Raw genomic sequence first — 144,179 nt, forward strand, 5'->3', positions numbered from 1 at the left:
AGAGAGAGAGAGAGAGAGAGAGAGAGAGAGAGAGAGAGAGAGAGAGAGAGAGAGAGAGAGAGAGAGAGAGAGAGAGAGAGAGAGAGAGAGAGAGAGAGAGAGAGAGAGAACTTTGCAAGCCTCAAGACTAAGTGGCATGGGGTCTTGAATGAAGACCCCGCCATGGGGTCCACGAACAAGAACTGCACGCACAAAAGCAGAGGCGCACCCCACCATCAGATGTTTAAAAGTAAACTCGGACATATTTTGCAAACTTGGTGTAAACTCAAACAAACATAAGTACACGTGAACATACATCCACTTCAACAAAATGAACACACGCACATGGTTAGCTCACCAACCTGCCACAACGTCCGTCTGAGTTTGAATTCTGGGGGTGATACACCGCCTTTTTTTTTTGCCGTCCGATCGCCTTGAGATCCCCCCGTCTGCCGTCCGCTGTTGATCCCATGGCGGTGTCTTCATTCAAGACCCCGTGCCATTTAGTCACGAGGCTTTGCGAGGAAGGGTGGCAGGAATTAGATAGACGTAGTCATGGCAGCAACGGCTCCTTCTCTGGCTCTCCCCCATCCCATCTCCATCATCTTATCTCACTGGCGAGTTCCTCGGTGACTATGGTTGAGACACAACAAGTTTATTTGCAGATCTTGAGACCTCCACCTAAAATAACATGGAGCTGGAGGTGATTCACCCTGGTTTAAGCCAGCTCTCAGATCTTCATTTCTGGTGGCCTCAACTACGTTCGCAACCCAAGCCATGCTCGTGCACATAGCATTTTGGCGATCTAGGCCTCACATGTGATTCTTATGGGCGTTGTTGAGGTGTAGCGTGTTGTAGGACCCCTTGGTGAGGTTGAGAACCCCAACTACCCCCGTGGCTCCGTCGACCCCTTGACTAATTGGTCGAGGACCCGCCGACACAAGAAGATTTAGAAATTTTCTCATGTAGGAAAATGGAGTCTTTTTCATACAATGCATAACATCATGAGCTTTTTCTCGAGAGGCACCACATACCTAGCTAGGTACAATTGGGGGCAGAAGACCACCGGCCCCCCCACCGGGCCGGCGGTCCCTTGCCCCAATCGTACCTAGCTAGGTATGCGGTGCCTCCCTCACAGAAGCTCATGATGTTGAGGTAAGTCACAATGCGAGAATTATTGTGAAAATCTGTAAACTTCTTGTGCGAGTTGAAGGTGAAGGAGTTGAAGAACGACAAACTAGCAAATATTTGGCTTCTTCGTCCAAGCACTCGTCCAACCACTTGGCAGACCCCACCGTCAACAATGCATGGACCTTATACGCCACCAACTACCCCCCCTACATAATCAGGCTAGTGTGTCCTGCAGCATGCGAACAAGAGCGGGCCGGTGACACGCTTAGGCCTTGAGTGCGAACCAGAGAGAGAATTCTGGCTCCCCCTTACCACATGGCGTTATTTCCTTGCTCGAGCCAGTGTGACCTGCAGCGTGCGAACGAGAGCGAGCCAGTGACAGGCTCAGGCCTTGAGTGCTAACCAGAGATAGAGAGAGAGAGCGTGCGAACGCAAAGAGAGAATGTGTGCGAACACCGAGAGCTAGCGAGATGGTTAGTAGAAGGGGTTCCGGCCATTCTCCCTATCTCTCTCCTTGGCTTCAAGATGCGTGGCGCGTAAAGGTACTCTGGCTGCCAAGTTGCTAACACTCAGAGAGAGAGAGAGAGAGAGAGAGAGGGAGGTGTGCAGTGCAGCTTTGAAGAGCTGTGTGTGTGTGAGAGTGTGTGTGTGTGTCCCTTGCCCCAATCGTACCTAGCTAGGTATGCGGTGCCTCCCTCACAGAAGCTCATGATGTTGAGGTAAGTCACAATGTGAGAATTATTGTGAAAATCTGTAAACTTCTTGTGAGAGTTGAAGGTGAAGGAGTTGAAGAACGACAAACTAGCAAATATTTGGCTTCTTCGTCCAAGCACTTGTCCAAGCACTTGGCAGACCCCACCGTCAACAATGCATGGACCTTATACGCCACCAACTTCACCCCCGACAAATGATCAACACCGTTTTGAATCCTCTATCCATGCAGCTTGCTGTGCTTTGTAAAACACATTTTGAACCTCACTCTAAAGTGTACTGCTACTCAGCCATACAAAATTATTTGGAGACAGAGAGAGAGATCCCATATTCTTTCCGCAGACTAAACCCACGTGTGCTATCCAATCCTCAGGACTAAATGACACGTAGCATTTACGAAGGAGGGGTGAGGGGATCAATGGATGGGAAGTCCACGTGCAACTGTCGAGGCGATCTGCACCGCAGATCTCTTATTAAAACTAAACCTGCATTTTACATGGTGTTGTAAACGATAAACTTGGACTCGCCTAGAACTAAACCCAGACAGACCCCATGTCCAGGTTTATTTCTTGGCGCATTGCTTTCACAAGCACACGGACGGGCGACGTGGTTAGCTCAAGCCTCCAAAGGCATTGGGACGTGAAGTTGTGGGTTCCAATCCGGGCTCCTCACCTACGCAACCATTTTTTGGGGGGGCTTACCCACCTTGGGATGCCCGCCACCCTCCTCCACCATCGATCCCCTTACCCGCCCCCGCGTGCACGGCCGTGTCACGTAGTGTCGTGGCTATGATGTTGAGTCTAGGAACATTTCAATTTTAATAAATGGTAATTTTGACGTGCATTCTCTTCAAGAGGAGAACACTCATGATGTTTTTGGGTTTTGAACCCACACGCTGCCTACAATCTATTCCCACAACTCTTAGTTGCCCATCTCTCAAGTTTTGCATGTGTATAGCAAGTATTAGTAGGAGCACTACTATAACTCAACAAAACTTTGTGGAGTTTCTTTAATTAGAATGTTGCTCCTTTCCACTCTCCCCATTGGGCCTCTACAACATAAGCCCCGATGGAATTTACATTACCAAGGCCTAGATCAATATGGTGGGCAGGTAGCACTACACAAAGCCAATTTGATAACTTCGTCGCCAATGTGAATCGAGCATGAAACAAATGGGTAAGATTCTACCTCAGCCCTCCAAGAAGTGGTGTTTGCTCTTTGCATGTGTGAATTAGATTTGGGGTCATTGGGTCCACCCACAAGGACCTAATCCCACTATTGCCCCTATTTCATGTGGGGGTTGTTGGCCAGGTACCACCTAATCTTTTAGGGCGTAAGAGTCGTCGACCACCAATGGACATCAAGTCATTGTGAAACCCATTGTACACACCCTCCTTTAAATCCTATAGGTGACAACCACCCCAATCTGCCCCACAAGTGTAGTGTGTTTTGGTTGCAACTCTGAACATTAATGTGGCTTGCATAGCCCTTTGGCTATATTGTACTAGTGCTACAAATACCTTCTAGCACCTAATGGCAATCGCCACATCACTAGATTACAAAAGCCATCGGATGAACCTCTACGTCTACTATCCTGTTTCACAAACAATTGCTTTAATAAAGGGTGGTAAAGAGGTACCCATTTGACACTCGAGTTGATAGAGGTGATGAAAGGGGTAATTGGCATGAGGCACAACACATCAAACAATGCAATCACAAGGTTTGATTAGATTTACTCGGCTTTCCTTCGCTCAAGAAAACTTGCTCGATGTTCGATATAACTCTTGATTAATCATTCACATTTCTTGCAAAGCAATGTGGTCCGCCACGTGTAGTCAAAGTTCTTGTGGTTGCATTGTCCTTTCCACACGCCAGTTCTTTGTTGAGGTTGATTCATTGATGTGGATTATTTTTAAAAATCTGTTTGGCTTGAAATTTTGTACCTATCAAGTCTGTGAATATCTCTATTTTGACAAAGCACCTACTGCTGAAATGATGTACAAGTGCGTTTTTTGCATACTCCAAGTTTGTAAAGGCAGTGCAGTGCCATCACATCATAGTAGCAGACATCCATTTTTGGGCTTCCTCCCCACTGTCCTCTCACTCCCCTTGTCCTAACAACATATACTTGTATTGAACTCCTGTTAGGAACAAGATTCCCCTCCCTCGTTGCCATCATATCATAGTGACGTGGGATGTCCATTTTTGGGCTTCCTACCCCCAATGTCCTCCCATTCCCCTCACCCCAACAACCTCCCCTTGCATCGAACCCCTATTATAAAAACAAGACTCCCCTCTAAACACCCAGTCCCCTCTTCCCGCTACGAACTGTTCGGAACGTGTCCCGAGTTACTATACATCATATGTTCCACAGATTCAGCAAGCCACAGTTCATTAGAAAGATGTAACGGACTTAAGGAAGTCCTTAGTTGGAATTTCTTAATACTTGAGAATTTCCTTAAAATTTGAGCTTCAAGGTGCCATTTTCCATGCATCTAAAACTTATGTACAAGACATGACTGTGAAGTAAAAAATTTGGCGTACATAGAAATGCCAATGCACATGTTGGTGGACATGCACAACCTTTTGTTTCTGTCTAGGGGGATTCACTAACAATACTACCTACATGCACCAAAATTGCCTTTTTGACCCCTACATACCGGACCTGAAGCAATTCTCTTGCAAACATGGCATTTCTTTTTTGCAAGCTCTGGAACTTGCACAGATGATGCTTCGCTTCGCAGATTTTCTCCACTTAAGCTGTACTACATGTAGGTTTGTAATATCATGAAAGTCCCGCAGAACTGTATAGCATTAACAGCGACAAAACTTGTGCATTGCCACTTTACAAAACATCAAGGACTAGAGTGGGTTTATATTTACAAAACGTGTGCTCAAACTATCTTTCTCATGGAGTAAGAAGTCGACTAAGATTTTCATGCTGTCTTTCGCTGGCCGAGTGGGATGATACAAATGAGAAACTCAAAGAGGTTCTATACATGACAAGAAAGCTTCTTTCTTGAGCAAAACAGGATGGCAGCAAAAAGAAACTGTACATATTCTTCACGGCGAGATCAGTAGATCTCTTCTTCAATAGTATATACTTCCCACTTTCACAAAATCTGCTTTTTCCATGAGGTTAAGTGATGATATTTTTCAGAGGTGCATTAACCTTTTGAGTGGAATGTGGAATGGTGGATGGCTATGCATGAATCAAAAAGGCCACCATCCGACGTACTGATGAACAGAATAGTCCAAACATAAGTCTTCGATGCCTCAATTTCCATCCTGTGCAAAAGCCTTTCCTGATTAGATTCCAAGAGAGCTTTCTTTGAAATTTGCAAGTACATCAAGGATTCTAGTAAATTATTTGTACATGTAAGAAACTAATTTTCACCCAATATTACAATGTCACACAAAAAAAATTGACTACAGAGCTGTGCCTAGTCCCCTACCTACAATCTGTTACATTAGTGCTCTTAGACTGACATAGCACAGCTTTAGAAAAAAAACATTGGCCTTATGCAGAAGTAAAAGGCCCTAGAGTGGCCTTTCCCCATAATGCAGTGGCCCATGGCGACCGGCAAGAGGCTGCAGAGGGTTTTCATTATGCGTGCTGATGTGGCCGCCATCCAGCAGCTGCAGTGGCCGGTTCTGGCCTGAAAAGGCAGCAGATTTAACGGGACAGACCAGCAGCCCCCAAACCCCCAACTTTGACGGCGTAGGAAAAGTCCCAGGAATAGATTTGACCACGTCCTGACTACTGGAGGCCAGGAGCCACTGTGGTGGTGTGTTTCCTGGGTGAAGGTGCTAGAGGCCAATAAGCAGGCGACACTTGGCAGGTACAGGTGTGCATTGATCACTTCTGCATAGGTGTGCACCAATGTGGTGCCCTCTGATTGGAGGGCACAAGCAGAAATTCTGAAGGCGCTGAGGTGTCGAGCATTTGACAGCTGTAGGCAAATTTTCCGGCACAGAAAGCAAAGTAGATGTATGGGGGGGAAGGGCTGCCCCATGACCCCCGACCTTTATGGCTGCTGAATAAACACATATCTATCACTGGTTCCTTGCTGTTGTGAGAACCCCATGCAGATGCATGCGTGAAATTAAGGCTGCGCAGTATGTCCGGCAATGGAATACTGGAGGAGTTGCATACTGTCAAGCCAACTAAAATTTCTCATGTTTCTGGAAACCTATCATGATCACAAAGTTGAAGAAGAGAACTTCATTGGGTCCAAAGAAGGAGAGGTTGCACATCAGATACCTCAGTCTCTGGCTGCTCCGCTATACTCTCTAGCTTGCCATCAGCACTTGCAAGCCTGCTGTTTCCAGCGACACTTACGAGCTGCCTGCATCTTTGCTGTAGTTGCAATCTATCATCATCCACCTGAGTACAACAAACCAAGTAGCAGTCAATCATCACAGAGCACGACATGTTTGAAAGCTGGCATTTAAAGGATTGAATGGAATTAAGGCTGATTTTTCTCCCGGGGGCTTCACCTAAAAAGAATTTTTTTGTATCATGTGCATTCAAGGGGTGTCTAAAAAACACCTTCACACATACATATTTTTATATATAAAATGACCCCTCTTTTGTAAGAAACTTAACAGTTTTTTTTTTTTATAAATGAATTGAAAACCCCTTTTATAAATGTATTTTTGTAACTCCTCATCAATTAATATAAGCCTGCGGTTGACCTCACATGATGCACCTACTATTTTGGGTAAATTCCCTGGGATTTTTCTATTTCTCATAGGTGAGAAATGCATTGTCAATGTGTGTATTGTTTTGGTCTTATAGTAGTCTCTCTTTTTTTCTCTAAACTCTATACCAAATTTCATGCCTACAAAAGCACCCACAATAACAATTGCTGATGCACATCAAATCAAGCAGGACCTCCACAATGAAATTCAAATTCAAGGATCAATGAATAACAAGCTGTTCACAAGTGTTGACACCCACATGGGAGAGTAAGCATGTCTATCTATTCACATCATTTTTCTGCAGAACTCTTGTGCTTACTACTATCACTCATCCACAAGTCAACACAGAGACATACAAGTATGTCAATTAGGTGGAAGTCAGTACCTTGGACAATATAGAGAGCACATGATCATATTCACTTCTTTGCTCAGCACACCTGCATTGCAAATAGATTATGGATTAGCTATCGGAACTGCAATCTCCAAATCGATGTCATAAACTGAGTGGGTAGAAGAGCAGAGAGTAATTACTGTGCTTCAGCTTTCTGAAGCCTGGAAAAACAGTCCTTGTAAAGAGCTGCTGTCTTAGACAAGTCTGCGGCTAATGACATTGTTTTCAACTCCAACTCTTGAAGTTTTCTCTGTTTCACACTAGTATTTTCTCAACTTTAACCACTCAAAAAAGTATGTGCCAATCTTGAAAGAGATAACTAGCTCTACCTTGGAATCTGTGCACTCATGGAATTCATGGATCAGCAGGCCATCATGAGCATGCGTATGAGCATGAAGCGAACTTATCCTTCGGCTTTCTTCCTCACTCTGATCAAAATATGTAATTACTCTTCCAAAATGCTGCCTTCACAGTTCTCTAATGAAAAAAGAAAAATTAGCCATCAATTCTACCTTCTCGTTCAACAGAGCACTTAGACGAGCAATTTCCTCTCGTTGACTGTCTCTACATCTCTGCAACAACCTGACCTGTTGCAAAAGGAGAACAGCTACATCTATGAGACGAACTTAGTAAGGCTAATGTGTACTTGTAAGTTTAACCACACCAAACATGCTCTTGAGCCATCATCACACATGTTTAAAAGAACAAATCCGAGGCATAAAAAATATAGGACAATGGTAAAAATGTTATAATGACAATTGTAGAATCGGGAAAATCATAAGAGAGCTCGATCAGATAAGATTTTTAGAGTGTGTGGGAAATACGTAGTATAGTGTTCACAAGAAAGGAAAAGCTCACCAAGGAGGCACTATTCAAGTATGAACTACCACCATAGGGCTCTGAATTGAACACCTGATATAGCTAGCCAAGAGATTTAAGCCATAGGAAATGTCTTAGCTCTTGCCCGCCTCAATAACCAGACCCATCAAAATCAAGCTATCTTTCCAAATAAATGTTTGTATTCTACTGCTGGCAGTAAATGATGTGTCTCAAGATAAGGAAACCAAAAACCTTATCATTTGGATGTGAAGTATCATTTCATCAGGGAAATGCTCGAGGATAAGCAACTTCAGCTTGTCAAAGTTCACACCACAGAAAATCCTGCTGATCTACTTACAAAAGGACTTCCCTTAGAGAGCTTTGCGCATTTTCGCAAGCAGATAGGTGTAGGGTAGTACATCACTTCTCTACATCTCTTGTATATTAGCTTGTATAGTAGCTTCTCTCACACTTAAAGTACCACATTGGACTTTAAGTGGGAGGTTGTTGGGGTATAAAGCCCAATGTGGTCACCCAGGTAAGTGGGCGGGCCGCCAGGTATGTACACATATTCTTTTGTAAAAACCTAATAAGAACTCACTATGCTCTACACATTACAGTAGAGCAAGTTCACCATATCGTCGTGCTCTTCTTCTCGCACTCTCTCTCGCGTCGCACTTCTGCTCGTACTCCTTCATCGGGATGGTGCAGTCGTGCTCTGTGTTAGACCCACTCTAGACGACTACTATGTACAAAGATAATCCCACTGGCCCAAAACGACTACTCATATGTACAATCATCAAGAGCCACCAACGGCTCATAAAGAACATCATCTAAGTCTAACCCCACTAGGTGGCGGTGGTGACCTGGCCACGATGTCCGCTAGCCCACCCTGCCACGTGTCTGCCCAAGTGTGAACCGACCAGACCAAAGAACAACTGACCAAAGCCCAACTGTAAACTACTGTCATATGAAAGTGAAAGTGACACTGTAGCAGGCTACAAGTGGTAACGTGCCGACATAGATCAGCAACCATACCTGTCCATGGTTGAGATTGCTGCACAAGAGTAGGCAATAGCATAGCCTTCCTTGCCAATGCATGGCGTCGAAGGTCCAAAATATTTAACCCCCAAGATGCTTCGGAGTGCAAAGTTTCTCCATTGCTAACAAGCGGAGGCCTTTCTTATGAGAACTAGTGCGCCACAAGTGAGATACAATATTAGACATAAGCAATGAGAGACCGGGAGTGAGGCCAGAGCAACAATGGCAAGTAAAATTGAACATATGCCATCATGATACTTCGCACAATACGAAGTAGAACATGTAGCGGTCATGTAGACAATTTCCAATAGTGCAATTTGACATTCAATCGTTGCATAACCCAATCAATTTGCCGTGTATTAGTTACTTGCTAGCTGATAGGGTACCCTAAGTGCCTGACTACCACATGCGGATCAAGAATCTCACCAAGCCACAGAAGATGATGCCAGTCACAAACATCCAGAGGCAAGAGTTTGGATTTGTGAAAGTTAACCTTAAGACTTGCTGCCAGGCCAAATGTATTCAATGCCTGCATAATTTCACTCACATCATCCTCGTTATTACGGGGCATGAACAACGAATCATCAGTATAGGCCTGCCCTGCGAAGTCTTTGCCATTCGGTAATTTCAGCCCATGAAGACGATCGAGAGAAGTCAACTGATCCAAATACAGTAACAAGGGGTGAGTGGCAATGGCATACAACAAGGCGCTAAGCGGGCAACCTTGTCTCACAGAGCATCCAAGCGGCCAAGGTTCTGTCAGCTCCCCATCAAGGAGGCCTGAAGATGTACTGTGAGCATACAAGAAGTATACCACATTGACCATCTTAGGACCAAATCCAAGGGCCCGCATCGTGACAGCAATGAAATCCCATTGTACTGTATCGATGGCCTTTTCAATGTCTACCTGCATCACAAGAACATCCTGCTCGGTATACTTTGCATATTCCATTCCAATCAATACATTAGCCACATTATCCAAAATCCGGCGACGAGGAATAAATCCATACTACCCGGAGTGGATACCAGCCATAAGAGGTTCCTTGATACGGTTCACAATGATTTTAGCCAAGATTTTATATATAATTGGCAGAAGAGTTATCGGCCACCAATGCAAGAACTGCTCACAAAGCACTTGTTTGGGCAATAACTTCAGCAAACCCTCTTTCTAAGACATCAGCAAACACTGTTTCGCCCATGCAATGTTCATCATGTAAAGCAAAGGTTCTTTTAGAGGCTCCCAAAAGGAGATAAAAAATTCCACAGTGAGCCCATCCCAACCAGGCGAACACCATCTTCCAAGAGCAAGCAATGCCGAGTGCAATTCATTTTCTGTAAAATTCGCCTCCATGGCCAAAGCATCATGAGGCGGGAGAATTGAATGCACTGTAGATAACAAAAGTTGGCATGCATTAATAACTTCAGCAGATGCCACAGGGAAGGGGATTGGGGGGGGAGGGGGCGCGGCGAAAACGTTCCTAAAATGTGACACCATGGCATCCGCAAGCTCGCGCTTTGAGGTTGTCGAGGCTCCAGGTCAGAACATAACCCGCTTAATAGTTTGAGAAGCCCTTGAATGATGCAAATGCTTAAAAAACTGTTTCGAGGCACATCCCTTGTCCACAAATGCTCGATGGCCAGCATGAGTCTGCCATTTAACCAATTTTCTTTTATCATTATGCTGCAAACACACCAGAGCCTGACAAAGGGCTGTCAATTCACTTTCCGACAACGAACGTGTGTCAGCTAAGAGTTGGAGTTGTTGATACATATTTTTGGCATCCTCAACATCGCCACGTAATTGAAACATGTACTGCTTACCATAGTCCTAAATTACACTCAACACGCGTACAACAAAGCAAACCCAAGCAACATCAAGATCAAGATACATTTGGGAAACTAAAGGGGGAATAACATCATAAATCATCTCGAGGAAAGCTTCATGTGAAAGATAAGCATTGTTGATGTGCAGTAGGTGTTTCTTAGAAAGAGGCTGATCAGAGTGTAGTGGCCCATAGCGCAACAACATCACAACGGGAGTATGATCAGATAAAAGCAAAGAATGGTCTATGCGCATTCCGCATACAAACTCATCAAATTGTTGCATGTAGAGGACATACCACCGATCTAATCTTGCACGATATGTAGAAAAGGCATTATGTTGAAACATGTACCCCGAAACATTGGGATGCAAGAGGGTCCACAAGTCCAACATCTCTGTGGATACAACAAGACGTGATCAAGCGTGCAATTCTATGCTTAGCATGTGAGAATGTCCTGTGGTGTTATCCGATAAAGCGGGTGCATTGTTAAAATCACCACAAAGCAGGGCATTGTAAAGCCATGGATAAGAAGATATCTCACGCCACAAAACAACTCGTTATCCCAAGGCCGTATACGCATAGACACCACCAAATTCATAAATCTAGCCATTGATCCTCCATTGGACACCATCCAACGACCCTCTGGATTATTATACGCCAGAACTGGCTGCAACTCATGCCTAACCATAATCAAAACACCCGAAAAACCCGACAAACTAGCATATGCTATCCAATATCCTACAAAGTACGAACATTGCCGAGCATATTCATGTTGATTATGCTCTTGCAAAACCACAATGTCTATTCAAGAGATATGTACAAAGGCAAAGTAGGGAAGGGACTAAGTTGACGTGCCCATAAGCACATCAACATTAGCAATCAGTGACTCAACCACAATATTCTGCCTGCCTATCTCAGGGGCAACAAGGCCTGCAAGTGATTGAGAAGTCCCATGAACCACAGCATCTCTGTAAGAGTGCACCACCTTATTCCATGCATCCGTAAGAGTGCGATTATCATTATAGGGAAAAGGTTTTTTCCCCACAGATTTCACTTCAGGAGGTACATAATTACGAGAGGAGAGCTGCGAACGCATCTTAACAGTCTTCTTGGGAGTCACCCAGGGAGATCCTTCCGTCTAGTCCACCTTTTTCCCCTTGTTTTTAGTTTCACTAGTAGACACACACTTTCCTTTACCCTGAGGATTGGGGGAAACAACAGGTTTGACCTTGCCTTTATCCACAGATAAAACATCAAGCAACGCAAAAGCTGCAGTAGCGGCAAATCTAGGATTAGGGATTTCTCTCTCATTAGAAACCACAAGCGGAGGGACAGCTGAAGGAGGCGGTTGCAAAATAGGCTGAGAACATTCAGATTGCATATGTCCAAATTTTCCACAGCGAAAACATGAATTTGCAAATTTTCCTCATCTGAGCTTAAAAGGGCGTTTCCCAATGAGTGGGTCTCCCGAATTGATAGCAATACCTTCAGGGGTGGAAACATCCATATCCCAAAGCACACAAAAGCCATTTGTATTGGCATCAAGCTTAGGAGGACAAATTACTTTTCCCAAATGTGACGCAAGCATAGGAAGACAATGGAGCCAAGTGCATGGGAAATTGAGAATTTCCACCCATACCGGACACTTATGACGGATTAGACTTTGATAGTCCTTGGTAATGGCCCACGGCAATAATGTGTCATCTGAGTACCAAAAAACAAAGGAGACAACTCAAGCACCATATTACGGGCATCAGTATCTGCCAACAAAACTTCATAGAATCCTCTTGCACCAAAGTAAACACCTCCAACCGCCCGACGTTTAAGAAGGAAGTCTACCCACATCTTGTGCAGTAGGCATCTTGCCCACAAAGAACATAATAACTGCATTTAAATCATCTTGCACCACTGGGTCTATCAAAGCTTGAACAACAATGAGCACTTCAGTAGCGGGTTCCTGCCCCTCCCAAGTATTCTGAGTACCTTCAAAATCTTCTAACAAACAAGCTCGGATTTCACCCATCTCCGAAGATTCAGGTGCCTTCTGTTTTCTGCGTTTGTATGAGCTGATAAAGGGCACAACTGAATCTGACATACATTGAGAGCTTAGTGTTTATGTACACTGCTGACTGCTGGAAGCCAAAAAAAAACAACATTCTATACACTGCCAACAATACTATACCCAAAAAAGTCTTCTGTAACTCGTACCCCCCCCCCCCCCCCCCCCCCCCCCCCCCCCCCCCACCACCACACACACAAAAACTAAGAACAATAGCTCAACAGAACGCGCTGAAAGCCGACTACGCAGGGGGACTGCTGACTCTTGTGCAGAGGGCAACACACCCACAGAGCAGGTCAGCAAGTGCAAAAGGATTAGGGCGCACAACCTGTACAGAGGGTGCAGCCTGTGTAGATCGCGTGGAAGAGAATTGGGCAGGGCGCAAGGCACATAGAGCTCGCAGTTATTTGCTACACACACACACACACACACACAGACCTGCTTACTGCCCAACACTGCAGAGGGAGAGAGCACAAGGCAGGTGACCACCAAAGCAGACGAGCGCGCAGGGTTGAGGCTCTTGCAAGGAATCGCGCAAAGCAGATTCCACACACACATAGGGGAGCCAAATCTGTACCAGGCCAGAGAGGGTGCGCAAAAGTGGACAACACGCACGTGTTACAGCACGCAGAGCAGGGCAACGCGCAAAGGCTACGGTGTGTAGAGCAGGGCAGTGTGCATGGATCAGACAATGCGTAGGTAGGAAGCACGCGACCAAAGAGAGACCATTTTTACACACACACACACACACACATACGCTTTTTTTTTTTGTAATGTTAGATTGAATTACCAATGGGAAACCTCAAGACGAGGAAAACCCATGAGAAATACTACAAAGAAGAAATCAGAAACAATCAAAGTAGAGCTCGAAATGGCTAGCGGGAAGCTCGTCCAAGTCATAGGCAACTCGGAGAGACTGTCGGAGAGATGTCTTGAAGAAGGAAACATACTCCACTTGAATCTGTTGAAACATGAGGGAATTACGTGCTCTCCACACCGCCCAGAGCACCCAGAATCTGACCCAGCCAAAAAAGTATGCATACGGCCGAAGCAATGGCTGAAGTACTCCAAAGATCGAGAAAGGTCTACCAAAATGTATGCCAAGGAAACGCATGTGAAGAGCTGCAGAGATGCAGCCCACAAATTGTAGCGTACGAGGACAAGACCACAATAAATATGGAATGTTCTCAACGGCTGCACCACATCGAACACATCGCGAAGGCCAATCTTCTAGATCCCAAGAATTTGCCAATTGGGAGAACCCCAACGATGCATCTCCACATAAACAGTCGCTCCTTCAGAGGCAACTTCGCATGCCACACTTTCATAACTTTACTCCGCCACCATGATACACTCTTGTTCATATTCCATACCTTATTACAGTGTTTGTGGATCCAGGAGGATGACTACAAATGACAGTACACTTTCCATGCAGAAATCAAAGAGAAAGAAGAACCAGCATAGCGCCAATCACAAATTCAATTTTCCATAACTAGTTGTGGAACAGGAGATATTGAGCCAACCAGATTTTCAATGGTGTCCCACATGCGCCTATAGTGCATCCCAAGCCCAAAGATAAGAGTAGCCTATCTAAACGAGAACACATGTCCATCAGCATCCATCACATCAATTATCCTGTCAATACCTTTCTGGGAGAGAAAATAAGCCTGTCTAGGAGAGCGTTGAACAAGAGTTTGATCAAAAACTCGACTCCAATGTAAACTTTTTAATTGAAGCGAGTTTCCAGAGGCATTATTTCTACCATGCCACAACAATTGTTGCGTAACCAGTTTCCAATCTGCTAGAAGACAGGAAGCAAAGGGGCATCCAGGTATTGTGGCTTCAGACTTACCAAAAACCACATCCCAATACGACAGCTGCCAATGACCAAACGCTAGTATAGAAACCGCATGAGAGCACAGAAACGCAAACATTTGCGTCCAAGGCTGCTGTTGCTCAACCAACACCAACAACAAAGTGGCCTTTCTTACTGTTACATGAGAACACAAATGCAGAATATTCAGACCACCACAATGCTTTGGAGTACATAACTTATCCATTGCGAGCAAACGCAGACCCTTTTTTGAAGAGGAAGTAGACCAAAAGTGCTCTAGTATAGTAGACACCAAGGCTCAAAGACGACGAGGTGGCCAATGCAACATAGGTAGGAAAAATTGCATGTATGCCACCAAAATGGATTGTACTATTCTAATTCTTACATGTAACGGCCAAGTAGATAATTTCCAATAGTGCAATTTAGACCTCAATTTGTTCTCAATCCAGTCCAAGCCAATGGATATCCAAGATGTCTCACAATTTGATCAGGCTTCACTATGTGACCTGGCCATAATATCGAGTGCCAATCCATTTGATGCAACGGTAACGATTTTAGATTTTCGGAAATTCACTTGCAGACCTGCAGCCAACCCATAAAGATGCAGTGCTTCCATGATACATTGAACATCTTCAAGTCTATTTCTAGGCCAAAACATGGAGTCATCTGCATACGCTTGCGCCACAAAATGATCACGAGATGGCAGTTCCAATCCATGTAAATGTCCAGATACGGTTAAGGAATCCAGATACAACAACAAAGGGTGTGTAGCAATAACGTACAACATAGCACTCAAAGGGTAGCCTTGCCTAACCGATCTACAGAGATCCCATAGCCGTGTCAGCTCACCATCAAGAATTTCAACAGATTGACTATTCTCATAAAGAAAATAGACCACCCGACACATTCTGGAACCAAAGTCCTGAGTTGTCATGATCTGAGCAATGAAGTCCCAATGAACAGTGTCAAATGCTTTCTCTATATCGACCTGCATGATAAGTACATCTTGTCCAGTATATTTTGGATACTCAATTCCAACGAAAGCATTAGCAATATTATCCATAATTTGTCGGCGAGGAATGAATCCATATTGAGCCGGATGTACGCCTGAGAACAAATAATCATTAATACGAGCAACAATCATTTTCTACAACAATTTGTAAACGACCGGCATAAGCGTGATGGGACGCCAATGTGAGAAGATTCACATAATGTTTGCTTGGGCAACAATTTCACCACTCCTCCTTTCCACGACTGCGGCAAAGTTTGCGTAGTCCATGCAAGATTGATCATGAAAAGTAGAGGCTGCTTAAGGGGCTCCCAAAAGCGAAGGAAAAAATCCAACGGTAAGACCATCCCATCCAGGAGATTTCCAACGACAAAGATGCAAGAAGTTGTCATGCAGCTCAACCTCAGTAAAACTAGCCTCAAGGGTAACTGCATCATTCATTGTCAATATAGGATGCACATATTACAACAGCAGCTGTCTGGCTCGCAAAACCTCACTCGAGGGAGCGTCAAGCTTCAAAAACCCGTTGAAAATGATCCACCATAAATTCCGCCAGTTGACTTTTATTGCCATCCATTGTCCACTATGGACCTTAACCCTTTTGATAGATACAGATTGCCTCGAATGATGCAAATGCTTAAAGAACTACTTCGATGAACAACCTTTATCCATAAAAGAATATTGTCTTGATCTAACCTTCCATTTATCAAGTTTCCTCATCTTATTATGCATCAAAGAGGCTTTAGCTGCACATAGTTCCTCTTGTTCCAACTGTTCATTCAAGTGCTTGCTCTTCCTTGTGCACAAAGCTAACGCAGTTCGAAATGTCCTCCTGACTACGAAGTTGCAGCCATTGATACATATAGCCCGTAGGGATGAGCAGGCTAGGTACATGTGGGTGAGATTCAGAGCAGAGACAGGAAGATATCATTACATTGCTATTTGCTACTTTCCCTCGAGTACGTCAGTCTATGCATCACCCAGAGGACAGTCCCCCTTTTCTATTTTGGATGATGACATATGGGAGTTCGCTAGAGATGGTGACATTATCATGAGGGACTTCAATGCTAGGACTGCCCATCACCAGACAGTATTTTACGATACTTCAGAGGAGATGCTGAGAGAGCTAGATGTTGTAGAGACGGGCCTGTCCAGACTATCACAGGATGTGGAATATATTGAGTATGGGCGACACTTGATAGACATGGGCACTACACATGGACTGGCTATCTTGAATGGCCTACAGAGATTTCCAGTTGCGGGAGGTTTCACATGCTTTCCACACAGACATGAGCCAGCACAGTGGATTATGTCATGGCACAGCCGAGTCTCATCTCTAGTATCCAGGATCTCACAGTTGGGCCCAGACCGGTTGGGGTGGCACTGGATCATGCTCTTGTGTCGTTGACCATCTCCTTCCAATTCAGTGTAGCACACAGGCCACGGGTAGCAGTCCCTACTCGCTACACCTTCACGCGGGAGACGGATTCTGTATACATAGACGGGATCTACATACGCCTATGCACTGAGGAGCCAGGGCAACCTCCAGAGGAGCTTACTACTATACTGACACAGACATTACATGATGCAACAGCAAAGGCATACCCACACCCAGCCTGAGTAGACACGCCGTTCAGGGAGCATGCCTCGGAACAACTGGTAGGATGAGGAATGCCGCCAGACTAGAGCTAGACTTCAGAGGAAGGTGCTTTTGAAGGACATCACTCACAGACAGTCACAGATTGACTTCCGATGCCTAGTGCGGTGGAAGAAGAGAGCAGTTTTGGCTCGACTAGCGCAGGATCTATACCAACTATTCTTGAGTCAGGACTCGCGTGAGGCGTGGCAGCTCTTTCATGAGCAATCCCCCCCCGGCCATTACCTCTACAGACCTGGGGTCAATACGCATCATCTTTGTACACAGTACCTGGACAACCGCCCCTTCCCGACCCCCCCGATCCATGCCCACACACATGTGCTTTTTTCACTGCTGAGATGGTGAAGAAAGCCATTGATAAGATGAGGACTGGGAAAGCATATGATCATGATGGCTTAGTGGCTGAGCATTTCATGCATGCCAGAGATCTACTAGGAGAGCTTCTAGCAGTTATGTTTAACTGTGCCATGTGTGAGGGCTTGCCTGATACTTGGAGCCTATCTACGATTGTACCTATCTTCAAGTCAGGAGACCCTATGGAGCCTGGGAATTATCGCACTATCATGATTGGACACACACTAGCACGGTTGTATGCATCTATTCTCGAGCAGCAGTTGAGTAGATGGGCAGAGAGGGAAGGAATGCGTGCAACTGGGCAGGAAGGGTTCAAGAGAGGCTTTTCTACTCTTGACCATATCTTGACACTCAGTGCCATCATTGAGAAGGGTAGATCTCATGGGAGACGGATCTATTGTAGCTTTGTGGACTTCCGCAAAGCCTTTGACACAGTACCCAGAGCTAGATTGATGCGCAGATTACAGGAGATGGGAGTACCCACAGAGCTCATTTGGTGGATCATGGCATTGTATAGATCAGTAGTAGGGCATGTACGCACCTCTGAGGGTCTATCTACACCGGTTCACTCCACTATTGGGGTGAAACAGGGCTGCCCGCTCTCTCCTACTCTATTCGGTATGTATGTGGATGAGGTTGCAAACTACATTGAAAGCGATGGTGATAGGGGCGCACACCTTGCAGGGACATGGATTCCACTGTTGTTATATGCTGATGATATTGTGTTGATCTCCGACTCTCCGGAGGGGATGCAACGTCACTTGGATGCTCTGCATAGGTTTGCCCACGAAAGTGGTTTGTCTGTCAACCTTGGTAAAACCAAAGTTATGGTGTTTAATACCACCCACAGCAGATCAGGAGGTCGGCACCTACATTCACATACAGCCAGGAGACGGTGGAGTATACAGATGCTTACACTTACCTTGGAGTGGTTTTTAGCGAACCTGCATTTTCACTGAGGAGAGCAGCAGAGAACAGATTGACTAGAGCCCATGCAGCATTGGGTAGATTGGAGAGGATGTGTTCGCAGGTTCAGTTTCAAGAGCCTCGGACGAAGCTCTGGCTCTTTGACACTATGGTGGCTTCTACATTGCTCTATGGAGCTGAGATATGGGGACCTTCATTGGATCATCACGGGAGGTCGGGTCGCACTGATGGATGGGGGAGCATGGAGAAACCTCTGGTCTCTATGATCTCGCGGCTCATTAGAGCCAAGGCTTCAGTACCACGTGCCATTATCCGAGCAGAGCTAGCAGCCCCTCGTTTTGTGATGAGACCCAGATACATGGACACCCGCCTGCCTCATGGGATATGATGTGCTATTGGTCAGATACGCACATCTTCTCACCAACTGTAGATTGAGACTGGGAGATACAACGGAGTACCATCAGCGGCCAGGACATGCCCCTTGTGTGACATGGAACCTGAGACAGAGCTGCATTACACATGCCGCTGCCTCGTCTACTGCGAGATACGAGGCCGCTTCCATTGCTTGTTTGGAGAGGGTTTTGGACCATTCTCCAGAGTCATGGGATACGAGGATCAGAGATGCCTCGGTTTGTTCTTGCTGGAGCTGCGCAGACACAGAGATAGCCTGATGAGTGGAGAGGCTAGCGAGTCTTAGAGACGGATCACTGATTTCTTTAGAGCAGACATTGGATAGCCGGAGGAGCTACTCCCATAGCAGAGCTCACATTCGTCTCACACCAGAGGCACACTGATGGACCGAGCGATTGAGCTAGGGAGATCCAGGCGTCCAGGACTGCGTAGGACTACACAGCATCGACGGAGGCTACATCAGAAGATTCGGATCACTCTAGCCAGGCATGCACGACGCCCGGTCAGACTGCTGACCATGGAGGAGATTGATGAGATCCCCCAGCGACTGATGCTGGAGCTCTTGTGATCTAACTACTCAACTATCCCAACCAGCGGCTCACTTTGCTTAGTTCACATCGAGCAGCTTAGGATTCCATAGTATTTTTGTTTTGTTATGTTGTTATTTTGTTACTCTGACTTTGTATCAGATCCACCACACTGTAACTTTCGGGTCTCATAGGTCACTTTGGCCTTTTGAAGACGTTAATATAACAGTTCATTTTATTTCATCTCTCTCTCTCTCTCTCTCTCTCTCTCTCTCTCTCTCTCTCTTATTTCATTTTATTTTATTGCATGGCGCCAGTACAGTGGACTATGTTATGACCCAGCCCAGTTTCATATCTTCTATTCATGACTTCACGGTCGGCTCCAGACCTATTGGTATAGCGGTGGACCACGCACTCCTGACTTTCACGATATCATTTCGTTTCAGTTCAGCATCTCAGGCACGGCCACCCACACATGCCCGTTACACCTCTACACGAGAGACTGATTCAGTTTATATGGATGGGATCTACAGGCGTCTATGTACAAAGGAGCCAGACCGCCCTCTAGACGAGCTCACTCAGATCTTGACAGATACACTACATGCTAGTATGATGAGGAGTGCAGAGAGATGCAAGCTACACTTCAGAGGGAGGTACTTTTAGGGATTATCACACACAGACAGTCGCAGGTTCTCTTTCGACGCCTAGTACGACGAAAGAAGAGAGCTTATCTTGCTCAGCTCGAAGAGGAGTTATATCAGCTTTTCTTGAGCCAGGACTCAGGGGAGGCGTGGAGGCGTTTTCACGAGTATTCTTCTACACTTGCCATTACATCTACAGAGACTTGGGGTACATATGCAACCTCTCTCTACTCGATCCCAGGGCAGCAGTCCTTACTAATCCCCCAGAGCCTTGTCCACAGACTTGCACTTTCTTCACTGCTGAGATGGTAAAGAAAGCCCTTGACAGGATGAAGACTGGGAGAGCTTATGACCATGATGGTTTGGTGGCCGAACACTTTATACATGCTAGAGATATGCTTGCAGAGCTGATTGCAGCGATGTTCAACCGAGCCATGTGTGATGGATTTCCTAGCACTTGGAGCTTATCCACTATTGTGCCTATCTTCAAGGCAGGAGACCCTATGGAGCCAGAAACTACCGTACCATCATGATTGGACACACCTTGGCTAGGTTGTATGCATCTATTATCGAGCATCACCTCAGTAGATGGGCAGAGAGACGAGGCATACGGGCTTTAGGACAGGTTGGCTCAAGGAAGGGACTCTCTACTCTTGATCATATATTGACGCTCAGAGCTATCATTGAGGAGGGTAGAGCGCACGGCAGGAGGATCTACTGTAGCTTTGTGGATTTCCGCAAAGCCTTTGACACAGTCCCTAGAGCCAGGTTGATGCACAGATTACATGAGCTGGGTGTGCCCACAGAGCTGATCTGGGGGATTATGGCCCTGTACAGGACAGTAGTGGGACAGGTACGCACTCCAGAGGGTATGTATGGTCTAGTTCACTCCACCATTGGGGTGAAACAGGGATACCCACTCTCCCCTACTCTCTTTGGGATGTACATTGATGAGGTTTCAGACTACATAGAGAGGGACGGTGGAAGCGGAGCACAGTTGGCGGGCACATGGATTTCCTTGCTGTTATATGCGGATGATATTGTCTTGATTTCCGATTCTCCAGAGGGGATGCAGCGTCATGTGGATGCTTTACATAATTTTGCTCACGATAGTGGTATGTTTGTAAACCTTAGCAAGACTAAGGTTATGGTGTTTAACACCACACCACAGTGGGTCAGACGGTCAGCTCCTGCATTTACTTATGGCCATCAGCCAGTGGAGTATACAGATGCATACACATACCTGGGGGTGGTCTTTAGCGGCCCAGGGTTTTCTTTGAGGAGAGCAGCAGAGATGAGACTGACAAGAGCACATACAGCTTTGGGGAGATTAGAGAGGATGTGTTCACAGATCCAATTTCAAGAACCTCGTACAAAGCTTTGGCTCTTCGATACCTTAGTGACCTCAGCCATGCTATATGGAGTTCAGATATGGGGCCCTTCTGTGGCTCATAGCAGTCGCCCTAGTAGTACTGATGGGTGGAGATGCATGGAGAGACCTCTGGTTTCCATGATTTCGCGGATGATTAGAGCCAAAGCCTCAATACCACATGAGATTATCCGCGCAGAGCTGGCTGCCCCCCCGCTGGTGGTAGAGGCACTAACTAGATCAGTCTCCTTTTTACATAGCATCTGGGAGCTCCCCAGAGACAGGTATGCACGTTTAGCACTAGAGTCTTCTTGGCAGCTGGCTTCACAGGGAGATACAGCATGTTGGTATGCACAGATGACCTCTTGGTTCCAGATTCATGGTTTTAGCATAGACACGCTACCACCCTTCCAGTATTCGCTGGATGCACCCTCCTTGTCCCTTACTCGGACAGAGGTTAGCAGACTCATCAGACAAGATGTGACTCAGCTAGATACCAGGAGGACTTGGATAGAGCCGACCCATGAGCTAGGCACGAAGATGTCTTTCTACAGGGAGCATCTTCTCCAGCTCACAGAGGACGGTTTTGTGACTAGACCTAGCTACATGGACACACACTTGTCATATGGCTTACGATGTGCCATTGGTCAGATAGGCACATCTTCTCATCAGCTGGAGATTGAGGTGGGTAGATTTAGCAGAGTACCGGCAGAGGCCAGGATATGTCAGTTATGCCATTTGGAGCCAGAGACAGATCTGCACTATATATGCCATTGCCCAGTTTACTATGAGATACGAGGCCGTTTTCATTGCCACTTTAGGGATGGTTTTGGGCCACTATCTCGAGTTATGAGGTACCAGGATCAGAGATGCCTTGGGCTATTCTTGCTAGAGCTGCGCAGACACAGAGAGAGCCTCTTGAGGAGATCAGATAGGGGGAGACAGTCCCAGAGGGAGATCACTAATTTCTTTCGTGTGGAGACGCGCCAGTCAGAGGAGCAGGATCCAGAGCAGCCTCCAGGACCTACCTGCACTAGAGGTATACTGATTGACAGGGCCATGGAGCTTGGGAGATCTAGACGCCTGCGATCGCAAGGATCATCACTGCATCGACGGAGGATTCATCAGAGGATCAGGATCATTCTAGCCCGATATGGGAGACACCCAGCCAGAGTGCTTACTATGGAGGACATTGATGAGATTCGCCAGCGGCCGATGCTGGACATCTTGGGACCCTGATGTGCAGATGCTCCCTCACCCTCAGTTTCTTCATGTGCATGAGTTTGTATCATTGGTTATTGTACTGGCTAGAGAGTCTCTAGTCAATGCCCCCCCCCCCCCAGCTTGTCACTACAGCTTTCAGTCTAGTTTTTCTTTCATAGTTTTTTCATCTTTTCAGTTCTACAGACAGTGTATCAGATACACCATTTTGTAACCGTGATGGTCTCATAGGTCATTTTGGCCTTTTGTAGACGTAAATATATCATTTCATTTTCTCTCTCTCTCTCTCTCTCTCTCTCTCTAGACTGGCCCTCGAATCCTCATGACAATTAGCAATGAAAGGTCAATGAAAGGCTTTAATTAGCAATACCAAGATCAAAGATGCTTAGGCTTGTACCTACTGGAACTACATCGGCATAGGGATAATCTAATGAGAAGACAAAGAGCACTACAGCCTCAGAGGCAGATCACAGATTTCTTCGGATCAAGGAAGCAGGAGTGGAAGGAGAAGCAAGAGGCCAGCAGCCAGCACAAAGGAGTACCCACATTCATACCAAAGGCACCCTCATTGACAGGGCAATTGAGCTTAGGAAATCAAGACGACCACGATCGAGATGCAGAAGCACACTTCACCGGAGGAGACTACAACAAAGGATTAGAAGCATTCTAGCCAGACACCCAGAATGCTCCTAAGAAGTTTATTTAATACTTTGTATTTAGTTTTTCACATTTAGTACTATCTATCTATCTATCTAATCTATCTATCTATCTAATCTAATCTATCTTTCTTATCTATCTAATCTTTCTTATCTATCTATCTATCTTTCTATCTATCTTATCTATCTATCTATCTTTCTATCTAATCTAATCTATCTTTCTTATCTATCTAATCTTTCTTATCTATCTATCTATCTTTCTATCTATCTATCTATCTATCTATACACACACACACACACACACACACACACACACACACACACGTAGGTGCTGTGAAGAAGCAGCAGGTCCACAGTCGAAGCAGCACGCAAGCAGCAAGCTTTAGGGTTCACGCATGCGCAACAGGTACACGCAGGGGCACATAGGGTTCGAGGGCGCGCAGGCACAGCCAAGTTCTGCAAACGCGCTGCTAATATGCATGGTTAGGGTTAACGTCACACGCTACAGACTTGCGCGCAATTAGGGTTTGCGTGCGCTCTACAGAATCTCACCACACACACACACACACACACACACATACATGTGACATTTTAAGGTAATCAAAGTCCTCTCACACACACACACATACACAATTTTATTTTTTTTGTGAAGCTGATTTGATTAATTTACAAAGTGGGAAACCTCAAAGCGAGGAAAACCCACCAAAAAGATCAGATACAAGGGGAAGAGCACAACAATGTTCTGTGATGCAAAATCGCTAAAAGCAAACATAGAAGAGTCACAAGATTTCCAAGGATCCCCGGTGTCAAAGGCAAAATGTAACGATTGCCTCAGCGAAATCTGGAACGATGGAAAAGGATCCGCCTCATGTTGCTGAAACATGCGGAGATTGCGATGGTGCCACAGAGACCACAACGACCAAAATCTGACCCACGCGAAGAAGATGGCAAAACATTGGAGGGAAGACGGAAGAATGCCAAAAAGCCAAAATCGTTTGTGGAAACCGCTGAGGGAATCGAAGATGCATACAAGCAGAAATGCAGCGAGGGAATGCCCTGGTGCAGCGACAACACACACACACACACACACACACACACACTTTTTTTTGTAAATCAATTTGATTTAACTATCTGTGGGAAACCTCAAAGAGAGGAAAACTAACCAAAAAGATGTACAAGGAAAGGAACACAGCTGTGTTTGGCGGTATAAAATAGCTAAAAGCATTCATAAGAAAGCTGATGTATCTCTGTTGTGATATCACCAACTTCCAAGGCAAACCGCAAAGACTGCCGAGGGGAAATCTTGAAGAAAGGTAATGGATCCGTATGAATGCGATGGAACATATAGCCATTACGCTACCGCCACAGGCTCCAGTATGCCCAAAACCCGATCCACATGAAGAAGGCTGCAAAGCACTGCAACGCCGGCGAGAAGATACCGAAAATCCAAAACCGCTTATGGAAGACCGTTGCGGGAAAACGTAGCCGCATACACGCTGAAACCCGACGAAGAAATTCTCGAGTAAAACAGTAATCCCACAAGAGGTGACAAACATCCTCCTCGGCAGATAAGCAAAGGACGCATGATGAAGAGCGGATACGACGCATCCTAAGAAAGGTACCCACTGGGAGCACCCCAAGTAAACACCGCCAAAGAAACAAGCGCTCTTTCAGCGGCAGACGACTTTCCCATAGTGCAGATATAATCCTGCGCCACCAATTATCTGATTTATGCATGTGCCAAATAGCGTTGCAATGATCAGCAATCCATGGACGAGGCAGCAGAAGAGCATATGCCCGGCCAGCAGAAATATCTCAAAATGGAATTTCCCCAAGCTTCCAGTCAGACATGCGATCATCATCAGCCAAAGGTGAAACCGGCAAGAAACCTGTCAACATTTGCTGTAATTCTCTCCAATCTGGCGATAGTGCATGCCCAATCCAAAGCGGCGAGCGGCAAATGGAAACTCGAAAGTGAAACCATCTGCATCAACCACATCCTCAACCACTCGAATGCCACGGCAGGATAGGAAAAACGCCTGGCGAGGCCAGCGGTCAACCAAAGTAAGAGAAAAAGCCCGACTCCAATGAAGACTCTCCGCACGAAGCGAGTTTCCTTCCCTTCGAGCATTCCATGAAAGATGAATCGTAACCTGTTTCCATGCAGAAAGCAAGGTAGAAAAAAGTGGGCATCCAGGAATACGACCATCCATCTTACCAAATACTGCCTCTCACATGGATGATTGCCAGTGACCAAATGAAGATGTAACCACATGCTGAGTCAAGAGTGCAAACATAAGAGTCCAAGGCTGAGATTGTTGCACAAATGTAGGCAAAAGCATAGCCTTCCTAGCAATGACATGCCTACGCAGGTCCAAAATATTCAAACCACCAAAACGCTTTGGTGTACATAGTTTTGCCATCGATATCAAGCGCAAACCTTTTTTGTGAGCACGCGTTCGCCACAAATGAGACAAAATGGCCGACATAAGAGAGTCAAGACAATGATGGGGCCAATGCAACAATGGCAAAAAGAACTGAACATATGCCACAAGGATACTCTGAACAATTCGTAGGCGAACATGTAGCGGCCAGGTAGAAAGCTTCCAGTAATGCAGTTTAACATTCAGACGATGCATAACCCAATCCACTTTCTGCGTGTGAGAAACATTCCATCCAATCGGATAACCCAAATGTCTGGTGATTACATTTGGAGGAACAATCTCTCCTGGCCACAACAGAGCATGCCAATCGCAAGAACGAAGCAACAGAAGCTTTGATTTACGGAAATTGACTTTAAGACCAGCCGCAAGCGCAAACAATTCCAAAGCGTTCATAATCTCTTGAACATCATTTTGCTGATTGTGGGGCATAAATAGCGAGTCATCTGCATAAGCCTGCCCAATAAAAGTATGACCCGATGGTAGTTGTAAACCATGAAGACGTTGCGCAGAGGTCAAGTGATCAAGATACATCAACAAAGGATGAGAAGCAATTGCATACAACAAAGCACTAATAGGACAACCTTGCCTAACCAAACAACCAAGCAGCCACGATTCTGTCAATCCCCCGTCCAGGATGCCCGAAGACGTACTACAATCATACAAGAAATAAACCACGTTTGCCAACTTAGGACCAAATCCTAGACATCTCATTGTGGCAGCAATGAAGTCCCAATGCACAATGTCAAAGGCCTTTTCAATATCAACTTGCATAACGAGCACATCTTGTTGTGTATACTTAGCATATTCCATGCGAATCATAAGATTGGCCAAATTGTCCATAATTTGACGACGAGGAATGAAACCATACTGAGCCTGATGAAGTCCTGTAAACAATTAGTCCTTGATGCGGTGGACCAACATTTTAGCCAAAATCTTGTATATCACCGGCATCAAAGTTATGGGCCGCCAATGAGAGAACTGCTCGCAAAGCGCTTGCTTGGGCAACAACTTAAGTAAGCCCTCTTTCCATGAAATTGGCAAATCCTGTTTTTCCCATGCCACATTTATCATGAAAATCAGGGGTTGTTTAAGGGCATCCCAAAACGAGAGAAAAAATTCCACAGTAAGTCCATCCCAACTTGGAGATCTCCACCCGCCCAATGCAAGCAAGGCACCATGCAATTCGGCGACAGAGAAAGGATCCTCAAGGCATTGTGCCTCCTGCGAAGACAGGATCGGATGAACATAAGAAAGCAACAATTCACGCGCTCGACAAGCTGCCGAAGAAGGGTGGGATGGGCCAGCAAACACCGTACGGTAATGTGAAACCATAACTTCAGCCAATTCCCGCTTCGAAGAAGTCCAAGCACCCGAGGGAAGCATAACCCGTTTAATCGACTGTGAGACTCTCGAATGATGCAACTGCTTAAAAAATTTCTTCGAAGCACAACCTTTATCCATAAAGGCCTGTTGTCGGACATGCGTCTGCCACTTAGCAAGCTTCCTCTTATCATTTTGCTGAATACACACTTGAGCTTCACACAACTCCGTCATCTCAGAGTCAGACAATGGGCAAAAATCAGCCAGCTCATGTAATCTTTGACTAACCTGTTTCGCATCACCGATATTCTCCCGAATACGCTGCATATGCTGCCTACCATAGTCAGAAATCACAATTTGTACTCTCATGACAAAACGGTACCAAGCAGCATCTAAATCAATATGCATTTGAGCCAACAGCGGGGAAATAATATCGGCAACCATGTGACGAAAAGCTTCATGAGTAAGATAGGCATTATTAATATGCAACAAACGTTTCCTGTGAAGAGGCCGATCACAAAGAGACTGACCAAAAGACAACGACAGCAAAAGAGGATAATGATCCGATAACTGGAGAGCATAATCTATCCTCATGTCACATACAAATTTATCATACTGTTGCCCATTAAGCAAATACCAACGATCTAAGCGTGCTCTGTAAGAGGAATGAGCACCATGCTGAAAGGTGAAACCAGAAGTATCAGGATGCAAAGAACGCCATAGATCAATCATTTGAGCAGAGGCAACAAGAAAATCCCAGTTATCCTTCTCCGCAAGCAACATATGCGAGTTTCCTGTGGTGCTGTCAAGCCAATCAGGAGTATTATTGAAATCTCCACACAAAAGTGCATTCGATGTCCATGGGTGAGACGAGATTTCTCTCCACAAAGCAGCTCTTTGCCCAGAGGCCGTATATGCATATGTACCGCCAAATTCATGAACTCGACCATTCAACAAACACTGTACAACCATCCACCGACCATGCGGATCATTGTATAACAGAACAGGCTGAAGCTCATGTCGAATCATCATCAATCCAATATCCGGCAAAATAGGAACATTGACCAGCAAACTCGTGCTGATTGTGCTCTTGCAAAACAACTATGTCTGCCCTACATGTATGTACATAGTGCCAAGTTAGCCGCCATTTGTCCAGGTTGCATAATCCACGCACATTGTATGAGATGCATTTATTATGACTTTGCATTGGAAACATATGTACATAAAGCAACAAATTTCAAAATCAAGTGGAGGTGCCCATAGACACGTCTCCATGCATTCGTGCGAGGACTCATCCTCTGAGTCAGGGCAGGAAACATGTCCACAATGTTCACATGCGATGTAGAAGCCTCACCAAGGAGTACATCTTTGTAAGAGTGCATTGCTTTATCCCATGCATCAATCAGTGTGCGATTGTCATTGCATGGAAGTTGCTTAAACGATGCATTCTTGTTAGCATTTACAGAAGGAACGTAATTACAAGCAGAAAGTGGCGTGCGAATCTTCAATGCTTTTTTCGGTACCACCCATGTATTGACATTAGCAGGTCCAACATTTTTGCCTTTAACAGCAATCCCAATCCCAAGATCAGTAACTTGTTGCGCCTTGCCTTTCCCTTTGTCCACAGTCGAAGCCACTTTAGCAGTAGAAACTCCACTTTGCTTGGCTTCACTTGTGGGTTTTCCAGTAGGGAGAGAGGTGGACAAAGGAACAGCAGAGGGAGGGGGTTGCAAGACCGGCTCTGGACATTCGGATTGCATATGACCAAATTTGGCGCATCGAAAACAAGACTTCACAAATTTTCCCCATTTAAGTTTAAAAGGGCGCTTGCCTACCCATGGATCACCTGAGTCAACCATAATACCATCAGAGGTAATCTTATCCGTGTCCCAGAGAATACAAAACCTGTTAGTATTCGCATCCAATTTTGAAGGACAGATAACCTTCCCAAGCTGCGCAGCCAACAACGGCAGGAAATGTCTCCACGTGCGAGGAAAATCCACAATTTCCACCCACACCGGGCATTTGTGACGAATAAGACTCTGCCCACGGGAGAACATGTGTCATCTGCGTATTAAAAAAGAGGGGAGACATCTCAAGCAAAAGATTACGAGCTTCTGTATCTGCGAGCAAAACTTCGTAAAATCCACGCGTCCCAAAGTAGACACCACGGACAGCTTGCCGCTTAAGGAGAAAATCGACCCATTGGCTGACATCTTGCGCAGTAGGCATTTTCCCCGAGAAAAACAGAATAACCGCATTCATAGCGTACTGCGCAACTGGGTCCATAAGATCCTGCACCGGAATGCGCACCTCAAGAGCAGGCGCCTGACCATTCCATGCCTGTCGAGCCTCCTCAAAGTCCTCATACAAGCATGCCTTGATCTCCGAGGCTGCCTCCGACGTGGATTCCATTGCTTTCCGACGCTTAAAGACCCATAGTGAGTCAAACATAAATTAAAAGAAAACCTCTGCTGCAAACAAAACCTACTGGCGAGAAACTTTTGCAGTCTACTATTGAGAGTACATGCTTCACCGAAAGCAACAACCAAAACCCACAACAATATACATCTCCTGAATTCTGCCGAAAAAGATGAAGCTTGAGTAAGACACTACCCTGTATACAAACTGCCCTGCCAGTCCTGCAGAACGATACCCCAGCTGGCGTGTAAAGCGTTCTGCAACTGTCACCGACAGTCTTGCTATGGAATACTGCAGTGGTCAACAACGACGAACAGGAGGGCGCACTGCGTCTGCTGCTGCTATGCGCAGGGAAATGCAGCAGGAGCTTCACACACTGTCTCACAGCAGGCCGCCTTCAAAGTCTGCCCACACACACCCACGCGCGCTGACAGTCAGCCTCCCTTGCTGCCGTAGGCACAGCAGTGCACAGGAAATAGACGCAGCAGAGCACGAATTACAAGCGCCTCTTACACACACGCACGCACACTCACACCCACCTGCTGGCGCAGGCGCAGAGAGTGACTGCAGAGGACGGAGGCTCACGCGACAGAGGCCTGAATTTTCACGGGCTGCTCTTCACACACACACACACACACGCACGCACACACTTTTCTTTTTGTAGATAAGTTTGATTAATTTACTAGTGGGAAACCTCGAGGCGAGGAAAACTCACCAAAAAGATCATATACAAGGGGGAAAACACAAAACCATTCTGTTGTACAATATGGTTAGAAGCATTCATAAGAAAGCTAATGTATCTCTACGGTGATATCACACACACACACACACACACACACACACTTTTTTTTTGTAAATCTGCTTTGATTAATTTACAAGTGGGAAACCTCAAAGCGAGGAAAACCCACGGAAAGAAAGGGATACAAAACACGGAGCACTATGAGGCTCCGAAGGCTAGAAACAGTCAAAGTAAATCCTGTAGGTATCAAGAGTAATGTCTCCAGCATCATAGGCAAAATGCAGCGCTTGACCAAGAGATAATTTGAAATAGAGAAAGGGGCCAACAAAAGTGCCTTGGAACATTAAGGAGTTCCTATGGTGCTAGATGGCCCACACAGTCCAAAATCTGACCCAGGTGAAGAACACCGCCAACTAAGATTGTGGTGACCGAAGCACCCCAAAAGCCAAAATCGTCTGTGAAAAGAGCCGGAAGGAAAACACAGCCGAAGAGCAGTCGACACTTGCCGAATGAAGGCTCTGGAGTGACAATAACACCACAGTAAGTGTGGCACGGTCTCCTCAGCTTCAAGGCAACTGGGGCAGCGGGAAGGCGCAATATGCCGAGCTTGCAACACACTGCCAATAGGTAGAGCTCCCACCAAGCACCGCCACAAGAAAACACGTTCCTTCAAAGGCAGATGACTGCCAAATGCGAGACAATGTGTGTTGCCACCACAAGGATGACTCGGAAAGCGACCATAGCTGATTACCCCGATGCACAATCCATACATCAAACTGAAGGATGACAGGATGGCATAGACACTGGCAGCTGAGATGCAGTCAGCTGAGTCCAATAATCTAGTAGCCAGATTCCAATCAGAGAAGCGAGAGTCTACATCCAGAGGAGGAATGGGTGAATGAGCAGCAAGCATCCTTTGAATCTCCCACCAGAGAGGAGAATAGTGAAGGCCCAACCAAAAGCGGGAGATGGCATCAACGAAAGAAAGAACATAACCCGAGTCATCAACCACCTGATGCACCTGACAGATTCCTTTTTGGGAAAGAAAATACGCTTGGCGAGGAGACCGTTGAACCAAAGTCGAAGTAAAAACCCTGCTCCAATGCAGACTCTCCAAGCGAAGAGAGTTACCCCCCAAGGATTGTCGACCATCCTAAGCCAAATGCGAAGTGACAACCTTCCAATCAACAATTAGAGAAGAAGTAAAGGGACATCTAGGAATGTGTCCTTCAAGCTTCCCAAAAACAATATCCCAATAAGTTGGTCTCCAATGACCAAAAGAAGGGGTGACAATGTGCGCACACAAATGGGTGACCATGAGAGCCCAGGGTTGCTGTGCTACTCCACCAAAACTGGCAACAACATAGCTTTCCGAGCCAAAAGACGACGTCTCAAGTCCAAATATTTAACCCTCTAAGCCGCTTGGGAGAATGCAACTTGTCCATAGATAGAAGCCGAAGGCCCCTCTTGCTAGACGAGGTCCGCCAGAAATGCTCTAAAATATTGGACATGAGGGACTGCAAGCGCAACCGAGGCCAGGATAACAAAGGCAAGTAAAACTGCACATAAGCCAGAAGGATGCATCGGACAATCCTGAGACGCACATGAAGCGGCCACGTGGACAATTTCCAATAATTCAACTTGGAATGCAGACGTTGGAGCACCCAATCCACTTTCTACATAGCCGATACATTCCAACCCAACGGATAACCCAAATGGCGAACCAGAACATGTGAAGGAACAATCTCCCCAGGCCACAACATCTTATGCCAGTCACACACTTTCAGAGGCAATAGCTTGGATTTGCAAAAGAGACCTACTGCCAATCCAAACAAGTGAAGAGTATGCATAATCTGCTATACATCATCATAGTTATTACGAGGCATGAACAAAGAGTCATTTGCATAAGCCTGACCAGCAAACTGTCGACAAGAAGGTAAAGTCAGGCAGTGGAAGTCAAGGAATCCAAATACATAAACAAGGGATGAGTAGCGATCGCATAGAGCAAAGCACTCAGAGGGCAGCCATGCCTTACCGACCGTCCCAAAGGCCAAGATTCTGTGAGAGAACCATCCAGCAAGCATGCAAAAGTACTGCATACACACACACACACACACACAAGCTCAGGCTTCTACGCACCAGCATGATAGAGATTAGAGGGCTTAAACTCTAGAGTCAGCCGCAATACAGTCAAACTAGCAAGCAAATAAAGAGAGAGATGCAAAATTTGAGCAAAAGTTGCAAAGGAAGAAAAAGATGACGATTACAAACCTGCTCTTCTAGAGCAAGAAGGCGCTCTTTCAAGATTGCACTTTTGGCACCTGAATCCTGAGTATCAACAGCAGACGATGGATAAACATTCTACAAAATATGCAAAAGGATCACCTGGTAATAGAGCGTCCTGTTACCTTGCTTTCTAGTTGCAACTGATGTTCTTGTGCGCGAAAGCATGCAAGAAGTTGTTCCAACTCCCTCACTCTTTCATGCTCCAATCTGTATCTGGAAGCAAAAGACTCTGCTTCCTACAAAAGCAGAGACTAAAGATCTACTTGAACAATTCTCGAAATTTACTTTGAGAATTATGCAAAAAGGAAAATCTCAAAACGGTATATTACTTGTATTTTCCCTTGTATCATGCTTGTGAGTAGTTGATTGTTTGATTCGGTTGCTGCCAATTCTCTGATTAGCGTTGTGTTTCTGCTCTCTAGATCCAAAGTTGTCTGCCCAATATTAAAATCTTCAATGGCATGACATTAGATTCATCATTGAGAAATATTTTACAAAACAAGATAAAAAGGTAAAGACTTAATAGTACCTGCTTGGAAGAGGAAAGTTGGGATGTCAATGTAGTCTTTTCTCTCTGCATGTTATCAAGAAGGCTAGACTGCTGTGCAAGGGATCGGGACAGCATCTCCAGTTGTTTCTCCATTTCCTACAGAAATGAAATATTATTAATGTCTTCTACAGGCCAAAATGACCTATGAGACTGAAGAGTTACATCATGGTGAATCTGATACAAAGTGTTGATAAAGAAAAGAAACTAAACTAAAAAAGAACACTAATAGAGCTGTAAAAGGTACGTAGCATGAGCCTGATGAAATGTTATATTGAACGTCTTCAATAGGCCAAAATGACCTATGAGACCAAACTGATACCATCTTGGTGGATCTAATCCAATATCTGGGTGCAAAAATAAAATGATGTAAAAATGAAGTGAAAGTGAAGTAAAATGAAAGACTAAAATCATCATCCTCATCATCATCATCATCAGTGCCCGAGGATGCCTGGCATCGGGCAGTGTCCAAGAAAGTACTGCATCGGTCGCTGAAGAGCTTCGTCAATGTCCGCCTCCGTCAATAGTCGTATTGGGCGTCTCCCATGTTGTGCTAGAATAGTCCTGATCCTCGGATGGAGCCTCCGTCGATGTCGTGGTCGCCCTTGTAGACGTGGGTGTCTAGCTCTCCCGAGCTCAATGGCTTTGGGAGAAAATGAAATGAAATGATATATTAACGTCTTCAAAAGGCCAAAATGGTGAGCCAGAGGATATGCGTGCAGTTGCTACTGACTTTTACCGTGAATTACTGTCGGTTGAGCCCCAGTCGAAGCGGCAGGATGCATGCAGAGAGCAGGTTTGGGCACAGATGCCTTGTCTTGTGACTGAGGAGATGCGCCAGAGACTAGAGATGTCTCTTCAGCTTGAGGAGCTGCACACGGCTCTTAGGGCCCTACCTCGTGGTAGCTATCCAGGTGAGGATGGGCTGACTCCCAGTTTCTTCTTGGAGTACTGGGACCTGCTTGGCCCAGATCTTTGTAGTGCCTTTCAGTACATTCTGCACACAGGAGTGATGCCGGATAGCATGAGTGAGGGCTTGATTTACCTCATTCCAAAGGAGGGTGGCTCCTTGGATGAGATTCGACAGTAGCGCCCCATCACCATCCTCAACTCAGCCTACAAAATTCTTGCCAAGGCTCTGAGTTTGAGGATTCAGCCACTTTTGGAGAGCCTTATACATGGGACTCTGACAGGTTTTGTCAAGGAACGCAGTATCCTTGACAACATCTTCACTTTCTGGGAGGCTTCTGCCCTGGCACGGCTCCGTGGGGAGGACCTTGTGATTCTTCTTCTCGATTTTGAGAAGGCATACGACAGAGTTGACTGGGACTTTCTAGAGGGAACTCTATGCAGGATGGGTTTCTCAGATGCTTGGATCAGAGGGGTGTCAGCTTTGTACAGACAAGCTCACAGTCATGTGCTTTTGGCAGGAGGTAGAGGTGAGCGCTTCATGCTCACACGATCTGTCAGACAGGGTTGTCCTCTAGCCCCCTTTCTCTTTCTGTTCTATGCGGAGGCGATGAGCAGATTTTTGGTGTCACAGCAAGTTGGTCTGAGGGGCTTAGCACTCCCTATACGGGGAGATGAGCTTTTGGACGCTGAGTTTGCCGACGACTCAGCCTTGTACTTAGAGGGCCAGGAGGCCAATCTACACAGATGTGAGCAGGCTTTGGAGACCTTCTGCTGTGCATCGAGCGCACTGATCAACTAGAGAAAGACAGTGGCTTTCTCGGTTGGCAATGCTCCTGTGCCAGATTGGATGCCAGGAGAGGGTTTCAGGTGGATTCCTCCAGGGACTGCAGTTCGGTACTTGGGTTGTCAGGTTGGTTTGGACTTGTCCCCCGAGCAGCAGATTGCTCCTCTTCTCCTGTCCATCAGGAGAAAGCTGTTACATTGGAGCTCAGCACGACTTTCGCTCGCTGGTAGAATAGTAGTTGCCAACCAGGTGTTGTTGGCGACTATGTGGTACATCACTTCTTGCTGGATCTTCTCGAGTTCTTGTATCAGCCAGGTAGAGAGGCTGATCAAGAACTTCGTTTGGTCAGGTCGTGACACTCAGATTGCCCGAGCCAAGGTGGCTTGGTCGGTCATCACACTCCCTTGTTCTCAAGGAGGGCTTCGGATCATTGATCCAGCACAGCAGAGTAGAGCCCTTCTTGGGAAGTTCGTCGTCAGAGGACTTCTTCCAGGCGAGGAGCCCTGGAAGGATTTCTTGCTGCAGAGGCTTCGTGCCAGGGTGCCTCAGTCAAGAGGCCCTTGGCAACCTTCGACCAGATGGATCTTTACAGAGTTGCGCCGAGTTGGTTTGAGCAGGAGACTGGAGGACCGATTCGCTGAGAGTCTGTTTCGATCTTGGGAGCTCTTACGGCGTGGCCCAGAGCAGAGACAGCCGACGTGCACGGAGGAGTGCCTACGGCAGCCCCTCGTTTGGAACCCCATGGTTAGCACTCAGAGAGGCCACTTGGTTGGGAGTCGGCCTCATGTTTCTTGGGGTCCCATGGCAGCAAGTCCAGCGCGTTCTCTAGGTGACTGCCTTTGAGTTCACAGGTTTGTCTGAGGAGGTGCAGGGTGTCCAGCTACAGGGCATGAGAGGGGTGCTGAGCATGTGTCAGGACATCTCAGAGTCAGTTCCAGCTGAGTGGCTCACGCCTCTCGAGCCAGTAGCACCCCGGTGGATGGGAGCCTTCACACGACTGGAGGTTCTCATTTCAGTCAGGGCTTGCTCAGAGACTGTCCCAGCCCTGTTCTTCGAGCTTCAGGGTGGGGGACGATTACGACGAGTTGCAGTAGAGGCCCCGCAGGTAGCAGAGTGTTGTTTCCAGAGGATCCGAGTTGTGGGCATCTGTGGGAGGACTTGCGTCATAGACCCTGACCCAGCAGCTCTTGAGACTGGACACTGGAGGCTATGGGCTTGGGAGTGTTGTCCACTGGCACGAGTACAGTGGGATCCTTGTGAGTGGCTATGGAGGGACCCTTTCTCTTCTGCAGACCGCCCAGGAGTCCCCTTCTTTCAGTACACTGTTCGGCTTGGACGTCATATACTTGCAGCACAGAGAGAGGCCCGCCCCGCTGCAGCACGTCATTGGCACGAGGAGGGCCTCACAGTCCAGTTCTTGGCAGCCTTTTGGCAAAGGCTGTGGGACTCCAGACAGCCGAGGCGCGTCACTTTGTTCCAGTGGCTGGTTGCACACAGAGCCACAGAGTAGGGAGCTGGCTTGTGCATAGTGGTCTCTCGGCCGCATGTGCAGCCTGCGACCAGTTGGTGGAGAGTCAGCGTCACTGTCTTTGGGACTGTCCCTCGGCCCAGCAGGTGTGGCTACGAGTTCTTCGGCTGATGCCTGCTCTCTCCACGGCTCGACAGTACACTTGGGGGGCAGCGGCTTGGTCCACCCTCACGGGCTCGGCACTTCAGTTTGAGCTATCTTCCACTAGCAAGATGATAGTGATGCAGGGGGGGCGACCTACACTCCAGCCTGCTACAGAGCTTACTACACAAGAGTGGTGCAGTGAGAGAGAGGAGTGTTGGGAGCTCATCAGTGGCCTAGCTCTCTGGTTCATCTGGCGGGCCCGCTGTTTCCGCATCTTTGAGGCTCGCCCTGTGCCACCAGTAGAGCTGTTCGTGACTTCTGGCTAGAGCTGATCCATACTCTCAGAGGACAGCTTGAGGGACTACAAGGCAGCTCCGACCGCATGCGGGAGAGCCGCGAGGCTTTCCTTCGACTCTGGCGCCCTGGGCCTTTCTACACCATAGTCCAGGGGGTGCTCAGATGGCACTACTGTCCACCTGTGTGGCTCTTCCCTCCTCCCATTTTTTGATTTAGCCTCATTGTATATATGCTGTTTTTTCATTGGGAGAGTCTCCCCATCATGCTTGTTGTAGCCCTCTCTTGCAGAGGTGGATGTAGCCCTACGGGCAGTTTTCAGTAACTAATAGAAGGATCTTTTTCTCGGAAAAAAAAAGGGCCAAAATGACCTATGAGACCATCAGATACAAAGTGGTGAATCTAATACAACGTCTGAAGGACAAGTACAAAAAGTACTGAAAGTAAAAATGAAAACTGAAAATGAGGTGAAATGTGAAATGTGAAATGTGAAAATGTAAAATAGGCCCTCAATGACAATCTGGGTGTCGTGCTAGAATGCCTATGATCCTCTGTTGGAGTCTCCGTCGATGGAGTGTGCTCCTGTGTCTCGGTCGTGGTCATCTCGATCTCCCGAGCTCAATCGCCTTGTCAATGAGGGTGCCTCTCGTATGAATGCGGGTACAACCCTGTGCTGGTGGTTGGTCTCTTGGCTCCCTCGATCCGAAGAAGTCTGTGATTTGTCTCTGCGACTGTCGTGCTCCATGTCTCCTCAACAGACTATCTCTATGTCGGTGTAGCTCAAGTAGATATAAGCCAAGGCATCTCTGATCCTGATACCTCATGACTCTATCTAGGGGTCCAAAACCCTCCCTGAATAAGCAATGGAAGCGTCCTCGTATCTCATAATACACAGTGCAGTGGCATATGTAGTGTAGCCCTGTCTCTGGCTCTCTACCGCATAGTTGACATATCCTAGACTCCGGCGGTATCCCTTTGAATCTACCCGTCTCAGTCTCCGGTTGGTGTGAGGATGTGCGAATCTGACCAATAGCACATCGCAGACCATGAGACAGATGAGTGTCCATGTAGCTCGGACGAGTCACAAACCCATCTCCCGAAAGTTGGAGAAGGTGCTCTTTGTAAAAAGCCATCTTCGTGCCCAACTCCTGCATCGGCTCTACCCATGTCCTCCTGGTGTCCAACTGTATTAGATCCTGCCGAATGAGTCTAGTGATCTCCGTCCGTGTGAGTGGCAGGGAGGGTGCATCTAGGGAATACTAAAAAGGAGGCAATCTATCCATGCTGAGACCATGCCTCTGAAACCATGAGGTCATCTGCGCATACCAACATGATGCATCTCCTTGCATCGCTAACTGTCTAGAAGACTCAAGAGCCAATTTAGTATATCTACCTCTATGCGTATCCCATAGACTGTGCATAAAGGACACTGATCTAGTAAGAGCCTCAATCTCAATAGGAGGGGCGGCTACCTCCGCTCGAATAATCGCATGTGGTATGGAGGCCTTGGCTCTAATCACCCGGGATATCATAAATACCCAGGGTCTCTCCATGTTCCTCCAACTGTCATGATTCACAGATGGTCCCCAAACTTGGACCCCATAAAGCATAGCTGAAGCAACCAAAGTATCAAAGAGCCATAGCTTTGTTCGTGGTTCTTGAAACTGAACCTGCGAACACATTCTCTCTAGCCCTCCCAATGCCGCATAGGCTCTGGACAGTCTAGTCTCTGCTGCTCTCCTCAGAAATGAAATGAAATGTTATATTAACGTCTTCAAAAGGCCAAAGTGACCTATGAGACCAGAGTGTTACAATGTGGTCGATGTAATACAAAGAGTAACAAAATGACAAAATGACAAAATAAAAATACTATGGAATCCTAAACTGGTAGGTGTGAACTAAGCAACTAGCTGAGATAGCTAAATCACAAGAGATCCAGCATTGGTTGCTGGCGGATCTCATCAATCTCCTCCATGGTCAGCAGTCTGACCGGACGTCGTGCATGTCGGGCCAAAGTGATCCGAATCCTCTAATGTAGCCTCCGTCGATGCAGTGTAGTCCTCTGCAATCGTGGGCGTCTGGATCTCCCCAGCTCAGTCACTCGGTCGATCAGTGTGCCTCTGGTGTGAGGCAACAAGCTCTGCTGTGGTAGTAGCTCCTCCGGGTGTCCAGTGTCTGCTCTAAAGAAGTCTGTGATGTGTCTCTGAGACTGGCTAGCCTCTCCTCTCATCAGGCTCTCTTTGTGTCTGCGCAGCTCGAGCAGAAACAAACCCAGGCATCTCTGATCCTCGTACCTCATTGTAGCGCGGATAATGTGTCGTGCTCTCAAGAGTGTGGGTGCCCCTCAGTGCAATGTGTGTGACAATCTCACTCAAACAAATGGAAACTCTCTCAAAAAGAATGAAACACAGGAACAATGGATAACAACAGAGACACAACAGTGGACCAGAACATGTGGACTTGACTAGCTCAAAGAACCATGTACAGACTCTGGCGTGGCAGCACACTCAGCTCCAGCCCAGGACTCACAGGTACAAATGGGGTGTCGAGGCTCAGATGTGCAGGGATGGTGAAACAGTGCTCTGTGTAAGACTCGCTCTAGACGACTACGTACAAGATAATAGAACTGCCCCAAACGACTACTCATATGTACAACCATAAAGAGCCACCAACGGCTCATAAATGTCCAGCCAGCTAAGTCTATCTCCAAACTGAGTGGTGGTGGTGACCTGGCCACGATGTCCACTAGACCACCGTAGGTACCCTACCACATGTCACTCCCAGCCCAAAGGGTCGTCCAGTGTGAACCAGACCAACTGTAGCTAACTGTCCAACTGCCTGTCCTGTGAAGTGACACTGTAGCCCTGCTACAGGTTGCCCGCCACAAGACCGCTCACCGTCTCGGTGAGAGGAAGACTGAAACTGTGAAAGAAAACTACTAGTATGTACAATGGTGAGTTCCTAAATCTGTCATCCAAGAGATAGAGTGGTGGCCACTGCTGCATCCGAAGTATCAACCTCTGGAGGTGGAGCCATCAAATCGATTGTGGGGCCTTGCTGTATGCGAGCTCTCCTGTCAGTAAGTGTGTTTCCTGAGAAATAACCAGCCACTTGTTGCTGGGCAGATGGTAGCGCCTGCCCTGTAGTGTACTGAGGACGTCGAGTAACACAGCCATGCCGATGTGCTCCAGCAACTCCATCACAACAAGTCATATTTTGCATCTGAGGCAATGGTGAAGACTGAAACCCCTGAGGAGGAGGATACTGTTGTTGTTGTTGTTGATTGTAGTACTGAACGGGAACTGGAGTCTGTGAGTAAAGTCCCACAAACTGCTGAGAAGGACCCGTTGCTACATGCTGCACTGGTGTACCTGCTCCAGTCCACCCATATCCCATACCCATCATCGTAGGCTGTGTTTGCCTATTTTCCTGTAAGAGCAATTCTCTAAATCCTTGTATTTGATTCTGAAGGTCACTAATCACTTGAGACTTTAACTTCAGGGCCTGCTGGAGTGCGAAAATAGTGGCATCCTTATCAACGATGGCGCTCTCAGCAACCTTCAGAGCTCCCTCCATAGCTGCGTAAGTAGCTACGTGACGCTGGTGTGTGGCTGCTAAACGCTCTGCTCCCAGCTCAATGGTGGCAATGGCTTGCCTAGACTCCTGCAATATATCCTCCGATAGCCGAAAAAATGATGAAGAGTCCGACCCTGTGGAAGGTCCTGTAACAGCGTCAGGGTGAAGAGAGCTGACGAGTGGTACAGCTGGTGGGACTGGTGTGACAAGTGGCACTGCTCGCGGTGGACTAGGCGCATGCCTCTCTGTCGAAGTAGAGATGGTAGGAGTGGTTGCTGCAGGACTAGGCATAGGAGAAGAAGAAACTGCCACTGGGACGTGGGGGCTAGTCACTGTGGTGGTAGGTGTAAAAATAGCAGCAATAGAGAGAGGAACACACACTGTAGAAGCCACAACTGTGACATGCGTAGTGTGATCTGCACCACCCGAACCTACCAGCGAATCAGTAGCGACCGTATGCGAGGAACGTCGAACTGGTTGCTTCACTCGAAGCTGTTGGCTTTCCGAAACTGGTAGGGATACTAAAGATTCTACTGTGTCCTTCACTACCTTTGCTCTCTTTTTCTTTGGCTTTTCAGATAGATCCATTGTTTGCTCAATATCTTTCCCTTTTCCCATAGAGCTTTTACGTTGCATCGTCGCATCCACATCCATAGGACTAACAGGTATATTAATGACCCAGGCCAACATCGGAGCTGCGAAGCATTGAAAGCTAGATTGCACAGATTGCACCTGAGCTCGGAATCTTTTTGCTCGCGACTGTAAAGAGGTAAATAAAATTTGATGAAAGCCACACGAGATGGTGTGGATGAGGCAGTATAGGCCTTCGCAGTGCGAGAATATAGTAGGCACGTCACATCTGGCCTTGCCCTTGCCCTTGCCTTTGCCCTGGCCCTGGCTGACTTTAGGATCTCTGACCAAAAATTAATACTTGAAAATGGCCCAAAGCTTTTTATTCCTTGCATAGTCAGCATGACTCGTACTAAGTAGCTCTTTGCATGCCTCGATTGTCGCATCTTTCGAAAGTTGTGAATAGGTGCGCGTAGTTGGTTTTACTGCAGGAAAGGTTGTCATCCCCAAAGCGTTACCTATTCGTGTAGCAGTCAGTGGGTGTCCTCTGACTTTGGGAAAAAACTTGAGGAGTGTATGCACCATATCCATGGGAATATCTGAAGGCAGCTCGGTGTCTGCTAATGCTGACAGACCTAGCTTGTGTAGCTGGTCTTTTGATAAGACTTCTCGAAGCGACGGATGAGGCTGCTGCAGATGGAAGTTCAGTGTGAACTTGGTTTGGGTCTTGGAAGGAGGAGGCCGAGGAATTCAATGACTCAATACATGCATAATGGCTTTCCTCTTCTTTTGGTTCTTTACAGCTTCTTCTTCTTCATCCTCTTCCTCTTCCTCTTCCTCGTTGCTCGAAGACTCTGAGTCGGAAGCAAAGCTTGAGTCGGACTCCTTGTAGTTTTCATCACTGAGATCAGTGGAGGACACATCGGTGAGGCCATGGCTGGATGTATCCACATCCTCTTCCTCTGCAGAACTTTGGGATGTCTCAGTTGGCCTCTCTGGAGAGAGAGCTCTTTTCTTCCTTGCTTGTTTGCTTGTACCAGCCATCGTAAAGAAAACTCCCTGGTTGTGTCAATCTGCAGTGTGCAGGGCGAACTCTGAAAAAGCTTGATTAAGCAAGAAGCTAGAAGCCTGTACTTTCAAAAAGCGATGGCCTGTACTTTCACAAGCGATGGAAAAAGCAAAGCTGACGATCAGGCAAAGCAATTTCAAAGCGATCCCAAAGCTGACAATGCTTTCAACAAAGCAATGGATGCAGTTTGGGCGAGGGAAGTAAGGCAGGGGTTGGGTTGGGTAGGAGCGAGGGTTGCAAGAAGGGGGGTAGGGGCGAGGGTAGAGATTGGATAGGGGCGAGGAAGAGGGAGAGGGTAGGGGAGAGGGGTTTAGGGTGGATAGGGGCGAGTGCTTTGGTTGGATAGGGGCGAGGGGATGAGAGTGGATATGGGCGAGTGTATGTGAGAGGTAGGTAGGGGCGAGCAGTAGGGGGAGGGTAGGTAGGGGCGAGGGGTTGGGATAGGGTAGGGGCGAGGGGAGTGTGAGAGGGTAGGTAGGGGCGAGGGGGTGTGAGAGGGTAGGGGCGAGGGGCAGGGGAGGGTAGGTAGGGGCGAGGGGTTTGGGAGAGTAGGGTAGGTAGGGGCGAGGGGGTTGGGAGAGTAGGGTAGGTTAAGGGCGCACTGAGCGTGAGCAGGTACAAAGTGCGAGCAAAGAGAGGACAATTTTTGACTCCAGATAAAGAAGGGTATTAGTAGATTAAAGTTCGCAATGTTTACGTAGAAAGCTTTGGAGCACAAAAGGAAAAAATGACAGAACTCTAATGGCCCCTTCCTGCAGCAAAGCTGAAATTTTAATGGCACCAAAGGTTTTCTGCTGCTATTGGAATCAAAAGCTCTTTGACATAAACTCTGCCATATTCTTCACATAGACATTATTGCATTGGGAGTCTCATCAAGTCCTTGATTACATATTCTTCACTGTCCCAATCGCCATCTAAGTAGATTCCCCAAGCAGATTCCACTTTTTCGAACTGAACAAAACCACTCCGACGAGAAGCTTGACTGAAAGCTTAACTAGAAGGACCTTAATACTTAATTGCAAATAACACTAAGGATAGAAACAATTAGAGGCGTGACTGATTAGAGGAGTGACTAGATTGTAGAAGTTCCCGATAATACCCAATTACCAGGACTTAGTGGAGAAAAGATATCTTAGAGGAAAGGCGGAAACTTACAGACATAGCAGAAACTGAGACAGTAACAGAACATCCATTCTGGTGGAAAGCTAGTGGGGAGGTGAGCAAAACTGAGACAGTAACATGAGACACTAACAGAACATCCATTCTGGTGGAAAGCTAGTGGGGAGGAGAGCATAACTGAGACAGTAACAGAACACCCGTTCTGATGGAAAGATAGTGGGGAGGAGAGAGATGGGACTTAGAACCTACAGATGGCGGAATAGTTGCAAACCCTTTACTCAGAGGAGTAATAGCACTTGATTCTGGAGCCATTTACCAGTGGCAAAGGAACGCCTTCCAAAGTGACTAACTGGACAGCCCCCTGTGGCAAAATCTCCTGTACTATGAAGGGCCCTTGCCAGGCTGGAACCAGCTTCTTTGCTTTTTTCAAATATTTTGCTTGATAGAGTAGCACTAGTGTGCCTTGCGTTATTCTCGGCTTTCTGAGGTGGCGATCATGCCACGCTTTGCGACGAAGTTGCTCCGCTTGCAGAGCATGTGAAGCTAAACGGCGGCTTTCATCCAATAAGGTGAGACGGGATATAGAAGCAGATTCCATGCCCCAACTTGCACGCACACTGCCCACCCTAGGGGATCCGGAGTTGAACTCAAATGGAGCTATGGCTTCCAAACCGGAAGCGAGTTGAAAAGGCGTTTGATTCGTTGTTTCTTTCATAGATGTGCGGTATGCCCAAAGAGTGCCGTGCACAGCCTGAGCCCACAATGCTGGATGGAGATGACATGCTTTCCTCAAGAGTGCGATCAGAACCTTGTTGGTGCTCTCAGCCTGCCCATTGGCTCTAGGGTAATAACAGCACGACTTGCGATGAAAAATCTTGTAATTTGCCAGTAAAGTTGAGATCATGTCATTGACAAAATGACTGCCCCTATCACTGGTGATCTCTAAGGGTCATCCAAATCTCCATAAAATATTTTCATATAAAAATTTGGCTACTGTATTGCCAGTGAAATCTACTGTCGCCAGTACCTCTGCCCACTTTGTTGTATAGTCTGTAGCCACTAGCAGATATTTGCGATTATCTGGTTGACCCAGGGGATATATTGGACCCACAAACTCCAAGCCCCATCTCTCAAAAGGTAGCCACGCCATCGAAACCTGCAAAGGACGGTTGGATTGCTTACTTGGCTTCGGCCCACAGCGCTGGCACACATCACAAACCTTAGAATATACTATTGCATCCTTAAAAACGTAGGGCCACCATAGACCACTCTGTAGAATCTTCTGGGCGATGATGTGACCAGGGTAATGGCCACCAGTGGGACCATTGTGGGCATCCTCCAGAATATGCTCCACCTCATGAGGCGAGACACAACGCTTCAGAACACCATCTGGTCCCGATTTGTCGAGCTGGCCCCAAATCAGAGTGAAAGGCCTGGACTTCAACAGCAATCTCCTCTTCTGCAAAGGAGATGCCTTCTTTGGGTACAGCCCAGTAGACAGAAAATGTAGGACCTCGCCGTACCATTCCGGAGTTGTATCGATTTTAAAAAGACTGCTATTTGGAAAGTCATCCGCAATTCCGGTAGCTTCTTCACCGGTGTGAATGCGAGAGAGGTGGTCAGCCATTACATGATGCTTACCAGGACGGAGTACCACTTCAAAATCAAACTGTCGGAATAGGAGGAGCCATCGCCATACTCGACCTACAACCTGTGGCTTATTAAGCAGATAGCGCAAGGCATGGTGATCAGTAATAATTGTGAAGTGGACCCCTAGCAAATAGTGACGAAATTTTTGTAGAGCATACACTATAGCCAAACCTTCCCTCTCTGTGGTGCTATAGTTGCGCTCTGCTTTGTGAGCAGGCCACTTGCATAATGTACAGGGCGATCCAAGTTGAACTCTTTGCTAGGCTGAGTCAGCACAGCACCCACATCCAGCAGACTGGCATCTATATGCACATGAAAAGGTAGGGACCAAATCGGGGCAACTAGAATAGGCGCTTCAGTGAGGCGTTTTTTGAGATATGCAAATGCTTCGGCCTCAGGTATTGACCACTGGAAGGGAACAGCAGCACTGGTGAGCCGGGTCAATGGTTGAGCCACCTGTGCATACATACGTATAAACCTGCGATGATAGCCGGTGTGGCCCACAAAGCTCTGAACACCTTTGGGATTTATGGGAGGAGGTAACTTCAAGATGGCCACTATCTTCTCTGGGTCACGTGCTAAACCTTGAGCAGACACCACACTGCCCAACAGTGTGCCCTCGGTGACCAAAAAATGACACTTATTCGGATTGAGCTTCAACCGTGCCTCTCTGCACCTGAGGAAGACTGCAGAGAGCTGAGCAAGATGCTCCTTTAGATTTTCTACTGGGGTCGAACATTGAGCACCCTTCTCGAACATTGAGCACCCGAGAAGGTGGAAAAGTCGTCCATGAATATGCGAAGGTGATTAGTAAGCAGAGGACAAAAGATGAAATATACTATGCGATTGAAAGAAGGCGGTGCATTTTTCAGCCCAAAAGACATTCTAGTGTAGATGAAAATACCCCAGGGAGTCACAAAAGCTGTGTTGATTTGGTTGTCAGGATGTTTGTCTAACTGATTGTAGCCGCTGAACCCGTCCATAAAACTATACAGTACATGGCCGGCGACATCTTCGAGGACTCTCTCAGTGAAAGGTGTCGGAAATCCATCCGGGATTGTGACCTTATTCAGAGCCCGGTAGTCGACGCAAACTCGAATTTTGTTGGACAGCTTCTTTGGGGCAATAACCATAGGGGACAACCATTCTAAGTGCTCTACTGGTATAATAATACCTGCTTCTTGCATTTTTTCCAACTCCATTTTGACTGCTTCTGCATACTTGGGATTCAGTTTGTAAGCCCGTCCTCTGACCGGCTTAGCCCCCTCAACCAAAGAAATTGTGTGGACTCCTAGCTCTGCTGGGATTCCTTCCAAATCGTGGTAAGACCAGGAAAACACATCCTTGAAAGAGCGCACGAAAGAGATTACCAGGTTGAGTAGAGCGGGGTGATCCCATAACCAAGTGGCTAACAAGATGGGTTGATGGTTGTCAGCGCCGCCTAGGTTGCCGTGCAGTGGGCGAGGTTGCGTCAGGGAGAGAAGACCGAGCCGCCTCTGTTAGCTTTTAGACATTATGAGCTGGCGTCTGATCAATGTTGAAATCAGCATACTCTTCCTGCAACCATCCTAATGGAAGCTCTGCAAATGGTAAATCCTCAGATACCTTAGAGTGCTCCAACATCGGTGGAGAGTCAGATGGAGTAGAGGGTAAGGGAGGAGCTGGGGTGTTGGCCAACTCTTGCAAGGGGGACTTTTTCCCCGTTCTATGGTGGGTTATAGGCTCACCCATGCCGACGGTTTCCATCAAGGGACCCTCTGAAGGATGGACACCAGAGACCGGTCCACTTGGTTCTGGCTCACTTGGCTGACTGGGATTACTGGCTTCAGCTGTAGCTTCAAGTTTAGCTTCAGGTGTAGGATCAGGGGGAGAGGGTGAATCTGTTGGTAAAGGTTGAAGAGAGACTACATAGCATGGCATCGAAGAGGTAGCTTCTAACCACTGCAGTAAGGCTTCATCGGACCCATCAGGAGGGACCGGCTGCTCCAAGTCAGGGTTCGACGCTACTGACAAAGAGCTATGCTGAACGATGGAATCCATACCTCCTTCGAGACGAATTTGTTGCATAGGAGAGCCAGGAGTATGTATCCACATGGCGTCGTTTCCCCAGTCGTGAAGTGCTTTCGTATGTCGCAACCATGGCCTACCAATCAGCAAGGGATAACCTCCCTCTACCTAGGGAAGATAAACTACCACAAAATCCAAGTTGAAAGTGAAATCTTGTACCTTTAGAGGCACCTTGTCGACTATGCCCACTGGGTAGACTGTTCTCTAATCGGCCAATGTAACAGTGAAAGTAGCAGGTCGGGTAGCATTTAGACCTAAGGCCATCATAGTGAATTCGGGCATCAAATTGATTCCAGATCCACCATCAACAATGACGCTGGATAGCTGGTGCCCAAGAATAGATACAGTGAGACGAGGACTTTTATAATCGGTGAGGGGAGCAGATGGATAGGAAATCAAATAAGACTCTGAGGGCTATACAAGGAGGTGCCCGCCACTAGGCCCAGCCTCCGGGTACAGAGACTGAATGACTGACAGGGTGTCACTTCTAAGTGTGGCGTCGAGCATTAGCATATCGTATTGTGACACCTGCTCAAAAGTATTTTTCAAGATGGCTTCTGCTGTGGGCTTGGCGCCTTCGAACTGCGCTCCCTTTGGGGCCTTAATCTGTTTCAAGTCAGCCACTGCTTCCAAGAAGGCTCCATCAATGTCAGATAACAGGGAAGTTGGTTTGCTCTAAGCAATTTTAAAGGACTCGTCCTTTGGGTCAAATAGACCAGCTTGAGGAAGTGAGGACTTGGGAGGTGGACCTGTGGGCAGACTGAGACCAAGAGCTGCTCTTTGTGCCCGAGTAAGGACACCAGCCGGCTCCTCCTCTTGTAGTGGCTTAACCACATGAGTAGCAGGTGATGATTGAGGCACGGTGTTCACAGTAATCAAGTTTATCTTCGGGAAGGTAAATTCTTGTTGGTTCTGAGTCGATCTTGAAGACGTGGATGCCCTTTGCGTGGGACACTTGCTCTGATAATGCCCATATTCTCCGCATCTGTAGCAGAGTATGGGCTGATTGGAAGGACGAAACGGGGGACGAGGTGGTTGCTGCATGGAGTTGGAGGCTGAAGTGTAGAAGCTCTGAGGGGTTGAGGTGGCATTAGCATTATAAAAACTTTGAGTCGGGAAAGTACTTGACATACCTTGGACAGCAGGGGTATTGAGCAAAGGTGGCATGTAGTTGGGATGGCTGTAGTGGGAAACCATGTTGGATGCTGGTGCTAACCCCTGTTGAAGAGTAGGACCAAGACTTTGCTGTATTTTGTGCAATCCCTTTATATAGCAGCAATCCTTATCTTCATGACCCGATTTTTCGCAGAAGTGACAATAAGAGCGAAGGGGACAGTCCTGTGGAGGGTGTCCTGGAGAGCGGCATGAACTACACCATACCATAGCCTTAGTCTCCTACTGAGACCTGAGCTCTTCTAACTCTCTTTTAAGTTGATCATAAGCCTCTTGATGTGGAGGCTTCTCCTATCTGAGAGAGAAGGATCTCTCTTCGTGAAGGGCCCGCTGTAACTTTAGGGCTTCCAGTTCCCTTCGTAAAGAAGTCAAGGGGTCTGATGGATTGTCCACGAGTACAGGGGCAGTATCTAATTGAGGAGAGTCAGTGAACTGCCTTCTTGCTCCCTCTATTCTAGTAGCAGTAGCAACAAAGTCCTCCAGAGTGGCTTCAGGACGGAGACTTTCTGTGAGCTTTTGTTGAGAAGTCTTAGGCAGAGCCTTCTCTACCCACTTCTTCACCATGAATTCCCCTGGTTGCTGAGGCAGCTTGGCGACCAGGGACTTTGTTCTAGTCATGAGCTCTGCAAATGTCTCCTTGGGCTGGAGCAACAGGTTGGCCAACTCATCTAGAATCTTGTCTTGATAATCCCCTGGTCAGAAAGCTTCACAGAACTGCTGTCTTAACATGGTCCAAGTAGTAAAGTGGTTTTCAGCAAACTGACTGTACCATTTATCTGCAAGACCATCCAAGGTGGACAAGAAGAGCACCAGGTATGCGTCTTCTCTGCTGAGGCCACGACCCCTGCAAAGAGAGACAAACCTCCGAGCATGGTCGTCTGCATCTTCTGCGGAGAGACCTTTAAAGGTAGGGAACTTGATGTTCACCTTTGCCAGAACACTTGTGAGCTCCTCCATGGCCTCTTGCGCCTGAGTCTATTGCTCCCTAGCTTGCTGTAACAAAATGGGGGAGAGCCTTACCGGAGAAGGTGACCTGGAGGATGTAGAACTGGTCGAAGGAATGGAGGTAGCCGTATGAGTAGGTATGGGTGATGGGGTTAATATGCTTCTACTGGGCACCAAGGGTTGACGCCGTCTGTGGTAGTACTTCAGAGGACTCAGTAGTACACTTTGACGCTCCAATGACCTCCTTGTATGTGTCATGCAGCAACCGCCAACCCCACCGAGCTTTGGGCAAGAAGACCTTCACTTGGGCAAGACAACCTTCACTTGGCTGAACATTGGGCTAGACTCTACTAGACCAGGGCGAGTGACTAGACCACGTAGCTTGACCACGACGAGGAAGGACTAGACCAAGGACGAGAAGGACTAGACTGGGTGGACCAGGGCGAGAGAGGACTAGACCAACAAGGCGAGAGACTAGACCAGCTAGATTAAGCTGTCAAGGGTGAAACTGGACCAGACCAACAGGCTGCACAGGCGAAGCGAAGAAACCAGATACTCAACAGAGTGAGACTTCAGTTGAGGTCCCACCGTGATCGCCAAAATGAGAGCACCTGTAGCGCGGATAATGTGTCGTGCTCTCAACAGTGTGGGTGCCCCTCAGTGCAATGTGCGTGACAATCTCACTCAAACAAATGGAAACTCTCTCAAACAGAATGAAACACAGGAACAATGGATAACAACAGAGACACAACAGTCGACCAGAACATGTGGACTCGACTAGCTCAAAGAACCATGTACAGACTCTGGTGTGGCAGCCCACTCAGCTCCAGCACAGGACTCACAGGTACAAATGGGGTGTCGAGGCTCAAATGTGCAGGGATGGTGAAACAGTGCTCTGTGTCAGACTCGCTCTAGACGACTATGTACAAGATAATAGAACTGCCCCAAACGACTACTCATATGCACAACCATAAAGAGCCACCAACGGCATAAATGTCCAGCCAGCTAAGTCTATCTCCAAACTGAGTGGTGGTGGTGACCTGGCCACGATGTCCACTAGACCACCGTAGGTACCCTGCCACGTGTCACTCCCAGCCCAAAGGGTCGTCCAGTGTGAACCAGACCAACTGTAGCTAACTGTCCAACTGCCTATCCTGTGAAGTGACACTGTAGCCCTGCTACACTCATGACTTTGGAGAGTGGTCGAAAGCCCTCTCTGAACAAGAAGAGTGGAAGGTATGTAAGCCTACCGTACATCCTGATCATCATTGTCATCATCACATACTACATCATCTCCAATCATATGGAGAGGGGTACAATCACCTAAAAAATTATGAGGTGTACAATGAAGAAAGTATACAATGGTGATCATCCCATGAACTCTCTCATGGGTCTCTGCAATATGGCCTCAATGCCTTCCATAGTCAACCCGAGGGCGGGGTGGGGCGGCGGGTGGTGGGGGGGCTTCGATGTTGCTCAATGATGCTTCATAGCCTCTGATGTGAACCTCGTCTAAGATGTGAAGATCCTGGCATCCTCAAGCGTCGTGAGTAACCAAGTTGCATGGCTCAATCAAGAAGGATGCCCCAATGAGGGTGTGCCTTGGTAACCTGTGGTGGGCCATCCCGAGTAGTCCTCCTATAAGATCCAAATTTCCAGCATAGATAATACAAAAGACTTAAGTAACAGACGCTCAAATGTGAACAAATAAGTGAGCCAATAGAGCGAACTAGTGGCCTATTTGCCAAAGCTTGATACCTTCAATGGGCTGCCCCTCTTAAGTACCATCACATGAGCTGTCTCATGGGCATCTGCATCATGGCGTCAATCTCCTCCCTTGTGAAGAACCCATGCCTCACAATAATGGCCTGGATGTAGTGATGATAAATACGTGGTTTGTGCGAGGGCGATGAGATCTACTAATTTGTGTAGCTCTATCTAGGAGAGTCAAATGGCGTGTCCCAGGGTCCTCTGAGAGCTACTGCTCTGTAAGAAATTTGTCCGCGGCCTCTGAATGGGTCCTCTGCTAGGGCATGTAGAACTTCGTAATGAAGCAAGTCTGTGCTTACAGAGCTCCAACAAGAATAGCCCAAGGCATCTCTGGTCCTAGTAATCCATCACCCTAGATAGAGGTCCGAATCCCTCTCTATGGATACCATGAAATCGTACACATATCTTTAAATCTATTGAGACTGACACATGTATTTCTCCTCTATCTCTGGCTCTAAGCCGCATGGCAAACATATCTGCTACTCTCTGAGTACATAGGTGTATCTACCCTTTCCTAGCTGCAGTTGATGGGAGGAGGCCCAATACTGTCAAGAATCCTATGACACATCGAAGCCCATGCAAAACTTTGGGGATTTTGTGTTTGATGTCACGGCGACTATTAATAATAATCACATTGTGTACAACAACGGTGGATAAGCCTATAGATGTTGGCAGCCGCATGCGAAGCAAAGTAAAAACTAATACCCCTTCAAGAATTTGTAAGTGTAGATGGATTGGTGAATATATGTTATCCACAAACATATAGTGATAAGTTGGGGGTGAATCTTACGGGATTTTTGACAAAAGTTGCACTTTGCAATATATTTTTGGTGAATTGATCCCCCAAAACCACAACAATTTGAAAGTTTGGGTTAATCTTTTGTTGATAAACAACTTTCTAGAATACCTAAATCATCTTGAAGACCCTTAGAAAATAGCCCTTAATTTTTTTCCTTGATGCAACGGCAAAATGCAAAAAAAGATTTAGATTTAACCTTCAAATCATCCTTTAGTTTACGGCACTCTTCTTCCAGAAAACTCGAATGGTCCTGAGTCGTTTTTAGCAGCTCCTCTGTATTGTGTAGTTGAAAGGTTTGCTGCTGTACCTGAAGTTCTAACAGAAAAGGACAAGTCAAGCAGCAAGTGAATCAAGTTGCAGTTCTCTGCACAGTAATAGGCATAGCTGTGCTCTAAAGATTCTTGCCATCTAGAGGCTTAAACTTGTGCCTTTCAAACCTCAAGTTTGTGATTCAAGTGCCAGGTGCAGCTTGGCATTTGCTCTTCATGAAGTGTTCATTTAAACTATTAGGACTTGTGAAGAGGATGCTCACAGCCAATATTCAAGTTGCAGCCACTGCCCATCTATTGTTCTATAAGCAATGCCTATAAAATGGTTTTTCCTGAGAGAACATAATCTGCTGACCATGTTTCTAGCTTATGGCTCCATTTGTGGGTGCTTGAGTATGTGACTGCAAATAGATTGTCAAGATCCTTAACCTGTGCATCAAGCTCGATTGTAGCCAGTTTCAGCTGTTGATGCTCTTCAACCAGCTCATCATAAGAGTTGGACATCACCTTTTCTTCTTCCTCCTTGGCACAGATTACCTTCAAGTAAAAATAGAAGGTACCAAAATATGGAAACATGTAACTCAAAACACCAGCCGCCCTTAATCTTTTCATATGTGTAAATACATCTGTAACGTTATACCTGCTCACTGTAGTTGAGTCTGGTAGTAATGTTTTTCAAGTCTTCAACCAAATTTCCTCTCTCTGAGACAGCTGTTACAAGCTGAGTCTTAACAAGCTGAAGGATTCAATCACAGTAGTTAAAACATTTCCTGAAGTGAAAAACATTTCCACACTAAATAAACAGAAGTTACTGAGAGAACAACCTTTAAATCACTTGTCATTGAGTTAAGGTGTTCAGCAAGGTTTTCAAGCTCAACAGCCTACAAATTTCACGAACATCAAAATTGAATATTAAGGAAGTCAACTATGAGCTATTAAATGCTGTGAATAACTTAATGGCAACTATGCTGCCATATTCCAGGTTCTTGAGGGTCAAAAAAATTCACCTTCAATGCGCATCGATCTTCAGCAGCCTTTCTAGAGCTTTCCTCCACACAAAGCCTTTCTTTAAGCGATTGAAACTAAAATCCAAGGTACAATTTTTGTAAGTTCAAGAAGAATTGGATTAGTTTCTTATATGTAATAACAAACAATTTCAGAAACAAAACCAATCGAAATAGAGAATCAGACCTCTAACTCTGCTTTCTGAAGTGACTCAGTTTCAGTCTGGAGTTCATGCTCAGCATTTTCAACACTTTTTCTTAAGACCTTGACTTCTGTTATCATCCGATTATTCTCGTCATTCAACTGTGAGACCCTCTCAAGTTGAAGTTGCATCTGTCCAATTGTACTAGTGATGCACTCAGTGCCAAGCACACAATCTAATGTATTATAAGAAAACATTACACTTGAAATCAGGCAATCAACTTCAAAGCACAACCATTTCCTAACGAAAAATCAGATGACCAACATGTTTGTTTAGAAGTAGACGATAAAGACTGTTTGGGACATTATTGCTACCTTAAAGGCATCTGACTCAAGATCTAGGCAACCCCCCACCCGTTCTTTTGTTTGAAAGGAAACAACACAGTTTCAGCTCGTGTATTGACATGACCCTTTTGACTCTTACCCAATCAAAAACATCTGAGATCTATTCTCTTAAGTTTGATTCTCTGACCAAACGCCCAGTTGAAATCTAAAACTTCTAATCAGGTTAGATTTATGAACTGAATACCATTTAGCAGCATTAGATTGGGATGAAGACCAATTCAAGAAAATGCATCATAGAGTCTACCTCAGCATGGCTCCGGTCGCGTTCTTTGCTTATAGCCTCCAGCAACATATGCAGTTGTCGTATCTCACTGTTTCTTAGGTTATTTTCTTCAGCAAGCCTGCAGAGTTCTATTTCTAACGAAGCAACTTGATCTTCAAGCACCAAACGTTCTGCCATAGTCATCTTCAACTTCTCTACCTGACAACTATATTATTAGATGTTATGAAGCAAACACATAGCATTAACAGTCTACAAGACGATGGAGTAGCATGGCACATTCGAGACCCACCAGTTCTTCTCTAGTCAAGTCCAGCTGAGTTATAAGGCCTTTAAGCTCTTGCACGTCTTTCTCTGCCAGTTCCAGTTTTTTTCTGAAGTTCACATAGATCTTGTCATACTTTGAAGTTGCATCAATTAGTTTTCGCACCTCCCATACTATATTTAGATGATTAAGTCAAAGGATTGTTTACTAAAGCATACTGGGAATTTTGGAGATCTGCCAGTGACTGTGTACACTTCAACCGTGCCTCCTCTTCCTTTCTTTTGCACTCATCGCGCTCTTCCTGACTCACTCCATGTTTTTCTTGCAGACCTTGAAGGTCACTCCTGGTTATTGAAAGAAAAAAACATGATTGAGCTTCATTCAGTGTCTCTTTATGAGATGAAGAATGTAGACGATTACAATAGATCATTGCATTTTTTCTGAAGGCTTTCCTCTACAAGCTTCTTTGCTTCTGTAGCCTGCACATAAATACCACCTTATGGTCACCAAATAAAGAAGGCACCAAAACTTAAAACACTAGCAGTATATGAACCCTTTCCTTCCTTCTATTTTTCATTATCATGCTCAAAGATTGGCTTATAAAGCCCGAATAAATCGTCTGTTTGTAGGGGAAAAAAGTTACCTGCTTCTCAGCGACAAAAGCAGCATCACGCTCCCGGGTCCTAGTTTCAAGAGCTGATTGTAGCTGTGCCGTTCTCTCATCCAGTTTCTGCTAAATAATATACATTTAAAGTTTGAAAACACACTTCAAACGACCTAGCTGATAGCAAAAACAACATAGCTAGAGGTTCCTTTATAAAAAATAAAAAAAAAACAGGATAGATCCTTCTATTGATTAAAACCGCCTAACAGGAAACATAAACCCCTACCTAGAGGGAGCTACATAAGGAGAGATCTCATTCCTAAGAGAAAACAAGAACATGACTGCATAATAGGAGTGAGGGAAACCCAAACAGGCGGCCTACAAAGCAAACAAAGGTTCCGCTCCACAGTCAAGAAACAGCTTGACAACTAGAGGCTACTGAAGGCCCAGCTTCACCCAGCTCAATTAGAGCTGACCTATACGCCATCATACTGTATTCTGAGTGTATGGATCAATTCAGAAAAATGGGCCAAATGGTGAGTGAGTGGCTAAGGCTGCCCCTCAAACCTGGAAGCAGCAAGCCCTCTTGATAAATCAGATGGCAAGGCTGCTGATCAACCTCCATCAAAGATCCCTTTCATGAATTCATGTCATGGAGGATAAATCTTGCATCAGACACTAATAAGGGCCATTACGAAGTGGATAGGGTCTAGGAGGGCCTCTTGACTTGCCATGAGATTATGTAAGTGACTAAAATTTTGACGAATAGGTGTACACCACATGTACAAGAAGTTGGTTCCAGTTTTGTCCCTAAAACAGGAGGTGAATACCCATGTCAAATGCTCTCTATGCTCTTCTTCAGACTTGGAGAAAACAATGATATCATCAAGCCCACGATCTGTCTATGCTCTTGAAAGATCCTGTCCATCATCCTGGTGAAGCATTGCATAGCATGAGTAAGCACAAACTGCATCACCAAGTACTCGTACAACCCGAAGCATTTCTTGAACACAGTCTTGTATGCATTCTTATGGAGCAATTCTAATATCATATATGACGAGAGCCACTTTTAAGCTTGACTCTACAGAAGCCAGTGGTCCAAAGCCCTCTATGAATAGACAGTGAAAGCCTACCATTGGTGCTCCTAAGTGCATATGTGTGAAACCTCACTCAACAGAAAGAAAACACAACATAGCAATGGAACCAACAACTCAAAGGCACAAAAACAAACTCAGAACTCGATGTAACTCAACGAACTCATGGAACCAGTATAGACTCTAGCTGGTAGCACACTCAACTCCAAGCCCAGGACTCATAGATACAATGGGGGTGTTGAGGCCCCAATGTGTAGGGAGAGTGCAGACCCAAGACACAAGACTCAAGACACTAGATCATAGATAGTAGATGAAGCATCTCACGACTAGAACCAACTACACAAATATACAATCGTAAAGAACCACCAACGGCTAGCAAAATATACCTGACAGTCCAGCTATGTCTATCTCCAAATTGTGGTGGTGGTGATCTGGCCATGGTGTCCACTAGACCACCACCCATATCTTTGCCACATGTCATTGCCCAGGCGAGAGTCCGTCCAATGTGAACCCCAAACCAATTGTAACTAGCTGCCTATCCTGTGCAATTGACAATGTACCCCTGCTACAGGTTGCCCGCCACAAGACCACTCACCATCTCGGTGAGAGAACACTGGAAAGCCAAAGATGTTTGAGACCTCACTCGGGAACCTTCTCTTCATAGAAGATGTTAATATAATGTTTCGATTTTTTTCCCGAGAAAGTGATCCTTCTATTAGTTAATGAAATTGCCCATAGAGCTACAACCACCTCTACTAGAGAGGGCTACAACAATCATAAGGGGAGACACTCCCAATGATAAAACAGCATATGTACAATGAGGCTAAATCAGGAGATGGGAGGAGGGAAAAGCCACACAAGTGGACGGTAGTGCCATCTGAGCACACCCTGGCCAAGGTGAAGAAAGGCCCAAGGCGCCAGAGTCGAAGGAACACCTCTCTACGCTCCCGCATGCGGTCGAAACTGCCCTGGAGTCTCTCGAACTGTCCCCTGAGAGTATGGATCAGCTCTAGCCAAAAATCTCGAACTCTTTCTACTGGTGGCACAAGGCGAGCCTCAATGCGGAAGCAACAGGCCCGTCAGATGAACCAGCCATAGATGAGCTCCCAACACTCCTCTCTCTCAATGCACCACTCCTGTGGAGTAAGCTCTGTAGCAGACTGAAGTTCAGGTCAACCCCCTTGTATCACTATCATCCTGCTGGTGGAGGATAGCTCAAGCTGTAATGCAGGGCCCATGAGAGTGGACCAAGCAACTGCCCCCCAAAGTGTACTGCCATGCTGTGGAAAGAGCTAGCATCAGCCGGAGGACCCGAAGCCAAACCTGCTGTGCCATAGGGCACTCCCAAAGACAGTGACGTTGGCTCTCTATAGGATGGTCACAAGCTGCACATGCTGCCGAGAGGCCACTATGTACAAGCCAACTCCCCACTGCTGTAGCTCTATGTGCAACCAGCCACTGGAACAATGTGACTCACCGCGGTTGTCTGGCATCCCACAACATTGCCCAAAAAGCTGTCAAGAACTCCGTTGCGAGACCCTCCTCCTGCCAATGAGATGTTGCAACAGGACGACCCTCTCTCCGTGCTGTCAGTATGTAACGTCCCACTCGAACAGTGTACTGAAAGAAAGGGACACATGGATGGTCAGCTAAGGAGAAAGGGTCTCTCCAAAACCACTCTCCAAGATCCCACTACACTCGTGCCAGTGGACAGCTCTCCCAAGCCCACAGCCTCCAGTGGCCTGTCTCAAGAGCTGTTGGGTCAGGATCTATGACACAAGTCCTCCCACAGATGCCCACAACTCGGATCCTCTGAAAACAGCACACTACAACCTCTGGGGCCTCTACTGAGACTCTGCGTGAAGGCCCCCATCCATCTGGGTGCTGACTCTAGGGGTGTAAGCCACTCAGTTGGTACTACCTTTGTGATGTCCTGACACATGCTCTGCACCCCTCTCATGCCCTGTAGTTGGATGCTTTGAAGGTTGAAGCTCCTCTGACAAACCTGAGAGCTGTAGCAAGTCACCTAAAGTGCATGCTAGACCCTCTGCCATGGGACCCCAAGAAACATGAGGCCTACTACCAACCAAGTGGCCTCTCTGAGTGCTGACCATGGGGTTCCAAACAAGGGGCTGTCTTAGGCGCTCCTCCGTGCAGGTAGGCTGATGCTGCTCCAAGCCTCTCTGCAACTGCTCCCAGGAGCGAAGCAGTCTCACAACAAAACGGTCCTCTAGTCTCTTGCTCAGGCCAACTCTGCGTATCTCCGTGAAAATCCATCTGGTGGAAGGTCTCCAAGGGCCTCCAGCCTGAGGCACTCTAGCTCTAAGCAACTGAGGCAAAAACTCCTTCCATGGCTCCTCCCCTGGAAGCAGTCTTCTAACAACAAACTTCCCAAGAAGGGCTCCCCTCTCCTATGTTGGGTCTATGATCCCCAAACCCCCCCTGAGAACATGTAAGAGTGATGACCTGCCAGTGGTGGTGTTGGAAAAACGCATCGCATGACGGTGCGAGACCTATGGGACCAACCTTAAAATGGAAGCATGGAATTGTAACGGATCAATGAAGCTAGATGTAGGCGCATTTGAGGATAGCTTTAAGGGAAGAGACATTATTTTTTACTTGGAAACGCATCAGACTCCTGGCGGCACATTACCTAGAGTGACGGGATACCATCAGGAGACTACTTGTAGGCAAGAAGTGAGATCAACGCCTAGAGGACGGGGATAGGCGGTGTGGCAGTCCTATTCAAGGAGGAACTGCAACCCCTTATTCGTATTGTTTGAAGGGATGAGCAGGTTAGATATATGTGGGTTAGAGTGAGAGCAAAGACAAGGAGGCCACTCTACATTGCAATATTTTGTTTTGCCCCCAACACATCTCATTATGCATCGCCCAAGGGGGAGTCACCCTACATAATATTGGATGAGGACATATGGGAGTTCTCTAGGGATGGAGATGTCATTCTTTTGGGAGACTTCAATGCGAGGACAGGCCAGTCTCAAGGCAGCTTTCTTCTATACCTTAGAGAAAATGTTGAGAGAATTGGGTGTCAGTGATATGGGACTAGCCAGGTGTTCGCAGGATGAAGAGCACACTGGATATGGGGGATATTTGACAAATTTAGGGATTGCACATGGACTGGCCATCTTGAATGGCCTTCACAGATTTCCAGCGTCGAGTGGGTTCACTTGCTTTCCTCATAGACATGGGGCCAGCACAATGGATTATGTTCTGGCTCAGCCCAGCTTCATATCCTCTTTTCAGGACTTTACATCAGACCCAGGCCTATTGGGGTAGCAGTAGATGATGCAATCCTCACGTTTACTGTCTCATTCCAATTCAACACAGCTCGACTGACACAGACACCTATGCATACCCGATACACTTTTACTTTAGAGACTGATTTTGTCTACACGTAGATGGTATCTACGTACGCTTATGCACAGAGGATCCAGGGAGACCTTTAGGGGAGCTCACTTATATATTGACAGACACTACAAGATGCAGCAGTAGAGGCATACCCCCATACTGAGCCTCGGCAACGCCGACATTCTGGGAGCACACCCCAAAATAGCTAGTATGATGAGGAGTGCAGAGAGACGAGAGCCCAGCTTCAGAGGGAGGTACTTCTAGGTGTCATTACTCACAAGCAGCCACGGATTGCTTCTCGGAGTTTGGTACGACGAAAGAAGAGGGCGTTTTTGGCTCGGCTAGAGCAGGATTTATATCAGTTGTTTTTGAGCCAAGATTCAGGCGAGGCATGGCGACTCTTCCATGAGCAGTCCCCCCCACCGGTCATCACTTCTACGGAGGTATGGGGTCAATATGCATCATCTCTCTACACCATTGTAGCGCGGATAATGTGTCGTGCTCTCTACAGTGGGTGGTCCTTGGTGCAATGTGCGTGACAATCTCACTCAACAGACTGAATCTCCCTCACACAGACTGAACAGAAAGGAAACAATAGACGCCAAAAAAGCTCACAAAGACACAACAGCAGACCAGAACATATGACTCGACTATCTCAAAGACTGATACAGACTCTGGCGTGGCAACACACTCAGCTCCAGCCCAGGACTCACAGGTACAATGGGGGTGTCGAGGTTCAGATGTGCCGGGATGGTGAAGACATGCTCTGTGTGAAGACCCACTCTAGACGACTACGTACAAGATAATGCCACTGGCCCAAAACGACTACTCATATACATCACCATAAAGAGCCACCAACGGCTCATAAATGTCAGCCATGTGGTGACCTGGCCACGAGGTCCACTAGACCACCGTCGGTAGGTACCCTGCCACGTGTCACTCCCAAGACCAGAGGGTCCGTCCAGTGTGAACCAGACCAAGTGTAACCAACAGTCCAACTGTCTGTCCTGTGAAGTGACACTGTAGCCCTGCTACAGGTTGCCCGCCACAAGACCGCTCACCGTCTCAGTGAGAGGAATACTGAAAAAACTGTGAAGGAAAACCACTAGGTACTGCATCCATAGATCTTTCTTGAAGTAGGTGTTAGGCCCATGACATACATACCTCAAAAGTGGCGTTAAAAACACTACACTCCTTGCAATCGCCTTAAGCCTCTAACTAGGCAGGAACCCAGTATGTATGATTGCATAGCCTAAGAATCCCAATTGGAAAATTTTGAGGCTCTACAGCAAAGAGATAAGCTCAATTTGATTCTAGCGCATCTTTATCTTCCCTAACCATAGTGATAGGAAAATGACCTGGTTGCAGATTAACCTTGCCACACTTTTTGGAACAACACTCTTCTCGAAAAGAGCTATGACCATAAGCCCGAGTAACACTGCAAATAGGGTTAAGCTCCATCATGATGGCAGAACGAAAAAGCCCTCACAGCAACAGGATGGCAGCCAAGTGAAATCTTGAGAGCCAATTGATCATGCGGGGGGGGGGTGGGGAGGGCTAGATAGGGGTAAGTGGAAGGGAGGGGGTGGGTAGGGGCGAGGGGGGGCTAGGTAGGGGCGAGAGGGGGTGGGTAGGAGGGTAGGGGCGAGAGGGTAAGAGAGGGGGTGGGTAGGGGCGAGAGGCGATGGAATAGGGGACAAGGGAAGGCAAGGGCGACGGAGAGGGAGAAGGGTAGGGTTAGGGCTAGGGGTGAGGGACTAGGGACTATGGGCTAGGGGCGAGGGACTAGAGACTAGGGGCTAGGGGCGAGGGACTAGGGGCTATGGGCTAGGGGTGAGGGGCGAGGGGCTAGGGGCTAGGGACTAGGGACTAGGGGCGAGGGGCAAGGGGCGAGGGGCGAGTGACTAGGGGACAAGGGGAGGCAAGGGCGAGGGCGAGGGCGAGGGGGAGAGGGGGGAGGGAGGGTGAGGGACTAGGGCGAGGGTTAGGGGCGAGGTGGAGGGACTTAGGGCGAGGGCAAGGGCGAGACGGGAAAGGGAGGGTGAGGGACTAGGGGCGAGGGGGCGAGGGGGAGGGTAGGGCGAGGGGTAGTGAGGGGGAGAGGGGGATAGTGTAGATAGGTGCAAATAGGGAGCACGCAGCTACCATGAGCAATACAGCGATCATGATCTTAGAATTCATCTTGCAGGACGGGCTCTGTGAAGGGAGTTTGCTATACACAAAGGAGAGCTTTGTTCTGGTCGGAGAAGCAGACACCAAAGGTGTTGATGTTTGAGGGGGTGTGAACTCCAGTAGAGGAGATTTCTTATTGCTTCTATACTTCTTCATAGGCTCAAGTGGCTCATTTGGTGTAGTTACTGTGACACCATTTGAAGAGGGTGTACCTTTGTGCAAAGAGTGAATAGAGCCTCCATAACAAGGCATAGATTTGGTAGCCTCCAACCACTCCAACAGATCTTCATCTGACCCTTCAGGTGTAGTAGGTTGTTCTTGTTCAGGTTTGGTTTCCATTGACAAAGAAACTTGCTGCACCACAGGATCCATACCACCTTCTAAGAGAATGGGTTGCATCGAGGAGCCAGAAGTATGTATCCACATTGCGTCGTTTCCCCAATCATGAAGTGCTTTAGTGTGTCTTAGCCATGGTCTTCCAATGAGCAAAGGAAATCCTCCCTCAACCTGGGAAAGACGAACCACAACAAAATCCAAGTTAAAAGTAAAGTCTTGTACCTGCAGAGGCACATTGTCCACTATGCCCACTGGGTAGACTGTCAGCTGGTCGGCCAACGTAAATGTGAAAGGAGCAGGGCGAGTAGGCTATAGACCTAGAGCCAACATAGTGAACTCGGGCATCAGGTTGATGCCAGATCCACCATCCACTATCACTCCTGAGAATTTCCGACCCAAAACGGACACTGTCAGGCGAGGGCTTCTATAATCAGTGAGTGGAGCAGCGGCATTGGATATCATATAGGACTCTGATGGTCGCACTGGGAGGTGCCCGCCACTAGGACATAAAGTGATTGAATAACAGCAAGGGTGTCACTTCTAAAATTTGCATCTAGCCGCAACATGTCATAAAGGGACACTTGTTGGAAAGTGTTCTTCAAGACTGTCTCTGCTGTAAGCTTCTCTTTTTCTACCTGTTGTTCTTCTGGTATCTTGATCTTCTGCAGATCGGAAACTGCTTCCAAGAAAGTTTCATCAATATCGGAGAGCAAAGATTTGGATTCTTTCATGGCACTGGGGGATGGCTTGTTAACAGCTGCAGGCAGGGTATCCACTGGTGTGAGAATGTGTGGGGGAGTTGAACTTGATGGAATGCTAAGACCGAGAGCGGCTCTCTGGGCCTGGGTGAGGACGCTTGATGGCTCCTCTGCCAATTGTGGCGGCTTATTTTGAGGGGTAACCACGTGGGTAGAAGGGGGCAGCTGAGAAACAGTGCTAATTGCTATCAAATTGAGCTTGGGAAAGGAAAACTCAGTCTGGCTTTGACTTGGGTTCGAAGCCGTACATGCACGAATTTTAGGGCAATCCTTACTGTAGTGATCCTTCATATCAGGGCAATGACTGCAGGGAGGAGACCCTTCGGGCCGAGGGCATTTGCTTTGGTAATGACCATATTCCCCGCATCTGTAGCACAAAATGGGCCAATTCACTGGACGAGTCGAAGGACGAGGTGGTCCTTGCTCCATGGAGTTGGAGGCGGAGGCATAGAAGTTGTGAGGTGGTGAGGGAGCATGGGTATGATAAAAGCTCTCAGAGGGAAAAGTGCTCTGCATACCTTGCATAGGAGGGGCTGTCAGCAAAGGTGGCATGTGGTGTGGATGGCCACAAGGAGAAACCATGTTGGATGCAGGTGTTGGCCGTTGCTGAAGAGAAGGACCAAGACTTTGCTGTATTTGTCGCAATCCCTTGAGGTAGTAACAATCCTTGTCCTCATGTCCAGATTTTTCACAGAAGTGGCAGTAAACCCGAAGGGGGCATTCTTGTGGCGGGTGCCCTGGACAGCGGCATGAGCTACACCAAACCGTAGCCTTAGTCTCTTGCTGACACTTGAGCTCTTCTAGCTCGCGTTTAATTTGTTCCAATGCCTCATGATGTGGAGGCTTCTCTTGTCTAAGAGAGAAGGACCTCTCCTCTTGAAGAGCTCATTGTAACTTTAGGGCTTCCAGTTCCCTGCGTAAAGAAGTTAAAGGATCAGAAGGACTTTCCAAAAACACAGAGGGGGTCTCTATGGGAGGGGGGTTGGTGAACAGCTTCCTAGCCCCCTCTATCCTCGTAGCAGCTGCGATGAACTGCTCCAAAGTGGCGTCAGGTCGGAGACTCTCTCGTAGTTTTTGCTGAGAAATTTTGGGAAGCGCCTTCTCTACCCACTTCTTAACCATAAATTCACCTGGTTGCTGGGGAAGCTTGGCAACCAGAGACTTGGTTTTCGTCATAAGTTCTGCAAAAGTCTCCTCTGGCTGGAACACCATGTTGGCTAACTCATCCAACACCTTCTCCTGGTAGTCACCGGGCCTGAAAGCTGCACAGAATTGTTGCCTTAAGACTGCCCAGGTTGCAAAATGGTTCTCTGCAAACTGGCTGTACCATTTGTCTGCTAAGCCATCCAAGGTGGATGGAAAGAGTACCAAATAAGCATCTTCCCTGTTAAGACCACGACCCCTACAAAGAGATACAAACCTCCTTGCATGGTCGTCAGCATCTTCTGAAGAGAGACCTTTGAATGTAGGGAACTTGATGTTTACCTTAGCCAAAACGCTAGCCAATGGCTCCATGGCCCCTTGCTGAGCCTGTTGCTCGGTAGCCTGCCGTAGCAGAATAGGAGAGAGCTTCACTGGAGAAGGTGATCTGGAAGATGTGGAACCGGAGGGAGGAATGGGTGATGCCGTATGTGGAGGTATGGGTGATGAGGTTGATGGACTTCTAACAGGTTCCAAGGGTAGTCTTCTGTTGTAGTACTTCAGAGGACTCAGGAGTGCGCTTTGACGCTAGACTGACCGCCTTGTATAGGTCATGCAGCGACCACCAAACCAACCAAGCTTTGGGCAAGAAAACCTTGAACTGACTGAAGACTGGTCTAGACTCTACTAGACCAGGCAGGTGACTAGACCAGGCTGGACCAGGGACGAGGAGGACTAGACAAGGGTCGAGGAGGTCTAGACCAAAGACGAGGGCAGGTTGGACCAGGGACGAGGAGGACTAGACCAAGGTCGAGGAGGTCTAGACTAGAGATGAGGGCAGGTTGGACGAGGGTGAGAGATGACTAGGGCGAGAGAGGACTAGACCAGTTGGACCTCTGGCGTTGGACCAGGCCAGAGGAGAACAGTGCAAGGCAAGGTCGGTGAAGCTAGGCAAGGCATGCGAAGCTAGATAGACCCAACTAGCTTCAAGATTTGCACCTCACAGAGTGAGATTTCAGTTGAGGTCCCATCGTGATCGCCAAAATGAGAGCACCTGTAGCGCGGATAATGTATCGTGCTCTCTACAGTGGGTGGTCCTCAGTGCAATGTGCGTGACAATCTCACTCAACAGACTGAATCTCCCTCACACAGACTGAACAGAAAGGAAACAATAGACGCCAAAAAAGCTCACAAAGACACAACAGCAGACCAAAACATATGACTCGACTATCTCAAAGACTGATACAGACTCTGGCGTGGCAGCACACTCAGCTCCAGCCCAGGACTCAAAGGTACAATGGGGGTGTCGAGGCTCAGATGTGCCGGGATGGTGAAGACATGCTCTGTGTGAAGACCCACTCTAGACGACTACGTACAAGATAATGCCACTGGCCCAAAACGACTACTCATATACATCACCATAAAGAGCCACCGACGGCTCATAAATGTCAGCCATGTGGTGACCTGGCCACGAGGTCCACTAGACCACCGTCGGTAGGTACCCTGCCACGTGTCACTCCCGAGACCAAAGGGTCCGTCCAGTGTGAACCAGACCAAGTGTAGCCAACTGTCCAACTGTCTGTCCTGTGAAGTGACACTGTAGCCCTGCTACAACCATCTCGGGGCAGCCACCTCTTCCAGATCCGCTAGAGCCATGCCCACACACATGTGCTTTCTTTACCGTTGAGATGGTAAAGAAAGCCATTGACAGGATGAAGACTAGGAGAGCATATGATCACGATGGCCTGGTAGTAGAGCATTTTATACATGCTAAAGATTTTCTTGCAGAGCTTCTAGAAGTGATGTTCAACCGTGCCATGTGCGAGGGCCTACCTGATATTTGGAGTTTGTCCACAATTGTACCTATCTTCAAGTCACGGGACCCTATGGAGCCTGCGAACTACCGCACTATCATGATTGGACACACATTGGCACGGTTGTACGCATCCATCGTTGAGAAGCAGTTGAGTAGATGGGCAGAGACAGAGGGTGTACGGGCAGCAGGACATGCGGGTTTCAAGAGAGGTTTCTCTACTCTTAATCATAATCTGACACTCAAAGCCATTATTGAGGAGGGGAGATCACGTGGGAGACGGCTCTATTGTTGCTTTGTGGACTTCCGCAAAGCCTTCGATACAGTGCCCAGAGCTAGATTGATGCGTAGATTGCAAGAGATGGGGGTTCCAAAAGAGTTGATTTGGGAAATCATGGCTCTATACAAGTCAGTAGTGGGGCATGTACGCACTCCAGAGGGGATTTCTGATTTGGTTCACTCCACTATTGGGGTGAAATAGGGCATGTATGTGGATGAGGTTGCTGACTACATTGAGAGGGATGGTGATAGAGGAGCACAGTTGGCAGGGACATGGATCCCACTACCGTTATATGCTGATGATATTGTGCTGATTTTCGACTCCATGGAGAGAATGCAACATCATTTAGATGCTTTGTACACATTTGCCCACGATAGTGGATTGTCTGTTAACCTCGGGAAAACCAAGGTTATGGTGTTAACACCACACCACGGTGGGTCAGGAGGTCAGCACCTACTTTTACATATGGCCAGGAGACGGTGGGGGGTAGTCTTCAGTGGACCGGCATTTTCATTGAGGAGAGCAGCAGAGACTAAGTTGATGAGAGCTTATGCAGCCTGGGAGGTTTCGAGAAGATGTGTTCGCAGATTCAGTTTCAGGAACCTCGAACAAAGCTGTGGCTTTTTGACACACTAGTGGCTACAGCTATGCTCTATGGTGTTCAGATTTGGGGGCCCTCAGTGGACCACCAGGGCAGATCTGGTAGCACTGATGGATGGAGATGTATGGAGAGGCCTCTAGTCTCTATGATCTCTCTGATGATTCGGGCTAAGGCCTCAGTGCCACATGAGATTATTCGGGCTGAGCTAGTTGCCCCTCCTCTCGTAGTTGAGGCCCTTACTAAATCAGTTTCCTTCATGCATAATTTATGGGACCTTCCCAGAGACAGATATGTTCGGCTACAAAAAACTGGATGTCACTAGGGTATCAAACAACCATAGCTTAGTGTGTGGCCCCTAACATTGTACTAATGAGAACATCTGCTCCAAGCGTTCAAGTGCTGCATATCCTCGTGTGAATCTAGAGGCTGCTGCCTCTCTCATAGAGAAAGAGGGTCCTGTAAACACAACTCCCAGGTATGTAAACTCTACCCTTTCCTGATGCCAAAGTCCGCCTACAGGACAAATTAGATAAATCATTGCCACTACTTTCCAGTTCGGAATTCCATGGCTGGCATATGAAATTAAAGATAACATGGTTATCAAATAAAGAAGGCATTGTAACTTAAAACAGGAGCAGCATATGAACTCTTTGCTTCCATCCCTTTTTTGTTAACAAATCCAAAGCTCAGCTTGTGAAGCTGGAATGAACTTTCTGATTTGGAGGAAAAAAAAGGTTACCTTCTTCTCAGCGACAAGAGCAGCATCACGCTCCCTAGTCCTAGTTTCAAGAGCTGATTGTAGCTGTGCCATTCGCTCATCCAGTTCCTGCTAAATCTTGAACATTGTAACACACTTCAAAAAAACCTTGCTGATTGCAGAAAAAACATAGCTACAGATATATTTTTAAAATTTTTGCACCGATTAATTCCTTCTATCAGTTGAAAACAGCCCAACAGGCAAAATTAACCCCTATCAACAGGAAGCATATATGCCCCACTAAGACCAGGTATCCTCATGGCATCACTACAAACTGAAGAAACCGCTACGCAGTTGTGGTATACATGTTCGCCATAGCTCAATCATAAAAATACTAGTAAAAAAATTTTCTTAAAAAACCTCTAACAGCTTGAGAGGGTTGTTCCATCCTGAATAGACCAACAAAAATCTTAATAAGTCTCTAAACCTGGCCTATGTAGGAGCTCAAAAGAATCCGCAAGAGGTGAAGTACCACATTGTGATGGAAATTACCTAATTGGCCACCACTATCGTCCTCTCCAAAGATAGACGAGTTGTGCTCCAATGAGGCAGCTTCCTCCTAAGGCGCAAACTGCTGCTCTACTGTCAAATTAAGACCAACCTGGAACCCTATTCTCAGAAGAGACCCTATTTCCCACCTAAGGTCACTGAGAAGCCTGTCTACAAACAGCAAAGTCAAGTATCTCCCCTCAAGCTCATTAATCTCTTGTCTAGCTCAAATAATCTGAGTTTTTATCCAAGAGCTCTCTGGTTTATTGTCTCTCCTCCATCTAGTGCAGTAAAAAAGAAATTTGTGCCTCGTATCCCTCTCTCGCTCCCGAAGCTCAAGAGGCTCAACTCTTAAATCCCGTGAGCTGTCAATTGCACACCACCGTAGTTAGTCCATGGCCTCAAGTAAACTCTCATCAAGAAGCACACTCTCTGGAATTTGTATCATCCAACTCCGGGCAACCTAGCTACTCGCAGGCAGCTTCAGGTAGTCGGCTTCAGGCAGCTCCAGGCAGGGTACTCTAATCGATGCCCTTTGCCAGATTTTCTGGTATGGACATGGACTCAAGAGAGGGATCTCCGGAGCTGAATCTCTGATCGGGATGCTTGGTAGGGCCTGGTGCTTTCCGCTTCTTGATGGGTGGCAAGAACCATCCACACTGATAGTTTGGGCTTTCTGTCTCGACCTGTTTTCAGACACTTAAGAGGAAAGTATGATTGGATTCAGGGTAGCTCAGATTGAGCTGAGAGGCAGCACCAGGCCTTCATTTTCCATTGGCGGTCTAGACCCTTCCCTACGGTGGAACATCGTCTCTGCTTGGAATATAGGCCACCTGTTTGGCTCTCTCTCACTCTATGTAGCCGTTGAATATAGTGTTCCATCTTGGGAGAGTCTCCCCTCTTTGTGCATGTTCCCACATGGTAGTTACATTTCATAGAGTGTATTAAAAGGCTCGATACATAGCTAGAAAGCCTAGAATGATGAAATCACTGCTTCGTTCATACATATGAATAGGCATAAGCTTAAAGAGATTCCTGCATAATTTAACGCGTAGCAGGACAGGAGGGGCCTTTTCTGGGCATACATTTCAAACGCCTTGCAAATTACTCATGAACAGCTGTGAAAACCTAAGGCCAGTAATATAATTGCCTTAATATTGAGAGACATCTATGAAAACCCAGGATCTTGAAAAATGGACGGGCCTCAGTGAATGCCATTTCCATTAATCCGCTTATAATCTGTACAATATGTTTTCTTTGCATTTTTGCACTTCTGCCTGTAGAAGTATTATCATAAGTAGATTGTCCAGAAGAAACATCAGCATAGAAAGTGAAGACTTATATCCAGTTTCTAGAAGATAGCTTAAATCACATTTGTTCAAGGTAGGCTTTGAGCACTTAATTGGTGACTAGCATGAGTCTAGAGAACAGTCCTCCCACTTGTGAGCAACCCGCCCTTGCATATAACTTCATTACTAAGGCTTCACATGAGCCAAGGAGATGTGCTAGATTAGAGTTGAGAAATATCCTTGTGGTTTCCATACTCCATCCAAAACAAAGCAGCAAGGGCATGACATGAAAAAGTCTACATAATGTAGTTGTCATAACAAAGCTTACCAGCTCCGTACTCAACAACTTGAAAAACAGTTAAAACTAAGAAAACAGGCAGGAAGTTTTCAGGGAGCGCTAAATTTTAATGTTGACCTTGATTAATGACGATAACTGTTTGCATTCCAGCTGACTTGCAGTAAGAGCCTCTTCTCCAACTGCCTGTTGTAAATGGCAAAGACATGGAGCATGACTCAGTTATTTAGGAAGACTTCACTACCTGAACTCTGTTGAGATGCTGGAGACCATACATTCTCATCTGTGATAAAGGAAAGCTCCTCAATTTTCTGTGCTAGTTGTGAGCGCAAGCCTGTTATTATGCACTCTTTCTCCTGGAGAGTATTGTGTATGCTTTCCAACTTGAGTCGCAGATCCTCCATCTAGAACAAAGTTTCAGAATGGCCTACAATGATTATTTTTTCAAAAGCAAGCCTCCAGAATTATTGGAAAATGAGTGTTGCCATAATACGAATGGATCATGATTAAAATAGTAAAATTACATTGGCTGCAGCTAATTGGCTTTCCCTAATCTTACACACAACATAGCTTTTAAAATTATGTTCCTACCTCAACAACCAGGTGACTTAAAAAACCTAGGTAATTTCTTGCATGCTTGTTCCTACCTCAACAACCAGGTGACAACATAAAAAAATGTACATGACATGTTCCCAATCATCATTTGTCATGAGTGAGGGGTGTAAAAACAATACAAAAAACTGAAAAAAACTTTGATACTCCCGAGGGAATTATCATGTGGAAAGTTTAAATTGACAGAGAGCAGATGAGACGGACAAAACATCGCCACAGTAAATGTTGGTTGGAAAAAGCCTCTGATCAAAGGAAAAGAGCAGCCGTTCCCATATCCTGATGAAGCCATATGTTTAACCAATAAGCCTCTCAATATCTCTCTGCTCATAAACTCTGTCACCCACCTGGGTCCACTCTGATGCATGTCGATGAAAGGCAAACTCATGACGCCGCTCCTCAACGCTAGCCAACTCTTGCCTAGCCTACTGCATCTGCTTCTCCAACCAAGGACTGTCAGGATGCTACTCCTCCATCCTCTGCAAGGAAAAAATTCCTCGTCGGAGACGCTTCTCCTCCTCCCTAGCTACAGCCAAGCGGGCTGCAGACTCCTGAAGAAAAAAGCGACTAAGCTCAGCCAGTCCAAAGGCCACTCTATCAACAGGGGTGTCTGCGTGTCCAAGCTCTTTGTCCAAAGTGCCTCTACTCGCTCTCTAAGCTTTGGATCCAGTAAGATCCTCTCAGGGATAGCATCGCACCCCCCCCTTCTCTGTCTGTCTGTCACAATGAGAATCACTGACGCTATTGGGCAAAAGAAAAAGTGGGACACCTCTATAACTTCACAGCCCAAGAGCGTTAAAACTTAAACCTTATTACCAAAACATATACCAAAACCACTCTTAGTAAACCCCAACCAAAAGGCCTATGCTCTCTTAGGAATTTACGAGCACACGCCCACCCAAAGGACCATAGCACATAGGAGCAAAACCTTGTCAATGCATGGATTTACAGCACACAACGACCAATGTATATGAAGACAAGGGCCTCCCCGATCACAATTGACCATCACCACAATTTCAACATCAATTCCACAATTCATAGTTACATGCCCTTCCAATCTGTCTACACACAATTTGCCACTAGGCTATCACAGCCATAACCCTGCAGAGAACTAATCGTAACTTGAAGAGCACAACTCCAATTGGGGCACTTTAAATCTTGGAAGAAAGCTTGAAAAATGATTGGCGAGAAAGCTAAAGATGACCAAAATTGAATTTACACGCCGCTACATGCAAATTTGACGCGAACAAAGAGCTGTCTCGATACGACTACAGGTAGAGAAGGCAAGGCAAGGGCAACAACTGCATCAAAAACCATCAAGGAGACACAACGAGCTAAAACCTGCAAATTTCTAGACTTTGGCTTAACTGTTTTAAGTTTGTACATGAGTTTTAGTTATATATAAGTCTCACTTCCAAAAACTCACTAACGGGGTCACATACCTCGGGCTGCTAGAAAGAGGATGTGAACTCGAAAGCAAGCTTCCTCCAAGTCACGAGAAGGGTCACCAAGGAAGTGTGTGAAGCTCTAGTCCAAGAAGTCCCATCGTCTGCAAATGTCAAAGCTGGTCAAACCCTGAGGGACTGCTACAAAATGAGAGGTCTGAACAAGGAGTGGCCCTCAGGTGGGGTTGTGTAACAAACTGCTGACGTGTCAAACCCGAAAGAATGGAGCCAACTTACAGATGTGGCCGAGGGGCCTAATCTGTCACAAAGTGATGACGTGGTTCCCGAGAGCAGAAACTCTAACCCTAATTTCTGTAAGAAACCCTAACTGCTGAAACCCTGATTCTGCCCAAAACCCTAATTCTACTCAAACCCTAACTCTAAAAACAGAAACCCTAATTCTTCCTGAAACCCTAATTCTGCTGAAACCCTAACCCTAAAATCAGAAACCCTAATTCTGCTGAAACCCTAACCCTAAAATCAGAAACCCTAATTTTGCATGAAACCCTAACCCTAAAATCAGAACCCTAACCCTAACCCTAACCCTGATTTGCTGACGTGGCGGACTGACACGTGGCCTACTGTACGGACGCCAGTTCGATTTACGAAAAGCTGACAATTTTTGGCTTTGCTTTTGGACCTGAAGCTTTTGAGTTTTAAAGGCTTTTTACTATAACTGCTTTTCAAGCCAAGGGCCTTTAAATATGAGGCTAGGGCTCATTCTCTGGCATGCTTCCTGGAGAAGGTGCAGAGTCTGGAGTACCGGCTTGTACTGTGTTGATGCAATATAAAGAAATACCGAAAGGGTCGCCAAGGTTTGGGGCCAATACTCTCTGGGGTGGAATTTCGCCACTGTGTAGCATGTCGTCTCTCTCTCTCAGTTCAATTGTTAATGAAGTGCTAAAAGTCTGTTCAGTCTGTTCTTTTCTATTGGCACGTGGTGTCTGCCTTGTGACAGTGGTATCAGAGCATCAGGCGTGTGCTTTCCTGAAAGCATGTCGGTCCTACAAAAGAGCAGACAGAGCTATATTGGAATTTTATTTGAGGTATCTTCGCCCTCGATCCCGGACTTATTAGCCACTCCCACCCTTACTTCATCGCGTATCGGACACGCTCCTGTCTTCACCGCTTATGTCTTACAGGGCATAAGCCATTAAGATCACTTGCAAAAGAAGGATCCAAGATTTGTTTCGAGTCACTGTTTTTCTCAGAGGCAGTGCCATGCAGATGTTAATAGCTACCAAGCAGCATACTCCACGTACTTGGCAAGCTTTTAAGAAAATTTTTGCTTGAAGTTATATGGTTTCTGACATCGTCCTTTAGAGTGCAACTTCTGGCAGAGTGGGGTATCCTGAAATGCTTGCCATGGAAATCCTAGCAGATTATAACTTGAAATTTCTCGATATCTCCCAGTAGATGTCTCTTCACGAACAGATGACTTTGGAGGTTTAGTGCGATTGTTAACTTGGGACTACCGTCGCCGCCAAAGCAACACTGTTTGTCCAAGAGCTGACGGACCATGCTGTGCTCGGCTACGACCTAATGGGAGGAACCTAACCCTAATTTTTGGTGCAGGTTTCAAGATGGAAAGTTAGTCGACTTTTTGAGCTCGACTGATGTCGAGATTGCTCTTTAAGTTTGAGTTCTGTTTGATCTTGTTTGGTGATCCTGTTTGGAATTTGTTTGAAATGGATGGTATCTATTTTGAACCTGTTTTGGTGCCGATTTGAAGTTTGACTCTGGTTTGTTGACTCTGGTTTGATAGTGGTTCAATGATTGGTGATTTTACTCCCGGGTGGAGAAGTGAGAAACATTGTTTTGGTATTGTTTGAACCTCGGAATGACGCAGGCTAATGCCTGGGGAGCGTTTCGTTGTATGTTTGAAAACCTCGGAACAACGCAGGCCGATGCCTGGGGAGCATTCCGTTGTATGCTAGAAAACCTCCGAACGACACAGGCCAATGCCTGAGGAGCGTTTGGTTGTATGCTTCAACCTCCAAGCGATGCGGTCTGGGGTAGCATTTGGTTGTACAGTCTTCTGAGCTCATCGCCTGAACCTTTTTCGGTTATTTGCGAGGGGAGTGACGAGGTAGTCGTTGAGTAGCTTCATACCGCAGACTGTTTGTCTCGGGGAAGTGCTCAGCGGCGCTGTTTGTTGTGTCTTGTAACATGCATATGTAAGCGTTTGTGTTGCATTGTGATGCGCCAATTACTGAATATTCCTAATTGGATGAGATTGCCTAGGTATGTAATTTTAGTGCATCAAGACACCCGTGGAAGATCAGTACGGTCTGGGTGTGATGGTTAATGTTACTACGCCGGAATATCGAGAGTTCCGATCCGGACGAAAGGAGAAGCTAACTCCTTGATCAAAAAAGCTAACTCCTTGATCAAAAGAGCAAAAAGGAGAAGCTAGCTCCTTGATCAAAAGAGCAGAAAGGAGAAGCTAACTCCTTGATCAAAACAGCCGAAAGGAGAAGCTACCTCCTTGATCAAAAGAGCAGAAAGGAGAAGCTAACTCCTTAATAAAAAGAGCAACTTGATTGTCCCTCGGAATGACCCTCGGAAATTTTTGAGCTAACTTGAGTTGTTGCAGATATGTTGTAATCGTGGACGATTACTCTCTTTCAAGAAGGGGAGATGTAATAAACTGCTGACGTGTCGAAGCCTAAAGAATGGAGCCAACTTACAGATGTGGCCGAGGGGCCTAAACTGTCACAAAGTGATGACGTGGTTGCCCGAGAGTAGAAACCCTAACCCTAATTTTTGCCAGAAACCATATCTGCTGAAACCCTAATTCTGCTGAAAACCTAACCCTAAAATCAGAAACCCTAATTCTGTTGAAACCCTAACCCTAAAATCAAAAACCCTAGTTCTACCTAAAAGCCTAATTCTGCTGAAACCCTAACCCTAAAATCAGTAACCCTAATTTTGCCCAAAACCCTAACCCTAAAATCAGAAACCCTAACCCTAACCCTAACCCTGATTTGCTGACATGACGGACTGACACGTGGCCTGTTGTACGGACACCAGTGCAATTTACGAAAAAAATCTGGCAGTTTTTGGCTTTGCTTTTGGACCAGAAGCTTTGGAGTTTTAAAGGCTTTTTACTGTAACTGCTTTTCAGGCCAAGGGCCTTTAAATATGAGGCTAGGGCTCATTCTTTGGCATGCTTCCTGGAGAAGGTGCAGAGTCTGGAGTACCGGCTTGTACTGTGTTGATGCAATATAAACAAATACCGAAAGGGGCGCCAAGGTTTGGGGCCAATACTCTCTGGGGTGGAATTCCGCCACTCTATGTCGCGTGTCGTCCCTCTCTCTCAGTTCAATTGTTAATGAAGTGCTAAAAGTCTATTCAGTCTGTTCTTTTCTATTGGCACGTGGTATCCGCCTTGTGACAGATTGTCCCTCTCGAGCCATGCGACTTGTAGCGAAAGCACTACCAAGAGATCGTCTCGCTATAGATATGTGTCCAATCCCTTGCGTCTGAGGAGTGTGGGACGGGTCGGGTGATGAGACTGCAACTGAAGCTGACGTGGGCGAGGTCTCCAAGACTATCCCTATCTCGGAATCAATCCTGAAAAGAAGCGGTAAGTACTCCCTCTGCAGGCCAGGGAAGCATACCGAAATAGGCAAGTCTGCCTCCTCTCAACAAGAACATCCGATGTTGAATCAAACCCATGGCACCACTATCGAAAATGAGCTCTGACCGCTCAGATGGCCAACAGGCTCATCGAGATGACCTTGGCAGCCATCTCGGGAGTCTCAAACTTTATTTGATAGTATCCTCGCCCAAGAAGCTGGATGTCAATGATCTTCCCCAGCTCTGCTAAAAGGCGGGCTTGTAGAAGGTCGCCTGCCTCTCCTCGACTGGGACAACTGCCAATAATCTTGCAGATGACAAAGGTGGCCTGAAGGCGCTCCACCTCTACTGCGAGGCTCGCTCTACTAGAAACAGAGCAAGTCGGATGGTGGGCTCGGCGGGTTCCGGACCAGAGGGCTTCATCTAAGTCCCTCTGTGGCGGAGAACGAGCTTCCATCTGTGTCTGCTATTGCAAGTGAGGGCGAAGAAGAGAAGGCATTCTCTTGCTGGAGCGAACAGGCCAAGCAAATCTGATGAATTGTTGATGAAGCCCGACAAACAGAAAAAGGGATTTTTTTAATTTATTTGTTTGTGGGGGGGGGGGGGGGGGGGGGGGCAATGCGGAAGAGGGAGAGGAGCGGGATGTTGGAGCGGGGGGAGGCCACAGCTGCGGCCAGCAAGCTGGATAGCGAGGCAGCAAGGGCAGCGGGCAGCGAGTGGGGAGTTAGCGAGGAGTGGAGGAGGGAGGCGTGCAGCAAGGCGGGCAGGGGGGGCTGAGGGCGATGGCGAAAGCACAGCAGGGGGTAGGCATGGAGCAACAGCAGCCAGCGCCCAATTACACACACTTTCATACTTCGGTATACCATCCACAGCCTCTGACACATCCATATCATACCGGATGCTCCTTTTTTGTTGATTGTATACTATGACACCAGGATGACATTGACACTCTACACATGGTTTTGTCTCTTAGGCCAGTTCTCTTTGGCCTCTATGAGACGTTATTCTCTCTCAAAAGAAAAAATTTAACTTCCATCAACTAACACCTCGAGGACACAACCTAAGGTCAAGAATCAAGTACGAAATATGCGGTTAAGGTCTAGCCTATACACACATAAAGGAGGCATCTACAAGAGCCAATCAAGCACTAATGTGTGGATCTCAATGTAAAGACCTCGTAGAATCAAATGTTTTACTTGACTGGTCCTGAGAATGTACTATCCATGTCACTAGCAACATACTGCCTTATGGACCTTTAGAATAAGAAGCATGTTAAGTGGGTATAAGGATGATCTGTGGATCACTCAATGTGGAGACTACATCTAGAGAAGATACTTTATATTTGTAAACCATACTGTGCCTTGGGACCTCTCATCAAGAGGTACTAAGGATGGGTGGTGAAGCACTTGATGTGGATGACAGATCTGTACAACATAATATTTACATGTGCATTCTCTACTATGCAAAGATAGTTTATGTGATTTGGACTTTGTCAATACCTTCTATCCTACTTGAAAATGTGTACGGCTGGGATTATTGGCAATTTTGTTAGTGGTAAAACCTTAGGTCCTACTCAAATTTCTGCTCAGCAGTGCTGGTAGACGGTGCAAGTGCACAAAATTGCCTATAAAACTGCCCTCTGTAAGCACACCTTGAGGGCTTCAAGATAAGTCTCTTTTCAGATGTTGAAAATTCAAGCTACTCAAAAAAATCTGATCCGGCAAGCTACCTCCCCAGCAAGTAAAAGTTATATCTTATAAGAGAGAGGGGCTAAACGTTATTTCTGGCTTTATAAAATCAAACAAAAACACACAGTTTCAACTCGTCTGTCATCTGCCAAGAAAACTGATTTCCATGCCTTCACAAGAAAAATTAAAAATACCATTTTCTTATCCATCGAAGAATTTCTGTCACTGTTTTCTTTTAAAAACTTGGCCTCTTCCTTCTCCTTGCTCCTTTCATTTACAGTCTGTACTGAACCATTGCAATAACACTGTAAGAAAATAAATCAGAGAATTCATTTGAATTTCATTTTTTGAAAATTAATTTGCTTTAGCAAAGTCCAAGATGTGATAAAAAGCCTATAATCTACTAGGGAAGATAGCAAAGCAAATTATATTTAAGAACTCACACATTTTTGCAGAGGCCTCTACCAAAGAGGAGAGCCGTTCAATTTCTTGATTCTTTGCAGAAAGCTCCTCCTGGTTGGCATCAAGTCAAACATTTAGCCCACGTCAAAGAATACAAAAGTAAAAGAGAATCACTTTTTCATTAAAGTATTCAATCATCAAGCAAAGATGATAGGAATAAGTGGAAATAAGGAAGCTATTTACAAAATGCCTCAAAGAACAAAATTCTAGGGTCACATAAGCTATGAACAACTGGAATTCCAATAATTATAGAAAAAGCTTAAAGTTTCAATATCACTCATGGAGATTATCAAGTGGATTTGAGTATATCCCTACACAGTGCACAGCAGCTAGCCATTCTCCTCATGGAGAGCAGATTTACTTCGACCAAAGATACATCCGCCTGATACGAAATACACACGTCACTTGGTCAGCCGGCAACAGATAGGCTTTGTAGACCAGGGACAAAGGCAAAACTCCCGCTCTTCAGCCAGAAATCAGGGGCTGATCATTGATTAATACAGAGAGATCATAGTGGTCCTTAATTGACGAAACTATGTGCGACAATGCCAACTCCTCTACAGATTGACCTTTTTGTTCTCAAATGGCCAGTGAGAGTCATACCTTGAAAGCTCAATTGAATCGGCGAGCTTGCATGAGAATAAACATCCTACCTACAGGAGGAGAGATGATGGTAGACACATTATGGTACATAATATGAAGCTATATAATAGGTGGACTGTTTCATACAATCCAATCTTTTCGATGAGATACAAAGGCCGCATCAATGAAGAAACTCTTTTCGTAATTTGTGTTGTCAAGTCTTTGTATAAGTACATATTGTCACAAAGTGATGACATGGCAAGGCCTAAAGGACAGAAGGGCCACCAACTTATGGAACTTGTTAATAAAGTTGTTCCCAACTTATGGTACCATGACCAACGGGCCTAAAGCTTATAAAAAAATAAAGCAGGACACCCAAAATTGTGTGCGGTTGATGACGTGGCATGATGTACTGACTTCGGCAATTTGCGTCGCAAATCACGTTGACATGCTGGCATGGCACAATGGAGCTAGCTTTTGGGACAAGATGCTTTTAGACTTGATGCTTTTCATATACTACTTTTGGCCAGGGGCTTTTATAAGTGCACCGAGGCCTTCTTCTCTGGCAGTTTTTGCGTGGGAGAGTTGTAGAGAGAGAGCAAGGACCCTCGGGCATTGTACCTTTTGAAGCATAATAATAAAGAAATACCGAGAAGGGGCGCCAGCCTTTGGGGGCAATTCTTCTGGGCGGGGAACTCCGTCGTGCCGTGTTGTCTCTCTCTCTCAGTTTTGTTCAGTTCTTTCAGTTTCTCTCCCGTGTGTTGCACTAGATTTTAGACTTGATGCTTTTCATATACTACTTTTGGCCAAGGGCCTTTATAAGTGCACCAGGGCCTTCTTCTCTGGCAATTTTAGTGCGGTAGTGTTGTAGAGAGAAAGCAAGGACCCTCAGGCATTGTACCTTTTGAAGCATAATCTCATCCACGTCCTTCTTGAGCTGAGGCCATTAAACTTTTCCACCCCTTTCAAGGTACACTCAATGCCTCTATGCTCGTCAAAAGGAGGATTATGGCACTCCTGTAAGGTGCAGCGGAAGTGAATGTTGAACTTTGCTCAAGATGAGTGCTCCGAATTGTGCTCAAGGTTCCTTTTAGTTACGGAAGGGAGAGCCTTCCGTTCCTTTAGTGAGAGAGTGCAATGGACACAAACTAAGTGGTGAACAATGTGAATGAAGGTGCTGAGACTGAGAGATAGAGAGAGAAGAATACGACACCAGAATGTTGTCAAAACCCTCCTCCAAAGGCCCCACTCTCTATGGCGAGAGCGGTCTACTATTGATTGCACAAATCTCTACAATGATTTGGACTTGCCGACGATGTCGACGACGATGAGGACGACGACGAGACGGGCTGAGATCTAAAAGCGCTAATGGCTGAAAACTGCAAATCTTTATCTGCTGAATTCTGGCTCTATGTCGGTGATGACAGCGATGACGATGATGCAACGACGATGCGCTGAAAACACAGATGCTGAAATCTGCGTTTTCCGGGCTGAATCTGCAAACTGCACTGGATCTGACCGTGCGGCGAGGATCTGCTACGGGAAGGTGAGATCTGCGAGGTTCGGGGGTCCCATTGTGATGTCTGACTGCTGAAAACTGAAAACGCTGGTGCTACTGTGGATCTTGTTGCGATGGAACTGCAAAACGCTAGGGGCTGATCTGCAAATTAAAAACACTGGCTGAAATCTGTGTCATGCTGTGGAGAACTGCTATGCTAGGGCTGATCTGCTGTCTTTCTGTTGCCGGGGCTGATCTGCAATGCAAACGCCAAGGCTAGTCTTCAATGCAAAAACGCTAGCTCTCTGCTGATGCAAAAACGCTAGGTCTGCTAATGGGGGGTGTAGCGCGGATAATGTATCGTGCTCTCTACAGTGGGTGCTCCTCAAGGCAATGTGCGCGACAATCTCACTCAAAACAGATTGAAAACAAGGAACAATAGATAACAATTGATCACACAGAGATACAACAGCAGACCAAAACATATGATCGACTATCTCAAAGAACCGATACAGACTCTGGCGTGGCAGCACACTTAGCTCCAACCCAGGACTCACGGGTACAATGGGGTGTCGAGGCTCAGATGTGCAGGGATGCAACAGACGTGCTGTGTATAGACTCGCTACCCTAGATGACAACGCTCGACCATATATGAAGAAGAAGATAAACATGACCCAACAGCTACTACTCATGTGTCCCACCATAAAGAGCCACCAACGGCTCATAAATGTCAGCCATCTAAGTCTATCTCCAAACTGAGGATGGTGACCTGGCCACGATGTCCACTACACCACCGTCCGTATCCCAGCCACGTGTCACTGCAAGCCCAGAGAGTCCGTCCTGTGTGAACCAGACCTGACCACCTATACTAACTGTGTGTCCTGTGGAAGTGACACTGTAGCCTGCTACAGGTTGCCTGCCACAAGACCGCTCACCGTCTCGATGAGAAGAATACTGAAATTGTGAAAGAGAACCACTAGGTACCGCATCCGTACATCTTTCGTGAAGCAGGTTTTAGGCCCAACCATAACCTTACATGCCTCAAAAGTGGAGTTAAAACACTGCACTGCTTGCAAACGCCTTAAGCTTTTAAATAGGCCAGAACCCAGTATGATTGCATAGTCCAAGAATCCCAATTGGCAAAACAGAATGAGGCTCCACAGCAAAAAGATATGCTCGGGCCATGTATGGCAGGGGCAGGGGAGATTAGGTAGGGGCGAGGTAGGGTGGCGAGGGGAGACTAGGTAGGGGCGAGGGGGAAAAAGGGGTGGGTAGGGGCGAGGGCTGGGTAGGGGGGCTAAATAGGGGCGAGGGCTGGTGAGGAGGGCGAGGGGTGGGTAGGGGGGCTAGATAGGGGCGAGGGCTGGTAAGGGGGGCGAGGGGTGGGTAGGGGGGCTAGATAGGGGCGAGGGGGAGATTGGGTGGGTAGGGGCGAGGGGGGACTAGATAGGGGTGAGGGCAAGGGAGGGGGTGGGTAGGGGAGAGGGGGAAGTGGGTAGGGTAGGGGCGAGGTTGAAGTGGGTAGGGGCAAGGGCAAGGGAGGGGGTGGGTAGGGGTGAGGGGTGGATAGGGGGGGGCGAGAGGTAAGTAGGGGGATGAGGGAGAGAGAGGGGAGAACAAGGGTTAGGTAGGGGGGTGAGGGAGAGAGAAGGGGGGCAAGGGGTAGGTAGAGGGAGAGGGTGAGTGGGCAGGGGGTAGTGAGGGAAGATGGCACTCCAACAGATAAATATGATGATCAAGGACACCATCAAGTTTGAAAACAATATTGTTTTTGTTGTATCTTGTCTTAAGGAAGCTTTGTGAAGGGAGTTCGCTAGACACAGAGGAGAGCTTTGTTCTGGTCGGAGAAGCAGACGTGGATAGGGCTGATGATGAAGGTTGGTAACTCCTGTAGAGGGGATTTCTTTCCGCATCTATGATTCTTCATAGGCTCACCAATAGAAAAGGCTACCACCAAGGGCGCACGGGGAGTAGCTTCTGTGACGTTCAACCTTTGTGCTGGCTCCAGCATATCCTCGTCTGACTCGTCAGGTGGAGTAGGCTGTTCCAATTCAAGGCTGGTTGCTAGGGACAAAGAACTATGTTGCACAACAAGATCCATGCCTCCTTCTAAGCGAATGGGTTGCATCGGGGAGCCAGGAGTATGTATCCACATGGCATCGTTTCCCCAATCATGACTACTCTACCCGGGAGTAAAATCACCAATCATTGAAACCAGTATTAAAACCAGAGTCAAACAATTCAAATCGGCACCAAGACAAGTTCAAATCAGATACCATCCATTTCAAACAAATTCCAAGCAGGATCATCAAACAAGTTCTCAAACAGAACTCAAACTTAAAAAGCAATCTCAACATCAGTCAAGCTCGACAAGTTGACTGAATTTCCATCCTGAAACCTGCACCAAAAATTACGGTTAGGTTCGTTCCATAAGGTCGTAGCCGAGCACAGCATGGCCCATCAGCTCTTGGACAAACAGTGTTTCTTTGACGACGATGGTAGTCCCAAAATAGCAATCGCAATGGACCTCCAAGGTCATCTGCTCATGAAGAGACATCTACTGGGAGATGTCGAGAAATTTTCAAGTTATAATCTGCTAAGGTTTCCATGGCAAGCATTTCAGGATACCCCACTCTGCCAGAAGTTGCACTTTGAAGGAAGATGTCAGAAACCATATAACTTCGGGCAAAAAAAATTTCTTGAAAGCTTGCCAAGTCCTTGGAAGTGTGCGGCTTGGTAGCTATAGACATCTGCATGGTACTGTCTCTGAGAAAAACAAGAGCTCGAAACAAATCTTGAATCCTTCTCTTGCAAGTGATCTTAATGGCTTCTGCCCTATATTACATGAGCGGTGAAGACGGGAGCGCGCCCGATGTGCGATGAAGTAAGGGTGGGAGTGGCTAATAAGTCCGGGTTGGGGGACAAAGATACCTCGAATAAAATTCCAATAGCTCTGTCTGCTCTTTTGTAGGACCAACATGCTTTCAAGAAAGCACACGCCTGATGCTCTGATACCACTGTCACAAGGCGGGCACCACGTGCCAATAGAAAAGAACAGACTGAACAGACTTTTAGCACTTCAATAACAACTAAACTAAAAGAGAGAGACGACACGCGACACGCAGTGGCGGAATTCCACCGCAGAGAGTATTGGCCCCAAACCTTGGTGCCCCTTTCGGTATTTCTTTATATTGCATCAACACACTACAAGCTGGTACTCCAGACTCTGCACCTTCTCTAGGAAGCATGCCAGAGAATGAGCCCTAACCTCATATTTAAAGGCCCTTGGCCTGAAAAGCAGTTTTTCATGAAAAGCCTTTTAACTCAAAAGCATATGGTACAAAAGCAAAGCCAAAAAGCTGACAGCGTAAATCACGGAAATCCGTACAGCCTGCCACGTCATCAGACAACGCAAAATGCGAAAATATGTACAGCCTGCCACGTCATCACACCAGCGCAATTTTTGAAAATCTGCCATGTCATCAATTGTTCCGCCAGCTTTTCTTGTGTCTGTGTGGGTCCTGCTTTATTTTAATCCTTTATGTCACTTGGGGCCCCATCGGACAGGGTCCCCATAAGTTGGCAGGACTTCTTCTTCTGTTACTTGTTCTTCTTAGGGTTTAGGCCCCTCGGCCAGCATCTGCAAATTGGCTCCATTCTTTAGGGCTTTGACACGTCAGCAGTTTGTTACACTAACCACATGGGCGGAAGGGGGTGGTTGAGGAGTGGGGCTCACTGCTATCAAATTGAGCTTGGGAAAGGTAAACTCATTTTGGCTTTGACTTGGGTTCGCAGCCGTCAATGCACGAAGTTTAGGGCTATCTTTATTGTAGTGATCCTTCATTTCAGGGCAATGACGACAGGGAGGGGACCCTTCTGGCAGGGGGCATTTGTTTTGGTAATGACCATATTCCCCGCATCTGTAGCACAAAATGGGCCGATTCAATGGGCGAGTCGAAGGGGGAGGTTGTCCTTGCTCCTGGTGCATGGAGTTGGAGGTGGAGGCATAGAAGTTTTGAGGTGATGAGGGAGCATGGGTATGATAAAAGCTCTGAGACGGAAAAGTACTCTGCATACCTTGCATAGGAGGAGCTGTCAGCAAAGGTGGCATATAGTGTGGATGGCCACACGGAGAAACCATGTTGGATGCAGGTGCTGGCCCTTGTTGAAGAGTAGGACCAAGACTTTGCTGTATTTGTTGCAATCCCTTTAGGTAGTAGCAGTCCTTGTCCTCATGTCCAAACTTTTCACAGAAGTGGCAGTAAACCCGAAGGGGGCATTCCTGTGGAGGGTGCCCTGGAGAGCGGCGTGAGCTACACCAAACCATAGCCTTAGTCTCCTGCTAAGACTTGAGCTCTTCTAGCTCAGGCTTGATCTGTTCCAATGCCTCGTGATATGGAGGCTTCTTTTGTCGAAGAGAGAAGGACCTCTCCTCTTGAAGAGCTCGCTGTAACTTTAGGGCTTCCAGTTCCCTGTGTAAAGAAGTTAACGGATCAAAAGGACTTTCCGAAAACAATGAGGGGGTCTCTACCTGAGGAGAGTTGGTGAACAGCTTCCTAGCTCCCTCTATCCTATTAGCAGCCGCGACAAACTCCTCCAAAGTGGCGTCAGGTCAGAGACTCTCTCGGAGTTTTTGCTGAGAAGTTTTGGGAAGAGCCTTCTTCACCCACTTCTTAACCATAAATTCCCTTGGTTGCTGAGGAAGCTTGGCAACCAAAGACTTGGTTTTAGTCATTAGTTCTGCAAAAGTCTCCTCTGGCTAGAGCACCATATTGGCCAACTCATCCAAAACCTTTTCATGGTAGTCACTGGCCTGAATGCTGCTATCTTAAGGCTGCCCAAGTTGCAAAATGGTTCTCTGCAAATGACTGTACCACTTGTCTGCTAATCCATCCAATGTTGATGGAAACAGTACCAAATAAGCATCTTCTCTATTAAGACCACGACCTCTACAGAGAGATACAAACCTCCTTGCATGGTCGTCTGCATCTTCTGAGGAGAGTCCCTTGAAAGTAGGAAACTTGATGTTTACCTTGGCCAAAACACTCGTCAACGCCTCCATGACCTCTTGCTCAGGAGCCTGTTGCTCAATAGCTTGCTGTAACAAAATGGGAGAGAGCTTTACTGGGGAAGGTGACCTGGAAGATGTGGAATCGGGTGGAGGAATGGGTGATGAGGTTGATGGACTTCTACTAGGTACCAATAGTCGTCTTCGGTTGTAGTACTTCAGAGGACTCAGTAATGCGCTTTGACGCTCTAATGACCGCCTTGTATGTGTCATGCAGCGACCACAAACCCAACCAAGCTTTGGGCAAGAAGACCTTTAACTGGCTAACACAGGTCTAGACTCTACTAGACCACCAGGCTGGACCAGGGACGAGGAGGGACTAGCCCAGGGACGAGGAAGGCCTAGACAAGGGACAAGGACTAGACCAGGACGAGAGCTGGTTGGACCAGGGCGAGAGAGGACCAGACCAGCAGGCTGCACAGTGCAAGGCAAAGTAGGCGAAGCTAGGTGAAAACCAGCTAGCTTCCTTGCTTTGCACCTCAACAGAGAGTGAGACTTCAGTTGAGGTCCCACTGGGCGTGCCAAAAATGAGAGCACCTGTAGCGCGGATAATGTGTCGTGCTCTCTACAGTGGGTGCTCCTCAGTGCAATGTGCGCGACAATCTCACTCAAAACAGACTAAAAACAAGGAACAATAGATAACAACTGATCACACAGAGACACAACAGTAGACCAGAACATATGACTCGACTATCTCAAAAAACCGATACACTCTGGCGTGGCAACACACTCAGCTCCAACCCACCGCTCATTTAGAACCGTGCATGAAATTAAAACTTTACACGGTGTTTTAGTTATTTTCTCCGGATGCAAGACTCGAACAGGACTCACGGGTACAATGGGGTGTCGAGGCTCAGATATGCAGGGATGGTGCAGACGTGCTGTGTATAGACTCGCTACCCTAGACCGTTAGACGACGACAACACTCGACCATGTATGAAGAAGAAGATAAACATGACCCAACAGCTACTACTCATGTGTCCCACCATAAAGAGCCACCAATGGCTCATAAATGTCAGCCATCTAAGTCTATCTCCAAACTGAGAGTGGTCACCTAGCCACGATGTCCACTAGACCACCGTCTGTATCCCTGCCACATGTCACTGCTGCCAGCCCAGAGAGTCAGTCCAGTGTGAACCAGACCAGACCAACTATACTAAATGTGTGTCCTGTGGAAGTGACATTGTAGCCTGCCTATAGGGGGGTCCTGCTGAGAAGGTGCTTGTTGAACCGAAGTTCCTACTGCCTCTTCTGCCAAAAAGTGCTAGCGCTAGGTTTTCTTATATACTTACTTGCTAATTTGCCCTACCTAGTTCCCAACAAAAGTCACTTACAAATAATAAGTGAAAAATGTCAAAAATAGGGAAAATAGGTCTATGCACTGTAAAAATGCTCCTGATGGGTTCTGACTGAACTCGATTGAACACATATCATGAAGTAGCTTGTCCACGTACACATAGGGTTAGATGTGCACGTGACAACTCCATTAACACCTTTTTCCTCAGACCATGTGTTACACACAACATGGTTTTCCACATCAAGTTACCTTTCTAGATAGAATATCCTGCAACTGTCTCCCACATCTGTACCCGGTCAAAGATGTCTGCAAAGTCGGGATTTGTAGCATACTGATCGAGCATATCCTCAAATTTCTTCTATTGTATTGCCATGATGATCAATATTTGTGGCTTTCAAGACAAAGTGTCGGCCACAAAATCCGTCTTCCCTTGACGCGAACTATCTGGAAATGGAATGAAAAAATGTTCGCACATCTCATTTGCTTATCCGAAAGCTCCTTCTGGGACAAGAAGTATCGCAAACCCTCATAATTTGTAAACACTATGAAATTTGCTCGTAATGCCTCCATGAAGTGAGTGTATCAATGCTAGCAGTTCCTCATAAATTTGTGCAACCTCTCAGGCCTAGAAAAACATATTACTCTTGTAAGCTATGACATGGCCCTCCTCTATTGAGACCGCTCCCAGATTGCTACCAAAACATCACAGTAAACCTCAAAAGGCTTCTACAAATCTGGTAGTATCAAAACACGATCAATCATCAACTTCTCTTTGAGCGTATTGAATGCTGCGACTTTTGATCCCCGAGTGAACTGAACACCACGGCAAAGCAATCTTTGCAAATTTTCTAATGAACCACGAATGATAGGAGCACAGACACAAAGATTCGAACTTCATGCACATTCTTTAGATCTGTCCAATTTCGAATGGTCTCTATCTTGGCCGGGACTATTTGTACGCCCTCTGTTGAGAATATGTGTCCCAGAAATCTAATGAACCACGAATGATAGGAGCACAGACACAAAGATTCGAACTTCATGCACATTCTTTAGATCTGTCCAATTTCGAATGGTCTCTATCTTGGCCGGGACTATTTGTACGCCCTCTGTTGAGAATATGTGTCCCAGAAAGTGTATCTCTCGCAAGAAGAACTCACTCTTCTTCCCGTTGATAACCAACTTGTGCTTCTGCACTGTCTCAAAAACCTGTAAGAGATGTTTCTTGTGATCTTCTTCATTCTTGAAGAATACGATGATGTCATCAAAGAAGGTACCCACAAACTATCTATACTCTATAAATATCTGGTCTATCATCCTGTTGAACGTTGTAGGAGCATATGTGAGACGACAGGCATCACCAAATACTTGTACAATCATCATCCTGTTGAACGTTGTAGGAGCATATGTGAGACGACAAGCATCACCAAATACTTGTACAATCTGAAGGATGTCCTGAACGTGATCCTAATCTGATGATAGCCACTTTTCGCATCAATTTTGCTAAAACACGAAGAACCATGTAGTCTGTCAACTATATCATCAATCCTAAGTATTGGAAACCTGTTCTTGATGGTGATCTTGTTGAAAGCTCTGTAGTCAATGCACATTCTCCAAGATCTATCTTCCTTCAAAACTAGAAACACTAGTGAACAAAAAGGCGGTGTACTAGGTTGAACCCTTTTCGAGAAGTTCTTTTACTTGGTTCATTATTTCCTCATTCTGTGACTGCTTTGCTCACTCTATAAGTTGGCTGGTCTGGTGGCGTACTGCCAGGTATCAAATCAATTGTATGATCTTTAGGTCTCTCAGGAAGTAGAAACAATCCGCTTGAGCTTGCAAAAATTCTTAGCGTCTTGTTGACAAATTTGATGCCAACGTCTAAAAACGAGCACGGACGTGCAACAAAGGCACTAGCACCCAAAGTTGGGCTACAAGGTTGGGGTTTATTAAGCTTATTAGTAACCTTGACAAAGTTAGCAAATTGTATACAAACTTGCCCTGCTAATTTATGTTTCCTGTCTGCTACACGCAATGTACCTGATTGTTCCTTTCTCGCAAGCTCTATCAGACTCTCTGACAACCCCCTTCCCCAGATTCCAGAAATCTACGAGAAGTCTACGCTCGTCAAATTCTAAAAAGACCTCAATGGCATAAGTAAACTCACCACCAATTCAATTTATCTCCCTTTTGAGAGCCACATGGCCCTGTTCATACCTTGCCAGTTAATTGGCCGTGTACATAACTTGCCCGCTCCCCTGTGGGAATAACCCTCAAGCTTGGCCTTGGGAAATTAACCCCTCGCCACTTACCTAGTATTGATTTTAAAATTTCCGTCTCTTAAAGTTATTTTAAGTTCTCCATCTTTTAACATATACAAACAACAATAAGCTCTTCTAAAGCTAAGGGGACTCTATGCCAATGCTAGAGTAGCCTCATCCTATGACTCAAATATAAACCCTGTAGCAGCCTCTTCCCAATGGAGAGAGTATCACAATCCAAAGAGTAGGTGACACAAGAACAATAGCTCTAAGAGAGCCTTAGCTTCCTACCTCTTTCCATAACAAACAGCTGTGAATGGAGCTGAGTGTATATCGTTTATCCTACAGCCCCTATAAGACATTATAAAAAAATTCTTTCTTCCTTCTCTCACTCTCTCAAGCAAGCAAAGTTGGGATTACTTTGCAGATGGCAGTCATGAGACAAATAAAATCTCTGAAAGGGACTTTAGTGTGGATATCAGATGAGGTCACCCCAATCCAGCTCAAGTACAAATCCACAGAATTAGGAATATTTAGAGGGGGCAGAAAGAATGGAAAGTGGGCAGTCTACAGAGGAGGGAAAACAATCATTTGAGACTTCATCACCACACCCCCTAAATAATGCCACACCACCCCCCTCTGTACTTTCGTGACATGTTTTTATTACTCTCATATATGAGGAGAGTGATACTTGACCACTTGTATTTCATGGCTCACCTTGTTAAAGAGCCTTTGAAGCATAGTTTGGTTTCTTGCCATTATGGCACAACCCCGACTGGAATGTACAAGCATTGGCGCATTGGTCAAGTTCGGCTTCCAAAGTACATTAACAATCTTTCTTTCTTTCTCAGTGTGCAAAAAAACCAGGCTAGGCTTTACCTTTATTCATTACCGAGTGGCATTTCAAACTGATAAAGTGGTCTAATTCAAAACAGAAATATAGCAACCAAAACACTAGGGGCTTGATAATGTGAGAAACACCCATGTGTCCTACATAAAACAGCCTTTAAAAAAAGGGGATCCTATTTGAAAATGTTCACTTAAGAAAGAACAGTGACAAAGGAAAAGGCTAGAATAAACAAACAGTAAGGCACAGGCATAAGGAGTCATGGGAAGCCTCAAAGCAGCACCTGAGTCTCCATGAGCAACCTTTCCATGTCGAAATTATCCTCCTTCCCTTTCTCAACATCCTCTTCTTTTATTTCTTGACACATTTCAGTCACTCTTCTCCAAAAAAAAAGTAACGCAGCTTGTTATTGCACAAACAGAGTGCAAAAACGAAGAAATACAAAATTTTCTTTAGTAAACAAAAGTTTCTTGGTTCATGTCCATTTTAATCAAGTCATCCACTTCAGCCAGAATTGGAATGCATAGTATTGGTTGTCATGTATCATACAATGGGTTGACCAATCGTATTTTCCTCATTTTATTTGATTGAAAACAAATGCATCAAGGCATTAGGTACTGATTGTGATTTGTCTGATCTAAGTTTAAAATTTTAGTAGTACCTGTTTGTGTCATTCTTCTGCTCTAAGTTCAGAGTTTTTGTTTCATTAACTGTTGAGCAATCCGTGCCAGAGGGGGCTACACAGTGGTAATAGTTGAACAGAAAACAGGCTGATTATTAACTTTCTTGTGAATTAGATCGAAACAAACCATTCACATTTTAGGCATGTCATTACTTATTCTTTAAAGAGTGCAGGATGATTAACTTTCCCACCTAGAACCTGCGACAATACAATGTACCCTCCACAAGGCTTTTCTTTTCCTGCAACCATCTCTGCCAATAAAAAAGTCAACAGAATCGTTACCCTTCAAAACCCCTAATTCTCATAAAACAGCCTTGACATAAACCCGACACCACCGAGACAACTGAGGACATCTAAACATTGCAGTAGGAAAGAGCAAACGCATTAATATTTCAAGAGCCTGGTGTGATTTGTGAGAAATCATGCTAGCACATAAAATACACCTTAAGTAAGATCGTCCAGAATCACAAAAAAATTTGTTTATTTTTTCCATTGATTTCTTGTATTGAAAATAGGATAAACTTTCAAGTTTCTCCGCTGCAAATTATAGCACTGCTTTGCTATTACAATGTTCCAGTCTCATTTTGTCCCCCATAAATACATATGAACACTCCTCATTTTGTGGCTCAGTTGACTTTAGGAATCCTCAAATGAGAATGAAGATGGTCTCTATCTGCCCCTCAAATGGTAATGAGGACCTTCTTATAACCTCAAGCATTACCAAGACTAAAAAGGGACAAGTAGGCACTCTATTCTGACGAGTAGGCTTTCTATTCTAAATTATGTATGGATATTTAAATATCAATTACACAATGGCTCCATGCTATGTCAAGAAAAGACTAACTACTGACAATTTTGAGATCTCACGGATTATTTAAGGAACGTTTCTCGGATATAGCAGAATGCACACCTGGCAACTAACAAGAAGAGTTAGCTCTTCTTAAAAGAGAGTAACTCTGAGATTTGTCAGCCAATTGTGACTAGAAAAGTGCTCTAGACAAGTTGTATTGTGATCATAGATACTATTATATAGAATCCTTTTTGAAGGGGCGTTGGCTCAGTAAATCTAACCCTTAGCTTGTGTCACCTTTCATTATTGACAGTGGCATTACGTGTTTGATTGGAAAAAGTCATTAGCTCATTTCCATTTCAATAAAAATAATCATTGGAATAAAAATAAAGGGGTCACAACAAATTTTGTCACAAAACCCCTTTAGAAGACAGTTTTCAACAATTTTTTTATTTTAACCATGAAAATATAGATTCACATTCTTACTCTTATGAGCTATGGAAGCATAAACAAGGCATTGTAAGTGTCATCAACTCAATGCCTCAATTGATTTACAAACAAAGACAATGCAGAAAATGCCGCTCATCTTGGAGCCGAGCCTAAGGATGTGGGACCACAAATGGATGCAGTGTTGGCCGCACAAGGGTATGAAGTCACCGTAACACCTCTCCTTGGCAAGCTCTTCTTGCACCATCAAGGTTACATAGGGCACAAAGATTTCCATATCATGCCACTTGAGGGGCATGATGTGTTTTTGGGGATGCCTTCACAGCGCAAGAATGATGTAGTGGTTTAGGCGAAGGCTAGAAAGCTCCAATTAGACTATCAAAGGCAAACGTGTATTGCTTGATGTAAAAGTAAAGGACAAGTCAATCTCTCTTGTATCGTCTTTGGCCATTTCAAAATTAATAAAACAAGTCTTTTTGCTTACTCAATCTTTCTAAAACCTAAGAGGATTCAAGCTTTTCAGAGTTAAGGGTCATAACGTCAATATTTTCTTCAAATTCATGCCAATTGTTTCTCAAAGGGTTTACCAGGTGAGCTACCTCCAAAAAGACCAGAAGATCACACAATTGATCTAATTCCACGAAGGACCCCTCCAACCCAACCACCTTACATAGTAAAACGAGCTCAACAAGAAGAAATTATGAGCCAAGTCATCGATCTTTTAGAGAAAGGCTTGATCTAACACATGATATACTTGATAGATTTCAGGGTTCTACTTGTTTCGATCAAATTGATCTTAAGAGTGGCTATTGGACTGACATAAAAACGCGTTTCGGCCCTCTGAAACCCCGAAACGCCAAAACGGCCAAAACGTTTCGGTGAAACGGGCAAAACGAGTCGACTTTTTTTTTTTTGGCCCCCTTTTGACTAGTTGACCTTAAACCCACCCATTTGTGGATTTTTAAAGCCAGGCCGCCTCACAAAATTGATACCTTGTTTACTCGTGACTCAAGTCTCACATCCAAATTTGGTATTTCACATGTTTTGACAGGTAAATTTATATGTATATTCAATGTATAATTATAGATACATACATGTAAAATGAAACATGTGTTTCGCTTTCTTTGAGCCCCGAAACGAAACGTTTCAGAAACCTCGCAACCCCAAAACGCACGAAAACCCGAAAGTTTCATGTCACACTAGCTATCATCAGATTGGGATCACTCCTGTAGATGTATACAAGACCGCGTTAAGACCCTCTTTTCAATTGTACGAGTTTTTGGTGATGCCTTTTGGTCACACAAAAGCTCCTGCAACGTTCAATAGGATGATAGACAAAAGATCTTTCAAGAGCATAGACAATATGTGGGTACCTTTTTCTACGACATCATTGTTTTCTCCAAGACCAAAAAGAAGAGCATACAGAACATTTGACACGAGTATTTAGAGCATTGCACGAATACATATTAGTGATCAACGGAAAGAAGAGAGAGTTCTTTTTGAGAAAGATACACTTCTTGGGACACATTGTTTATGCATATCCTCTGGTTGCACACAGCATGATCATCAGTATTCCCTTCAGAATCCATCAGATTCAGTTAGGGGAATTTTCCAGTGCATTTAGCCTATTTTACCTATTTTTGGTATTTTCACTTATTATTTTTAAGTGACTTTCCAACAAAAGTAGGTAGGGCAATTTTGCTAAGTTAATATAGAAGCAAACCCAAGTTAGCACTTTCTGGCAGAAGCAGCAGCAATAGCACATGCTCAACAGACACCTTCTCAGCAAAACCCCAGCAGTACCCCTAGCGTTTTTCATCTCCATCAGCACCTCCCTCAACCTTGGGCGTTTTCAGCTTTGCAGACATCGCCACACTCCAGAACCTCAACGTTTTCATCAGCAGATACAGGACAGCCCTAGCGTTTCCTATTTCCAGCCCATTGGCAGCAGGAGGTCAGCAATTTACTAACGCTAGGACAGCAGGCCAGCGTTTTTGGTTTTCAGCCCTTATCGCTGCAGAAGGACAGCGTTTTCAGCCCTATGGAACAGCAGTAGAATCAGCCCTAGTTGGATGCAGAAGAACCTCCATTTTCAGCCATAAAAACGCAGCCAAAACAGTCATTTTCAGCCACCCAAAACAGCCCAAAGATTAGGAGATTTTCAGCAGTTAGAAGACCACAGATTTCAGCCCTAAAGTTGTCGTCGTCATCACCGTCGTCGTCACCGGCATAGTCCCAGATTGCATCAGTCCATTGCATCGTCATTGTACCAAATTGTGCAATCATAAGTAGACCATTCTCGCCGACGAGAGTGGGGCCTTCGGAGGAGCGTTTTACAACGTCTCTGGTGTCGTATCTCTCTTCTCACTCTATCTCTCAGTCTCATACACTTGCACGCACAGTGTCAATTCACTTTGTTTGTGATCATAACACTTTCCATTAAGCACGGAAGGCTCTACCTTCCATAAGAACAAAAGGAACCTTGAGCACAGTTCGGAGCACTCATCTTGAGCAAAGCGCAAACAATCATTCCGATGCACCTAACATTGGTATCAGAGCTTTGGCAGTGTTTTGTATCACTCAAGGAAAGAACCACAAGATTTTTTTTTTGCTTGTTGAGGTCACACGAACCAAAGTTCGCTTGGGCATGTCGATTCCTAATCGTGTTTTGTTGAAGAGTGACAAGAATCCCAAGAAAGAAGGGCTTGTCCAGCCTCCCCTTGTATCTCTTTTCACTCATTGAGAGCGGACCGTGCACTACTTAGCGGCCGGCCAATCAACGTGAGGTGGAAAAAAGCAACCTTGGTGTGAGCGCAAGGCCGCTAAGGGGTGCGCCCGCAGAAAGGAGTAGAACTCGGGTGAAGAGAAGATCCTTCTTAACGCAATTTGCAAGCGAAAGAAAACCTCAAGAACCTCAAGAACCAAGACCCGCAAGAACCCAAGTTCCTCGTGAACTTAAGAACCCAAGACCCTCAAGAACCCAAGTTCCTCGTGAACTTAAGAACCCACAAGAACCCACGATTGCAGAATGATCATCACTCGAAGCGGAATGGATACTTCGCTTGGAGGTGATTCGCATGAGAGAGGCGAAGAAGAATTTTCCCCACCAGGAGGTTTTTCTGACCCTTCCCCATCTACGACAAGGATTGCACTAACTCCTATGGAGGCTTTCGACAAGAGGATGATGGACAGGAAGTTAGAAAGCGAAGCAAGAAATGCCGCAAGAATGGCAGCCATAGCGCGTGAGCACGAGCAAGCACGCTTGGAAGCCAAAGAACGACAAGCCAAATTGGATCCTGCATTCAACGAAATAAAAGCAGCAATGGAACGCAGACACGCAGAAGACGAAGCAGAAAGACAAGCAGCGAACAAAGCAAGACAAGCAGAATTTGATCGCGAGATCAAAGCAAGAAGGGAAGAGTTCTTGCGACTCTTTTCTCAAGCTCAGGCACAGATGCCAGAGATTCGGGAAAAGGAGACTCTCTCAGTCTCTTCTTCTCCAAAGCATGACACACACAATTTGAATGATTATGAGAAGCATGATGGTTTGAATGATAATGATTTGCATGATGGTTTGGATGACAAAGATAAGCATGATGATTTGCATGACCAAGATGTGATTTCTCACAAGCATGATGAGTTGCATGAAGATGATGTGATTGTTCACAAGGATGATGTGTTAGTGGATTTCTAGCGAAGCTAACCTCGTTGTAGATTCGATCAAGTCCGAAGAACCGATCTTGGCTTTCGAGTCGAGGTCCAAAGAACCCCCACAAGACGATTCGATCATTCAGGAAGAACCGATCTTGTCTCTCGAGCCTAGGTCCATAGAACCCTCACAGGAAGTCGCATGATTGATACGCACGCATTGTTCGAGTGTTTCATTCGTGATCGTTTCTTGTATTTTAGTCCGGGTCTTTATGTGATCCCTTTTCCTAGGCATGACATATTGTACGTTGAGCACGTTTCACTCATGAATGAGCACGAATGTATGCGGATTTTTCATGAAAAGCTGAAAAGTATGCATTCAAGGAAGTCACATTCCATGTCTCTTCCTTGGCATGAACATTCGTAGAACGAGCACATGAAAGTATGAGCACCAAGCATGCGCATTTCCGTTGTGAATTGCCACAGTTGATTGCTCTAGATCATAAGAGAAAGATTCGATCTCATTGTTTGCATGTGTTTGATGAACGGGTTGTCACTCCGTCTCTATGTTTATCTACATTGCATACACAGTCTTTAGCAAAGACAAGATTTTTTCCACTCACTTTACATGGAATAGGTATGTTCATGGTTTTGTGTTGGAAGTGGTTTCAGGAATTTTCAGTCATGGAGATTCTTGAAGAAGAAAGAAGCATGACTCTCAACTGAAGCATCGAAGGAAACACATCAGACTTTGTGTCGCTTTTGGCGTGGCCCAAAGAAGCAAGCGTTGCAGACCTTTATGAAGTTCAAGTACCGCACGACCCACACATCAGAGTGGGCCGGCGAAGAGTCCCTTCCAAGATTCCGGATGCTATTAGCGATCTCCCTCGACGCCATACAGTTCGATACCAGTACCTCACTTTGAAAAGGAGGGGATGTCACGTGACACATCCAACCCTATGCGTCCGTGGACAAGCTACAGCATGATCAAGGTTCAGTCAGTCCAGTCAGTCTAGATTTAGAAGTGATCTGGCACTTTTGTGAGTCTATTCGTAGACCGTGCATGCCCAGTCACTTAGCATAGATGCATATCCTCTGGTTGCACACAGCATGATCATCAGTATTCCCTTCAAAATCCATCAAATTCAGTTAGGGGAATTTTCCAATGTATTTAGCCTATTTTCCCTATTTTTGGTATTTTCACTTATTATTTTTAAGTGACTTTCCAACAAAAGTAGGTAGGGCAATTTTGCTAAGTTAATATATAAGCAAACCCAAGTTAGCACTTTCTGGCAGAAGAGGCAGCAGTAGCACATGCTCAACAGGCACCTTCTCAACAGAACCCCAGCAGTATCCCTAGCGTTTTTCATCTCCATTAGCACCTCCCTCAACCTTGGGCGTTTTCAGCTTTGCAGACATCGCCACACTCCAGAACCTCAACGTTTTCATCAGCAGATACAGGACAGCCCTAGCGTTTCCTGTTTCCAACCCATCGACAGCAGGAGGTCAGCAATTTACTAACGCTAGGACAGCAGGCCAGCGTTTTTGGTTGTAGCGCGGATAATGTGTCGTGCTCTCTACAGTGTGGGTGCCCCTCAGTGCAATGTGCGTGACAATCTCACTCAAACGAGTGGAAACTCCCTCAAACAGAATGAAACACAGAAACAATGGATAACAACAGAGACACAACAGTGGACTAGAACATGTGGACTCGACTAGCTCAAAGAACTATGTACAGACTCTGGCGTGGCAGCACACTCAGCTCCAACCCAGGACTCACAGGTAAAAATGGGGGTGTCGAGGCTCAGATGTGCAGGGATGGTGAAGCAGTGCTCTGTGTAAGACTCACTACCTCGACGATGACCCGACTATCTATAAAAGATAATGATAATGACCCAACGGCTACTACTCATAGATACAATCATAAAGAGCCACCAACGGCTCATAAATGTCAACCAGCTAAGTGTGACCTGGCCACATGTCCACTAGGCCACCATCCGTATCCCTGCCACGTGTCACTGCCCAGAGTGTCCGTCCAGTGTGAACAGACCAGACCAACTGTACTAATTGTAACTGTGTCCTGTGAAAGTGACATTGTAGCCTGCTACAGGTTGCCCGCCACAAGACTGGTCACCGTCTCGATGAGCCAAAACTGAATGAAACTGCAAAAGTAACTATATGTATAATGAAAGGTGGGGCAAGAGCACAGTCCTGTCACCCAAGGGAAAGTGTCGTCGCCACTGCTGCTCCAGAAGTATCCGGATCAGGAGGGGAGTCATCAGATTGATTGTGTGACGATGCGGTTGCTGGACTGTGCTCTGCATAACCTGGCTTCCTGTGGTTGTAGCAGCCATCTGCTGCACAGCGGATGAAAGCACCTGCCTTGAAGTGAACTCCGGACGCCTAGTAACACAACCATGGCGGTGTGCACCAACAACACCGTCACAGCAAGAAACACTCTTGCTCTGCATGTGTGGCATCTGGACCTAAGACCCCTGCTGAGTAAAGTACTGGAACTGGGGCTGTGAGTAGAGTCCCATGAACTGCTGAGAGGGCTGAGAGGGACCTGCTGGGTAGTGTCCCATGAACTGCTGAGAGGGACCTGCTGGGTAGTGTCCCATGAACTGCTGAGAGGGCTGAGAGGGACCTGCTGGTGTTGCAAAGCCTGCTAGATTCTGGACCTGTATCCTTGGCCTAGTCCATCCATATCCCATAGGAGCCTGGGTAGGCCTGTTACCATACATAAGCATTTCTTGAAATCCCTGCACCTGTGCTTTTAGGTCATCAATAATCCTTGACTTTATCTTCAATGCTTGCTGTAATGCAAAAATCGTTGCATCTCGATCTGCGATGGTACTCTCGGCAACTCGCAGAGATCCCTCCATAGCTACGTATGTGGCGGAGTGATGCTGGTGCGTTGCAGCTAGCTGCTCTGCGCCTAGCTCGATGGTGGCAATAGCAGCTCTGGAGTCCTGAAGTAACTTCTCTGAAAGCTGAAACAAAGAAGTGGAGTCGGTCCTACCTGAAGATCCCTCAGATGCATGTGATGCTGGACGACGCACCTGTGGCACAGCCGGCGAGCTAGAAGGAGGTACAGTTGGTGTAGTAGGTGCCTCTGAGATTGTTGTTGTAGGTGGAGAGATAGATATGTTGACCAGTGTATGAGTGAAGATGGGAGAAGAAGGAAGAGGATCCTGTATGGGTGAAGTGACCATCCTGTCCTGAGGAGCGGCAGTAGACACTGGTGCCGGCACAGCAAAACCAGGGGTAGAAGTAGACGTATGACGCTGAAGATGTACCCTGGTCTGCTGGCTCTCAGAAACTGGCAAGGAGAGTAGAGACTTCACTATATCCTTCACCACTTTCGCCTTGATCTTATTTTTCTTGGTGACTGTGGGGTCAACCTGCATGCTCACGGTTTTCCTTTTCTCTTTCGAGGTTCCCTACTCCTCATCCACTTCATTTGGGTTAATAGGTATGTTTATGACCCATGCCAAGAGAGGTGCCGCAAAACATTTAAAACTTAACTGCACAGACTGCACTTGGGCCCGAAATCTTTTAGCCCTAGTCTGCAAAGAGCTGAAGAGAATCTGGTGGAATCCACAAGGGATAGTGTGGATTAAACAGTATAGCTCGTCGCAGTGGGAGAAGGTAGTGAGAAGATCAGTTTTTTCCTTGTCTTCTTTGGCATCTCGAGCCAGAAAGCAATACCTGAAGATTGCGAGAAGCCGTCTGTTTCGCTCATAATCCGGGTGATCCGAACTCAATAGCTCTTGACATGCTTGAATTGTCGCATCCTTGGACAGCAAAGAGAAAGTGCGAGTAGTAGACTTCACAGCTGGAAAGTTGGTCATACCCATGGCATGGCCAAGCCTTGTAGCTGTTAGCTTGTGGCCCCGGACCTTTGGAAAGTCTTTCAACAGTTGATGTATCATCTCTGCTGGAACCGTATCAGGTAAATCTGCATCAGCCAATGCTGTGAGGCCCAGAGCCCGTAGCTGAGCAGTCGAAAGCACCTCACTGAGAGATGGTCGAGGTTGCTGCATATAAAAGTTTAATGAGAATGCTGTGCGATTTTTCGAAGAAGCAGGCCTCTTGATTTCATGAGCGATGATTGGCTACTTTTCTTTCTTTTGAGCCACTTTTGAATGTTCCTCCTGATCACTGGAAGCACCTGACTCGGAATTTACATCTGAATCATCAAATGCTACTGAGTCTGCTTTGTAGCTCTCATCACTTGGGTCACTGGAGGTAAAGTCATCTATGCCATGGCTGCTGCTTGCAGATACTTCCTCTGCTTCGCTCTCTGATTCTGCAACCAGAGCTTTCCTCTTCTTCAACTCTACCTTTCTCTTGCTACTTCCTTCTGGCTATTTCTCCTCTTGCTTGCTACCTCCTGCCATGGTGAGGTCGGGTGGATGACAAAACAGTGAGCAGTTGAGTAGACCAAGTGATGGAAAAGCGCGAGGAGTAGTCAGATGCAGACCAAGGCGGAGTATAGAAATGATTTGGGATTAGGCTAGGCAGAGGCTGGACAGAAGGGGATCTGGGGCGATTTAGGGTGGGAGCTTAACTGGAAATACCTTAGTGCTAATGTCAAATAACACTGATGATAGAACAATTAGAGAAAGAGTGATTGAATTGTAAGAAGTTGAAGACAATACCCAATTATCGAGACTGAGTTGGAAATGATACTTCAGACTGAAAGATGGAAACTTCTACAAACCTAGCAGAGATTGCGACATAACAGAACTCTCATTCTGGTAGTGGAAAGGTAGTTGGGATGAGAGAGATGGGATATTTGAACCAACATATGGCGAAATCCTGCAGATTTCTTACTCAGAGTAATAGCACTTGATTTTGGAGCCATTTACCAGAGGCAGTGGGACACCTTCTAGAGTGACTAACTGGACTGCCCCCTATGGTAAAATCTCTTCCACCACACGAAGGGCCCTTGCCAAGCTCGAACCAACTTCTTTGCTTTTTTCAAATATTTTGCCTGATAGAGTAGCACCAGTGTGCCTTGCGTTATTTTCGGCTTTCTGAGGTGGCGATCATGCCACACTTTACGACGAAGTTGCTCCGCTTGCAGAGCGTGAGAAGCTAAACGGCGGTTTTCATCCAATAAGGTAAGACGGGATATAGAAGCAGCTTCCATGCCCCAACTTGCACGCACACTGCCCACCCTAGGGGATCCGGAGTTGAACTCAAATGGAGCTATGGCCTCCAAACCGAAAGCGAGTTGAAAAGGCGTGTGATTCGTTGTTGCTTTGAAAGATGTGCGGTATGCCCAAAGAGTGCTGTGCACAGCCTGAGCCCACGATGCTGGATGGAGATGACATGCTTTCCGCAGGAGGGCGATTAGAACCTTGTTGGTGCTCTCGGCCTGCCCATTGGCTCTAGGGTAATAAGAGCACAACTTGCGGTGAAAAATCTTGTAATTGGCCAGCAAAGTTGAGATCATGTCATTGACAAAATGACTGCCCCTATCACTGGTGATCTCTAAGGGACATCCAAATCTGCATAAAATAATTTCATATAAAAATTTGGCTATTGTATTGCCAGTGCAATCTACTGTCGCTAGTACCTCCGCCCAGTTTGTTGCATAGTCTGTACCCACTAGCAGATATTTGCGATTACCTGGTTGAGCCGGGGGATATATATTGGACACACAAAGTCCAAGCCCCATCTCTCAAAAGGTAGCCACGCCATCGAGACCTGCAGAGGACGGTTGGATTGCTTACTTGGCTTCGGCCCACAGCGTTGGCACACATCACAAACCTTAGAATATGCTATTGCATCCTTAAAAACGTAGGGCCACCATAGACCACTTTGTAGAATCTTCTGGGCGGTGATGTGACCAGGGTAATGGCCACCAGTGGGACCATTGTGGGCATCCTCCAGAATATGCTCCACCTCATGAGGCGAGACACAACGCTTCAGAACACCATCTGGTCCCGATTTGTAGAGCTGGCCCCCAATCAGAGTAAAAGGCCTGCACTTCAACAGCAATCTCCTCTTCTGCAGTGGAGATGCCTTCTCTGGGTACAGCCCAGTAGATAGAAAATGTAAGACCTCGCCATACCATTCCGGTGTTGTATCTATTTTAAAAAGACTGCTATCTGGAAAGTCATCCGCAATCCCGGTAGCTTCTTCACCTATGTGAATGCAAGAGAGGTGGTCAGCCATTACATGATGCTTACCAGGACGGAGTACCACTTCAAAATCAAACTCTTGGAATAGGAGGAGCCATCGCCATACTCGACCTGCGACCTGTGGCTTATTAAGAGATAGCGCAAGGCATGGTGATCAGTAATAATTGTGAAGTGGACCCCTAGCAAATAGTGACGAAATTTTTGTAGAGCATACACTATAGCCAAACCTTCCCTCTCTGTGGTGCTATAGTTGCGCTCTGCTTTGTGAGCAGGCGACTTGCATAATGTACAGGGCGATCCAAGTTTAACTCTTTGCTAGGCTGAGTCAGCACAGCACCCACAGCCAGCAGACTGGCATCTATATGCACATGAAAAGGTAGGGACCAAATCGGGGCAACTAGAATAGGCGCTTCAGTGAGGCGTTTTTTGAGGTATGCAAATGCTTCAACCTCGGGTGTTGACCACTGGAAGGGAACAACAACACTGGTGAGCCGGGTCAATGTTTGAGCCACCTCTGCATACATACGGATAAACTTGCGATGATAGCCAGTGTGGCCCACAAAGCTCTGAACACCTTTGGGATTTATGGGAGGAGGCAACTTCAAGATGGCCACTATCTTCTATGGGTCACGTGCTAAACCTTGAGCAGACACCACATGGCCCAACAGTGTGCCCTCGGTGACCAAAAAATGACACTTATTCGGATTGAGCTTCAACCGTGCCTCTCTGCACCTGAGGAAGACTGCAGAGAGCTGAGCAAGATGCTCCTTTAGATTTTCTATTGGGGTCGAACATTGAGCACCCTTCTCGAACATTGAGCACCCGACAAGGTGGAAAAGTCATCCATGAATATACGAAGGTGATCAGTAAGCAGAGGACAAAAGATGAGATATACTATGCGATTGAAAGAAGGCGGTGCATTTTTAAGCCCAAAAGACATTCTAGTGTAGATAAAAATACCCGAGGGAGTCACAAAAGCTGTTTTGATTTGGTCGTCAGGATGTATGCCTAACTGATTGTAGCCGTTGAACCCGTCCATAAAACTATACAGTACATGGCCAGCAACATCTTCGAGGACTCTCTCAGTGAAAGGTGTCGGAAATCCATCCGGGATTGTGACCTTATTCAGAGCCCGGTAGTCGACGCAAACTCGAATTTTGTTGGACTGCTTCTTTGGGGCAATAACCATAGGGGACAACCATTCTAAGTGCTCTACTGGTATAATAATACCTGCTTCTTGCATTTTTTCCAACTCGATTTTGACTGCTTCTGCATACTTGGGATTCAGTTTGTAAGCCCGTCCTCTGACCGGCTTAGCCCCCTCAACCAGAGGAATTGTGTGGACTCCTAGCTCTGCTGGGATTCCTTCCAAATCGTGGTAAGACCAGGCAAACACATCCTTGAAAGAGCGCACGAAAGAGATTACCAGGTCGAGTAGAGCGGGGTGATCCAATAACCAAGTAGCTAACAAGATGGGCTGATGGTTGTCAGGGCCGCCTAGGTTGACCTCTCTGACTGGGTCTGGCGGTGCAGTGGGTGAGGCTGCGTCAGGGAGAGAAGATTGTGCCGCCTCTGTGAGCTTCTGGACATTATGAGTTGGCGTCTGATCGATGTTGAAATCAGCATACTCTTCCTGCAACCATCCTGATGGAAGCTCTGCGAATGTAAAGCCTCAGATACCTCAAAGTGCTCCGGCATGGATGGAGAGTCAGATGTAGTAGAGGCTAAGGAAGGAGCTAGGGTGTTGGCCAACTCTTGCAAGGGAGACTTTTTCCCCCTTCTATGGTGGGTTATAGGCTCACCCAGCCCGACAGTTTCCACCAAGGGACCCTCTGAACGATGGTCACCAGAGACCGGTCCACTTGGTTCTGGCGCACTTGGCTGACTGGGATTATTGGCTTCAGGTGTAGCTTCAGGTGTAGGATCAGGAGGAGAGGGTGAATCTGTTGGCAAAGGTTGAAGAGAGACTACATAGCATGGCATCGAAGAGGTAGCTTCCAACCACTACAATAAGTCTTCATCGGACCCATCGGGAGGGACCGGCTGCTCCAAGTCAGGGTTGGACTCTACTGACAAAGAGCTATGCTGAACGACCGGATCCATACCTCCTTCGAGACGAATTTGTTGCATTGGAGAGCTAGGAGTATGAATCCACATGGCGTCGTTTCCCCAGTCGTGAAGTGCTTTCGTATGTCGCAACCATGGCCTACCAATCAGCAAGGGATAACCTCCCTCTACCTGGGGAAGATTAACTACCACAAAATCCAAGTTAAAAGTGAAATCCTGTACCTTCAGAGGCACCTTGTCGACTATGCCCACTGGGTAGACTGTTCTCTGATCGGCCAATGTAACAGTGAAAGGAGCAGGTTAGGTAGGCTTTAGACCTAAGGCCATCATAGTGAATTCGGGCATCAAATTGATTCCAAATCCACCATCAACGATGACGCCGGATAGCTGGTGCCCAAGAATAGATACAGTGAGACGAGGACTTTTATAATCGGTGAGGGAAGAAGTTGGATAGGAAATCAAATAAGACTTTGAGGGCTGTACAGGGAGGTGCCCGCCACTAGGCCCAGCCCCCGGGTACAGAGACTGAATGACTGACAGGGTGTCACTACTAAGTGTTGCGTCGAGCCTTAGCATGTCGTATAATGACACCTGCTGAAAAGTATTTTTCAAGATCGCTTCTGCTATGGGCTTGTCGCCTTCAAACTGGGCTCCCTTTGGGACCTTAATCCGTTCCAAGTCAACCACTGCTTCCAAGAAGGCTCCATCAATGTCAAATAACAGGGAAGTTGGTTTGCTCTAAGCAACTTTGAAGGACTCGTCCTTTGGGTCAGGTAGACCAGATTGAGGAAGTGGGAACTGGCGAGGTGGACCTGTGGGCAGATTGAGACCAAGAGCTGCTCTTTGTGCCCGAGTAAGGACACCAGCAGGCTCCTCCACTTGCAGTGGCTTAACCACATGAGTAGCAGGTGATGGTTGAGGCACGGTGTTCACAGTAATCAAGTTTATCTTCGAGAAGGTGAAATCTTGCTGGTTCTGAGTTGAGCCTGAAGACGTGGATGCCCTTTGCGTGGGACAATCCTTACTGTAGTGATCCTTCGAATCAGGGCAATGACGACAAGGAGGGGACCCCTCAGGTAAAGGACACTTGCTCTGATAATGCCCATATTCTCCGCATCTATAGCAGAGTATGGGCCGATTGGAATGACGAAACGGGGGACGAGGTGGTTGCTGCACGGAGTTGGAGGCTGAAGTGTAGAAGCTCTGAGGGGTTGAGGTGGCATTAGCATTATAAAAACTTTGAGTCGGGAAAGTACTTGACATACCTTGGACAACAGGGGTACTGAGCAAAGGTGGCATGTAGTTGGGATGGCCGTAGTGGGAAACCATGTTGGATGTTGGTGCTAACCCCTGTTGGAGTGTAGGACAAGGACTTTGCTGTATTTTGTGCAATCCCTTTATATAGTAGCAATCCTTATCTTCATGACCCGATTTTTCGCAGAAGTGGCAATAAGAGCAAAGGGGACAGTCCTGTGGAGGGTGTCCTGGAGGGCAGCATGAACTACACCATACCATAGCCTTAGTCTCCTGCTGAGACCTGAGCTCTTCTAACTCTCTTTTAAGTTGATCATAAGCATCTTGATGTGGAGGCTTCTCCTGTCTGAGAGAGAAGGATCTCTCTTCTTGAAGGGCCCGCTGTAACTTTAGGGCTTCCACTTTCCTTCGTAAAGAAGTCAAGGGGTCTGTTGGACTGTCCACGAGTACAGGGGCAGTATCTAATTGAGGAGAGTCAGTGAACTGCCTTCTTGCTCCCTCTATTCTAGTAGCAGTAGCAACAAAGTCTTCCAGACTGGCTTCAAGACGGAGGCTTTCTCTGAGCTTTTGTTGAGAAGTCTTAGGCAGAGCCTTCTCTACCCACTTCTTCACCATGAATTCCCCTGGTTGCTGAGGCAGCTTGGCGACCAGGGACTTTATTCTGGTCATGAGCTCTGCAAATGTCTCCTTGGGCTGGAGCAACAGGTTGGCCAACTCATCTAGAATCTTCTCTTGATAATCCCCTGGTCGGAAAGCTTCACAGAACTGCTGTCTTAACATGGTCCAAGTAGTAAAGTGGTTTTCAGCAAACTGACTGTACCATTTATCTGCAAGACCATCCAAGGTGGACAAGAAGAGCACCAGGTATGCGTCTTCTCTGCTGAGGCCACGACCCCTGCAAAGAGAGACAAACCTCCGAGCATGGTCGTCTGCATCTTCTGCGGAGAGACCTTTAAAGGTAGGGAACTTGATGTTCACCTTTGCCAGAACACTTGTGAGCTCCTCCATGGCCTCTTGCGCCTGAGTCTATTGCTCCCTAGCTTGCTGTAACAAAATGGGGGAGAGCCTTACCGGAGAAGGTGACCTGGAGGATGTAGAACTGGTCGAAGGAATGGAGGTAGCCGTATGAGTAGGTATGGGTGATGGGGTTAATATGCTTCTACTGGGCACCAAGGGTTGACGCCGTCTGTGGTAGTACTTCAGAGGACTCAGTAGTACACTTTGACGCTCCAATGACCTCCTTGTATGTGTCATGCAGCAACCGCCAACCCCACCGAGCTTTGGGCAAGAAGACCTTCACTTGGGCAAGACAACCTTCACTTGGCTAAACATTGGTCTAGACTCTACTAGACCAGGACGAGTGACTAGACCACCTAGCCTTGACCAGGACGAGGAAGGACTAGACCAGGGACGAGAAGGACTAGACCAGGACGAGGACTGGGTGGACCAGGGCGAGAGAGGACCAGACCAACAAGGCGAGAGACTAGACCAGCTAGATTAGTTGTCAAGGGTGAAACTGGACCAGACCAACAGGCTACACACGCGAAGCGAAGAAACTAGCTACTCAACAGAGTGAGACTTCAGTTGAGGTCCCACAGTGATCGCCAAAATGAAAGCACCTGTAACGCGGATAATGTGTCGTACTCTCTACAGTGTGGGTGCCCCTCAGTGCAATGTGCGTGACAATCTCACTGAAACGAATGGAAACTCCCTCAAACAGAATGAAACACAGAAACAATGGATAACAACAGATACACAACAGTGGACCAGAACATGTGGACTCGACTAGCTCAAAGAACCATGTACAGACTCTGGCGTGGCAGCACACTCAGCTCCAGCCCAGGACTCACAGGTAAAAATGGGGGTGTTGAGGCTCAGATGTGCAGGGATGGTGAAGCAGTGCTCTGTGTAAGACTCACTACCTCGACGATGATCCGACTATCTCTAAAAGATAATGATAATGACCCAACGGCTACTACTCATAGATACAATCATAAAGAGCCACCAACGGCTCATAAATGTCAGCCAGCTAAGTGTGACTTGGCCACATGTCCACTAGGCCACCATCCGTATCCTTGCCACGTCACTGCCTAGAGTGTCCGTCCAGTGTGAACAGACCAGACCAACTGTACTAACTGTAATTGTGTCCTGTGAAAGTGACACTGTAGCCTGCTACATTGGTTTTCAGCCCTTATCGCTGCAGAAGGACAGAGTTTTCAGCCCTATGGAACAGCAATAGAATCAGCCCTAGTTGGATGCAGAAGAACCCCCATTTTCAGCCATAAAAATGCAGCCAAAACAGTCATTTTCAGCCACCCAAAACAGCCCAAAGATTAGGAGATTTTCAGCAGTTAGAAGACCACAGATTTCAGCCCTAAAGTTGTCGTCGTCGTCACCGGCATAGTCCCGGATTGCATCAGTCCATTGCATCGTCATTGTACCAGATTGTGCAATCATAAGTAGACCACTCTCGCCGACGAGAGTGGGGCCTTCAGAAGAGGGTTTTACAACGTCCCTGGTGTCATATCTCTTCTCACTCTATCTCTCAGTCTCATACACTTGCACGCACAGTGTCCATTCACTTTGTTTGTGATCATAGCACTTTCCATTAAGCACGGAAGGTTCTACCTTCCATAAGAACAAAAGGAACCTTGAGCACAATTCGGAGCACTCATATTGAGCAAAGCCCAAACAATCATTCCGCTGCACCTAACAGGATGTGCATGATGTGAGGAGTTTCTTGAGCTTGTGCTCCTACTACATGAGATTTATCAGACAGATTGCTCATTCTGCTTCACCATTGCACAACCTTGACTAAGAAAGGAGTACCATTCACTTGGGGACATCCACAGATTGCGGCATTGGAGCAGCTCAAGCAAAGGTTGCTACTGGCCAACGTTGATTCTACCATACTTGCAAAAATCTTTTGAGGCTTATTGTGATGCTTGTGAAAGCAGTTTGGGTGCGGTCTAAATGCAAGAGGACCATGTAGTAGCTTATGAGAGTTGGATGCGGTGCTCTTAAAGACTAAGAGGATTGCACAAATTTATGAGAAAAGAGCTCTTAGTAGTGATATATGTTTTGACTTGTAGAAACATTACTTGCTTGGTGTAGACTTTACGACGTACGCAGATCATCAAAGTTTGAAGTATTCCTTGTCAAAGTTGTCAAAAAAGTAGATACGATGGACAAACATCATGTCTCAATTTCACTAACAGATAGGATATTTGAAGGGAAAGAAGCATGTGGTTGCAAACACCTTGTCTGGCAAGCTACAGATTTCTCTTGTTACAAGAGTGCATCATCACGATGTTTGATGAGTTGTGGAAGAAGTATGCTACGGTCTTAGAATTTAGTGACCTCTTTGATAGAGTACAGAGTAGGGAGACAACTTCAATATATTTTTCCCAAGAAATAGTATTTGATGTGAAAGACCATGTTGTTTGACATGTGGTTTAAGGCAGAAGATGTTGACAAAGTGTCATAATCCTCCTTTTGTTGAGCATCGAGGCGACACTTACGGGTGTCCAGAGTTACTTCAAGTGGCCTCAACCAAGAAGGACATGGACGAGTTTGTGCCCAATTGTCTAGTGTGTCAGAAAGTGAAGTAGGATAGGCACAAAGTGACAAGATTCCTACAGCCTTTACCCATCCGAGACCACCGTGGGAGAGTATAGCTATGAATTTCATCTTCGATCTTCCCAAGACTCAAAGGGGTCATGATGGTATTTGGAGTATAGTGGAGAGATTCAACAAGCAAACTTACTTCTTGCTAGTGAAGAAGACAATGAAGGCCAATCATTTGGTAAGATTGTTTGTCTTGCAAAGTTTCGGTTACATGGGATGCCTGCATTTATTGTTTTCAAATAGAGACCTCATATTTACAAGTGTATTGTAAAGAGCAATGTTGGAGAATGTGGGTACTTTTCTCAAATTCTCTTTGTTGTTTCATCCACAGACCAGTGCACAATAAGAGATTACCAACTCAATGGTGTTAGATTTGTTGAAGTGCTACATCTTTGAACATAAGTCTCTGTGGGAGAAGTATTTGCCATTAATGGAGTCTGCTTACAGCAACGTTGTTCACACTTCTACGGGTATAGCAAGGAAAGTGGTCGTGCTCTCTACACTGGGTGCTCATAGCCTCATTAGTGCAGTACGCATGAAACCTCACCCCAACAGGAAGAAAACATTTCACAGAAACAGAACAACAACTCAAAGCACAACAACAGACTCAGAACTCAGTGGAACTCCACAAACTCATAGAACCGTACAGACTCTGGCTTGCAGCACACTCAGCTTCAAGCCAAGGACTCAAGGGTACAATGTAACAAACTTGGACACTCCCAAGTCAAGATTCTACCGCAACACAGCAGAGATTCACTTCAAAACAGCTCACAGTTTACAATTGATTCGACACGGCCCGACGGAGTTCCGCCAGCGGAGCTCCGTGCCTAGAGATATTGGCCCCAAAGACTGGCGCCCCTTTCGGTATTTCTTTTTGTATTAAATATGTGCTCAAAGTACAAGGGAGTGGGAGGGTCTCACTCTCAGACTCTGCGTACAGATGCTCTGCAGAGTGGGAGCCCTGCCCACACTTATAAAGGTTTACAAGGGATGCCAAAAGCAGAGCCCCCTGCCATACTTTTTAAAAATAGGCTAAAATAAAGCAAGTCTTCTCACAAGCCATTGCTTGGTAAATAAAGCAAGTTCCAAAGCTTTTGCATAGAAGTTTTTGTAGCCCTGCTTGCGTAGGAGAAAAGCGTAGCCAAAAGTTGTCAGTCCGTATGTTGCTACCACGTCATCAGTCCGTACAGGTTTCCACATTTTGCGCCACAATTTGCGGCGGTCCGTACGGCAGTGCCACGTCAGCATTTAGCAAAAAATTCCGGGACTGCCCATGCCAAGGGGAGGGTGTGTGTAACCGGTCTGCAACCCATTTATGTGTCTAGGATTATGCCACTTCACTGGTTTGTGACATATCCCCCTCTTGAAAGCATTGTAATCGCCCTCGATTACGCCTGCAAAACAGACAAAGGCCAGAAACTGTCTTAGCAGACACTAACTATTAGTACCGACGCATTAGGAACACACATCTAGCACCATGTACCAATCGACAGTCACATCACAGGACATCACAGGACATGACTTGACATCACAGGACATCACATGACAAATCACATTCAAAAATTCATTCAGACCTCAGACCATGATCAATCGGCAACGTATTAGCAATCGCATCTAGATCCACTCGGGACCTCATAGATGCCCGATTGACTAATCCTTATTGCAACCATGTCTATTGAGACCGTTCAAACTAAAATGTTGCAGTCATTTTGTCTGTCAGTTCCTGCACTTAAACAAGTCAAGAACAAATAAGTATCATATTATCGGGAATTCCAGTTCATAAAGTCAGAGCAGAATATTGTCAGCTGAGTATCCCTGAAACTCAAAAGAGACATCAGTGACTTTAGTATCAAAATCGGGGCAATTTGTTGACAAAGGAGTGGAGCGACTCCCCTCTTGTGCATACCCACTGCAACAAATTCTGCCCAACTGAGTTCGGGGTTCAATTTTGGAATAGACTATGCTAAACCAAATTCTTCCAGGTAAAGGTTCACAATCTGAGGAGTATCTGCCAGGTCCTCCTGCTACATCGACTTTGCATCCAATGCAGGATAGTTCTTGAATTTAACCAAGAACTGCCTTATCATTTTACCTTTTACCTTTCTTTCTTTATGTGCCAAAATCTATTTTGGAACGAGTATCTCCTCGTTTTCTTCCACTTCGGGTTGCTCATCAGGCTCCCTATCATCGGGCACATCGCCTTTAAAAGGGTTCAAGAGACTCACATGAAAAGCATTGTGAATCCTCCAAGTATCGGGCAGCTTTAGTCTAAAGGAGACATCATTTATCTTTTCAGAAATCTGGAAAGGTCCATAGTATCTCATGCTAAGCTTTGGTAAAAGCCGCTCCTTTCCCTTTTTCTTTCTCAAGCATGCCTTTTCAAAACGTAAGAGCACCCAATCGTTCTCCTTTAATTTCAAATCGCGACAATGTTGATCCGCTTCCTTTTTGTGCCTTTCTTGAGATTTCTGCAAAGCCTCCCAGACCTTGGCAAAAGCCGTGTCCAAGTCCCGTGTGTACTCGTCGGCTTCAAAAATCTTATCTTTCGTGCTTAGGAAGGGTGGAACCTTCGTAGCACCTTCAATAATCTCAAATGGCACCTTTCCCGTCGAAGAGTGTATCGTGTTATTGTAGGCAAATTCCACCAAAGGTAAATACTTTTCCCATTAAGTCTTCTAATCAGAGATGTAAGACTTCAATAAATCTAGTACCACTGAATTAGCAATCTCTAATTGCCCGTCAGTCTGCGGGTGGAACGATGATGAGAACTGCAACCGCGTGCCAATGTTCTCCCAAATAGCCTTCCAAAACAAACTCGTGAATCTGGGGTCTCTGTCGGAAACAACAGTCTCAGGCATGCCATGTAATCTGAAGATCTGGGCCACAAACAATCTCGCTAAGTGATGCGGCTTGACTGTTTTCTGTACTGGAATGAAATGAGCTTGCTTGCTAAACCTATCAATAACAATCCAGATACCATCGTGACCACTCTATGTTCTCGGGAGATCAAAAATGAAATCCATTGCAATACTTTCCCAGGGGCGGGTGGGTAAGGGTAAAGGCTGTAACAATCCCTGTGCTTTATGCCCGTCAAACTTGACCTTCTGGCATACCAAGCAAATGCACACAAAATCGTTTACATCCTTATTGACTCCCGGACAAAAGAAGTATCTCTCCACACCTTTCAAGGTGGTAGCTATGCCGCGGTGACCCGTAAAAGGTGGACAGTGGCATTCGCTTAGAACCTTTTTCCTTAACGGCTGTGTAACGCACAACATCGTTTTCCTCATCAAGTAGCCATCCCGAATGGAATATCCCGCTACTACCTCTCCATTCCGTATCCGAGTGAAAATATCTGCAGAATATGTATCTGTGGCATACTGATCGACCATATCCTCGAAGCTCCTAGGATGTATCGAGGAAATAGCCAGAACGAAAGGCTTCCGAGACAAAGCATCTCCCACCAAGTTCTTTTGTCCCTGCACATGGACAATCTAGAAGTGAAACTGTGACAAGATGTTCGCCCACCGCATCTGCTTTTCCGATAGCTGCTTCTGTGACAAGAAGTAGCATAAACTCTGATGGTCTATGAAGACAATAAAATCCGCTCTGAGTAGGTATTGTCGCCACTGAGTAAGAGCATGGATAACCGCCAAAAGGTCTTTCTCATAAATTTGTGCTGTCAATTCCGGCCTTGAGAACAATCGGCTCTCGTAGGCAATGACATGGCCTTATTGCATTAAGACCGCACCCAGACTACGACCACAAGCATCACAATATACTTCGAATGACTTCTGCAAATCCGGCAATGTCAAAACTAGTCCTGTAGTCAATTTCTCTTTCAATGTCCAAAAGGCAGTCACCTCCGTGGACCCCCACGAGAAAGGGACTCCTTTTTGTGTCAAGATATGCAAAGGGGAAGCAACCTCTCAAAACTTTCTAATGAACCACCGGTAGTACGAACATAAGCCCAAGAAGCTTTTAACTTCATGGACATTCTTCAAATTGGGCCAATCACGGATAGTCTCTATCTTGGCCGAGTCCATCTGCACTCCTACTGCTGAGACAATGTGTCCCAAAAAGTGTATCTCAGGTAGGAAAAATTCACTTTTCTTTGCATTAATCACCAACTTGTGATCTCGTAATGCCTGAAAGACCTGTAGCAGATGTTCCCTATGTTCTGCCTCATCCTTGGAGAAAACAATGATGTCGTCAAAGAAAGTGCCAACAAATAGTCTCTACTCTCGAAAAATCATGTCCATCATTCGGTTAAAAGTCATTGGAGCATTGGTTAGGCCAAAAGGCATCACCAAAAACTCAAATAAACCAAAAGTCGTCCGAAAAGTTGTCTTGTAGACATCTCCCGACGCGATTCGGATCTGATAATATCCGCTCTTCAAATGGATCGTGCTGAAACAAGAGGATCCCTGTAGTCAGTCTAGAATATCATCGATCCTAGGAATGGGAAATCTATTCTTGATGGTGATTTTGTTGAGAGCTCTATAGTCAATGCACATTCTCCAAGATCCGTCTTTCTTCAAAACCAACAACAACACCGGAGAGCAGTAAGGTGAAGTACTCGGCTAGATAAGACCCTTTTCCAAGAGGTCTTTCACTTGGTTCATAATTTCTTCATTCTAAGCTCGGCTCACACGGTAAGGTGGCCGATTCGGTGGTGTGCTTCCAGGTATCAGATCAATGGTATGATCCTTAAGACGAGCAGGTGGTAACTCGCCTGGCAGGCCCTCTGAAAAGCAATCGGCATGAGTGTGGAGAAAATCTTGGCGTTCTTTATCAAGTTCCGACATATTTGTCTTATGTTCATCATTCAACTCTTTCAAAAAGATCGAGTAAACAAACAGACTGGATTTCATTAATTTGGAAACGGCCGAAGCTGATAAAATAGGAACACTCACCCTTAAGTTTTACATCAAGTACAATGGTTCGGCCCTTTTCTGTAGTCAAAGTCGCTTTTCTCGCCCGATAGTCGACCACGTCGTTGTTCTTATGGTACCAGGGAGTTCCCAGGAGGACATCACAACCTTCCAAAGGCATTATGTAGAAGCCCTCGTGCCCCAAATACCCTTGACAATGCAAACGAAGTTTGCCAATGACAGGTGTAATGGCTACGTCCCTGCCGGGTGCCGCTAGAACTACCTCTGCTAGTGGTCCCATGCGATCGGGTGTGATCTGGAGCCGCGCCGCCAATTCAGGTGAAATGAAGTTGGCCTTGGCTCTTCTATCAAAGAAAATTAGGGCTTCTTGATCTTTCACTTTGCCCCAAGCTCGGCACAGTTCTGTACTCTCATCAATCATGCTTGGGTCAGTACCCATGCAATCTGGAACAAGTCCTGTTTTCATCTTGCCTTTCTGTCCACGATCCTCAGCTGCTTTTGAACTCTCTGGCCTTTCATCATCTTGATCTTTTTGTGCCTTTTTAGGGCACTTCGCGGAGATATGTCCTTGTTCCCCGCATCCAAAACACTTCCCCTCTTTGATGTAGTTGGCTCTCTCCCAAGGAGTGAGCCGGGGTCGTGCATCCTTATCTTTCTGATCTTGGAGGCTCTTCTTCTTTCTACTTTCATTTTTGGAAGTCTATTCTGTTTTCTGCGTCATGATCTCAAATGTGGGGTAGGTCAAACTGCCTAAGTGAATGGCAAAGCCCCATTTCGCATGACTCATCAGTTTTTGGATAGAATCTGACTTTTGCTCTAAGCAGTGATCTCGGATCTCCGCGGGAAGTCCCAAGGTAAACCGCTCAATCTGTTCTTTAAACAAGATCTTCTTAAATGAAGAGGCGGGTAGAAAAGAGCTCCAAAATATCTCACAGTATGCATCCAAGGTATCTTTCTTGGTCATCCGAAATGGTTCCAAGCAGTTCGTATGTCGCGTTCGTACTCCCGAGTCAACCAAGAAGGAATAAAAAGCCTCTTAAATTTCAGCCATTTAACTGGCGCTTTCTTGTTCAATAGAAGAGTGGACCACCAAGTTTGAGCATTTCCCTTGAAGTAAGAGGTAGCCCTCCGAATCTTGGAGTGCTCTGAGTAATGCCCTCCAGGGAAAGCTATGTCAAACAGCTGTATGAAGACCAAAGCCCTCGAAGCATATCGAAATCTAGAAAATGTGTCAAATTTAATTGGCTGTCCACCTTCTTTAAATTCCCGAATTTTCTTGCTTTTATCCTCCAGAAAGTCATACTGGTTGGCTTTATAGAAATTCTTCTTCTTTGCATAGAATCTATGATCATCGGGCTTCGCTTTTTTTCTTTTCTGTCTTCTTCGCTCGAGTCAGAAGAGCTAGAAGAACTGTCAGAAGAAGAAGAAGAACTGGATACTCCTTCAAATCTGACATGCTTTTTCTGCTTTCTTGCCGCGGCAAAAGCAGATTGACGACCCAAATAACCCTGGAAGTCAGTTTCTTTCTTCTACTTTTTGTCATGCTTTTTGGCTATGTTGATTGCATCAAAAAGCTGAGTAATCCGTGTATCAACCACCTCTTGTAATTCTTGCTCTGTAAACATCCTCGGAGTAAGAGGTTTCTTGAGTGCCGGTTTGAGGGGTGGTTTTGTGGCCTTCCGCCAGAGTGCACTTCGTCGAAGGATGTCTGCGTCAAAAATTTTGCAAATTTGGATCCTTCGCAAGATTTCTTATCATCTTTGTCGCATCGTCAACCGATTGTCGACGCTCCATCTCTTCAATCTCCGCCTGAGTAGGCCGAGGCATGCCATACTCCTCGTGAGAATCTTTGTTGTGATCTCTTCCCGCATCCCAAGATGCAGAGGAAGTCGACTGATCTCTATTTGAATCCATAAGTGTCGCGAGAAAAAAGTCGGATTTCTTGGTAGGTTAGAAATCAGCCGCGCTCTGATACCACTGACACTCCAAGTCAAGATTCTACCGCAACACAACAGAGATTCACTTCAAAATAGTTCACAGTTTACAATTGATTCGACACGGCCCAGCGGAGTTCCGTGCCTAGAGATATTGGCCCCAAAGACTTGCGCCCCTTTCGGTATCTCTTTTTGTATTAAATCTGTGCTCAAAGTGCAAGGGAGTGGGAGGGTCTGAGAGGGTCTCACTCTCAGACTCTGTGTCCAGATGCTCTGCAGAGTGGGAGCCCTGCCCACACTTATAAAGGTTTACAAGGGATGCCAAAAGCAGAACCCCAAAAGCTGCCATACTTTTCAAAAATAGGCTAAAATAAAGCAAGTCTTCTAACAAGCCATTGCTTGATAAATAAAGCAAGTTCCAAAAGCTCTTGCGTAGAAGTTTTTGCAGCCCTGCTTGCGTAGGAGAAAAGCGTAGCCAAAAGCTGCCAGTTCGTCCGCTACTGCCACGTCATCAATCCGTACAGGTTTCCACGTTTTGCACCGCAATCTGCGGGGGTCCTTACGGCAGTGCCACGTCAGCATTTAGTAAAAAAATTTGGGACTGCACATGCCAAGGGGAGGGTGTGTGTAACCAGTTTGCAACCCATTTATGTGTCTAGGGTTATGCCACGTCACTGGTTTGTGACATACAATGGGGGTGTCGAGGCTCCAATGTGCAGGGAGGGTGCAGATATGCGGTGCTAGACTCCATACTCTAGACCATACAAAATGGATGATCAAATGATATATCACGCTAGAACCAACTACACATATATGTATCATAAAGAGCCACCATCAGCTAGCAAGATATCCACTCCAGCTAAGCCTATCTCCAAACTACGGTGGTGGTGAGCTGGCCACAATGTCCACAAGACCTCCACCCGTATCACTGCCACGTGTCACTGCCCAAGCGAGAGTCCGTCAAGTGTGAACTCCAGACCAAGCGAAACTAACTGCCTATCCTGTGCCAGTGAGACTGTAGCCCCCAGCTACAGGTTGCGCGCCACAAGACAGACACCGTCTCAATGAGAGAAACACTAAAAACTGAAAATTGTTATGTAGACCTGGAGAATTGAAAGGAGAGGAGAGGGGAAATACATGGTCATCAATCAAAGGCAGAAGAAGTTTCACTGCCCAAGCAAGAGTCCGTCGAGTGTGAACTCCAGACCAAGCGAAACTAACTGCCTGTCCTGTGACAGTGACTGTAGCCCAGCTACACGTTGCGCGCCACAAGACAGACACCGTCTCGATGAGAGAAACACTAAAAACTGAAAATTGTTATGTAGACCTGGAGAATCGAAAGGAGAGGAGAGGGGAAATACACGGTCATCAATCAAAGGCAGAAGAAGTTTCCAGCTGCCACACACAAGGTGGCCATCGCTATTGACAATACCATTAGAAGAAAGAAACTCAGCTTAGCTTTGAGCAGGGTAATAACAAAAAACAACTGGTTGACAGAAGGGGGAGAAGAGAAAAATTGGCTCAGAACATTTTACTGCAAGGTATTGGTTAATTCTGAAGATGAAGTCCATGATTAGAGGTGAGGATCTCAGAATTGCAAGCTGAGATTACAGCTTCAAATGAGGAAGTGTCACAGATGTCCAAAGGTATAAGGAGCCTCGAAAATTGAATTGGTTGATGTTCACCAGGACAAGGAGGTAGGAGTGGATAGAGCAAGGGCGGGTAGGGGAGAGAGGCTAGGAGGTGGATAGGAGAGAGAGAGAGAGAGAGAGAGAGAGAGAGAGAGAGAGAGAGAGAGAGAGAGAAATGAAATGTTATATTAACGTCTTCAAAAGGCTAAAATGACCTATGAGACCAAAAGGGTGGGTAGGGGCGAGGGGGTGGGGTGAGGAGGTAGGTAGGGGCGGGGGGGGGGGGGGTTGGCAAGGGGGGCTGTAGGGCGAGTAGAGAGAGGGGGGTTGGTGGGTAGGGACAAAGACATCTGGTGGATGAAGCTTAAGGTGATCTGGGACAAACCTGTCCTCAGTGACCCTTGCAAAAAACCTTTCATAAAGATTCCAGACAGGAGGATTTGCGAGCTATACCATCTCATCAATGCATGACTTTGCGGTCGATGAAGAGGCTAATCTTATCTTTTGAGACAAAGGACATAGCAAATATGACAATCCGCTCAGCATCATCTCGGTTGTTGCAGAAACCTGGTGTAGCAGCATCTGGTGACCCCCTAACCGGGTTGGAGGTTGTCAGAGTCGCCGAGTGGATTTCTTAAACTGGAGAGAGGGTATTATAGCCTTATTTTCTTTCACCCCCGAGCTACAAAGAACTTCAACCATCCAGAATTCTTGAAGCAGATGCACTTTGGTTATGATGCGAAAGGGTGGAGAAGTAGAAGCCGAGCTAGCCATGGGGCAAACTCAGAAAGTGGTACCGCTCATTGGTGCTCTTCCAATGACTATCCAAGATTATCGTGGAAAAGTTGATTTCCACGTTATGAAGTTGGGCAATTGCGATGTTCTCTTGGGCATGCCTTGGCACGACAAGAATGATGGGATTCTCAACATCTCGAAAGAAGCCATTACCCTGATGCAGAAGGACAAGCCAATCGTCCTCAAAGTTCAGATGTCCGAACAAAAACCTGAATGAATTTTCGAGTTTTTTTGTAGTAAGATACTTTTGAACTCTGTTTGAGGAAGTAATGTTGTTTGAAATGGATGGTATCTCTTTTAAACCTATCTTGGTGCCGATTTGAATTGTTTGACTCAGGTTTTAAATACTGGTTCCATTGATTGATAATTTACTCCCGGGTGGAGTAGTGAGAAATGTTGTTTTGGTATTGTCTGAACCTCAGAACGACGCAGACAGGATGTCTGAGGAGCGTTTCTTTTTATGTTGGAAAACCTCCGAACGACGCAGACGGGATGTTTGGGGAGCGTTTGGTTGTATGCCTAAACCTCCAAGCGACGCCAGCTGCGGTCGGGGGAGCGTTCGGTTGTACCAGTCCTCTAAACTCATGGCCCGGACCTTTTTAAATTATTTACGACGGGGAGAGTGACGAGGTAGTCGTTGAATAGCTTCATATCGCAGACCGTTTGTCTCGGCAAAGTGCTCAATAGCGTTGTTCGTTGTGTCTTGTAACACGCATATGTGAGCATTTGTGTTGCATTGTGATGTGCCAACCACTGAATATTCCTTTTTGGATGAGATACTTCTGAGAAGTCAACGACCCAAGATATCAAGAGTTCCAATATGGAAGAGACTCCTTATTGGATGAGATTCTTTTGGGAAGCCAACAACCCAAGAAATCAAGAGCTGTGATTTGGAATGAGAAAACTGATTGTCCCTTGGAATGTCCATCAAACATTTTTTTGAGCTAACTTGAGTTGTTTTGCAAATATGCTATAATTGCGGACGATTACTTTCTTTCAAGAAGGGGGGATGTCACAAATTGCTGACGTGTCAAGCCACTGAAAAACGGAGCCAACCTGCAAATCCCGGCCGAGGGGCCTAAACCCTAAGAAGAAGAAGCATAAGAAGTCGAAGCAACAGAAGAAGTTTTACCAACTTACAAAGTCTTGCCGAGTGGCCTACTTTTTTAAGAAGAGTTTCCACCAACTTATGGGACCCCGTTCGATGGGGCCCAAGTGACATAAAGGCATTAAAAACAAGGCAAGCCCACACACACACGCGCGGAGAGCTAATGACATGGCAGTTGTACAGATGCCCGAAATTCGCGCTGGCATGATGACGTGGCAGCTATACGGATTTCTACAAAACGAACTGGCAGCTTTTGGGTGCTAGTGCTTTTAAAGACCAGATGCTTTTGAGTTTAATGTTTTTCATGTAACTGCTTTTCAAGGCCAAGGGCCTTTAAATATGTGCAGAGAGTTGATTCTCTGACATACTTCTGGGTGAGGGTGCACAGCGTGAGTATCTACATTGTACCGAGTTCAAGTAATATAAAGAAATACCGAAAGAGGCATCAAGGTTTGGGGCCAATACTCTCTCGGGTGGAATTCCGCCACTCCGTGTCACGTGCGCTCTCTCTTTCAGTTTAGTTGTTATGGAAGTGCTAAAAGTTTGTTCAGTCTGTTCTTTCCATTGCCACGTGGTGCCCATCTCGTGACTCTTGGACCAGTCCTAATCATTGACAACTACAGCACTTTGACAAGAGAGGTTGATTGGGAGCCAAGCCATCACATACTCGAATGATCCTCCACCGTAGTAGTCTACTCAGCTTATCCCTCTACTAGTATTTTTCTCTTATACACATTTTGGACGAGCCATCAATTTCATCAGTCTTTCTTGGTCTAGATTCTAGAGCAAATTACAAGTCTCACAACACACTCCTTGCACTGCCTCTAAACCTCCCTTGTATCCTGTTGATCCTTGGTCTGGACCTGAGTGTTGCCAATCAATTCTTACAGCTGATACATCGTGAGTGGATGATTTCAACAGATCTCTAAGTACCACTGTGTTGTGTCCATCAGTTATGATTCTGTTTATGGTTGTCTAGCAGTAGTCATTTGCTTATGTGGTTCATTGAGCGTGAGACTTCATGCACATTGCACTAAGAGGCACACACACACAGAGCATGCACATCATGACACACTTTTCTACAAAAGGGCCTCATCTGGCACACGGTTCTTGTCCCATAGGATAGTGGGCAAACAAGCTAGGGGCCTGAGCTGCAAGCAGTTTGAATCTTGGAGTTGACAGAGCACCTAGATACACTTCTGTACTCACACCTTTGGTGCTTGACAAGTAAAGAAAATAATATCACAAGGGGCGCCACTTTCGAGGCGAGATCATCTTTTCAAGTAATTCTTTGCCTACCGATGTGTCTCAGTGAATTTTTGGTTTGCTGACTTGTGGGTTTAAAGTTCGACTGGTCACATGATTGTGTTTAGTGCTAGTGTCACTGCCACATCTTTGTGTAGGCCAATCGCTTTTATAGAGGATCTCAATACTCCTCTCCACAGATGGATCTCTAAAAATGCCTTCTGAGAGGATAATGCAGTCCCTCAAAAAGTAGGTTGCAATCAATCAAAGGGTTGGTACTTCCGTATGATAATAAATCAGCTGAGAAGGCACAGCAACAAACAGAATGACTCCACAAAGGAAGGCCAAAACCACGATCCAGGCTTGTTGTTGTCTCCCTCTACGCTGGGCCTCCATATCTGTCGATAGCAATGTGCACATGCACTCGTTGAAGGCAATAACAAACTCATTACTTTGATAACATGCACAGGCATAATGTTCAAGACAGGAAGAGAATGGAATAAATATCAATACCTGTACTTGCTGCAGTTGTAAGTGTTGGAGCTGCACATGTATGACGGCTGAGGGCAGCACGCAGGGCCTGATTCATGCGTTCAAGCTCTTGGAGCTGGTGCAAGCTTTGGGTTCGCCATTGACGGAGCTGCTCTTCCTCTTCTTCAGCTCTGCTACTACCTTTGAGCACCGTCCCTTTTCCTTCTAGTTGCTCTATCTGCGTACGCATGCGCATGTTTTCATCTCCGAGTCGGAGATTCTCAGCTTTTAGGTGTTGGGTTGTTTGCTTTTCCTGTTCCAACTGTGCTGTGACCTCGGAAACAGTGTCTTTGAGGCCCTGTGTGTTCTCAGAGAAATCTGCAAGGTCGCTCACAAGCCGCTCCAGCAACCACAGCCCCTTGGTGTCCATGCTTTCTAGAATAGGCGCAAGTAAAATGGGCGTCTCTGTGTCTTCAGCGTAGCCATAGTCCTGGAGCTTAGATAGGATGGGCAGCTCCTCGGATAAGGAAGGGGCAAGAGGGTAATCGGCAGCGCCCATGAGAGAGAGAGAGAGAGAGAGAGAGAGAGAGAGAGAGAGAGAGAGAGAGTCTCTGTCTCTCTCACACACGCACAATTCAAAGTGCGACAGAGATAAGGAGGCGCATGCACAGCAGATAGAAGAGAGGAGGATGGGGGGCACTTACGAAGTGACGAAGGAAGAAATGAAGGAGCTGCCGCGTGAAAATGCCAAGGTTCGTTGCCCAACTGTCCCCCCCTGTTTCAAACTCTCCGCTCTCTAGGATTCAGCCAACGTGCCAATAGCATAATAATACCACCACTAGGGTAGAGGGGCCATATTAGAGGCGCCCAAATTGAGAGCAACAATTTTTTTATTTTCTTTTTAAGAAGTAGAAATCTGATTAAACAAGAAGGGAAAAAGATACACAAAGAAAAAAGGTTGGATCAGCCCCTATTAGAAGCGAAGCTAAAAGATTCTATAGATGCTCTTAAGGTTGGTAAATCACCTGGTATTGACGGTCTTGCAAATGAATTTCTCAAACTGTATAAAGATTTTCTAGTCCAACATCTCTTGTCCGTATGGAATGAGGCCATTAGGATAGCAGCTCTCTCCACCAAGGGAGAAAAGGAGGACCTAGGGAATTGGAGGCCCATCTCCTGCCTGACTTCTGTGTACAAAATTTTCTCTTTGTCTCTAGCTGGAAGACTAAGTCCCATTATGCACCAGATCATCCTCCTAAACAGAAAGGCTTCATCAGGGGGAGGTTTATCCTAGATACCATTATTAATTTGTGGGAAACCATTGATCTCCTTCAAAGCACTGAGCAAGACTTCGTTTTTTTCAAAATCGACTTTGGTAAGGCTTATGACAGGATAGAATGGGATTTCATCTTTCAATCTCTGCATGATATTGGTTTTGGCCGACTCTTCATCAAGTTCATTTAATTACTTTTTGGAAATGCCTATGCTAGAACCTCGATTAACGATGATCTATTAGAGGCTTTTTCTCTAAAAAGATCAATCAGACAGGGCTGCCCTATAGCCCCTCTCCTTTATGCCATATGCTCTGACTCATTGGGATGGCTAGTGCAGGATGCTCTTGAGAAAGGCCTAATGAAAGGCATCAAGATCCTTGGTTCTTCCAAGGAGCTGGTTTTACGACAGTTTGCATATGACACAAACTCTCTGATATCTAATGAAACAGGTTCTGTCAAGCACTTTTGGACCTGCTTAGACCATTCCAATACTAGATTTAAATCCTCCAAGGACCAGGTCCCACAAGTCATAATCGAAGCTGGTTGTGTGGAAATTAGAGATGGTTAGGTGTTTAGACTTTTGGGAATACCTATGGGGTTTAAGATTACCTTTGCTCAGAGATGGGAATGGGTCATTGACAAATTCAAACAAAAATCAGAAAATGGCAACACCATCAGAATTCAGTTTCATCAATAGCTTTTATTTTTAACCATTATCTACTCCCTTCTCTAATTTATTTTGTGTCATGTTGGTGTCCATCAAAGTATCAAATGAATCAAGTATACCCTCTGGCAAGAACATTCTTATGGGGAGGTGTCTTGGACCAGCCAAAGATCGCTAAAGTCGCATGGGATGTATGTTGTCTCCCAAAGGATAAGGGTGGGTTGGGCATTCTCAATCTGGAACATATTTCAGTCAAATTGGGTGCTAAATGGATATACAAAGCAACAGGCTCATATGATTTTTGGGCACTCCTTCTGAAAAAGAATGTGCACAAATTTAAACTGCACAATTATAAAGCATGGACCAATTTGCAATTCAGAGATGTTCTGCTCTCTCCAACTGCTATTATCCCTTATGGTTCCAAACTCGTCTGCAGAATGTGGAAAGTGCGGAACACTGTCAGAACCACCTGGAAACCTCCCAAGGGTTTTTTTTTCTAATTATCCCACCTTTCTCCTTGACTCTTTCTAGTTTGATGCCTTTGCAGGTCTAGCTAAAGCCGGAATTAGTCGGAAGGCTCATAAATGCTTCAAGATAGGTATCAGGGCTTGGAAAGATGTGATAGAGAATGGACAACTCAAAACAATTCAGGATCTACAAAGGGACTTTCCTATCACAAAAACTGATGCTTTATGGCAGCTTTATGGTGTCTCCAAAGAGCCAAACAATGCATGGGTAGATTCAGAGTCCCAGCCAAAGCAGTGGAGGCCGCCAGCAACACCGCCTTCATTGCATCACAGATATTTTCACAGTTCAAGCTAAGGGGTATAGTGGAAAACTCTCTCAAACAAAAGCTGAACAGATTATGGAAGATCAGCTGGAGCTATAAGCAATGGACATACCGTTTCAAGTGCCTTTGGGCTTACCCTGTAGCTAACAAACACACCATCCTAATGTGGTTCATTATGCATCAAGGGATTTGGACTGCCAAAAAAGCACTCAAAGCTGGTATTGGAAATGTCAAGTGTAGTAGATGGCACCTTCACTTAGAAGACTACCCTCACTTATAGTTTAGCTGCGAGGTGAATAAGGGATTCATCCTTCTCCTTCAAAAGGCTCTCCTCCATTCTACCCTCAAAACCATTGATTATAAGGATCATGTGGCATGTATGGATCTAGAGAAATGCCTCAGTCTTCCAACAACCTGTTTCTTCTCCCTTATGTCTTTTCAGTAGGGATTTTCTACAGGTAGCGAACTAGTTGTGTAATAGAGTTGTAGACACCTTTATGGTGATTGAGAGCAACATATTGAACATGGTTTTTGTCCAATTTGGACAATTAGGGGCTTGGTGAGCAACACCACATCGTTATGTACAAGTGGCGGTGAGTTAATGATATGGGGGTGTGTTGAGGTAAGTTTTTTGAGTGATTTTTCATTTTATGTGTTACTAGGACGCTTTTATAGTCTTGGTATATGAGAGAGAGAGAGAGAGAGAGAGAGAGAGAGAGAGAGAGAGAGAGAGAGAGAGAGACACACACACACACACAAAGAGAGATGTAGAGAGGGAAAGGGAGATGGAGTGGCAACATATAATATGTTTGAAATCAACAAAGTGGTTATAAGTGTTGAGTAGTTATTAGATGACATAGATTTATGATTCAATCCAGTAGTATCGATGTGAACTTGTAGGATTGTCCATTCAAGCGAAATATCAGAGAACTGAGCATTTTCTCAAAGAATGCGTAATTGGACGTTCGTTGGTAGTTTCTGTTGGAGTAGGGTGATTGCAACAAATAATTCGCCTTATTGTTCAACTAAGTTGTCTACCTCCATGTTTGGGCTACAAAAGTCATTAGTGATAAGAGACTTGGTTTTAGAGAGTATGAATATTGAAATGTAGTTGAGAGAGATAGAGAAAAATCAGATGCAGATAGACAGAGACAAATAGAAAGGGAGATAAGCAGACAGAGATACAAATACAGGGATAGAGTGTGAAATGGATAGAGACACGTGTTTGACCATCTAAGGTACTTGTGTATCAAAATATAAAAATGTGCCAGACCTAATGTGTGTATCAAAATATAAGAAAAAGAAGCCTATATCTTTTTTAGCTTATTCAAACGTGATACTTCGTACAGTCAGGCGGGTGGCCTATTAGGTATTTCAAACCACAAAGAAACTATTGCTTGCAATGCCTTCCTTGTTTGTTTGCTATTTGTTCCTTGGCTATGAATATTCTTCAATTTGAGTTTTGGAGAGGCGAGTTGCGTTTATCCTACATCAAAATAATAATTCTTTAGGAGAATTTTATAACTTGGTCTACGAACGGGGTCTTATGAATGAGTGTTTTTCTTGTGTTGTATACACATTTGGTGTTTTTAGCTTGAGTCATCATGTCATCATTTAACAGATATACAAGTTGATGCAATACGTGCACGCATGCTTGTGCCCAAAGAAAGCAAAAGTTGGTAAAATTCAACGAATACATTGGAAACACGAGCATACGCAAGTATGGTTGGGAGGTGGCACTGTCCTCGCCCATTTATATAATACGTAGCCTTTCCCCCATCTGTCCTTTTTTGTGCCCCGGTGTCGGAGTTGTGATATGCTTATCTTTGGTGTCAAAGGATATCCTTTTTCGACAAATTTTGTCCAATACAAGACTTGTATATTTGTGATGTATGTTGAATTCAAACTCGATCTATGTTGATTTTTTTTTCCCTTTACTCTCTCTCTCTCTCTCTCTCTCTCTCTCTCTCTCTCTCTCTCTCTCTCTCTCTCTCATTTTCTCTATCTTACAGCGCTAGTACAACGGCACCGCCTTCAGCAACGTGGAGGTAGTGCCACATGTATTTTCTTAGTTGTGTGTATAAAGATGTCGCTTTTGATGGCAGCGACGACATTGCAAGTCCACATTCCCCTTTGTATCTCTCTCTTCCCTTCTATCTTCGTTGTTCCTCAGTTATGACTTATTCTCTCTCTATATGATTCTCATCTTTTTCTCTCGTCTTTCTAGATAGGTCAGGCCTCTCTCTCTCTCTCTCTCTCTCTCTCTCTCTCTCTCTCTCTCTCTCTCTCTCTCTCTCTCTCTCTCTCTGACTCTTTGATTAACATTTTCTCAAGGTATTCCCCTTTCATACCTTGTAGTGATCATATTCGTCTTCGTAATTTCCCAGCTGCGTCCAGTCCAAGATAGTGGTTGTCCAAAAACAAAATTCAAGACTCGGCCACACACAGTATCAAAATTGACAAAATACCAATTTCATGCAAGCTTACAATTAAGCACGACATACGTATCCCAAATGTTGCCAACCTTCTGCACACAGTCAGCTGAGCCATGCCCTTCATGCTATCACAATCAAAGAAGGGACCTTCGTAATTAAATAAAGCCTTGGAAGAGAATAAAGCGTGTAGGTTTCCTCAAGAAACCATTCATTACTCCTCAAGAAGATTTAGATTGTGTCTTGCCATCATTTTCATTTCACTATCACACTGCGATGGGAGTTTTTATGCGGGGGTGAAACCCAAGGTCATATACCCTTTTGATGCTTGGCCCTTGTGATCCATCATGTGTCCTACAGTCCAACCACATCCTCTACAACCAATGTGAGTACCCTTTTTGAGAGGCTTTCAACTTTCATGCCTCCTTCACGCTTGCTTAGAGCCTTGAAATGTGGGACCATGCCTTAAGCCTTGGCATAGGCAGTCTAGCAGGTTGTATTCAATTGGAGGGAGTGCTCAGTAAGAGGAAGTGATGTGGTCCTTCAATTGTAGGAGCCTTTGCCTGCTAATCGGGGGTATTTGGCTGCAACTCAAGGTTCAAAATTGTGATAGAGGGGTGTGGTCATCACCAAGTCTTGGAATTGACTTGCAACTAGCAGCAGCTACAACCTCAACCGATGCTCAATCTATTGGAATCGGTGCTCAATTGACGACACAACTTAGTCGGTCCAACATACTACCCTAGATGTTCAACGGAGGGATGCGCTACAACATACAGGTGGTCAAGGAAAATGTGGGGAGTTCTCGCCTGCAAAGGCCAAATAATGGTGGGGTCATATTGAGCTAAAGCAATATCCCGTGCCTATGGTGTGCAAAGAACTTGAACAACATGGGCAACAATTGATAGTAGGATGGGTGAGGAGGGAGTGAGGGTATGCAAAGTGGTAGTAGTTTTTATAGGCCAAGAGCAATTGTAGGAGCATCAACACGCCAAGGGTAGGGACAAAAACTTTAATCTATCAAGAGGTGAGGAGGTGGCGCCCTTTATAGGGTGGGGATGGGGAGAGGGTAAGGAAGCTATGGAGGGCATTGTGGATAGTGCAACATGAAGGGAGAAAGAGACAGGAGTTGTGGCCATTCAATGGAGCGAGCAACTCTTGCAGCGCACTAAGTGCAGCCCCACCAGATCCATCGTCCAGGTTTGCTGACCTCACTAAGGTTTTCTTTTGGAGGCTTAGTTAAGAGGTGGAAGGACTCTAATGGTGCTATAATATCAACTCAAGTGTTCTATTTTGGTGGATAAGAATGTAGCTGCAGGCAAAAGCGGATGACGAGGAGTAATTTTTGAGAAGGGACAACCAAAATTGAGGTCAAGACGGGATGGTGCACCCAAAATTTGTCCTGCCTTGCCCTTGCTTGAGCAACTTCTTTAGATATTTTTTACTCTCAACTCTGCTTTTGTAGCAACGTTAATATGTATGATCTTATACTACATTGTAGATTGTTGGTTTAAGTTTCATGTTGTGGCAAACCACTAACCATGCCTTTGTTCCTCTTGCGGCACTTGGGTATAGTTGTTAGAAACTTGTTGATGGCTAGAGTCCTAGACTAGGCCGTGAGAGAGAGGGAGAGAGAGAGAGGAGGTGGTAGCATGGGGCCTAAAGAGTCCGGCCTCCTTCATGCTGTCTTTGTGCAAGGCTAGGTAGGGCAAGCAATGATTTGGTCCATATTTCATCGGCCACGATACCTAAGCCATTTGCTCTCAACTGTTAAAAACTGAAGAAGTGCAATATTAAGAAAGCAAAATTTGCATGTCCATTCGTCCAGGCTAATGACAATCTTGACTTGCAGGTTGTCTCCGCACTTAAATTCTGCAATGTCAGACGCTTTAATGAGCTCAAGGTCAAAAATTTCATACTCCATGTGGTTGGCAATGGCTGCAATCATGCTCTATTTGCTCGTGCCAGGAAGGCCATGTAGGAGGTAATAGAGCTTCCAAGCACACTAAATCAGCTTAATTTGATACGATCTGTGAGGCTATCGTTAAGGGCACGCTTGTCAAAAGTGAAGGGATGCTTGAAAGGAGTTTTCTCCCAATCTTTGCAGCAACCTTGGTGCCATGATCCAAATACGTAGGCTCAGCTTTCATGAAGTTCGTTCTCTCTCTCTCTCTCTCTCGTCACTACTGCCATAGCCCTTGTTGCCTCCCTCCTCCTCCCTGCGTGAGTGAGTCCATTTCACACGGACCCCCTTAATGAAGCTACCCTCCAGAGCATCATATTCGCAAAGATTGAAGGCGAGGAGTGTGTGTAATTCTATGGAGGAGCCAAGAGAGCTCAAATAGATACTTACTCCTTATTGATATTGTGGTTGCTGCTGCTGCTGCTGCTGTTCGAGAGAGAGAGAGAGAGAGAGAGAGAGAGAGAGGCCTTTCGCAAGGAGAATTGCAAGGCACTTTTGTCTAGTTGGCAGATTCGTGGCAGCTCAAATGGCACAGAAGGGGAAATAGCTGGTAGATTCGTGGCAGCTCAAATGGTAAGGAAGGGGAAAGGAAGGCCTTACATCCCACCACGTGGATAAGAGGTATTCCTCTTTAATATAGATATAAGATATAAGATACCATCAATTGTCCAAAGAGATTGCACCTAAAAATTAATGCATGCTTAATGAGCTTGTAGACCACCAAAGCTTTGTGTCCATGCGGAAGCATATTCCCCCTCCTCTTTTCTCTTCTCTTTTGCTCCAGATTCTATGACAATAATTTGTAAATGCATTTCATCTTTCTATTACTTAAAGATACGAATAAGGAGTTTGATGTCAAGCAATTATATTTCTCAATTATTTTCCTGTTGCATCTGTCCCCAGAGTAACATTACATTTTTCAACTAAGCTCTCTCTCTCTCTCTCTCTCTCTCTCTCTCTCTCTCAATTTCTTTCGTTGTATCAGATGCACACAGAGGTAGTTTGAATTGTCTACCTTTCTTCTATTGGTTCAAACATTGCTCCCGCTTGCACTACGTGAGTGCTTCTTTAAATGTTTCTCTTGGGACTGGTAAGATGATCAGTGCTCCTAGGGTTGCTTCTTCAAACATTGTTTGTGCTTGCGCTCCTGGGATTGGTTCCTTCTACTACAAGATCAACATTGGCTCGGCAGCATCAGCTTAGGTTACGCTCGCTGTAAAAACCAACAACAGTAGGTGAACTTAAAAAAGTAATTAACACAGATGGTGACGGTGACATGCTTCTCTCTCTTTCTCTCTCTCTCTCTCTCATAACAAGTTTTGAGTCAACTTCCTCGTCGGATAGATCTTGAAGGTCTCTTGGGATAGTTTCCTACGACGTTAAAACAAACTTCTTCTTCTTCTTCTTCTCTCTCTCTCTCTCTCTCTCTCTCTCTCTAGTGCAGCCGTTTTTGACTTAGTAGACAACAGTTCACTCTTTAGATCATAACTTCTTCATCCAAAATCTGATTTAGGTGATCTATAGCCTCAATCAAAGGGTACGCATTGATGTAAAAACACAAAAAATCAAAGTTATGAAAGGCTTTTATGCAGTAGCATATCTGAAGTGAACAGGTTTGAAAAAGTTGACTCTCATTTGTTATTTTACATACAATGTCTTCCGACACTCGCAAGGGTTCTTCTTCTTCAACAAGGTCCACAACCATTGTAGAAAATGATCCAAAATCTCCTAATTGTGGAGATAGCAACACAACCACTCAACCAATGACATCCGAAGCCATGATCATGACATACTTGGTATTGTTGCAAGAGACTGTAAAAAAACAAGGTGAAGACTTACAGGCACTTGCAATGGAGAATGGCGCGTTAAGGATTTTTGTGGTTGAGAATGATAATCTCAAGAGAACACTTGAGATACAAACAACACGTTTGATGCAACTTGAAGAGGAAGTCAAGGAATGTAAATGCTCTCTTGTGGACTTGAATTCTTGGAAGGAGCGCATTAGCAAAGTAGAGCATGACCATGTATCGAAAGAGGATAAATTTGACACCATGAGCTGGGATGTATGCGACATGAAAAATGTATGCACAAACAAGTCTTGGGCTGATGTATGTGGTGATAACAATGTGGTTTCTAATTCCTCCCTCATAGCTACGACTCAAACAACAAATGTTGAGAATGTGGATGCAGAGGAGCTGAAGGAATGGGAGTGACATTCCAAGAACATTGTTATTCGTGGAATTCCCGAAGAGAAGCTAGAGACACCTCCTCCTCCTGCCATTGTTATTGAAGATTTCTTCAAAACCCACTTTGGCATGTCAAGAGTTATGGTTTACAAAGCACATAGATTGGGTAAACAAGGAGATCCTTACTTGAGAGAACGGCCAATTGTGTGCACCATGCCGGATGAGACCAATCGAAAGATTATCCTTGATAATAGTTGGATCTATTTGAGGGATACAAATTTTTTTGTATGTGAAGATCGCACTATTAAGTAACAAAATATGTGTCACAAGGCATATGAGGAGAGAAATAATAAAAACAAGGAGATCTCTCATGAAGAAAATGTGCCCAAGGAGGAGGCAAGTCCATTGAGAAAATAGAAATGCGTTACAATGGAAAATATGCTTTTGAAATTGCAATGGATACCCATGGAATACGGGGGTTGGTATAGATAAACTACAAGCAAAGCTGATGTACTTCTTGTTGAAACTTGGGAGCAGGATACACAAAGGATTAATGGGTTGGAGGATTACAATGTACATTCATTGATGTGGTCAAAGAATCTCAAGAAAAATGAATTAGAGGACAAGGAGAGGTAGCATGTATGGTTAAGAAAGGATTGGAAGATTTTGTATCAATTGTGTAAGATGACATGCACAAACGCTATTTTTTGTAGCCGATTGATATATTCCTCATCATGATTCCCCCTTCTATGCTTGCATGGATAGAGATGAGCCATTTTTTTCACAGGAGGACATTGCTTATTTTAAAGTCAAAGGTGATGTTATTGTCTTTAGAGATATGAATGCTCCCACAAAAACATTGCACTATGATACTCAACAATTTGATATGCCATTCATTTCAAGGAAGTTGGAGGAAGTTCACTTGTATCATCGTACTTCAACGGATGAGAAAGAGCCGGATCACTGTAGAAAGTTACTGTTACACATTTGTAATAGCACGGGTATGCTCATCACCAATAGTGTATCTTTGTGGAGTGGAACCAATGGATTTACACGTAGAAATCATAATGGGGATAGTGTGATTGACTATATGGTAGTCACCAAAGCCATCATGTATTGCATAAAGAGTTTTATGCTTGGCCAATGGACTCCGGAATCAGACCTATTGGAATTAGAGTTGCAAGAAAACAACATAGCGTGGAGAAGACAAAGGAAGCTTGAGGCACACAACAGATGTTAGGTAAAGGTGGTGTGCTTCACTGAGCTTTGCCCGTGTCCGTTGTCCAGTGTCCGACTGCCCACATTTATCTCCTAATTCTTTTATACATACAAAGAATCAGGAGCTCTCACTCTCAGATTCTCACATGGTGCTCACACAGTGAGATTTGGGAGCTCCACCCCACATCCTGTGTCGTGCTCTCTCTCTCTCTCCTCTTCGCACTCTGTACACGTGCACCATATTCACTCACTCACAACTGGTATCAGAGCGGTTTCATTCTCAAAATCATTTCGGCACGCGTGCGCTTTCAAGAGTGCAAACAGGGTTCCGACTTCGGCATCGGCAAATTCAGATTTTGGAGAGTATTTTCATCAGGTGTCCTTCTGTTTTACCCCCCTTTCAGAGCCATTCGAGCCATGAGAAACCTCATTCAAGCTACAGTTCAGGAGCTGCATTTTTCAGCCCTCTTTTGGCAATTTATGCAGCATTTTTGGGGCGAAACGGAGGTTTTTGGCATATCTTTTACACCCGAACTCGGATACATGTGATCCACGAGTCTACCTTGGGGTTTTGGCACATTCCGGGCGGGTTGGTCATATCAAAAATTTGAAATTCTGAGTGCTGAATCTTTTGCAGAAGCAATTGTTTACTGTGTGTCGAGGATTCCGCACATGGTTTGCTCTCGGATGTGAGAGTGGTATTTGCTGCAAGTTTCCTCACAGGTGGGAGTATACGATGTATACCTCATGTGGTTTGATGCTCAGGGAGACTCATGTGATTGTATTTTGAGTTGGCAATGTATATCTCGAGCATGTTTTTTGGCAGTCACAGGTAGAGCAGGTATTTGTGTACTAGATTTGTAGGTGTTTTCAATGATGTATGCAAATTGTGGAGATTGATACATGCATTTGGAGTGTATTTTGATACAATTTGGTTGCTCATGGTTTTGAGCGTGCAATCACTTTGGTTACTGGTTTTGTAGGCCGTTTTGCTGATGAAACTCTAGTGAAATTTTCCCAGCAGTTTTATGCGCATCGTTGGTGCAATCGAGATTGCGATTGCTTGTAGCACTCAGGATTTGCGTGCAGTGTTTTCCCTTTTGGGTGGTGCATTGCGAGCATGCTTTGCTTTGCATTTTTGGTCTTGAGCTGTGAGTGCTCGGCCATTTGGAGATTCCAGTTTTGACTCCCAGCTTACAGGTTGAGTCTAGTACTCCCAAAGGTGTTGCCATTTGCAGTTGAGGCTATCTTCTGCAGTGTTTTGGCTTGCATACCGATTTCGACACAACAGGTGTCTTGAGATTTTGCTTTGTGTATGATTTGTGGGATAGTGACTGGAGTTTACTCGCCATAGTTTGTGATCAAACTTAGCTCTCACATTGATAGGTTTTGTCAGTTTGGACACAGTTTGATGTTCTTGTACCCACTCTCGTAGGAGTGAGGAGTTGTGTATGCTATGGTTATTTGGCACATTGGTCATTCATTGACACATTTTGGTAGCAATTTTTCACTCATATATGTATGTCATTTGTGGCACCGTTGAATGATACTCCGGCTAGAGCGGTTTGGCTCTGTGTATAACTTTGTGAGGTGATTCCGGACGAGTACATTGCCGGATTGGCCATTTGGGCATTTATTGTTGTCTCCATTGCGATTACTGTTGAGTTTTTGCTCCAGTTATAGAGGAGACTCTGCCAAAATTTTTCCGGATATGTATACCAATTGTAGAGGCTAGTGAGCTTGATCGTTTGCTCACCTTCTTTGCTTGAGACAGTGGTTTGATCTCAAGTGGGAGAGTCTTGTGATCTCGAGCATTGTTTGCCATAGTTTTTGCATGGATATGGAGACGCTTCAAGCTAGAGGCAGTTTTTTTTCACGATCGCGACGACTGACATGTTGGCACTGCGGCCACGATGGGCATATGTGCAATCCTCAAATCCAAACTTACATAGCAATGTCTCTATGTAACTTGTTTGACACAAGGCAATACCACCATCACACTGCTTAAACTGCATGCCCAAGTAATGATGCAACATCCCCAAATCTTTCATCTTGAAAGTAGCATTCAAATCAGCCTTAAATTCAACAATATGTCTCTCATTTGGTCCAGTGATCAGCAAATCATCCACATAGAGAACCACAATGAGAAGCACATCACCCTCACGCTTTACATACAATGTGCTTTCTGTTGGAATGTTACCAAAGCCTCGTTTGGCCAAATGAGTGTTAGCCTTCTCATACCAAGGACGAGGAGATTGCTTCAACTCATACAAAGCTTTCTTATATTTGCACACTTTATCTTCCTTCCCTTTAATGACAAAACCAGGAGGCTTTGTTACATAAACTTCCTCAAATATGTCACTATTCAAGAAAGCAGTAACAACGTCTGACTGATGTATATCCCAACCAAAATGACTGCCAATGCACATAGAAAATGCACAGTAGTCATACGACAAGTGGGAGCAAAAGTATCTTCATAATCTATTCCTTTTTGCTATGCATAACCCTTTGCAACAACTTGAGCCTTATAGCGATCAATCTCACCATCTGGCTTGCGTTTCAACTTGTAAACCCACTTTGTGCCAATGGCCTTTTTGCCAAGAGGCAAATCACATAAAGTCTATGTTTCATTTATTATAAGTGCATCATATTGTGATTGCATGGCAACCATCCAATTTTAAGAATTTTGTGCCTCATCAAAAGACAGAGGTTCCTCAACATCACATAAACTAGACACAACCAAAACATAACAATCTGATACATAAGATGCATGGAGAGAACTTGAACGAGTACGACTAGATAAAGGTGCATCCAATTTACTATCACGCAAACTATGCACCAGCCATTTAGGCATACCTCTAGCTTTCTTACATTCAAAAAAGAGGCAACAAAGTGTCATAAATGTCCTGTGAGCTTACATTACTCTCTCAAGTACATGACATCAAGGGCTGAACAAAATCTTCCACAAACACAACATTTTGTGAACCCAAGATACACTTTTTTTGTGGATGATACAACTTGCAACCTTTGCAAAAATACATTTGACAACCTTATCATCCAATTTTCTACGTTGTATTTGTGGCACCAAAGCATATGCCAAACAACCAAAAACACACATGTACTCACTAGAAGTCTTTTTATCAGATGATGCTTCAAATGGAGTTGTAGACTAAAAAGCTTTTGCATGACACTTGTTAAGTACATAAGTGACACACATGATAGCCTCAAGCCAAAACAAATGTGGCAAAGCTTGGATTTTGACCGTACATCTTGCCATTTACGTAAGAGACTTGTTCTTCCTCTTAGCAACACCATTTTACTGAGGTATATATGGAATTGTACATTGGTGTTTTATCCCAAGACTAGCCATAAATGCACTAAATTCATGAGACATGTACTCCCCCCCTCGATCAGAACGGAGCGTGCCCATAGTACCTTTCGAGATATTTTCAGCCATATCCAAAAATTGATTGAAGCAATAAACACTTCGGACTTTGCTTTAAGTGGATACACCCATGCATGCTCAGAGTAATCATCAATGAAAGTCACAAAGTAAAGGTAATTGCCCAAGGATGAAGTCTGCATGGGCCCACAAACATCACTATGCACAAGCTGCAACCTGCATGTAGCTCTAACTGAACCATCCTTTGGAAACTTCAAACGTTGCATCTTACCCAAAATAAAACCTTCACAAACATGTTTGACAAGTGCTTCAAGAGGCTGCAAAGAAGCAACCATATCAGATTTTTGTAAACGCAGTAAACTAGCAAAATTCAAATCCCAAAACGTGCATGCAAAAGTTTTGCATTTGAAATAGCCTTAGAATCCACAACTGCATTCGTGAAATTTTGCCCACACTTGTCATATAAAGTGAGCTTATCCACAACATAAAATACCAGATGCAACAATTTCATCACTGAATGTATTGTACATCTTTCATCCACAAATTTGACTACAAGACCAAGTCTAGGAAGTGCAGATATAGACAAAAGATTCTTCTTGATCCCAAGTACATAAAGTGTATCAACAAGTGTGAAAGAACTTCCATTTGCAGCAATTAGCACAATCTTTCTCACTCCCTTGACATGATAAGAGGCATTGTTGGCACAAGTGACTGAATTTCCATGAGGGACATCCTTGAGAGAGGTAAACAAGTCACGATGAGAGGTAATGTGCTTTGTAGCACCACTGTCATAATACCACACATGAGCATCTGCAGCAAACTGACAAACATGCATCATGGACAAAAGGATCTTAAGTGCATTTTGCATTAAAAGCCCATTCTACATCAACATCAGCATCACAATCTCCTTTCACAAAAGACTCAACAATAGCTACATTTCTAGTGGAACCAACCTCTTTCTTCTTAGCCTCTTTTGACTTCAATTTAAGACATGGCTTGATCAAGTGATCATTAGATTTACAATAATGGCAACGCATCTTCTTTTTGCCCTTTTCACCAAAATTCCCAGACGAAGTGCTGCTAGCAGAAGCATTAGAAACAACCGATTTACCACGCGTAGAAGAACCATGAGAAGTGACTACATTGCTATTACCACCTTTTCTTTGAGCAACAATAAAGGCATGTTCAATTGCACATTGTATAGTCTTGTTTTTCTTGGAAAGCGACTCTTGCAACAACAATATACATAATGCATCAAACTTGACAACTCTGGATTTCCTTGGGTCGTAAGTCTCCAAGTACTAGTAGAAGTCTGGTAAGAATCTGGCAAAGCATCAAGAACAATCTGCAATAAGGGAATTGTCATGACATTGCCTGCAGAAATAAGTTGCTCATTGATATCCTTAATACCAGCAAGGAAAGTGTCCATACAATCTTCCCCATACATAATCTTCGACTCCAGCTCTTTACGCAGTAATGCAATTTTTGCCTCATTGCCTAAGACCAGCCATAATATCCCAATCCTGTTTTGCATATTTTGCGAAACAAATGTGAGGAGTAATAGTGAGTTTCATAGAAAATGCAATCAATGCATGAGCCTGCTCATCTTTTACATCCCAACGAGCTTGCTTAGTCGTAGGCAAAACATCTTTGGCAGCAGCAACCCTGCCACCAAAATCTGCAACATCCTCAACATCGCCTACATCCTCAAAACTAGATGTTCATCAATGCCCTGAACAATATTCCAAACTCCCTTTGACATAAGAACATGTTTCATCGTATAAGCCCACATAGGGTAACTGTCCCCATCCAATCTATCCGCGGTAGCAAACATCTTGAACACATTTGTGTTGTTGTTGTTAGCCATGGAGAATGCTGCACTCGATGTGAAAATTGCCCAAAAAGAGGAGAAATGAAGCGAGAACAACACATGCTATATAGCACAAACAGTAGAAGACTGTAAGAGACCTGCTATGCAAAAAACGGCACTAACAAAATTTCTGCACAAAATGAAAAAATTGCATGCATAGTACTACCTATAGTGAAAACGAATGCCAAAATGAGCCCAAATAAAAATTATGAGCAGACCAAGCTCTACAAGGCCTCTCAAAATATTTTTTGACTTGTTGATCCTCGCCAAGGCTCATAGAAATTGGAGAAATTGAACAGGCGTGTGTTGGAGCTGCTGGCAACTAAGCCCGGGAGGATGCAACCTGCTCTGATACTAATTGTTGAAATTAGGGTTGAAAGAAAACACACAGCTTGGATAAGACGAAGGAAGCTCGAGGCACACAACAGAGAGTCTATTACTTAGTGTGCAATGGAAAGATAGATAGCCCTAGAGTGATGGACGTATATACAATGCACGGGGAAAAAAACCTCCTAGTGAGGGAAAAAATGCCCCGGTGGTCCTAAGTGTATTTACACATATCACTACCACATGTATATGGTAACAAGACCATCGGACCTTATGGATTAAATTTGCACATGCGGAGAAGCAACTAAGTATGATAATCTCAGTCAAAGGAGGAGAAGTAATCACTATGTATGGATTTTAAACGGGCACCAATGTACATTGAAATGGTTGAGCAAAAGTTATGGATAACAAAGCTTCAACATGATGCACCATTGGAAACTAAATGGGAAGCCTTCAAGAAATTTTTTGTTCTTGTGCCAAAGAATTCTTTGCCATAAAGCATGTCCATGGTATCAACAATGATAGATAACGCAAAATGTGGTCTGATAAAGAATGCCACGATGCTTGAAAGTTCGTGATAAATCTTGATGGAACTATGGACAAAGACAACCATCAAAGTCATTTGCATACATACAAGGCATTGATTCAAAAGAAGAAAAGAAGATGGGAAGTAAAGAATCAAAAATTTCAAGTCCAAGAAAAAACGCGTGCATGTGGAAAAATTTTCAAGTCCAAGAAAAGGCACTTGAGTCTTGTGGATATGTACACACATTGTAGGCAACCATATGAGCAACCAAATGCGGGAAAAATGTCATTTTATGGCTCACTCCCATGTATGCCTTCTTTCTTTACTATTGAGGATGTGTGCAATGGGCTTGAAAAGTTGGCCGCTCGCAAAGCGAGAGATCTTCAAGGTATCAAGCTGGAAATGATTAAATGGACGGGAGATTTTACACATGAGTTCATGTGTAAAATGTTCAACCTTGCACTTCAACATGGTACGCTTTATGATTGGAGTACTAATTGGGTCGAGCCTTTGCATAAAGGAGGGGATGTAAAGAATGTAAACAACTACCGGACTATAATGATTGGGTCTCTTATGGCAAAGTTGTTTGGTGAATAATGGAGATAAAATTGAGTGATTGGACTGAAGAGAATGACAAGCGTGCAAAAGGACATTTTTGTCAATGGCATAGCACTATTGATCATCTCGTTACTCTTCATGTTCTCATGGAGGAAAGTCGGTTGAAAGGCAAGCGATTGTATTGTTGCTTTGTGGAATTTAAGATACCCTTTGATATGATTCTACACAACAATTTGTGGAGAAGGATGGAAGAACTTCAAGTGCCAAATGAGTTTATGCTTGCGGTTTCTCGAATCTATGAGAAGGTGATTCGATTGCGCATGGCAAGAGGAATTAAAAGAAAAATTGCAAGCACTATTGGGTTAAACAATGATGTTTGTTGTCACCAACTATCTTTAGTCTATGCATAGATCAATTATGACAAATAGTACTTGACTTTATGCAAGAAGAAGACATTGAAGAGGTCACTATTTGCAATGTGGTAATCATGCTTTGTTGTATGCGGATGATATAGTGCCTCTAGCACACACTTTAGAGGATGCACAAAAGCTTATGGTTGTCTTTGAGAACTTTTGCTTGCATAGTGGGCCGATTGTGAATGAATCCAAAACAAAGTTTATGCTTGTGAAAACCAACCATAAGGAGAATCCATGCATTGTGTACAACAATGAGATACTTGAAGTTGTTGAGAGATTTGAGTACCTTGGCCTTGAGGTTCTGGCCAATCATAAGTGGCTTGAATGTGTTACGTTGTCGTGCTGTGACATGTACATAGTGGGAACACATGCTACAAGAGTTATCTTGTAACGTTTTAGATACATAATTATATTTCCTATAGTGTACATATGCATATGTAAGTATAAATATAAGCTTTCTATCTCATCTTATTATTTATCTCAAGGGTAATGTATTCTTACTTTACCATCAAAAAATACTATGGGAAAAGTGTCAATAGCTCCACCTCTTTAACTTGGGGCAAAAAGCATTGATTCTTTCTTTCTACCATCTCATTATTATCTCACACCCTATTTAGATCCTATATCTAGAGAAATTTTCAATCTATATATATTCTATGTATTTTTGTTATATTTCTTTTTAAATAGCTACTAGGAGGGAATCAAATCCTAGTGGGACACTAGGTGGCATGATTTCAAAGATACACTTATTTTAATGCATTATTGCAAGCATGATTACAAAACTTTGTCAAGGAGCAATGTCATGCTTTCATATGGCATGAGGTGTCCTTTGGAATCAAATGAAAGTCTAGGCTAAGGGGACCACATGAAGACTTTTGCTGCCAGAAATGGACCTTATTTTGATGAATTTTTTACACAAGGTTCCAATCCGAATTGGAAAATGATTTTAAAATGAAAATCGTAGCTAATGAGCTGAAGTTTTTGCCCATATTTTTACTTTTTTATTTGGAGCTACGGTTGAGGAGATATGATCAAAATACTGGACCCCAGTCTGCCCACATCATGCAGGGACAGCTCATTTCCAACTTTTCCAATTCCTGTTCACACTGGCTCCTCTCTTCTTGTGTAAACCCTTGGGGGTTCCCTTCACCTATAAAAGGGGACCTCTTCTTCCTTGGAAAGAACTCAAGCATTCAAGCCATTGATGAGAGGAATTCTTGAGGGAGTGAGTAGTAATGCCTAATTGTACTTAGCCCCATTAACATAAGCCCAAGCCTACACTTTCTCCTAGAGGAAAACTAGCCATTCTTGTACGCCATCCTTGGAGGATCAACTCTAATCAAAGAAGGTGTCGTACTTGGCGTATCAATCAACGTTGAATTCTCCCCTCTTCTTCTCTCTCCCATCAATAATGGTGCCGAAGGGTTTCAAGTAAGATGTGTTCTACATTGATGTTTTCTTGATTTCTTGTTGTTTTCATTTTCATCTCTAATCCAACATATATAAATGTATCTAATCTCATCTCCTTAACCAAACCTATCTCTCTCATTCTTAGTAATTCATCCTCTCTAGGTTCTCTTTGCTACAGGTACATCTCTCCCCGCAGTATCCTTATTGTCTACGGGCAAGAATAGGGCTTGGGAGAGAAACTTCTCATCTCTTCACTTCTCTCATATCTACATTTCTCACATACTATCCTAAATGAATAACCCACATGATGATCATTTCTATCGCTTTCACTCTGTACGATCTATTAGAATTAACGTATGGATTAGTCGTAAAATACACTTTCAACAACGTATAGTGTTTCTCTTCGGCCCTGAAAGGCTCAATGAAATACTTCTATCACCCGATCCCATCATACTACCTCTCATAGACTATAATTTTTCTTTTGATGTAAGCGTAGTTATCTTGCTATGAACCAAAAGGATTTGTACACACAATTAATCCCAATCACTAGACAAAATATATATATTATGGTAAGCACAAAACTACAATTCCAAAGAACAATTCGTAGCCTATTTGGTCAGCCAAGATTGAATGCCATTAACTCATCCATTAACCCTTTCATATTACCCATGATACGATATGACCATAGCCTTGATGTTTTCATCTTCGTATTGTTTTGACATTCTCTTTTGCGCTCTTTCTTTGTGTGTGTGAATGCAAGAGAGAAAGAGTGAGTCTTCTTTGATTGCACTTCTTTCCAAACCCTAGTCTTCATGGCATCTATGGTTTAACTCCTTCATATAGTTTTTGTTGAGTTCTCTCACAAACTCTCACAGCCATAAGCCCGGTGCTTTCCTGGCAAGACCGCAAATTTCTCGACATATTTTTGGTGAACCCGACGCGAATCTGCTAGGGTGAGAGTTTGTGGGTAACCATGGGTGATCATGTTGAGCAACAGGGTATGCATTTTGACCCAGCAACAATGCAAATGTTTCAAGCATTTGCAATGTTCATGCAACAACAACATGCTACTGAAAGAAGGGAGATTTCAGCAACGAAGGCCATACAAGCGGTCGTCAACAGAATGGATCAGTTCAATGGCAAAGATGTAACCAAGTACTTACGCGAGTATGTGAAGGAGATGGAGCTGCATCGCGTGTCAGAAGGTGAGATGATTCAAAGCTTTGAGCTAGTTGTTGCTCCAGAAATTAGGGAGTATGTTAGGGCAATTAAAGATGGGCATGGGAGAAATTGGGAAGAACTCAAAGTAGCTTTAAAGGAGGAATATTTCATGGACGACTCTGAGAGAGTGACCAAAAGGACATTCTTAGAATGGGTAGTCAAGCCAAAGCAAGGACTATCAATAACAGAGCTACTTAGGGAATTTGAGCGTCGCTATGTACAACTCACTAGGACAGAAAGGGCCACACTAGATGCAGAGAAGATAGATCTTTTCTTACAAGCTGCAGGTAAAGAGTTTCAAGAAAATTTGGAGCTTCTTCTTGAAGATAAAGATGCTGAGCAAGGACTAAAGACCGACTGGAATGAGGTTGAAGGTGCTGTCTCACTGCTTGCCAAACGACAAAGAAGAAGGGACAAGATGGTAGTAAACACTACAAGTCCTTCCACCTCAACTTCTGACAAAATGGTAAAGCCTACTTTTATCGCTCCTAAGTTTGATGAGTCCATGCTAGATGAGCTTGTGAAGGGAATGCGTGACTTGAAGGTGAAGTTTGCAAAGCTTGAAGAAAAAGGCCAACCATCAGGGCCACTTCCTAGGCAAAGACAACAGCCCAAAGAAGGGTTTGTTAATAGATGTATTTGGTGTGATAGTACAAACCATGTAAGAAGGGATTGTGATGATTTTAGTGATGCTTTGTCAAAAGATGTTGTCTTTTTTAAGGATGGTAAAATCCACTTAAGAGAGACAGGTCTACCCTTGAGAACTAATTTGGGAAGGGGGGAATGCAAACCTTAGTTGAAGATATGGCAACCAAGCATGCCACCTCTTCAGTTGAGGCAGCTACTTATGGAGTAAAAATTGAACATTTTTGTGATGAAGAAGTGAGTGACCATCATGGTCAAATTTGGCCAAATGTCATGCAATTAGCTAAAAAGGGAAAGCTTACAAAAGAGATTCTATATGAAGCAGGTGATTGCATACGTCTAGAAACAGGATGGAATGATCCAGTGGACTCATTGTCAGTGCATGCTTACATTACAAAATGCCAACAAAATGAGGCAATTGTAGAAGAGAAGCGCAGACGTGAGAATGCTGATGAAGTACCATCAAAAAGAGCTTCTAGAAGTGGGGGAAGAAGCGACTCAATGCCTTCTCAAACACCCTCAACACAAGGAGCATCTCCACCTGAAGTACTCATGGAGGAGTCTACAACAGGAAAGAAGAAAGAGCCAATGAAAGGTAAGACAAAAGGCCCAACTTATAAACTACAATCTGATATTGAGGTTGCTACAGATTTAAAGAAAGTCTTGGAGGAAAGGATCTTGAATAGCAAGATTGAGTTTACTCTGGGAGAAGTTCTTGGCATTGCAAAGCGTGAATTCCATGAGGAGATCATTGACATCATCAAGAGAAAGAGGCAAACCCTTGCTGAAGTTTCTCGTCCACAGGTTGAAGGGGAAACCTCAAAGACACAAGGGATGCAACTGCAAAATAAGGAGAATGATGGAGCTGTGGTAGGATGCTACCAATCTAGTGGGAGAGTGAAGCAAGTGTATTTCTCAAATGATGATGAAGAAGTTGAAGATATTCCTAGGAGTTACTATTCACGAAGTCATTGGGCAAGGGCTACTACAGAAACTTTGGTCAAGGTAGGTGATCTTGAAGAGCCATTTGTTGCCTTGATTGACCATGGTTCAGAAATAAACATAATGTCAAAGAGTCTCCACAACAAGTGCAAATGGCCGATGGACACAGATCATGGCTGGATGGTAAAAGTGGCAAACAATTCATCCGGTGAATTGTATGCAGCATGTCCAGGTGTGAAGGTAACAATAGGTGATGTAAAGATTGACCAAAACTTCTTTGTACAGGATACATCTTCATATCATCTCATCCTTGGACAGCCCTACATTGTGGGAGTTCGAATGGAAACAAAGGTAATGGACGATGGTTCAGCATATGCTAGGATACGTAGCAAAGATGGTAAACGTGCTGACCAATTCCTCACAGTTTGTGTAAACCATGAAAGAAATCGTGACAACCTCAGAGAACATCCTCTACCAAAGGTGAGCAAAGAGTTTCATGATCATAGAGAAATGATGGGTTTTGGCCAAGTACCATTGTAAAGCGGGATTGCAGTGGTACAGAAAGAAAAAGGGTCTCGCCTGATCCAAAAATAGGTGAAGCATTTTCAACGAGCTCCTTGGTAACAAAGAATGGATTAGTATGTTTTACAAAACTTGAAGATTTGAAGAGATGCGAGAAGCAATATGTGCATAATGTACAAATAGGCATGAAAAAGAGTGGGTTGCTAGAGCCTACTGAAAATGTTTTGGGTTTGTGTGAACAAGTTTCTTTTGTAGATACTATGGGTGAGCTTGATGCTATAATGAGGTCTAGTTTGCATCTTGAAAATGAAGTTGTGGAAGTTTGCTCTATGGAAATGTATCAAGTAATAGAAGCCTTTAAAGAAAGCCAAACAGTTGGCCCAGAAGTCCATGTTGAAACTAAATACAAGAGTGTAGCAAAGAAGGTGAAACCAGTAGCTTCACCCTTACCACCCAACAACAGGGAAAAGATTGAACAGGCTTCTTTACAACCAAGTTTGCGGAATCCTAAAAAGATCGGGCATACCTTCACAAAGGAGTCTTTTCAAGAGTTGCAGATTGGTTGCAAGGAGTTTCTAACACAGGAGGAGACAAAGTGCTTCAAAGAAATGCTTTCAAAGCATGGTAAGGCTTTTGCATTCGAGCCACATGAGATAGGATGTGTTGATCCTTATATTGTAGCTCCTATGGTAATTTTCACAATACCTCATGTGCCTTGGAATCTGTGGCCTATTCCGGTTCCAAAGGCTCATTTGCCAAAGTTAGTAGAGCTACTGAATGAGAAAATCAAAATGGGAATCTTGGAGCCTTCTTGTGCTCCATACTCAAACAGGTGGTTCACAGTTCCAAAGAAGAATGGTTCTCTACGCTTCATCCAAGATATGCAACCAGTGAACAAGGTGACAATTAGAAATGTAGGAACAGGTCCAATTGTGGATGAATTTGCAGAGGCGTTTGCAGGGAGGGCAATCTACTCAATGGGGGATCTCTACTCAGGGTATGATCAATTTCAGCTTGCAATCGAAAGCAGAGACTTGACAACCATGAGGACACCTTTGGGTTTGGTAAGGATGTGTACCTTGCCACAGGGAGCAACCAACTCGGTTGCACATATGATGAATGGGATGAATAAGGTCTTACGTGACTTTATTCCTCAAATCACAATGCCTTTCATTGATGATTTGCCTATCAAAGGATGTGAAGAAAGTGACAAAGATGAAGCTTTGGATCTCAAGGGATGTCGCAGGTTTGTGGTAAATCACATAAATGATTGTGATAAAATTTTGTCTAAGTTGGAAGAAGTGAATCTTACATTGTCGGGGAAAAAGTCTATGTTTGGTGTCAATGAAGTGCTCATTGTGGGGCACATGTGCGGGCCATATGGTAGGAAACCTTGTCCATCAAAGGTAGATGCCATCCAAAGAATGAAAGAAACATGTACTAGCATCACTGAGGTTAGAAGGTTTCTAGGAGCATGTGTCTTCTATGTTATTTGGATTCCACATTATGCACATGTAGCTGATCCTCTTTATCAGCTGCTTAGAAAGAATCAAAAGTTTAAATGGACAGAAGCACATGTAAAATCCATGAAAAAGCTAAAGGAGTTACTCCAGTCAGCAACGACTTTGAGAAAGGTAGACTATGAGTGTCAAAGGCCAGTGATTGTGACAGTAGATACCAGTCCTACAGGGATTGGATGGGCAATAGGGCAAGATGACAAAGAAGGACACAGGTATGTGGTAAGATTTGGAGCAAAGGTACTAAGTGCTCGCCAAAGAAACTATCCACAGATAAAGAGAGAGTTATGGGGTATGGTTACAGCCTTGAAAAGTGGAAAAGAGTACCTAATTGGTGCATGTGTGGTTGTAGAAACATATTGTCTACCACTTCTTGGGATGATTACAAGCTGCTCAACACCAGACATTGCTATGTTGCGGTGGATTGCCTACATTAAGTCCTTAAATCCCGAGTTTAAGCACATTGCAGGTAAAGACAATACAGTGGCAGATATGCTATCAAGGGCAAGGTATGAAGATGAGTCACAAATGATTGATGAGGGAGATGATGTAGGCACAAAATTCTATTCTATCTCTCATGTCAAAGGTAACAATGTCTGCATGACTAATTCACTTGAATTGTTCTTGAAAGATCTTTATGACGGTGATTGGCTTTCTATTGGAAGGTACTTGAGTACTCTAACAAAACAGGATGATTGGTCTGAACAAGAATTCAAGAGGATACGCAGGAAAGCATATGGGTACTTTTTAAGGGATGGTTACTTGTGGAAGCATCCTAAACAAAAGGGTGCTACACCACAACGGGTTACATGTAAAAAAGAGACTCAAGTAAAGCTCATGCAAGAGTTTCATGAGAGTCTATGGGCTGGACACAGGGGTGTGTGGGCAACCTTCTCCAAGTTGAAAGAAAAATACTGGTGGAAGGGTATGTATAAAGATGTATCTCAGTTTGTAGAGTCATGTGTAACTTGTCAAATGTATTCGAATGTTCGACATCGTGATGGATTGCACCCTACATATCCACTAGCCATGCACTATAAATGGGTTGTGGATCTAGTCACGATGCCTTTAGGACTCTGGCAGATGAGATACTTGGTTCTTGCACGAGAGGACCTAACTAACCAGGTTGAAGGAAGAGCATTAAGAGCTAAGACCACAGAAGCTGTGTGCAAATTCCTTCTTGATGAGGTGATTTGCCGTTATGGTTGTGTGGGAAAAATCACTGCAGATCGAGGTGAACTGGATGCCGAAGAAGCAAGGGAGTTCTTTTCTAGATTAGGGATCAAGCTTTCTCTTACTACAGCTTACAACCCTGAAGGCAATGGAAAGAGTGAAAGAGGGCATCCTCCTATCATCAAAGCTTTGGCCAAGGCTTGCGAAGGAAGAGTTGGTGAGTGGCCAAAACTGTTACCATACGCTTTATGGGCTGATCGTACAACACATAGCTCAGTAACTGGCTACATGCCTGCGGAGCTAATGCATGGTCAAAAGCCAGTGATGCCGATTGAGGATACAATTCCCACATGGAATGTACTACCTTGGCAAGA

The 144,179-nt window shown here is 45.3% G+C and overlaps 2 protein-coding genes across 10 annotated transcripts; one reads left to right on the forward strand and one right to left on the reverse strand.

The window, feature by feature from the left end:
• Window positions 1-4,514: 4,514 nt before the first annotated feature.
• LOC147421294 (uncharacterized) lies at window positions 4,515-119,528 on the reverse strand. 9 transcript variants are annotated; one of them, XM_086504320.1, is made up of 30 exons: window positions 118,791-119,528; window positions 88,873-88,932; window positions 88,661-88,736; window positions 88,283-88,376; window positions 76,431-76,500; window positions 76,182-76,273; window positions 68,939-69,067; window positions 68,784-68,849; window positions 66,573-66,659; window positions 54,310-54,396; window positions 54,087-54,145; window positions 53,885-54,010; window positions 53,694-53,775; window positions 53,426-53,602; window positions 52,822-52,968; window positions 52,638-52,712; window positions 52,455-52,511; window positions 52,271-52,366; window positions 52,060-52,167; window positions 51,558-51,668; window positions 33,004-33,120; window positions 32,804-32,908; window positions 32,597-32,710; window positions 32,460-32,516; window positions 7,429-7,503; window positions 7,246-7,344; window positions 7,057-7,166; window positions 6,911-6,962; window positions 6,086-6,208; window positions 4,515-5,976 (listed from the first exon to the last, which is right to left on the reverse strand). In XM_086504320.1, exons 1-30 carry the CDS (start codon window positions 119,305-119,307, stop codon window positions 5,878-5,880), a joined length of 3,267 nt encoding a protein of 1,088 aa, XP_086360446.1. In that variant the 5' UTR covers window positions 119,308-119,528; the 3' UTR covers window positions 4,515-5,877. The 9 variants fall into 9 exon arrangements, 7 of the variants coding, with proteins under 7 accessions (XP_086360446.1, XP_086360447.1, XP_086360445.1 ...); XM_086504321.1 differs by having other exon boundaries at window positions 4,515-5,109; window positions 66,573-66,662; XM_086504319.1 differs by having other exon boundaries at window positions 66,573-66,662.
• On the forward strand, window positions 21,088-22,626 carry LOC147421295 (uncharacterized). The gene is made up of 2 exons (XM_086503870.1): window positions 21,088-21,475; window positions 21,920-22,626. The coding sequence occupies exons 1-2, from the start codon at window positions 21,088-21,090 to the stop codon at window positions 22,624-22,626; spliced, it is 1,095 nt and encodes a 364-aa protein (XP_086359996.1).
• Window positions 119,529-144,179: the final 24,651 nt, after the last annotated feature.

Source organism: Adiantum capillus-veneris, chromosome 28 (assembly GCF_014529385.1).
Source record: "Adiantum capillus-veneris isolate H3 chromosome 28, ASM1452938v2, whole genome shotgun sequence".
NCBI classification, from domain to species: domain Eukaryota; kingdom Viridiplantae; phylum Streptophyta; class Polypodiopsida; order Polypodiales; family Pteridaceae; genus Adiantum; species Adiantum capillus-veneris.

What these genes read in the sequence shown, in the direction of transcription:
- LOC147421295 (XM_086503870.1), top strand. Translation starts at nt 21,088, where the DNA reads ATGCAGCGTCATGTGGATGCTTTACATAATTTTGCTCACGATAGTGGT. An exon ending in CCCTTCTGTGGCTCATAGCA is followed by an intron (nt 21,476 to 21,919) that starts GTCGCCCTAGTA and finishes CCCATGAGCTAG; the next exon opens with GCACGAAGATGTCTTTCTAC.
- LOC147421294 (XM_086504319.1), bottom strand. Translation starts at nt 119,307, where the DNA reads ATGGGCGCTGCCGATTACCCTCTTGCCCCTTCCTTATCCGAGGAGCTG. An exon ending in GGTTGCTCATGGAGACTCAG is followed by an intron (nt 76,501 to 88,282) that starts GTGCTGCTTTGA and finishes GATGCCAACCAG; the next exon opens with GAGGAGCTTTCTGCAAAGAA. An exon ending in ACTTGACTAGAGAAGAACTG is followed by an intron (nt 53,603 to 53,693) that starts GTGGGTCTCGAA and finishes TATAGTTGTCAG; the next exon opens with GTAGAGAAGTTGAAGATGAC.